The following is a 144,179-nucleotide window of genomic DNA, read 5'->3' on the forward strand; positions in this document are numbered from 1 at the left end:
AGAGTATTTTATTTGAAAAATCCTCTAGTTCTTTAAACGAATTTAGTTAAATTTTCTTTAGTTTGAATTAAGAACTCTACGTTGAAACCGGAAAAAAATGAATATTTTTTACTAATATAAAATCTCTCTTTCCGGATCTCTCTCTGTCTGTCAGGGTCTCTGTGACGCGCATAGCGCCTAGACCGTACGGCCGATTTTCATGAAATTTGGCACAGAATTAGTTCATAGTATGGGGGTGTACACTTCGAAGCGATTTTTCGAAAATTCGATTTTTTTCTTATTCTGTTCCAATTTTAAGAACATTTTCTGGAGCAAAATTATCATAAGATGGGCGAGTAAATTACCAAGTTATCATAACGTGGAACCGTAACATGGGCAAACCAATTGGCGAGAAATGCACCATACATTATTTGTAAATATACAGGCGAACCAAAAGACCTTTTAAGTTTCTACTACGGGCAAATCCGTACGGGTACCACTAGTAGAAAATAAATAAGTACTTTTATGTTGAAACGTAAAATATAAATTAACAACGTATAAAATGTTCAAAATTGTACACTTTTGTTGGATGTTTCTTCATCCTTAATAGCTCTCTTTCTTTCGCATCGAAAAAGGAGTGCGGTTCTATGTAACCAGGGCTGTTGAATAGGAGGGTACATGACCGACTCCTAGAATTGTACAGCCTTCGACTATGATTTCGACTTTTTTACCCCTCCTCGATTCTGACTCGGACTCAGTAACCCTGGAAGAGTTACAAAAAGCAGGAAAAATCCAACTCTGACTCTTAAAATTTTAAAGCTCCCGACTGCGACTCCTGTACCCAAAAACCAGTTCTAATCTCACTCAACGATTCCGATTCCACAGCTCTGTTCGTAAACCCAAAGCTCGTGCCTGCATTTTTTCTATTTTTTTTAATTTTATACGCTGTTTAATTATCTTTCATAATATAAATATAGTTCGGGTAGTTTTTTTTTTATAAAAAAGCAAGCTGTTTACAAACTCAAATTAAAATTTGAACTTTTTGGGTGTACTTCCCAAGCGTTCGTTTGTGAAAAACAATTAGTTTCACACGTATCCTAGCTTCACTATGAAATTAGACAAATTAGAAAATATCTCGATCTTTAGATTATTCAAACGTTTCGACTTTAAAAAATTAATAAATTAGAGATTAGTAAAGTGAAGATGTATTTACATATGAACTGATTCCGATGACTGTTGCTTAATATTTGGTTCTAATATTCGACACATGATAGCAAATCATTGCTGTTATAAGACTTATAAGACTTGTATTACTTTTTCGTTTAACCACAATAGATTTTGAAAAATTAGTTTTCACTAGACCTCACCTTTAATTCACTAATGCCTTTTTATTGTTTAAAACGATTATTTCTTAACAAGACATTTTTCGTTAAGTAAAATTAAAAGTGAAATTTATTATAAATTTATATCAAATTCGCTCTTTCAAGTTGTTAATGGTATACTAGATCAAAGATATCTATGTTTTATAATGAAATTTCGTGCAAAACAAAAAAAAAAAAAAATGTTGGCGTATTATTGGTTACCCAAAAAATATGTGTAAATGTGTGTTAATAAATTCATATCAAAATGCTTTCAAATGAAAAAAGAAAATGCGGATAATTTTTATCGTTATAAGTTTCCTTTTTAATGAAAAAAAAAACATTTTAATTGTTTATGCTATAAGAACTGAAAATTTTTACTTTTGAATAGTTCTTACTTTTGCTTTTTACCAAACAAAATAAAAGGTATTAACACTAGAAATTATTAGGTACAAAAATCAAATTTTTAGACCTCAATAATTATTTGTAGCAAAATTTTAATCATTTGAAACTAATTTTATTTGTGCGTTTGAATGTGCTTTCAAAAACTTTCATTTTTTTAAGAGTTGAACTAGAACGCTAACTCAATCCATTAATTTAAAATTAGGTTTCACTGATAAGGCTATGGATAAAGTTATTATTAATTTAACGATTTATTTAGCTGATTTTTTTTCCATTTCTTATAGCTTTCAAAGTAAAAAATCCTCCACAACATATGCAATGATTTCAATTTCTAGGGTAAATATTTTTTTGTTCTTACTTTACCGACATTTGCAAGGAAAAGTTTCAATTTTGATCGTAGATAAGAGTCACAAATTTTTAAGAAACTAAATGTATATTACCTAAAATTCGACTGAAATTTTAATTCAATGTGCATGTCCTATATCAAACAAACTTTTAAATGTTTTCTAAAAGTGAAAAAAAAAACATTAGATATATAATATTTACCGTACATATCAATACATTTCATTTTTCAACCACACGCTTAAACATTGAAGAATGAATGTTGTAAAACGAAGCAAGTGGCTGAAATATCATGGCAAAGATCTTCCGAACAAAAAATGTTCGGTTCAGATAAGAATATTTCTCCAAATTATTTGGGGAAAAACACGAACCAAACCTTCTCTTCTAAGAACCTACTTTGGAATTGTTTACTTGTAAATGCCGATTAAATCAAGTAACTTTACTTTTAGTCGTGAGCCCTTATTTTTTACGGAATACTAAACCTTTTTGATTTTATTTTTTGTGCATTTATTTATTTACTGTTTCTCGAGAAAGTAGTGCGACGTGTGGGATATTTTCTTTTGCTTTAATCATATCATCTTGAATTTAAATGAAATAGTTTAAGCTTGCGGATTAATTTATTTCTATTATCATCAATATTTTATTTCAATTTTTAAAACAAAACAGAAATACAAAAAAAGCACTTCACTCAGAATTCTAATTTTCTTTCTAAGTTTGTTTATAACTAAATAAGCTCATTTCCCCTGAGCGTCAACATTTTTTGCACAATTTTCTCATATTTCCCTCTGGGTTGCACTTCCCTCCAAATTAATTCAACTCTAACTAATATGTAAACATAAACAAACACTTAAAAACACATTAAACTTGTCACCCTTTGACCTATTCACAGATTATTTTTTATCAGATAATTTTCCACGTATCAAATTTGTCTGATTATACGGAGTGTATTTATTCTCATAAACGAGCAGAACTCAGTTATGGTAAATCGAAAGTAGGAAAAAAATGTTAAAACTATCATCGAAATGAAAAAGGAAGAAATTCGTAGAATACTACTGAAAAAGTAAAAAAAAAAAAAAAAAAGAAACACGGTGTTTTTATAAGCAAAATAATGAAGAAGCAATAGGGAAGCCAGGATGCAGTTAATGTGTGTTATTTTACATTTTGATTTTTCTAATTTTTTGCTGTGAGTGTTACGTACCAAAATTAAATTTCATGTGGTTTTTTTTTTGTCAAAGAATAATTTCAACACCTTTTTATATTATTTTTTTCCTTGTAAAAAAAAATCGCGTTAGTTTTTGATCGCAAATTTACGTTCAATACAAACATAAGTTTACAAAGTCAAAGTGAATTCAAAGCGCTAAAAAACTGTAAGCCACTTACTTACGCTAGAAATGATTATTGTTGCAAAAAGTCTTTACTTTCACAAAAAACTTTATATTAAGTCTTTTTTTGCTTTTTTTTTGTTTTGCAAACAATAAAAATGTAAAAACTATTTTGGAATACATTTTTTTAAATTTTAATGTTTTTCTTATCGTTTAGCAAAGGTCAGAAAAGTAATTGTATTTTGCATTTTATTCAGAGAATTAGGTTTTTGTTTTGTAAAATATAACATGGAATATTTTTCTATTTTGATTAATATTTTGTTATTATTCTTTAAATTATTCAAATTGTTTCTTTTTTTCTTTTTCTTTTTTTGGAGGAAGTAATAATTGCAATAATTTTATATATTTTTTTGCCTACTTTTTTCAACATATATATAAAACAAAGGCTTTCCTTTAAAACATTCCTGTTTTAAAACAATAATAATATTAATTGCGGGAATATGCTGAAATAAGATATCTAGCACTTTGAGAGAATAAATTTTATAACGTTTTTGTATTAACTTATTTTATTTTACGTATGTCACGTTAGGTTTTCAAAAATGATTTAACGCTTAAAAATGTAAATTTGAAATTTTTCGGACACAAGATAATCGGGAGATATGTGGTTGCCGTTACAAAATTGATGTTGTTATACGTGAAAGTGGGCTTGTTTGATTCTGGACGAACGTTTTTTTTCTTTTGATTGAAAAATATCCTAAAACTAGAAAACTCAGGCAATCCGTTTTTTTTTACAGATCATAAGCTCATTTCGTGAGGTGAAAAAAAAAAAAAAAAAAAAAACTCCGCTTGCTGGATTAGCATTCAAACAAAAATTTAATTTTCTCTCGTAGAGTGTGCTTAGGGTTTTTTAAACGGTTCAGAAACAAAGAAAAAATATTTACAGAGGAATACGGTGTCTTAAGTAATATCCTTATAACCAAAAAAATGAAAAAAAAAAAAGAATTCTCGAACCCCAATGGGAGAGGTGAGATATACAGATAGAACAGTGGAGTACATAGTTCCCCATTTCATAGCTCTACTTTTAAATAATAATCAATGAACTTTTATCAAACTATTCAGTTTGTTTTTCTCCTTTTATTAGTATTTTTTAATACCTTCAAACTTTCGCTTTTTTAGCGTTCACCGTATGACAAGCTAAAAAACGAAGGCTAATGCTTTTCCCCTTTTTCCTCATTCCATTCTGTACTAAGTGTGTGTTTCATTTTCATGTTTCGTTCATGTTTCAAAAATTAGAAAATATTGTAGTACAAGAAAATTAAACAATTTATTAAGGGAATTTCTTGAGCTGATGTTTGGGGGGTATTGAAACAAGTTATTTAATTTGCATGTGTAAATTGTAATGTATTTAATCTATAATTTCGTGGAGAGTTGCGTTATTCTCCTACGTGCCTATGCTAAGAAATAAAGAAACAAATAAGAAAGCAAACATTAAAATAAAGCAGAAAAAAGACTCGCTTTTGTACATTTCCCATCTAAAAAGACCTGTTCGCTTCAGTTGTTTAAAAACCTTTATCTATTAGAAGAAGATTTGTATAGGCTTTAAATTTTCCAAAACTCTTTGATGTTGACATTTTTAAAATTGTTCAAATTTGAACAAAAAGTTCTTCGAATAAAAAATTTAAGTTGAAAATAAGGTGTTCTGGCCATGGGCTTTTAAGGGATATCATTACCTCAAAAATCATCAAACGATCAATTTTGTTATCACGACGATTCATTAACGATCAATTGTTTATTTAAAATCTAAAAATTATTCCAAATATGTTTAGTTCAAATATTCAAAAAGTTATAAGTGGTTTTAGGTCATGCTCGCTAGGTGTTTTTATGCAAAAGAACAACTATAAATTGCTTTTTCTCAATGGTCGTTTCTTCTTCTTCTTCTTTTTTTTATGTTTTCATGTCATTAGAATAACTAAGGATTTTTCCTATTAAATATGTGCAGAAACAAAAAAGCCTTAGAAATTTAATAAAATTGATATTTTCCTATTTTTTTAAAATTTTTTTAAATGGGTAATATTTTAAATTTTTGAAAATAAATTATTGATTGCGAAATAAGTATGCATGTTATAGTTTCAAAAACAACAAAATTTACTTAAAAAAAATGTTTTGAAAGTAATGTGACGACATACTACATATCAGTAGTATGTTAAAGGAGTCGTAACATACTACAGTCAGTACGACTCTGTAGTATGTACTACATAGTCGTACATACTGATTATAGCGAAAAAATACCTTTGTGCTTAAAAATTAAATGAATTAATTACCAACGTTTTAATGCACTAAAATAGCAAATTACTGCAGTCACGTGTTTCGGGATGACTTTCCTCAGATGACTTTTCATCCAAAATCTCACTCTTCTTTGCACTAAAAAAGGAGTTCCTTGTAACCCAGAAACACGTGTCTGCAGTAATTTGCAACTTTTGTGCATTAAAATGTTGAAAATTTATTCATTTAATATGAAGATTGATTCGAACAGAAGACTTATTATCGCAAATGTTATTAGGCAGGAGCGCGAAGGGAAAGATTACCTTCAAATTTTCCATTTTTCAATGTATTTTTAAAAAATAAGATCTACAAAGCCTTTTTTTTTTTTTTTGGGCTTTTACTATCATATTTCGTGCTATATTCTTGCTTTATTAAAATTAAAAGAAATAAAAAAACTGTTTCATATGAAGTGTAAGCTAAACACTCTCGTAAACCACCACTGCAATTTTTTTGACCTTTAACAAAAAATTTTAGCCTGCTTTTTTACTGGGCCGGGTTTTTCCATATACTTAACCCGATTATGTGCACTTTCAGAAACAACTCCAAAATGACATAAAGAGAAAGAAAACGAAGAGGAAATAAACGCCGCAACCTTGGCCTTCAAAATAAGGCTACCAAGTGGGGGAAGCGATATGGAGAAGTGTGCTAAGAATTGCAAAGCGAAAACTACGTGATCAGGCGCTCTTCGTAGGGTTGCCAAATGACCGCCAAGCTAATTCCTCATTAACCGCCAAAATGAAACCGTTATTTACAGTTAAATGACGGTATTTGTCTGACTGCTCGTGTGGAGCGGGTGATGCCATTATTTACGCCAGCTCTTACTACAAAGCTTTGAAGCACTTGGAAAAACAAACGCAGCTATGATAGTTTTCGATTTTATTGGCGTGTTGTTTTCGAAATTTCTGTTTGTTTTCGTAATCAAAATAATTCACTTTGACGAGGAAATGAACGGATGGCGTCTATTCTGCTTCGTTTATTTATTTACATAGAGAAGTGAACTTAAATGAATTTGCTGCATCATTTGAAGCGTAAAGCTATGCCTAGAAGTTAACATAATGAGAGAAATGTATAAAAAACATGTCTTCGGTAGACAAATAAGTGACTGCTAATTCAGGGCGTGTAGCACTCGTGTTTTATTTGGTTAAGAATGATTTTATATTCACACGTCTGTTTGGAACTTTAGAAGTTGCTATTTTCTGTAGAAGAAAAATACAGAAGGATTCAATTTTGTTGCATAATATTGTCATATTTTTGTACTCGTGCACAAATAGTTTAGCAAGAAAATTTTTACTTTTTTTATTTTATTTATTAATTGATATATTTATATTCAAATGTTTTTGAAAAAAATCCTTAGAAAATATTAAACATTTACTACTAAAATCACAGAAAGTAAGAAAAAAAACAATATATTTATGATTATGATTAAAAGATAAATAAATAAATAATGGTAAGAAACTGTTGGGCAAAGTGAAATGGGGGAATATTTGCTCTGCTTTTAGCGCCACCTATCCGGTAATATTTTATAACGGTGTAGTAGCACATGTATTCTATTCCGGTCTGGAAAAAGTTACCTCCAAAAATCCAAGAATGGTAATACAAGCAATTTCTTTTTTAATTTGGTGCTCATATTGTTATGTTTTGTTAAAAGTCGAAAATTATTTTTGTTATTATTAAGTTCTTGTTATGAACATTTTAAATATAAATTGAGGCCCACTAATATTCGATGCAGTATTTATTTACATAATATTTAGCGAAATTTTATTTTAAATGCTTTGTACAATTAGTCAAGTGCATGCAGAGCAAAGTGGATATATGGCAAAGTTAAAAAGTTCATTTCGTTTACTCATTCAATTATTCAAAAAATCACTTACGTATTCATTTATTAATCAATTTTTTTCATTTAAAGTGTCTTATTATTCATTCAGACACTATTTTATAAACTGATTCATTTTTTCTCATGCATTAATTATTTAACTTATTTAATTTGTCATTGTTTCTTTTTCTTCCGATTTATGCATTTATTCTTTTAGTTACTCCATCATTTTATCCGAAAATGTTTCTAATAATTAATTAGAAAATACTTCTATCGAAAAATATGTTATTTTTATTTTTGGCCCATGAAACAGAAGGGAACTTTTCCCCTTTTTTTCTTTGTAGTACAAAATAGTCGAGAGTAAAAATTAATGTTTAAATGCAAGTTTTATTATAAAATATATTTTTCTTTCTATTTATTTTGCCCCATATTCGCCTATGAATAATTTAAAAACGACGGAAATAAAACTAACAGTCTGGTTCTTTGTTTAAAACCCAAAAATTCAATTCATCTGATCCGAATTTTTCTCAGTTTACGAGATTTTAAAAATAATTTTAGTACATGTGTTTATCCATAAATATCTTTCATTATTCTTATCGTTTTTTTCATTTAAAGATTTTTTTCTGGTTATTTTTATAAATCTTTTCAAACAGATTTGCTTTTTTTTTAATTTTTTTTTATTGCAGCGAATATTTTAAACTTCAATAAATCTCAATTCCATTTTTGTGTATTTAGGTAAAAATTTTAGTTAAATTTTTTGTCCATAAGAACATATAGATTTTTTGTAATACATTACTTTCTTCACTACTACGCTACTTTCTTCACGTTTGTAGACGTGTTTATATCATTAACTAAATGTAAATATTTGAAGATCTAAAAATATAAATACACTTGCATTAAATAACTTTATAAATGATCTGACTTCAACAACTTCAAATCACCTTGCAAATTGCGTAATGTTTTTTGTTAAGATTATTTATTCACCATATATTGTTAATTGGTAAACAATTTCTTCGTTGGTAAGATTTAAAAATAATCCCCAACCTTGTTTTTGAATCATATTTTAAAGATTGGCTTTATCACGGCAGCATAGTCATGACAAATTTCCAAAAATCCTTCAAAAATTCCAAGTTTTCAAGAACATTTGAGAGCATTGAACTTTTGAGTGAATATACGATTCGAACAAATTTTTTTTTGTTCGAACTTACTTTTTGATTTGAACAATTTTTCGTTCAACTTTGAACACTTCAAAAAATTTAATATTAGCGCCTATGGGGAAATATACGTCATAACTTGAAAATATAACAGGGTAAAAATTTTAGAAAGCTTACCTTCCAATGGCGCATTTTAGCAAATTAAAATAGCTTCATTTCCAACTTGAAAAAAATATATAAAGCTTGAAAATGAATCCTACTTTTTTAAATAAAGAAAGTTTTTACATCTTTTAACACATTTCTTTAGCTAACCAATCCAACTAAGCCCATTTTAACGTAATCTCAGGCAAAAGTAAAAGAAATAGGAAATTAGTATGTTGTTGCCACCACAAAACTTTCTTCGATAGTTATCTTGTGAATTCTTGGATCAAACGTATAATCTCTTATGTAAATGCTACTACAAAATTCTGTTATTCGCAAAAGCGGAGAAATTTCGATAGTTGGTAAATTTGCAATCCTAATTTCTTAGCGTTAAATTTTCGGTACCAATGCCTGCATGAGGAATGTTTTTCCTTTGCAATCGTTGACAAAGAGTAGGAAAATAACTATTTGCATAAGGTTAATATAAAACAATTGAATTACCGCAATAAAATTTTCACGCCAAGAGTTTGCCGACTACTCCAATTTTCTAACTATTGAAATATCCCCCCCCCCCAAAGCAGAATCGAAGAGCGAATATAAAAAATTCATTTCAAAAGACTTACTTATTTTAATTAGGAACATTTTATTTTTCAACAAATAGAAGATGGCAGCGGATAATTTTTTTAAATCATATTAATAATGTAAATTTATCTAACTTTTCACACACCTTTTATTCCTTTTTCCTTTTTTAATTTATTTATTTCTTTCCTGAAAAAACATGTTTTTGTATCACTCATTCGTTTCTTTTCTTTTCCTTTTCTGCCGACGATAAAACTTTTCCAAATTATTATTATTATTATTATTTTATTTATTTATTTTTTTATTTATTTGTGGTCAATGTAATGTATGGGTGTTTTGTTAAAGTTCACAGACGATTAAAAAAAGCACTATTTTTTAAATTCAGTTATAATTTTATTTTAGAATTTCATTATTATTAATTTTTAACTGTAAATCGTTTGGAGACTTTTAACCCACACGCTTTTTATAGGAATCTTGTTTTAGTTTACAGACGATCGGAAAGCTATGTTTTACAGAATTCAGTAATAAGTCTATTAATTATCAGTGTTGTTAAATATATAAATACGTAACACTTTTTGTAGCCTACTTTCCCATAGAAGTAAAAGAAAGAATGAACAAAAAGGTATGAAAGAACGCTCGTGAATCATAACAATATCGTTACAAAAAAAAAAAGAAAAAAGCTTAAACTAAATAACATTATTAAGTATTAAAAAATAGAAATTGGAAAGTAGAGTTTTGAGATGGGGGAAATGTGTGTCTGTCAACCTTTCTACAGGTCTTCCGATTTTTATTTTGCGCCCCCCCCCCCCCCAATTTATAACTTTTGAGTGAATAGTCAACTTCGAACCAATCATTTTTCCAGCTTTAAGGATTTCCAGAATTAAGGTCTTCGGTTCTCACTAAGCAGTCATGACAGTTTTTTTTTTTTTTTTAACGGTGAAAGAATTTTTTATGGAAAGCATGTATTAGCTATTGTTATTAAATTTTACCTTTTATTTGTTTTAAAGAAATATATAGAAAAAAAAAACAATTAAAAAATTTACGAGTTTTAGGCCGCCTGCTGGACGCCTAAATATTTTTAACTGTGCATAAATATTTTTGTGGTTCTTGTGGGGCTATAGGGGCACAGTTTTATCAATTAACCCAAAATTTTTTATTTTTTTCGATTCAGCCTAGTACATAGGGCTGTTTTACACTTTTAGGTGCAAGTCGGCACCAATTGCCGTAGTTGAAATTGTATGAAATTTTTTTTTTACAATTGTTTTGACCGAAATCGAAATAATGATAAGAGGGTGTGCGACTTTAAAAATCGACTTTCGTATTTTTTGGGGACACCCTAATATAAATATATTAATAATAATAATAAATGGAAACAATAGTCTGAAATGTAAGCAAAACTATTATTTCAAGAAACCTGGAGTAACTGACTATAAAACATAGGCATTCGAAAACAGCTAGAAGAACGTTTTAGAAATGAAAAAAAAAAAAAAAAAAAAAAAATTCAAAACTGCTTTTAATTTGTCTGGAACAAAAACAATTTTGTTTATTTATTTTACTTTTTGTTTTTTAAATTTAAGAATCAATAGCCGGAATGAAAAAAAACATGGTAGTTTGTAATTTAATATTTATAGATTATGACTTTATCAAACATTCGCCATAAATACACCATGAGGCAAGTATAACGACAATGTTGTTGAAGCACTACAGATAAAAGTAGAAATATTCTTCCAATAACGTTTTCAATTTAGTAAATATAGTTTTGAAATTAGGTCTTATGTAAATTAATTGAAAGCTCAGGAAACAAAGTTACATTTTATCATGGATATTAGTTATTTACTGGTTCTTAAATTACAAATTGTTATTTTTTTTTAAAAAAGTAACTTTGTGATTGGGACTAGATTTTTTTAGTCTAACTGTACTGCTTTAAAGAAAGAAAAAAATGCAGCTTAAATTATTATTTTATTTATTCAATTTTCCTATTAAGTAATGAATTTCCTAAAACCACACGAACGATTTTTATGTCCCGCATTAAAAGAAAAAAGTGTTTATCTTTGTATGTCTTTGATAACTTGTTCAGACCTGAATTGAATAACAGTTTAGATATTTTTTATTTGAACACTGTAGATAATAGCGGATTTTATGTGCCAATATTTCAAATTATTTCAACTTTGATGATGGAAAGAAATCTCGTGGTTTTATCCGTAAATGTCCATGCAAATGATGTATGGGCTTTTCAATGACGGTAACGCCAGGTCTGAAAAAAGGGTAACCTACTTAATGATTGGTGTTTACTTCCGTAAAGTTTTTTTTACTTGCATTAGGAATTTTATGCGGTGAGAGTTTGCTCATTTTAATTGGAAATGTCAGTAAGGAAGACATTAAATAAACTATACGGGTGCGTCACTGATTTTTCATTTTAACGCTGAATTTGACATTTATTTCACTTGTTAATTTATCTGCACTTGCAATATATTGAAGATTTTTTTAAAAAAGTTTCAATTAGCTTTATTTCAAAAACCGTGTGATTAAAATTAATATATAAATAAATAATTAAAATTTAAATAAATGACAAAGATTTAACATTTACAATCTATTGCAAAACTGATATTTTCTTTACCATCATTAGATATTTTATGCTACAATTTTCGTTGTCGATTTTCTATCCGTATTTTTATCCGATATTCCGAAATAATAGGTTATTATACTATACTGAGCTTCAAGAACAACAAAATTAAAAAAAAAAAAATGTGTGTCGTGAAGATTTACGATGATTGTAAACTAAACAATACTTATCCGCTTAGACACTAAATCCGTTTTTAATTGTTGCCAAAACAATGAATAATAAATGTCATTATAAAGTTAATTTTGTTAATGAAAGTTGACAAACTAATTTAAAGGCGGAATTCAAAAAATGTAAATTACGCTTTTACACTAGACTTGACTTGAATCAAGGAAATCTAAAAAAACCATTTAACTGCTCAAAAACTAGAAATGCTTTAACTGCCCAAAATTCAAATATATATTTGCTTAAGCTCAACTTCGAAAATATATTAAAACTACCTTTTTAATTACTATTGATTTTCTTTGTTTTGGAAACAATTAAAAAGCGGAAATATTTTAACTTTATAAGTACCTTTTTTTTCATTGCTTTTGGCAGCAATTAAGAAACCACTACGTCACTTCCGTCACACAGAAAGATTATGGATAAGAATTTCAAAGCCCTCGCATTAAACGTTTCACTTCTATAAAACTTTAAAAGCAACTGCGTAAAGGAAATTGCAAATATACGCGTTTTAGTGAAGGAACGAATACTTTCTTCACTGCATTGAAAGGATGTGCGCAGTAAAAGTTGTTTATCGGCTATTTTGTCGAGTAGCTCGTTTTATTCCTTTCAAATAGATTGTTTGTTTTGAAATTTAGCTGGTGCATTTTAACTTTTCTCTTTTTTTTTTTTTTTTTTTGGCTTTCGTTAAGTCTGGGCTCGTTACAAGTTAGTTTGGCTAAATTATTATTATTTTTTGATTTAAAAGCCAAAAAAACTAATTTCTTCCACACGCTTTTTTTGCAACATAGTAATTCCATTAGTAGCAATGAGTTTTATACCATGTTTTTTTCCCCCCCAAGATTCGACTTTTTAACTTATAAATTCGGCGACAAACACTTTCTTGGCGAGAAATTCCAAAAGGCAATGCGCAAAATTACCCCAAAAGATGTATTACTTTGTACGCCCAATACACTGTTGTTTTTTGCATGCACGTTTCTCTTAACTATGAGTTTGATCACATTTTTTCTTATTGCGATGTTTTCGTCATTTGAAATCAAATATGATATAATTGTGTCGAATAAGAGTTTAATCACAGTCTTTCCTTTCGTGATGTAGGTATTTGTCATTTAAAACCAAAACATGATACTCTAGTGTGTAATTTTTCAGTTTTGTTGCATTCCGATTTTCTTTCTCTTGCTATCCCCCAAGCATTAAACCGTTATTACCGTTTTTCACGTTTTTATGTAGGGTCAACCGGGGCACGTTTACGCGGATTTTTTTTTCATTTCAAAATTTTATGGAACTTAGGAAATTTTAGACATTGCGGTTTTATGAAGCAGTTAAAGGAGTCAAAATAGGTATATTCGGTTGTTGCTCAGTTTGTATTTTGAACCGTAAAAAAATGTTTTTTGAGTCGAAGTCGGTTGCGTAAACATGCCCCGGACACGGGACACGTTTACGCATATTCGTTTAGACAACTAACGCGGTTCCGTTAGTGTTTTGAACATTATGTCTTACTATCGTTAAAATAAAGCAAATTACACACTGAAAAGCGTATAAAGTTAAAGCTGAAGAAACGTGAAGACAGCACTACATGTTTGTAAGTTATGAAATACGAATTTGTAATTCAATTAAAAATGAAATGGTGATTTTCAAATCTAAATAGCCTCAAAATACTAAAAAACTTTGAGACAGTTTGGAGCAAAAAAAAAAAAAAAAAAAGCGTTAGGGCACGTTTAGAAGTAAGATACCGTAAGAACGTGCGTAAAGGTGCTCAGACGTCAATGCGTAAACTTGCCCCGTCTCCAAGTTTGGATTTATTTTTAACGTGCAAAAGTATTTAATAACATTTCAATTCATACATATACAATTCTCAAAAAAATATAAAATTCTACTAATTTCTATATATTTGTTCTTTCTTAACTAAGCATTATTAATTTACAATAAGCTTCAAAACGTCTAACTCAAAATTTACTTGACTTTGTAGAAAACAGATTATTCTTTCTGCATGCTAGACCGAAGCTCGACTGATGCTCAAAAACTTGGGAGGATATTTGCAAGAGAACAGCATCAATCTGTTATGAGGGTTGGCTCTTCAGTTATAATTCTTTTTGAAAAAAGGACCTTGCGTAAACGTGCTCTGTCTACCCTATAAAATGCAGATGCTTCATTAAAATTGTCATTTTGCTGAATTTAGAGCTGTTTCTACTGATTCATTCATTCCAACTCATAATTTGTTCTTCAACTTGGAAATAGTTTTTGTGGATATAGTATTTCGAAACATTACAACGTTCAAGTGAACGGGAGTCAATCGTTTTATAGCTGTAACAGAGGTCCATCATACTTTTTCAATTCACCGTACCCTTCGAAGAGTTTGAATTAGCAAACGGCAATAACATGTATCCATTGTATAAGAACATATTGATGCACTGGGCACTTCGCGGCACACCCTCCCTTCCGCACCTACTTTGGGAGCCCTTGAGCGGTAACGTTACGACTAATAAGTTTATTTTCAAGAATAATTTTTCCCATATTCCTATAAACTGGGTCAAAAAATTTAACCCTTTTGGTAATATGTGATAATTTCAAAGTAAAAAAAGCCCTTACATGGGAAAAAAGAACCATTGAACCTTTAAAGAGCAAACAGAAAAGAAAAAAAAGAAAAAAAAAACACACCATAGAAAATTAAGTTAAACATTATTAGTGTCTAGGGTTTATCACAAAAAATTATTTTCTTATTTTATGAATGATAATTAAAATATTTTTTAAATTTTAGCATACAAATATTAAAGTAAGTGAATCATAATAAAAGTTTTACACTTAAATCATGCCTAAGTCGTTCATGTTCATCGTCTCGTCCTATTTTGAAAAGAGAGAGGTGTGTGTGTGTGGGGGGGGGGGACTCGCCGGTCTGCAAATTTTTTTTTAAAAATTTATCCGTTTGGGTTTTTAAAAAGGTTAGGAAATCCTACTTCAGAGATTAATCATTGCAAATTTTTCTTCATTAAAGATGCATTTTTTTATGCTAAGAAAAGCAAAAACTATCTTGATGAAAGGAAAGCTTTTCGTTCACATGTACCTGCAACCTCCCCATAGTAATAAATAAATAAACAAATAACTCAAATTCGTCGTAAGTGATTGTTTGAGTTAATTCAATCAATTACAGCCAAAACGCCTGATCCGAGCAGCTAATGACTATTTCATGAGTTTTAATTAGATCTGCTTTCGAGGAACTTGAATGAAAGGGAGACATAATTAACCTTTGCCGAAAACTAGTTTCTGTGCAAAGTGAAGCGTTAGAAATCATTGGGTTTGTAGTTCACCTTAATTTAGTTATGCTTACGAATTCTTTTTATTTTTGACATTCAAGAGGCATGTATTTCTCAGTTGGTTGCGGGAAAAATAAAAACGATTGCTTGTTATTTGCATTAGAATGTCGTTTTTCAGAAATTCAAAAATATACGTTTTCGCTCAGTCCATTTGCACAAATAAAATTTTTATGCATATATTTGCACAATATTACTAGAATTTTAAATTTAGGCTTTTATTTTTTATATATTCTAATATACAGAATTATTGTGTATCAAACTCTGACGTAATCCCCCCCTCAACATTAGACCCTCTTCACTCGCAGAAGAATATTCGAAACAATTGGGAGACGTACCCTCCTCTTCACGCTCTCCCTCCCCTGTTCGTATCCAAAGGCAAGCCTAAAACTCACTAGAAAGCCGTAGCAGGAAAATCATTTAAGAAATAATGACATAACGGTGAATCATAATTTACAGTTTTAGAACCCGTTTTCTTTAGATCAGGAATTTATAAAACCGAAAGCAAACTTCCATATTTTTGCACTAATAGCATCGTAAACTTCATAAATTAAAATGCAGTTGACTTCTTTTCTGATGATATGGAAACTGAAATCATTGCTAAATAATGCAAAAAAAAAAGTTGTTCCGGTTTAGTAATAGATTAGAGTTAAAGGGAAAAAAACTTACCTTTTTTTCTGCCCCCCCCCCTTCCTCCACACACAAATATAAGAAGGGATTACTGTCATTCTTTCTGTCTTTTCTTACAGCAATGGCTGGAGGTTTGAATTCAGTTCTAAATTAGGTGTTTACAGTAAAATAAATCAGGTGCACCGATTTTTTTGTACCTCTTTTTCTTCTTTATAAATGAAAGAAAAAAAGATTGTCTACACATAATACACAAACATTTATAAACACTCCTCGCATTTCTAAATTTTCTAAAGGGAAGTAAAATAATAATTAACAAATAAAGCAGATATTTTTAAAAAATGGTTTCATATATTCTGGCGTCATCGGAGCGCAATAATTTTGTCTGAACGATAGTAAAATCAAGGGGAAAAAAAACTACAAGAAAATATTTTTTTTTGAGATTGATCTATGATGAACACTTGATAGAATAAATTTAATTAAAAAAATATTGGAATTTCAGTATTTAGAAATTATTTAACACATTTCGGGTGCAACTCTCCAGAAGGATATCACGCTGTGCAAACGCCCCCTCCCCCAATAGTGACGCTACTGTGTTTGATAGATTAAATAAAATTTTGAACGTTCTGAAAAAAAAAAAAAATCCAAATTGAAGTATTTTGCTTCCAAAATGCCATTTGGTGTCACCCATAGAGGGGTATCTCCAGCTAAGCCCCCTTCCTCCAGTGGTGATGCTACTGCGCTTGATAAATTAAATATAATATAAAATATCGGGGACATTTTTAAGAATTAAACACATATATTTTTCCTTAAATCGTAAATCCATTCTGTGTGTCACACCCCAGACCAGTGACACCTCGGGCGGCCCGCTTGGAGTGTCTCTAAAATTTGTAAAAGAGATCGAAATTTCATTGCACCATTTATTTCTCAAGATTTAATATTTATATTTTGATACAGTGTGATATGAAATTACTAACATTTTATCTGCTAAAAATTTGGTGCTCCCAATTTTTTAGCGCTTTAGGCAAGGGCCCGTCACAAATTACTTTTATGTCCCCCCACCCCATAGCGTTTACTTTTACGTATACTTCACCCTGATTTTAAAAATCTCCGGCTCCTTTCAAACTCGTGTCCGGGCCAACAGGTGTCCCTTCGCTTCCCTGTGCAAGCCCCTGGCCAAAGGCCCGTGTCCCCATGTACCAATGGCTTAATCCAGCCCTAGCTTAAGTCCATACTATCATCATAAAACTAAGTACAGTTTAACCGTAATTTAAATTCAGCTCGTTCAACGAAAGTTGCCAACATGAGCGATAAACCCACAAACATAGCAACCGCACAGTAGGCACCTAGTGATTCAGGTGAACGACCTTTCGCATCACGGCCACCGTTTTTAGAGGTCAGGCGTTCCTCCAAAATCGCGGCGTGGAAGTATGTTTCCGCATAGTTTCTCCCCTGTCCTTCTGAGGGGCGGGGGAATTTTTACTGTCTACGCTGATAGAGCGAGTTTTTTTGTGTCATTCTGTCGTTGCGCAATACGGGAACATAGTCGTGCTTTGTTGAGAAAAAAAGATCGCGCCTGCTTGGAAGTCAGCACGCCACCTTCTTCCGCGAATCTTCCTGCTTTACTACTTTACGAGTAGAATGCAAAATGCAAATAAGTTTTTCTGTTGTTGGGTTTTCGTATTTCATGAATTGGAAACGGAACTCGAACCTTGTTCGAGAAATTCAGGTTGTGCTACAAACTGAATATAATGATGCCTGGTGTGAAAAAAAAATCTATCTATATATATATATATATATATATATATATATATATATATATATTATTTCACTATGATTTTATTTTTATTTTTTTTGTAACATTATTACAGTTTTAGAATTTCAAATGAACTCCAAGATTTAGCTAATTTATTCTCCAGGGGTGCCTTGTACTTACTTTCAAGAGGGCGGAAATTTTCAATTTGCGGAACATAACTCCAAATTTTAATAACGAATAATGATAGTTCTACCTAATAAAATTCCAAATTTTACCGAATCGTCAAACAAAATTTGTCGAATAAGAACGATTTTTTAAGGTCAAAGTGGCTTTCCATCAGGGCGCAATTGTTCTTTCCATGTGAAACGTTTTCAATACCAACGCATGGTTTCAGTACTACATTAATTTCTACTTCTCATACACTCAGGGGGGCCTCAATGGGAGGTCACGGGAGGTCACTGTGACCTTTCAAAATTTCCTAATTCGGCAAAATTTTTCTGACAATGCGGAAAAAATTTTTCGGCAAAATTTGGAGTTCCATTCAGCAAAATTATCATCATTCGGAAAAATCCGATTTTGTTTCCATTTAAAAATTTCAATTAAAAAAATTATCATTATTCCGCAAAACTTGGAGTTAAATTCGGCAAACTGAGAATTTCAGCCCTCCAAAAATTTAAGTTTGAGGCGCCCAAGCATACATTTAACGAAGATTTCTAGCTTAAAAAGATATTTATGAATATAAATATAATAAAGGCTTGAATTTCTAATCACAGCAACTATGATAGTAATCGGGATTTAATCACTAACCACTCGGACGTTAATCACCCAAAAGCGGTAAAGAATTATTGTTCATACATTTCAGATTTAATCTATTTTTCTTGGCTGTTATGTATTGAAACTTTAGAGTGAGATTTTCAGTGTGAGATTTGACCCAAGTTAGAGTGAGATTTGACCCAATTTGGAAAATGACTCCAAATTATACGTTTAGTTTTTTTATAATATTTTTAAATATATTTTTTTAATGCTTTCAAATACTTCTTTAAGAAAGTACCTATTTCATTTGAATTGTGTCATGTACTTTTCATTTGTAGTTCCTTATATTTTTTATTATTATTCTTATATCATTATTATTATTATTATTAGTATTATTATTATTATTATTATAATTATTAATATTATAATGAAATAATAATAATAATTTATTATTTTTGTTGTTGTTGCTGTAATTGATTTTTTATATTATAATTTTTATTAGTATGAAATAATAATAATGATAATTATTATTATTTCTATTACTTTATAACTATTTATTATTAAATTATAATTATTACCATTATTATTATCTTACAAGTATTATTATTACCATTATCTTATATTTATTATTATTATTACTACTCTTATTATTATTATTGTCAATGTTTTATTATTACTGTTATAACTGTTGTTATCAGGGTATTATTTTTATTTTGTTTAGTAATTATTAGCATAATTACTTTTATATTGCAGTTGTCATAATACAAATCTTTAATATGTATTTTATTAATAATAATAATTATTATTATTGTTATATTGTAGTTATTATAACTGTTATTATTATTATTATATTATTATAGTTATTATGATGATAATTATTCCAATTCGATTATGATTATTACAAATATTATTATTTGCTTATGAATCTTATAATTTTTATTATTTTATTATGGTTATTGCAATAATTATTATTAGATTATGATATAATAATAATAATAATAATAATAATAATAATAATAATAATAATAATAATAATAATAATAATAATTACTATTATTATTATTATTACTATTATTATTATTTATTTTTCATTCCGATGTTTTTTATAGCGTTATTAATAAGGCTATATTTCCTTTAGTTTAACATTCTACTCACTGCTTTAGAATTGAATTTTTTATTTCATAAACAACTAAAACATTTTCTACGCTAAGCGTGTCTGCATCGACAGTGGAGTCATAGGAAACTTTTTTAAAGTTTAACCACAGGCCAAGCCGTCGCATATAATGCTAGCAGTATGCATAGATTGTTGCTGTTGTGAGACTACAACATCTTTAAATTTAAGAATATACAGTATTGTGGCCATTAATTGGGAAATGTTATTTTTTTTTTACTTTATCACACGGTAAGCGAACGAATAAGCACTCAAATTCAGCTCAGAGTTCAAATAGCAGTTATTTTCAAACTAGTAGTTGTTTTGTACGCCTCAGGTAAGTAGTAGGCATATAACTTCTGCCGCCAAGTGACTAGAAGTTGGCAGTGGTAGTTGCTCTCTTGTTGTGGGAGTAGTTAAAGTCATGGATATCAGCCCTGAAACACGTGCTAAAGTGATTGCACTTAGAAAACGCACTTCTAAAACGTTAGAAGAAATAGGCAAAATATGTCGAATGAGTAAATCAAGTGTCGGGAGGATATGGCAGCGGTTTAAAACAACAGGAAATGCTGGTACCAACCGTATTAGAAAATACGACAGAAAAAAATCAACTTCGGCTCGTGATGATAAAAGTTTATATCGAATGAGTGTTATGAATCCTCGTTTAACTAGTTTTTGTCTGTCCAAGTCCGTGGTAGCAGCTGGTGTTGACATTGCACCTTCAACAGTGAGATACAGGCTTTTAGAACGTGGGCGAAAAGCACGCCGACGGTACAAGAAGTAGCTTGTCACGCCTCGTATGAAGAAAAAAAGGTTAGAAGAATGGGCACGGAAATATAAAACATGAACTGAAGAGGAATAGGAAAAGGTTTTATTTTGTGTGGTTCAGGGATTTAGATCCAAGTTCGTGAGAAGGAGCAAAGGAGAACCTCTTCGTCCGCACCACATTAACCAAGCACCCAAGTGTCCATCCAAAAAGATGTTTTTGGCTGTTTCTGCTTTTCAGGGACCCCTTGTTCTTGTAGAAGAAATGATGATCAGTGCCAGCTAAGAATCGATATTGACCCAAAATGTGCTTCCAACCATGTTTAAACTTTGGCCAAACGGAGATTACATTTTTCAACATGACGGCACGATGTCACACATCGGAGCAAATTTTTAATTACTGCTCTAAAAACAAACTTACTGCACTGGATTGACCCGGAAACTCACTGGACTTAAATTCGATAGAAAATTTTTGGGGGGTACCGTTAAAAAATGACTTTATAAGTTTGACAGTACTACGATGGAAAAGCTAATTTCGTCTGTTATTGACATATGGTATAATGACGTTGAAATTAAACCTTAATGCCAGTCTAGTCCATTCCATGCCAAAACGTGTCTGTATTGTTATTAAGACTCGAGGAGGCTATATTAATTATTAGTTTCAAATGTATTTATGAAAAACTTGTATAAAACTGATTTTTTGAAAAAAAAAAAAAAAAAGCATTTCCCAATTAATTGCCACAATACTGTATTATGTATTCGTTTTTACTGTCTGTAGAGAAGACATTGTGTGGGTAAGAGATAAAGTTTTTAGCTAACTTTCGAACAGTGTAAGAATATTGAAAAAATAATTATTTCTCTAAACAGATCCCTCCACACCAAAAGTATTAAAAATGATAACCTTTAGAAAAATTTAAGCTGTACTATATTGAGGAAATTAAGAAAAAGATGAAACTGTTTTTGAAATACTGCTTTGCATTAAAAACGCTTGAAGATTAAAAAACTTATTCAAATGATTTAAGTTTATTGTTTGGCTTACAAAAGGAAAAAAAAAAACCTCTAAAGGCTTTTTCCAAATAAAGTTTTTGAAAAACCTCGATTTGTATTATTTGTGATGATTTGTATTATTTAAAAAATAACTGACTTGATTTTAAAGCTCGTATTGATAGATGTATTCGTTAATGTTTACTTTAAAGTATTTACTTTTCTTTCATTTCAGGTGCGGGTAGAGTAATACAGCCATATTCGTGTCATGATCCAGTTACTGATGAAGAAGGTGTTTGCATGTTTTCCTGGAACTGTCAGAATTCTAACGGAACACATTTGACATACTGTATGGACAGATTTTACTTTGGAAGCTGTTGTAAGCTTCCTCCAGGCGTATACGTAGCAACGCCTCCTCCTATTATATCTAACGAAGTTACTATTCCAGAAAAATTTAAGCCAAAACCTAGTACGACCAGCAGGCCGTTAACAGACAAGTTCAACGCATTAGATCCAAAGAAAACTACAAATAAATTTCAACAGGGAATTACAAAACCGACGAAAGGAACGGATTTTCCACCTGGTCTTGTAACGTGGAGGCCTTTAGAAGAAACAGTAACCACTGAAGCTCCTATTAAGAAGAAACCTACTAAGGTGTTTTCCACTAAACCATTGCTTACAAGCTCTACTGCGGCACAAGCAGAAAGTTCTACTAGAAGATCAACTCAAAAGCCAGTTGTGACTGCTTCGTCAACAGTTACTAGAAGAAGAACAAGACCTACCCGACCCCACGGCTCCACTGTGAAACGCAGGAGGCCAACTAGACCATCTTCCGTCAGAAATAGCACTTCTACTAGTGTGACTATAAGAAGAACCAAACCAACACGTCCCTCTTATCGACCCTCTACTAACTTTGAAAGAGTCACCTCTCAGTACTCAACGAGCACAATTGGCACTTGGTCAAACATTCTCGACAAAACTACCCGTCCTCACTTAATTTTTACGACTAGAAAACCAACTCCATCTACAACAACGAGACGAGAACCTCTGTCAACTACAGCTCGACCATTTACAACAAGAACAACCCCATCTACAACCACAAGAAGAGAACCTCCGTCTACTACAGCGCGACCAATTACAACTAGAACAACCCCATCGACGACCACTAGAAGAGAACCTCCGTCTACTACAGCTCGAACAACTGTAACAAGAACGACTCCTTCTACAACGACAAGAAGAGAAACTCCGTCTACAACTGTTCGAACATTTGTAACAAGAACAACTCCATCTACCACAACACGAAGACAAACTCCATCAACCACAACAAGAAGACAAACTCCATCGACCACAGCTCGAACAACTGTAACGAGAACAACTCCATCTTCAACGACACACAGAGTTGTCACTACTCGTGGACCAATTATCCGAACAACAACGAAAGCAACTCAAACTTATGGGCATCTAAGTACGCGAAGACCTACAGAAGTTCCAATTAGTAGGAGACCCACAATTCCAGTGAGAATTCAAACTCCATTTAGTACTAGAAAACCATCACCTGTAGTACAGACTCGACCAACATTGCCTCCGACGTTTTCATACACAATAAAAAATATTTTGGAAGATGACGAAACTACAACTGAAGTCATTACGTTCCCTCCATTTCCTGGTGTCACAAAAAAATCCACATCCGGTGTGCCTATTACCAGAACTACACCGAAACGACCAACGGTAACACCAAAGCCAAGACCTAGTAGACCTTCAATAATCACTAGTATAACTGAGAAAACGACTTCTGTGCCAACTACAGCTGTTCCTACTACTACAGAGAAGAAAACTCCGAGTCAAGACTACACAACAGGTAAGGGATGTTTAAGATAACTTGTGGTTGAAAGTGGTGCATGAAAAGTTTTTTTAGCTAAGAAAAAAATTGTGAGTTGTCCAATTGCGAAAGTCATAAGAAGAAAATGAAAACTAATAGTAAAAGAATTAAAACAACATACTTAGGTTCGTTTCAACAAATTTGACAAATGAAATTAAAATGATGAAAGCTTAATCAAAAAACGCTGACAGCATACTTTTTGTACTTACAGGTTAAATATTTTTATTAATAATGTACATAATAATATTATAAGTGAATTAAAGAAAAATTTAAAAGGAAGTGAAAAGTCAGGGGAAAAAATAAATAGTTTAACCGTTAAAGAAAAAAAAGCTCAATGCATCATAGTTGAATGTTCACCCACTAGAATATTCATACATTTTCTCAACATTATGAATATTTTGATTGATCTGAAATATTGCAAATATAACGTAAAGTTGAGTCATAAACCTGCTTATTATTGAGGTAGAAAAGAACATTTTGTACTACAATCATATTTAAAATTACAATATAGGCAATTTGATTTACGAACAAAACTGAAAGTTAAAAACAAAAAAAAGGTAACTAAAATTGTGAAAAACAAGAAAAATGGGAAATAGACCAGTAAAAAATACTGAGTAAATCAATAAATAAACAAATAAGTTAATCAGTAAAAACTTATTTGTTTTATCAGTAAAAGCTTATTTGTAATGTAACTAAAATTGTGAAAAACAAGAAAAATAGGAAATAGAACAGTAAAAAATACTGAGTAAATGAATAAATAAACAAAAAAGTTAATCAGTAAAAAATGAAGTCAATAAATAAATAAATAAAACTAAAAACATCGTCACTCAAAGAATTACACGCATTACTTATCACTTGCTTACATTTATTTAAGGAAAAAAATAATTTTCCGAGTTATTGACACGTTCTAAATGCTAGGTTTTATGTTCTTTTTAATTACAAATACATTTTAATGAGTAAATAATTCTTACATGCTGACAATTACAGCTATTTGGACCAATTCACCATCTTCAATAATTTTATTTTATTGATCCCATTTTTCAATAAAGTGAATGTACACTTTTATTATTTTTTTAACTTTAAATGTATGTTCTGAAGTATTAAGTGAAATATGTTGTTTGCTTCGTATGTATTACTTAATATAATTAATATAAATTGTTTAAATTGCATGAGTTGTAGTAAACCTATGTAAATCAGTCATGTTTTGCTCCTTCACCATAACTTGCTTAATTTTATGTAGCAAATGTTTTTGCCAAATGCTATTTTGATTTTAACCTTGTTTCTTTCATATGCTTGCTTTTGCTTGTTGCTTGCTAAATTATTTTATTAATGCTTCATTCGAGCCCTTTTGTATAATGCTGCCATTTTCAAACTTCGAAGTCTTAGTATCTTATTCTTTTTTGGAAAGGAAGACAAAAAGATGAATAAAGGCTTAAGGCACCACTTCTAAATCCACAAGTTTAATGATTTAAAAACCGTTAATGAAACCTACGGAGATTTTAGTAGCGTTTGCGCTTAGTTGCCAAAAAGGAGAGGATATTTTTATTAGATTTGTGGGTTTTTAACACAATAGCCAAAGTATACTGTTTACTAAAATAGCATTAGTACAATCACACAAACACAACTGGCTTTTCACATGGTTTTGTTCAAAACACTAGCTATACACAAAAGTCGAGAAATTGAGATTAAGGTGACTTCTCGACAAATGATCGGTGCGCCCTCTTTACATTTGAAGATTCTCGTTAACATGTCTTTTAGATTTTTAGCTACAGACAAATATTCAAAGTATTATTGAGTTTTATTACTCAAAAGTGATCTACAAAATCTGATATGTATGACGATGTTATATGAATTTAACATAATTTATACAACAAGTTTTGATAACGTTCGTATGCATTTTAAAATTTAACCACATAAGTGATTCAGGGCCGTCATTTGGAGCTTATCAGGGGGGGGGGAGGGTATATCTTTAATGTGTATCATATTGAAAAACAACAAAAGGTACTCTCATACAGAGACATAGCCAGGAATTTTTACAAGAATTGAAAATATTCCATAATACTTTTCCGAAGGGTAAAACTCATTTTGAAGAAATGCATCTACAGTAAAGAACATAATAGATATCAATTCCATAAAAAATAACTTTTGAATTAGGAAATGGAAGATGGCAGAAAAAAAGGATAAGTCTGCAGTTTCATTTTTAAATTTTGAGGGCTTAGCATTTTACGCTTGAAAAAAATACGATATATATAAATTTTATTTCTAATTCCGATGACCACTTTTTCCTCACTCTCCTCGATGCTAGATTGTTATTAGAAATAAAAAGCTTTAAAATAAGTTGGACCAAATTTTGGTGCTGTATTTCCGTCCAGATTTACGCAAACACATTTAATTATCAGATCCCAATGAGGGCAGGGAGAATTTCCCCCTACTGACCCCGGTAAATGATTTATTTGTTGAAATAAACACCTTTTTTCCATATGAAAGTTCTGACTGAAAAAAAACCTTTCTTGAACATAGATTAAAAAAAAGACATCCATTTGACACGATAATGCAAAGGGCTTGCTAACATGCCAGTTTATGTTTTAATAACAAAGATGTAGCTCTAAAAAGAAGAAAACTACCCTTTTTTTTTTGTAAAATATTTCGAATGGTAAGAATATTTTTTCCTAGGTCTGCAAAATAATCGCTTTTCTAGAATACTATGTTATAGCCCAATATTTTTGAAACCAAAATATAGTCGCAACGCATAAACAACACTCTTATAAATGATTTTTTTTGTAATTACATAGCAAATATTTTTGAAAGAATAAGGGTTCTTTAATTAATCAAAAAATGCTTCAATGCAAAGGACGCACTTCTATTCTTTCGGCTTTGATGCGGTTTTGAAATAAAGATTAGATTCATTGCTCCTTTAAAACCTTATATTGACCCTAGCAGTCATCATTACTTTAGGGCTCGAATGACAGAGACAGGAAAAATTTGCACTAATTATTTTTCATTTTTTAATTGCATTAACAGAACTTCCTGATACTCGCACTGCCACTACAGAGGATAGTTTATCCACCATTAGCTCAAGCAGTGGATTAGCTACTTCAACGCTTAACCCAAACATTGCTCAAACAACAAATCTCGGAGAAGACACGACTGAACAAAGGTTTACTATGACTAACACTAAAATAACATTACTTGATCACTCTCCCTCGGCATATCGTCCAGTTCAAGTTTTGTATGACGCAAATGGGAATGAAATTCACGTAGACGACCAGTCTACTGACGTTACTGCTTCAGAAACAGATTATACTCAAAATGAAAAATATTCAACTTCTAGAGATTGGACATCGAATGACACACTAACTGACATCGAAACCAAAAGCAGCCATGAAGGATTCGGAACGACGTATACGCTTTTTACAACTAATGTGCCAACAGTAACTACAGACAAATTTACTGAAATCGAAGAAACAACTACAACAGAGAAACCCACAGAAGAAAGCCATATTAAGCAGCATTCAACAACAGAAATGCCTGACAGAAGTGAAAGTTTCAGTACTGTGCATGATGAAACTGTCTTTGGGTTATCTGACTCCACTACTACAGTGAAAAAACAAGAGGACGCCTTATCAACAAGTCAAACATTCTATACTACGATAGCTGAAAAAGACAAAACAGATGAAACAGCCTATGACAATACATTATCGAAGACAACAACGCAGGGAATTTTCGATTTTTATGAATTTCCCGAGATGGAGAGTAAACAAAACAAGACCTCAGTTCCCATCACCATGATTGACAATCATAGTTCATTTCCAAAAACAGAAAAGCCGTCAAGTCAAAGTTATAGTAAAACAACGACATCAAGTCCGTACAATAAAAAGAAGCCCGTTTTGCACGACACCTATCCCGATGAAGATATTTATGACATTTATGATTATTATGATGAAATATTTGAGCCTCATGATTTCCGTCAAAAAATTCAGTCCACGATTAAAGATTCCAACATAGAACAAAAAACGACACTGGAACCCTTAGTATCGGAAAGTCTCCTACCTATTTACGAAGCTCTGGTCCAGAAACCTAATTCATCGCATGTATACCAAGAAGATCAACAAACAAAACATTCAACATTAATGCATCAAAACTTCCCACCAGTGTCTACAAATCCTCCTCATAAACCTGTATTCGAACTAGAGCAAGAAAATATTCTAACTTCTAAAAGTCCTCATGTACCAGAAACCCTAGATCAACAGAAAATACCTTTAACAGATGCACAAGTTCAGTTGAACCAAGAGGAAACAAATGAAATACATCAATCTTTCGTGACACCTTCTCAGGATATTTTTTCGGAAAGCACAACCGAGCGTAGTGAAACAGGAAGTATATTGGACCAAACTCAGGCACAAGAAATCAACACTAAAACAAAATATCCTACAACTTCTAAAAGTCCAAATGAGAACGTTGATTTATTTACTATACCTTATGATGTAAATTTTGCTGATAGGTTAACTACAATAAGTGTTGATAGTGATTTAGAAGAAACGGTTCTTGAAAATGTGGATAACAACTCTACAAGTGACACTAAAACAACCATTGTTACTATTGATAATCATAAACCGCCAACAACTGATGATAAATTATTCGATTCAAAGATTTCTACACCATTTTCTTCTGAAGACTTGGAAAAGGACATTCAGTCTCATATAACAAATCATTTCGAAAAAGGTTCCACTACAACCAAATATTTTCCCACCAAAGAAATTTTAATTGAAACAAAACAGCCATCACATGAAATTACAGGCGATAATTTTCATATTGAACAAACAACAGAAGATTTTTCAACAAAACGTCAAACAGTTCGGTATCCTTTTCCCACGATACACATGCAATATACAACAAAATACCCTTGGAGTACTCAATCAAATATTCTACAAGAGGAAACTACAAAATATAATCCTCACAGTAACAACAATGATGAAACCTCTGCAAATATTGAACCAGAAATTTCGGAAGCGTTAACACAGCTTTTAACTACAAAAGGTGTATACTCTTCTCCTGACCACGAAACGAAGACTACAGCAAAACCGACGAGTGATACTCAGCAGGACTTATTAACTTCATCAACACATGAAGAAAGTATCATGGATTTTACAAAAAATACAGTGATGGAGAACTCAGGTTCAGAAGATACTAGATGGCCAATATTTTCAGAGGTTACAAAGAAATACCCATCCACAATTGCCGACTCATTTAACACGTTGACGGATATGGTAGATGAATCACGGATAAAAACACCTTGGAATGAGGTAAGCACAAATATTTTTACTGAAGATCAAAAAACTACAGCAAATCGTCAAACCATCAAAACAACACACGTTGGTGGAGTGACGAATCCTATGACAGAAACTGAAATCATGAGCACTACAGATGATCTATTCGCAGAGATGACAATTTCTACTCAAGAAACTACTCAGCAGTTAAACGAATCAGTAAATCAGGAAACAACAAACCTATTCGAATCAACTACAAATTTACCAACAAGCATTAAACAAGGCACTGCATCCACTACTACTGAAACTACAAATGGAGCTATGACAACAACTGCAATTCCCAGTACAACAGAAATTGATCTTGCATCAGCAGATTATAAAGAAGGTAAGGTAAAAGGCAAGATATAATCAAAGTGATTATTCTTAGACGAATGCTGGCGGTAAAGAGTTTGTTATACTCATCTACAATAATGTAAAATATCCACGTCATTTGTTACAACATGAATAGTTAGAAGAATTAATCATTTTTTGTATTTATTTTGCATCAACCAGAAAACTTAATTTACTTCGAAAAAAAAATGATACTAAATTGATCAACAATATTACCAATTAATAAATAGACATATTTCATAAAATTGCTAAAAAATGCATTTTATTTTTTTTGCTAATGTGTTTTTTAACCCTTTATTTGTGATGGATTTATTTTATTAATGCCATAACAAATTTGCTATTCAATAAGTTCCATTTAGAGCTTTCTTTTTATGTAATGCAAAACTATTGATCATCAAAAAAATCTGTACTAGGGAGGTACAGGGTACTATAAAACAATCTTTCCAGGAGATGTGTGTTAAAAAAGTTCCTTCCCTCAAAACCAGATCAAATTTCTGAATTAACTATAAAAAGTTGAGTAAGATGGCGCTTAGATTGTGATTTAATTACAAGAAGTTCCACTCAGAACTAAACAAGCCTGTACACCAATATCGAGTTTCTAGCATCTTAGGCTGTGAGACGAAGGCATAAAAGATGCTTAAAAATATGGTTTCGTTTGCCAACTTCGAGGACTACAGAAAGTGATATTTTTCTGAAACCTTAGTGTCTACAGATGAGAAAAACCCAATCTTCACAAAAAAATAGTGTCTCATATTTTTTTTTACAAACCATTAGAAATGCAAGACAAAATGAGTGAAAATTAAAAAGGGCGAGCAAATTTTAAATGCATCAAAAATATTATGCATGTACAATAAAAATACTATGCATGTACAACATCAATATATTTTTTTTCAAGAAGCAAACATTTCCTTCATCAAGGGTGCCAACTTAGGGGAGGGGTCATAGCGCATAGCATTTTTTTTTTTGGGGGGGGGGGCTCTTGCTCTTCGGGGGTCTTTGTGAAACTTAGAGACAGGGGATGTGCCCTTGCTTTTAGGGTGGGCACCCCTGCCTTCGTCCTTAGTTAAAATCTAATTTCTTACAATTTGTTTTCGTACACACAGTAGGAGAGCTTACAACAATATACCAATAGTCCAGCAAGTTGACTAAAAAAGGAAATATTTTATAATTTAAATCTACTTTTTATACTTACTAGATTTATCAAAAACTAATTCTAAATGGCTTATCATACCTAGAAAATTTCATCTTTTATTCTGGAGTATCATTGTCAGAATCACCTATTTCATCTATTCAGTCTTCATGCATAGAACTGATTTCTTTATGGGAGTTTACACAGCTGCTGTCACAGCAGCAAAACTCTGTACATGAATAATTTTTCATTTTGCATGTACATCTCTTCGAAGAGCACTTTGTTTTCTGGCATGCGCAGGAGAATTGTTTTTCTATATTTTCTGGTGCAATTGGAATACTGTTCCGTTGTATTTCGATGTTGCCAGCTCCAACCATGTTCTGATCGACTAGGAGCATTGATTAAATTTTACAAGCATCGGCGATGAATATTTGCTTGATTGTTACTTTTCTTGATGTGTAACAGAAGATAATCAAAATTAGGAGGTTATGATACATCAAATCTAAATTTTAACTTAAATATCAGGTAACGAACTTCATTAATGTGCTTCAAATGAGGATATCCGTACAGTGCACAAACAAATGCTTGAAGATCTTTAACGAACAACTCATTCACTTCCCATGAAGAACCCAGCTCTTGAAACATTTTTAGGCTATTCAGTTTAGACTGCATTACGAACAAAAGTTTGCTTTTGCCTTTGTCTTTGAAAGCACTACATGTGTCGCAGCCAATAAAGACATGTAACCTGATCAATACTCAGTAAAGATCGTTACCTAACAACATCTTAGCAATGACGGAGATGTTCTTTAACTTTCAAATGGATGAAGTGCCCATTAATAAATAGGAATCAGCTGCAAAATACTGATTCATTGCTAAGGAAAGAATGAAAATATCTGTGTCTGAACTCTTTATCAAAACAGTAGCAGCAGTGCTTTTCGATCCATAAAATGCGTGCAAAAGAAGTCTGGTGTCAGCCTCTTCATGGTCAGACGTTAATTAGGTAACTTCTCTCACATCTACTTTGCTCTGTAAGAGTTAGAAGATGACATTCCTGTCCATGTGAAAGAAAAATAGACACACCTGTAAAGACAGCAGAATCGTAGGAAGTCCATTGGTTGAAAAGAAAATTCACCAGGGTTTCTTAACCCTTCTTAAATTATTTCGGTGTTTTTTGATTAGGTTTTCTGATGTTAATAAAAATTTCGCTATCAAAATTTCTTCTTTCTCTTTCACTTGCTTTAATACTAATCGGAGGGTATGTATCTGTTACAAATTGTGCAGCTGTACAATTATATTTTATGCTTATGTTGACGACATACTCGGTAAGGGTGACTGCTAATTATTCAATTGTATTTGGTACATCTTTCATTTGCTGCAGCACTGCCATCTCGTCCAATAATATTACTACATTTCTTGCAATTTGACTTAGGTCGGCATTTCTATCTGCGACCGTTTGAACCAAGGATGCCTTGTTTGTTGCCTTGTTTGTTTTAACAAGGCATCCGTCAATATTTGCAATTGCAGGTGGGTGTGGAGTTAATTCATACTTCATGATGCTTCTCATGTCTAGCTCTGAGGATTGTCCCATTCAATTATGAGAGATGAAAAGGCTGTGGAACTTTTAAGCGACTTTTTCTCAGACTGTTCTTTTAATGTTTTTTTTTTTGGAATCAGAAAATGTCAACAGCTTTTGCAACTTGATTGAAGAGTGTATGACCGAATCACGTTCTTCGAAAAGGCGTTCTTTGCAGTATTTGTCAAAAGTTTATTTTCCTATAAACTTTGCATTAGTAAGATCATATTGTTCAGAGTTAGATGCATATGCTCCATTTGAAATATTCACCAATGTTTCTTCGCTCCATGTAAAGGGCCATCGAAGTTATAGTATTCATAGCACTATTTAACATCGCCTCATGTCTTTGAATTTGTGCGGGTTGCAAATCTTTTTTTATGAACTTTTTTTTTTTGTTCTTCCAGCAAGTTGCTCACCAGATGAAGAGAAATGAGCCCTCAAATGGTGCGATAGCATACAACGATGCACAGCAGCTGGATTTCTGGCAAATCCTGTCAACCCACTTTTTGTTTCTGAATCTCAGTTAGCTTTTGCTCTATTACTTGATCCATGGCTATACCACAAAATCCATAGCTTGTTTGTCTTTGAGCCACAAATTTACCAGCACTTAGCTCATTGTGTGCACATGAATGTGTCTCAGGCAAATTCAGCATTTCATGTAGATAAACAGGTAGATAACGAGCATAGTTAATATGATAATAACTGAAAAACTAAGGTATCATTTTTTCAACAGTAGCAAGATGTATATCATAGTCGGCGTTTCTTGTTGCTTGTAAAAATCTTAACAGATAGCCAACCATCTCCAAGTATGATATGCAAAATGCAAATGTCATGTTGTTTTGGCAGTTTTCAACAACAAACTCATTAAACTTTTTCATAGTCAGAAGGAAATCTTCGGAAAACTGACTTTCTTATAAATTTCCAGTTTAAAACTTTGATAGAGATAAAAAGATATCTTCAAACAGTCAAGTTGCTTTTTGGCTGATAATGAATCCAGAAATTCAGACCATAGAATTCTACTTAATGCTTCAAAGATTATTTTGTGACAGCTAATGCTACGATTATAGTGCTTACCAATCAGAACGCCATTTATTGATTCCAGACCCAATCATAATATTGCAAAGTCCTCCATTCCTGAAGCGTTTGCCTAGCACAGAGAGAAGGACAGTGAAGTATGAAACTCACCAAGACGTATTACTAAATGTTTGAACTTTTCCTCCTTAGAACGTATTTACTGTGCCTTAGAATAAATTACCTGATCAAATACTAGAACAATTTCTTGTAATTTTATTTTTGACGCAAATACGAGCTTTTTTCCCGTATTGCATTAACTGTGGAAAATTCTGTTGGTTTGCTTCTAACACAGGGAAATATCGTATTGTTGATTGAGAAGGTATATTTTCTTTCTTCAGTGTGCAATTGTAACCAGTTCAATCCGGTAAAAATTATTTGTCTTTCATAGGGAGTTTCGAAAAAATGTAAGCAGCATCTGCAAGTCTTGCATTAGCTAATTTTACTCTTTTATTGTCGCATGAGAGGGTTTGAGAGATTTGAGGAGAACAACGTAGTCCAATGTAATAATTAGTTATATGTATTACTGGTGGATCAATTTTTTCTTTTCTTTGATAATTTCCAAGTTTTAATATGCATTTGTGAACTTTTAGAGGAACCTTGTGCTTCCGTTTGTACAATTATACCATTAGTGCTATGAGTAGTTCCGTGTCCAGTTACTGTTCCCTTCGTAAAAATCAATATTATCCCAAACCAGAGCTCAAACATTTTTGGAATAATACCTATGGGAAGACTATTTGTTGTGTTTAACTGCATTTTGGCTAGTTGAGTGCCATACTCAAGTACAGCTGAATGTGAAATGGAGTGATCCAACCCATTTAAGATGGGTTGAGCCACTCCACCATTACACGTGCTGATCCAGTTATATGCTTCATTGCCATTGCCAGCGATATGTGCTTCGGAGTCTTTTCTGACACACTAATAAATTCCACTGTTTCCAAATCTTTGCTTTCACCAACACACCATGCTAAGAAATTAAATAACATTGGGTGAATCATGCGTTCAAAAGAAGCTTCATATAAATCTTCTGCAGTTAGGAAGCCATGTGCATTGAAGAGCCGGTGAGTTCTTTATTATATTATGTAGTATTAATGCTGCTTTATACACAATATTAATTTGTGTACTGTTACGATTTGATCAATCATTTTATAGTTCAACCATGTCTTCATCAGTATCTGTTGAGTCGTTGGAGAATGAACTTTCTTCATTTAGTACAGGTTGCTCATATTTATTGCGCAAGACTAATTCAGGAGGATTTTGTTGCTTTGGCTCACAAACAATAGTTGAGGAAAGTCCTTGCGTAACCATCTTTTCAGCTTCATATTACCTATATTTTGTTCTTTTGTATTTAAACTTTCTGCAGTGCTTAGATATATGTGTGATAGTTTGTTCATAGAGAGAATTTCAGAACTTCTTAGGATTTTTTTCTCTAATATGTCACAGAGAGCAGAATATGCTGCTGGCTGGTCAATTTTAGAAGTGGTATGAACGATGAATTTAGTGTAAGATTTATAGCAACTCGTATGATATTTTACTTCTTTTGCAATTAGATCGGTATCTTGAATTTGAATAAGAAGTCGTTGATCGTTTTTCTTCAAAGCACTTTCCAGTAAAGACTTACTTGCAATGAATGTCTGGCATACACTTAGTTTTACTTTGCATTTTTTTCCCAGAGCATTTTTCACAGAAATATTGTTCTTTACTGCAAAGCAGGCACAGATCGGGGAAGATGTCTCTTCGGTACACAGACTTAACTCTTAGCCGTTTTAAACGTTCCAGTATGTTTGGTGGTTGAACTTCACAAGGTTTCTTTTCGAATCTTCCTATTCGAGTTTTATCTGTAAATCACATGTAGCATTTTTGGTGGTAACAGTAGCGATTTTTATAGCATTTTTCATAGCATCCTTCTCCACGAAATCCTTCCAACTCCTTCAACAGTTCTGCTGAATCTTTCTCTTTGCATTCACTTAGGCCTACCCATTTTTGCATGCACTCTCTTATCTTTTCAAATCCTTTTTTTGAAATCAGAATCAGACATTCATTCGTGTCTTCCGTGACATGAATACAACAAAATAAAGGTAATTTATCATCTATGATTGTAGTTCAATGAAACCAAAAGCTCAAATCTAACCAAAATGGTGTAAACTAAGACCACTTAAGTGTATTATGGCGTTACTGCCAAATATAATTATATGCGAAGTTGTAAAACAGTCACAAAAAGGAACTTGAACTATCGTCTATTGCCAAAAAGCAATATTATTAGCAAAGAAAAGTATAAAACAGAGTGATATGAAATGAAATATGCTTTTTAATTTTTAATTTATCGTCTGCTAATGCTTTATTTAATATTTCCTAAACATGTCTTGTTATCGATTAGAGCTGTTGTTTATATTTTAAAGATTTTGTAGGTCGGTTACTGCTGTTCGGTGATCTACAAATATGTTTTTTGTGCAATAAGTTTTTGTACTTAGCAATGTTTTTCTACGCTTGCTCTAGTGTAATAAACGAAGCACCGAAATTAAGAGCACGCGGATTAGCGGATGGATAGAATTTTCGATTTTCTTTTTTGTATTTAATCACAAAACAAGTAAAGTAAATAATTTAAAACGTATTAGTATATTTTGCAACGAAAAATTGAGCAAAACAGTAAAATTTCGGTTGAAAAACTGTTTATTAAATTTTTAGGTTATAAATATTGTGTTTAATAGCGCCGTCAAGAAACAATTTTTTTGTGTAAGTGCTAACAATCCATGGAACATAGTTCCTACTTCAATTACTAATTAAAACTTAATGAGACAGTTCCAGCGTGTGAACATTGTATTTTTCTATTAAGTTCATCATTTATAATAGATTTAAAGCAAGTTTACGTAGTCTCTAAGATTGGTAAACGAACTTGAACGATATTTGCGCTTGGGCCATAGACTATCGAGTCAATATTCTCTTAATTAGATAATAGCACAAATTATGTCAAAAAATCATTTTTAACATTTCAAGTTGATTTCTAAAATCATAATAAGCGCTCTGTCATCTGATGAAATAAATATGTAAAAAATTAATCAACGAAAAAATAAAGTAGTTGAACCTTTTAAACAATATAGCTAATATCTTTTTTCCACAAGAAATTCTTTCATTACTGTAAAAAAAAGGGAAAAAAATCTACAAATTAAAAAAATCAAAATAAATGCAAAATAAATATTAAAAAAAAATTTTTGGTCTTTCTTTCGGGTAAAAATAAAGAGCTTTCGGTTTTATTTTTCCCCCATTGCGGAAAAAATTAACAAAATTCCCATTAAACAAAAAATTGCCAAAATCAAAAACATCTTTTCTTCCATATTTTGCATCAACAGCTTTCTGCAGCAAAGTTTGTTTGTCTCAGATTCGCCTTCAAGTGTGAGATTTATCTTTGCCTTAAGTTTTTTTTTTTTTCATTTGCTCAAAATTGAAAGAAAAATCGTTTAATCAAACAGTGAAATAGGGGGATATGGTGTCCTCGCTGTGATCAATCTAACGAAGAAAAAGTAGTTGGAATCGGATTATTTACTCAAAAAATATTAAGGGTTTGAGAGGCAGACCGACAAACGCACACTCTCCCCATCTCTAAGCCCTAATTTTTATTTTTAATTTTTTTTGAGACTTATTTGATTATTTCTCACTTTTTGTTTTCAACGATAATTTTACGATGCATTAAGCTTTTTTCATGTCCCCCCTTTTTTTAACGTTTACGGAAAAGTTGGAAAAATCCGGACATAGTGCCTTTACCGCCTAGGTATAGAAATATGAAAATGTACGTATAAGTGTATATTGAGAAAAATAAAATATTATATATTTATTTATTTATTTATTTTTTGATCAAAAAACTTTATTACAAAAGAAACGAAATGTGAATATATAATGCAAACAAATGAATAGTAAACAAAAACATATTCTTTAAAAACTTGAAGAGTGTACGTAAACATTTTTGTGAGCTTCTAATACTATTTTAATTACTTGCTTCATACGAGATTAACACATTTCTGAAATTCAAATTAGGAAATTTGTCTCACAAATCAGCTTTGTATATGACGGTTTAAGTACATTAATATTCATTTGAATATGTTATCTACAACGTAGTATGCATTGTATTAAATACTAAGGTGTGACATATTTTTGACAATATATTCAGTTTAATTTAAATTAAGTTTTCAGGAAATTTATCATATTTAATAAAGTGACATATATTGTGCTATGGAAAATTAAAATTATAACAGCGTGTCTTAGAATATTTTGATGTACTGCAAAGATAAAATGATTTTATTCTCAATATAAATAATTTAATGAGGTAAAAATTAATACGCTTTTAATAATTAATAAAATTCCAGAAATGTTTATTGTGGATAAAGAATACAGTCAAATTAATGACAAAAGAGTTTCATAAAGTGAAAAAAAAACTATTATTCTTAATGAATGAAATTTTAATTGCACAAATTTTCGATGCAGAAAAAAGTTATTATATCTTTTAAAAAATCTTTTGCTTTAAAAAAAAAGGTGTATGAAATTTCATCTCAAACTTTTGACCCATGGATTTATAGGAGCTAAGTAATAAGAATTTTTCTTGAAAAGTTGTTTTTTTCCTCCCTCATGTAATTTGAAAATATACAAAGCTATCATATACTTCTTAAATATGTTTTCAGTCTATTTTCAAAGATATGAAAACAGCTCAAAAGTTAAAATAAATTCAAAAGCAAAATTGCTTATGTCAGATTAAAGTAGGTTTTAATATGTCATTTGAAATATAAAAAGCAGTTGATTTCTCTGAAAATAATTCTTACTAGGTGTCTGAATTCGCTAATTATCTAAATCAAATAAATATTGTTCCCTACTATTCACCGACATAAAATTTCCTTCCCCCTGCTTTTTAGTTTCAACCTTACTTTTCGATAAATGTATGGGAAGCGGAAATTTTAAATATTGACGAAAAGTAGGGTAAACCAAATAAAACGTGGCACCTTTGTTAGAATAAGCATTACATTATTAAAAGTGATTTTATTTTACTTATTGTTTTTGGAATTGTTCAAAAGTGAAAGGAATATTTCTCAATCCATGAATATAATTAGACCACCTCTCTGTGATTCAGTTTTGGGAAGCATTTAAAATGTTTTTTGTTTCTTTTTTACTATTTCTACATTTCTTGTTTTTTATATAGTGTGTGGTCGACCGATGCCAGGACCTGTAGGAAGAATTGTTGGTGGCGGAAATTCCTATTTTGGTGAATGGCCATGGGTGGTAAGTGAAATAAAACAATAAATATGTTTAAGGATCGTATCTGATTGTTGCAGAAACTTCAGGAATGCATATAATTTTTATGGTAATATGGTTTTTGACAAAGGTTTTTTGTAACAGCTTTTTATACTAATGTTTTTTGAACCACTTGCAACATAAAATGTAACATTTCAGTGGAGAAAAGGTCCACAATCCACAAGCCTTCCTAGTGCGGAAAGCTTCTTATGCTCTCACTATGCAATATTTTGAAACAACGAAAGATTTGCATAGTTATTTAAGCTCAGTTTTGAAATATTTTTAGGAGTAAAGGTTACAAAGTAGCTATCGGGAAATACTTCTTAACGATAATTTTATTTCAGTATAAGCTGCTATAAAGAAAGTAACAGCTCATTCTCGGAACAATATGTATACCGAATGGCTAATTGGTATTCCTTAACATTGTTTTGTTTCAAGTTTTAGTTTTTTTAACTTTGAAACAAAAGCAAGCTTATAAGTCAGTTGTCAACTTGTACTCAACTCTTTTATTTAATGCATTTTTAAACTTTTGGTTTAATAGATGTCTGAAAAGAAAAAAAAATATCCAAAGCTATACGATTTTACGCAGTAAAAAGCAAATATATTTAAGAGGATGTTTAAAATTTTGAGTAAAACATGCTTAGAGTTCAAACCTTAAGTGGACTTTCATTGATTTTTTTTTAAATCTCTTATCCTACATAAGCTGCTATAGTACCATGTTTTCCCTGAAATAGAGGGAGGTTTTTTTTCTGTATCAGTTTAACGGAAAGTTTCAAATTCTTAATTTCTTAACTTTCACCTCTTTGTTTCTATATGCTTCTTTTATCGATAGTTCATTTTACGAGGATTTATAAATACTCTACCTTCAACTGCAGCAAATCTTTATTTGTATTCATAAAGTGAAGATGTGTTATGTAACTTTATCAAATTTTAAGCGTAATACTAAATTTGATTAATCGTAATGAATTTTATTTATTTTATTTGTGCTTAGGTTTCCTTGAGGCAATGGAAAAAGAACACTTTCCTTCATAAATGCGGTGCCACGCTTTTGAATGAATTCTGGGCAATTACTGCTGCTCACTGCGTTGAAAAGTAAGTATAATATTTAACCCATCTATCGCCAACCAAAAGCATCTTCTAATTTTGTTTTCGAAAGCATCCCATCAAAACGTATTTACCTTAAAATCTTTGTCAGTTCTGATATATTCTTTTGGCTCGAACATCGAAAAAATTCCGCCAGCATTTTCTTCAATTAACCATGCTGCGTAACATTTCACAGACTATTTCATGACTACGATGAAATAATTAAACATTCCTGTCGAAATCAAAAACTCTGCTGATGTAAGGCTTAGTATATTACAATTCACATATTCACATATAAGCCAAGGTATGGATGGAGATTTTTTTCTAGGGTTGAAAATATTTCTTGACATTTTTCAAAAGAAAGGAATCCATCTTGGAGGAGTTAAATGTACGAAAACAGTGAAGAGTACATATGAGACTGTGAGAAGCAAACTGATATAAGTAGACATTTTCAAGTTTTGAGCAAAATACGTTTATAGTTCAGATCCTGGGTAGGCTTTCATTGATTTTTTTTTCTAAATAATGCTATAAAGCAGTACCTACCAGGAAAACTTGCACTATCCTTTTTCCCAAAATTGTTTGGGGGGGGGGGGGTTCTCTCCACATTTTCACTGCTTCGGAACTTGGATCTTTTTGCTTCTCACTGCCTCATATTGGTATGATATGCCTTAGTTCAGATCTATCAAACTTATTTTTTTTTTAATGTTAGGAGGTGGGGCAGATATCGGCAGAACGAAGTTTATGTTGACCCAATCACACATTTCTTCATCTTCTAACTCTAGTTCCGTTGTTATTTTTATTTTTTATTTTTTTTTTTTTTAAATTTGCGTTTCACTTTTTTTTTTTTTGTATTGTTTCAGCGTCACTATTACAATGCATTTAGCCATCTTTGGTGCTTTGATTTTACCTTTACGGGAAAGGAGGCTAAGGAGGTAAAAACTGAAATGATAGATTTTAAGAAAAATATCCAAAATAGTTCCCAAATTTTACGAATATCCAAAAGATTTATAAATGTTAAGAAAATTTTGAAAGATCTATCCTCAGTAAATTTAACACTGCATAGAAGTTTAGATATGGATCTACCTAGTGTTTCATTGAAGCTTTGCAACTCACTATAAGGTTATGTTATTCAGAACCAATTCAACCAAAAAAAGAAGGAAAAGAAGAAAGAAACGGAAAAAAAAATCAACTATTTTCATACTAAGTTAAACCTAAAAGTCTTTGAAATATTTTAAATAATCACAGAACGAATTTTACATCTGGAAACTACAGTGCAAAACGAGAATGTCTTTAATGAAAAAAACAAAAGCGGAGATAAAAATGTAATCACAATTCTGCGAATAGCTACGAACAAATTAAAACCCAATTCCGTTGAAGCGATAAATCAGAGACATTCGAGCCATAACCGTTTTTTGTAACTTTTTTCCGTGCTTGAACGCTTCGGTTCTGTTATAGTTATTTTCATTTTAGTGACAACTTATCCGAAATGTTTATAATATGAGACATTTTTCATGAATGCCCATCTATTATAGATGACTCTTAAAATCCTTCAATGATGTATTTGCAATTAAAAAACAAAAATATTTGGTTATTTAAGTGATGTAACAATAATTACCACTTGCCCTTTAACGCATATTAGTTTAGCTTAACATTTTTGTTTTGTTTTTTTTCCTAACAATTTCATGCCGCCCCCCCCCCCAATTAAAGATGCGTCAAGATGCATCAGAACTGGCATCAAGCTAGTTTTAAACTTGACAAATCTGAGACAAGCTTGCAAGTAATTGCAATTAAAAAGCAAAACTATTTGGTTATTTAAGTGATGCAACAATAACTACTACTTGCGCTTTAACGCAAATCAGTTTGGCTTAGCATTTTTTCCCCTAACAATTTCATTTCTTCCATTAAAAATGCGCCAAGATGCGTCAGAACTGATATATTGCTAGTTTTAAACTCGACAAATCTGAGACAAGCTTGCAAGTTACGTAACTCTGGGGCAGGTTTTAAACACACGCGGAAAATGGTCTTCCAATGCTTTACTACTGGAAATTATATGTACTTACATCAGTAACCCTTATTGAACTCTAACCTGTAAATTGCGAAATGAATTACTCGATTAGCATATTAAAGAAAAATATTTTCTTACTTTTATGATTGAGCTTGAGGAAGTTTCCAGAAGAAGTCCCAAAGTTTGTGTAATCAATATAAAATAAGAAGTCTTGTTTTTAAACTTTACCCTTTCAACTGGTATTACTTATCGGTAATCAATTCCGTAAATCTTCTTGAATGTGCAATTATTATTCGATGTTAGGCGTCTGACAATTATGTATTGGCTATTTAAAAGTTTTAAGGTCACCTTCATACCAGCACGTACTTGTATATTCTTCACTTGTTAGAAGATGTACTTAAAGGGGCTACGGAGGCAGGGAGATGCCATTGTATTTATTGGGAAATTTATATTTCAAGGTGGTCAGGTATATTGCGCAAAAAAAGGTGTACTTGTATTTATTAGCATTACTAACTGCATCAAGTATGAAGGCATATTTTTGCTTGACCCCTACAAAGGTTTACTTTTTTAAGGATATATTTCCATTCTATTTATTCATTCATTTTAGCTTGGGAGGGAGAGGATGCTTATTTAAAGGGGTCTGGGACACATTTTGAAAATTACTTTATTAAATACTTTAGGGTTTTGCATTTTTTTGCACTGATTCACCATCTATTTCATAAGCAAAATCATAACATAAGTATTTAAAAAAAATTTTTTTATTTAAATTTATTTATTTATTTATTTATTTTTAATGGGGTTGCAATATGTCATAATATTCTAGGTCAATTTTCAAATATTTTTCAAAAAATTATGCACAAATATCTAAGTTTTAATTTTTATTCGGCGATTTTAATAATATTAATTTAATAAAAAATAAAAATATTTGAAGAAAAATTTCAAAAAATTCGAAGATACTTTTTTTTTTCAAATCATATTTTCGGCAGTAAACGCTTTTTGAAAAATTCGCCAAATAAAAATTAAAGTAAACTGTTTGAAAAAGATGTGCTCCAAATTTCATTACTTTATCTTTATCGGTTCCTGATTTATAAGAGTTTGAATGCAAGAAATTGGGAAAAATTGCATCATGGAGAAAAACGCGTTCAAAGTTTTAAAGTTAAAGGCAATATTAGTTAAATGCATGCTACAAAAATAATTATATCTTTCATTCTAATTATGATAGAAACAAGATTCTAACGTCCTTTTAAGCAGACGAAAACAGAGTAGTTTTTAAAATGATAAAAAAAAATTCAAAATTTGACGATTTTTGTGTCCTGGACCACCTTAACTGTGTACCAGAAATTCACTGATTTCTTACGTAGCGAAGACATGACTACAGCAGAACTGCATCACTTTCAAGACTTTTTTTTTTCTCTGGTCTAATACACGTGGCAAGTTTCCCACTATCTGAAACGCCTGAATTGATTTCGAAAGAGAAAAAAAGGAGGCTTTTCCGGTAGTGTACTTGCACTAAAAAGTTGCATCTGCTTGTCAAGTTTGTGATTACCTTACCTGGCCACTCACAAAATTCTGCCGGGTCGCAGGGGTTTTGTGGGGGACGTTTAGTGAATACTGAACACATTCAAAGGGATTGTTTTAAAGCTATTGCTCCAATTCTGATGTGGTTTAAAAGAGAGACTGTTGATGTTATTTTGAAATATTTTCTCATTCTAAAAGTGTTTTTTGGAAATACTTCCCTTATCTAGATGGGATAGTTTCCCTAATGGGGAATTATAGGAAACATTTTTATTTTTTCGTATGCATTGCCTCGGGGATCATCGCCCTTATCCTAATGGGAATTTTTATGGACTGTTGTCTTTACTTAGATGACTATTTTTATCGACTGTGGTCCTGAAGTAAGTTTTCTTTGGGAACCAACGACGATATTGATCGGGGAATTTTTTTGTACTGTTGTCCTAAGGGTTTGTAGGGTCTGTTAATGTTACTCTGGGACTTTTTCCTTTATTATAATGGACCCTTTCAACATAATCCTTACTTATTTAGGAGACAAAGATATGCCTCATTCCTTACGTATTCTCAATTCTTCTTCTATTGATGCCACAATCGAGATAGTTTATGAAACGTTTTACTATTCGAATGGGTATTTGTATGAATTAATGTCCAAGTTTTAGCAGGCTTTTTTAGAGGACGGTTGTCAGAATTCTGATGGTAAATTATACGCATCTTTTTCCTCTCATTTAGGCCAAATTGTTCAACAGGCGTCACTTGACATAACTTTTGTTTCCAGATAGACCGTGCAAAGCCGGGCGACGCAATTACGAAATAAATAAAGTTCTGAAAAACCATCGTCGGTTAAACGAAGTTCTAGTTAACAGAGCTACGGATAATCAAGGCTTTACTGTTTTAAATTTAAGGTTTGTTTAAACTACTGAATTTGTTTATACCATGCTAAAAACTACGGATGCGGAATCAGAAGAAAAAATTATTGATTCTTACTCCGATTTCGAGCCCTAGAAGTTTAGAGCCTTTGACTCCAACTTCGACTCTTTTACTGTATCAGTTCAACTTCGCAGACATGGCAGGAATGCATACTTGGAAAGAAAAAGATCGACTCTGGCTCCCCAACTCTTAGAATTTTAGAGCCCTCGGCTCCAAATTCCGACTCTTTTACTCCAAAATCAGTACGACGCAGCCATGGCGAAAATGCATACTCGGAAGGAAAATGGCCGACTCCGACTCCGAATCATCCAACTTTGACTTCAAAATCGTATTACCTCTCAAAATTTGTAGTTTGGCATCCTCAACTGGGGAAAAATTTAAAAAAAATCATGTTGACATCTTCAATTCGTGCATAAAGTTGAAAATTTGAAAAATATGGTAAAAAAATTGAAATTTTCAAAAAATAATGAAATTAGTTCTTTTTTTTTTGTATTTTTTTTAGAACGCAGCAGCCATAAGCTGTCAGTATATAGTGTAGTTTGAACCTAAAAAATATTTTATAGCTTTTAAATAAGATTTTTGGTTTGCGCGTACGCCTTGAATTGGGCTTCAAACTTCAAGAGATTTTTAGCCCAATTAAAGGCGTATACGCATAACGAAAAATCTTATGTAAAAGCTATAAAATATTATTTTAGTTTTAAACTACCCTATATATTGACAATTTATGGCTGTTGCCTTACAATTATATAAAAAAAACAATAATTTTATTATTTTTTGAAAAATTCAATTATTAGAGTATTTTTTCAAACTTTCAGCCTTATGCGCGAATTGAAGATGTCCACTTAGAATTATTTTTTTAATATTTTTCTTCAATTAAGAATACCTAACTACAACTTTTAAGAGGTACTGCGATTCCGAAACAAAAAAAAGTCGATTTTTTCGAACCACCCTACTCTGCAGCCCTACTAAAAAACCATACATCTCTAAAGAATTTCTCTAGTAATATGTAACAACACATATTACGAAAATTTATCATCAACCCAAAACAGTCCTTCAAATATAGTGTTAATGTACAAATCAAATTATCGACTAGCTTTTCTATGACTCGCACCGCATCTCGTTTAGTATAATCCCTTCTTAGTTATGCAATCTGCCACAGACCTCTATCGAATTGGTGCATCTGGTGCTTCAAAATCGCTGGTTCTGTTTCAGTTGAATGATCATGCCTGTTCTACTGCTCCAGAGAACCAAGCTCAGGTGTGGGCGTTTCAGAGTTCAATATCGTTTCTGATGCAAATCAGCAGTTTTGGGTAATGGAAATTATGCAAGCGTAGAGGACGGGTTTACTGAATCAGAATTTTGAGTCGGATATGTTAATAGAGGTTGTAACACGGATGGCAGAAGATGTGTTGATGGCGGAAACGTGTCGTCGCTTTTTAATTAAGGAAAATTTGGGTTTTCTATTTCGAGAACGCTAACATTAGTTTATGTATTTTCTTTTTTCTTCTTTAACGAACTATCAACTTTGAAACTATTAGTTTTTTTGTTTTTTTTTTTTTTTTTCACTTTCTGGCTTTTGGTCAATTTCAGAAACTATACTTAAAAAAAAGAAAGAAAGAAATAATGTTTTAATACCTGACTTCTTTTGATGAACATTTGGAGTGGTGAATGACGTAATATGCGTATAAAAAGACAGCAGAGTATCGTTTGTATTAATGTAGGGGGAACAAATAATCAACGTTACGGACTAAAACTTTCTTGATTATTTTTGGTGTTCGTAAAATTGGTTTGTAAACTCTTAGTTAGAATTAGTTAGAACCTCTAGTTAGAACTTCTAGTTAGAATCAACTACTACTCTTATGAATCGAAATTGTAGTTTTATCATACAACTTTTTTAATGCTACTTTCAAATGTGTGCACTGTAGCACCAAATTACTAATGATGTAATTTAAATGAAATATATACCCTGACAAGGGTAGGTGACAAGGGTAGGTAACAGGCAGTAACTGCCATTTTTCATTATTTATTTATTTATTTATATTTTTTTGTATCTTAGTCATCTATTGTACGCTAGTTTTATTGCACAAGCGTGCTTATTTGCTTTTCGCTAAAAAAATCTTTAAAAAAATCTAAATCCAACATTTTCCTATTGTTAGGATTGTATCCAAAACGCACTTATTCAAATATCCCAGAAACTAATTTCTGCAAATACTACCGTTTACCTACCCATGGCAGTATTATACTCGTAAAATATTAAAAAATAAAATAAAAATCAGGAACGTTCCTGGTAAATATTTGGCAGCTGATGTGCCCAAGATTTCACGCTGAAAGGCAATAATCTTCCTTAATTTAACCTGGAATCTTTCTGAAAAATCCAAAAAGCTTCCCAAAAAAAGTTAGTAAAATTTTGGAACAAATTTGGAACCATCCTGATTTACCAGAGAAGCTTCTTAAGCATTTTGACAAATATGACCAAAGCTTATGCAGAATTGCAAACAAATACCGAACACCTTATTTAACTGCAATTATTTCAATGCTACAATATACAGAGACTTTTTGCTCTCGTTTGGAGCTCTCAATGTAGAACATCCGTAACTGAGCTGAAGAAGGAACACCCAATATTAAAGCTGTGTTATAGAGTGGTGGACAAAAATTATTGACTCATTTTTTTTTTTCTTTTGTTTCATTTACAAAATGACTTACTACCAAGCGGCACGACCTTGAGGGTCACATATCTGAATGAAATTCTGAATTTTGGTCATTTCGCACTAGATATGAAGGCAGGTAAAGCGGTTTGACTGCATAGGCCCTAGTTCTGCTGCAACGGGGGTCCAAAGTTGCTGTTTGAGTCCAGAAAAGCAATGGTTTTTCCTTTGAAATTAAATTTTCTTTCCCTTTTTCTTGGTTTTCATTGCTGTATGTGTCAATTAAATGCATTCACAATATCCTCCTCCCCCCCCCGTTGTACTGACAAAAGACGTCGAATGTCTTCGGAGAGTAGATATTGTCCCAAAGTTTCAAATTCCAATAAAGACGCCATTGAAATTCTGGAGTCCTACAAATCAGTGAAGTTCAGACGGCAAAAACTTGAGTTTCATGAATTTGGATAAACTTCTGGATTTAGGACGATTTGTACTAGATATGAACCCAGGTAAAATAGTTTGAGTACATAGCCTTTAGTTCGTCTGCAAGGAGGGGTCTAACTTAGCTGGTTTGGCCTCAGAACAGCAATAGCGTTTTCTTTGGAATTTGAAATTTTGGAACAATATTTGCTTTCCTAACATCTGTAGCGTCTCCTGTTAGTACAACGTAGGGGCGATGGAATTTATTCTATACTGTTAATGCATGCAGTTGGGTGATACTGCCATGCAATATCAAGAAAAGAGTAAAAAAAAGGTTGTTTTCAAAGATAAAACCATTGCGTTCTGGAGCTGAACTAGAAACTTTACACTCTCATTGAGGCCGAACTAGGATCTATGCAGTCAAACCGCTTTACCTGGGTTCATATCTAGTGGGAATTAACTTAAACCCAGAGTTTCGTCCAGATCCATGACCCTCAAGGTCATGCCGATTGGTAGTTAGTTTAAATTATTTTCATTGAAGTCAAGATGAATAGTTGAAGAAATAGTTCTAAAATTAATACATCTTATCAATCAAATTAAAAAATTCATAAAATTAAAAAATTTGCAAGTTTAATATTTTTATCATTATGTGAAACCTGGACAAAAGTATAAACTCAGAGTTAAAAAATCCAGAATTACGAGAAAGTTTCGTTCCAAAATGTTAATTTAACGCCATAGAATGAATAAATGTTGCCATCAGTGATTGCTGAAAGTTTTGTTTTTGGAAATTAATGAGAAACATATAAATGCACCGCTGGACAAAATTATAAACTCTTTTTTTTTCATTTTTTCGATCATAATTTAACTCAATTAAAAACCTTTTTGTTCCAGTAAAGATAAATAACTGACTAAAAAATCCTAAATTCAGTATAACTCATAAACTTTATAAAATAAATCATTTAATTAAAAAAATCTCAACTTTAATATCTTTATAATACATGAAACCTGGACAAAAGTATCAACTCAAAAGTAAGAAACTCTGAAGTTTGATAGAGTTTTATTCAAATACTTCATCATTTAATATCCAAAAATGAACCAATGCTGAATTACAAAATTACAAACTTACAATACTGCATAAACACAATTATAAGCTGACAAAATTTTATTTATTTATTTATTTTATTTTTTTATTTTATTTTATTTATTTATTTATTTATTTATTTTTTGAGTTTAATTAAGTTACATTTGCAATTACTTCAGTAAAACAAAAGCATAGACTTAGGAAAATTTAATTTTGCTATTAACATGGATAAATTGAAAAAAAAATCAATATTTGAAATGTTTTAAAAATTAACACTGCATTAAAAATAGCCATTAGTGTAAACTACAAACTTTTAAAAACGAGTTGGGCCCCCAGTTTTCTGAATTACCTCGAATATGCGGCTGGGCATACAGATTTCACAAGAGTTTCCAACAGCTGCAGTGGCATATGGTTCCATACTGAAAGTATTGCCCTTTTTAATTCATCTGTGGTTTGGTACTGGTGCCGATCATGATAAACGTTGCGAACCGTGGTCCCCCAAAGACTTTAAATTGGATTAAGATCCGAACCACGAGCCGGCCAGTTGATAACTTTGATACCCCAGCGCTTGAACCATTCTTTGTTACTTCTCGCTGTGTGTTCACTCGCGTTATCTTACTAAAATAACCAGTTAACTCCAGGAATCAGATGAGCAAAAGGTAAGAGATGATCTTCCAGTGTTAATTGGTAATCTTCAGCGTTCTATCTTCCATTAAGAAATGCCAATCCTGCTTTACCATGCTGAGAAAGTTATTTATCTTTACTGGAACAAAAAATTTTTTAAGCTGAATTAAATTATGATTGAAAAGATGAAAAAAAAAACGAGTTTATAATTTTGTCCAGCGATGCATTTATATGTTTCTCATAAATTTCCGAAAACTAAACTTTTAGCAATCACTGATGGTAACATTTATTCATTCTATGGCGTTAAATTAACATTTTCGAACGAAACTTTCTCGTAATCCTGGATTTTTTACCTTTGAGTTTATACTTTTGTCCAGGCTTCACGTAATGATAAAATATTAAATTTGCAAATTTTCTAATTTTATGAATTTTTGAATTTAATTGATAAGATGTACTAATTTTAGAACTATTTCTTCAACTATTCATCTTGACTTCAATGAAAATAATTTAAACTGAGTCATGTTGTAATTGAAACAAAAGAAAAAAAAATTGAGTCTATAATTTCGTCCACCACTGTATATCTTCATACTGATGGAAAAAAATTAGTTTTACCACAGAGAGAGTTTTACATTCATGCTACATGTAGCAATTGAGAATTTTTTTTGTAAAATTTTCATTTTTTACACAGGAAACTGTGGGAATCGCATTAAATCCCGGAAACGTTGCCCGAAATATTCGCGATGTTTCAAAATTTTCTTACAGTATAGTTATTGGATGCGTTTGTCAGAAAAATTGCCGATTAAAGAGAAAAAAAAAAAACATTTTTATGGAAACGAGTTTATGAAAACACGCTTGTCCTCTTTCCTAACGAATTTAAAAATGGGAAAAGCATCGGTTACTAAATCTAGGCTAAACTACTATGAAAACAAACAAAATTCTATGTTTGCGGAAAGGATTCTTGAGTTGATTCCTGTTGATCGTTTAGTAAAATTTGACTAGGTCACGAGACGGGTTTAATTTTAACTTTTATCTCGGATGTGTTACTTTGCTTTGAAAACGTTTCAAGATTCGTGTTTTTTTTTTTTTTTTGTTGTTATTCAAACGTCAAAAAAAAAAAAAAAAAAAGCATTAATTCCGCAGTTTTCTTTAACCATGTGTGCTCGTTTCCCCCCAACGCAATTCTGAACATAAAAGAAGATAATTTATAAAAATAAGAACTTCAAACAACGAAATAGAGCTGACTTCAAAACATCGTTAAGAATAATATTCAAACTAAGATTTTTATATTGTTAAATTGCTCTAAAAAGAAAAAAATAAATTCATTATTTGAACATATTTTAACTGTGCGAGCGCTTTGACCGAGCCCACTCAATATTAAACTTCGCAGACTAGCCCGAGTATATTCGGACATTCCCGCCTCGAGAGATACAAATTGTTTGCAAAATATTGTTAGCAGTTTAAATAAAAAATTCAAAATCAAAATTTGCATTTTTCTTACTTTTTCAATGAAGTATTCAATGTTTAAGAAAAATCACATGTCCTTAAAGTTGCTCGTCGGAAGTTTACTTTTTATCAAAACTGACAAAATATTTTCTCATTATTTGTGCAGTTCGAACATTTTTATGTGCAGGAAACGACCTAAAATACCTTAATGGCATTTGAAAACAGGAATGAAATGAAGATCAAGTTAAACTATAAAGCCTTAAATAATTAGTTATAAAGGGTTTAGCACAAAAGTTATGTGAACCTCATATGACATTTACAACTGTAGCTGTTAAACCGATTCTCATTTTAATAGGATTTGAATGTGATCGTAAAATCTAAATAAAGAAACCACATACTGAAATCCCGGTGTTCTATATACAAGGTATTCCAAAAATGACTGATGCATTTGAAAAACCAATAAAAACTAAACGGGCAGCGATAGAACCGTTTGTTGCATTATTCCGGGACAAGAGCAAATTTTTAGACAGACCATCTTTCAAAATTAGTTACAATGTACATCAACAGATGGCGTTGTAAGTAATTTAAAAGGTATAAAAGAAAACGTAGTCTGTAAGATCACCAAAATGATCGGTATATTTGTAAAATCAATGACAATTTAACGGCCAGCGACAGAAATGCACCATTTGTTTGCAATATGCTTGGGAAAAACAACAGACAAATTTTCAAAATTAGTTACAATGTTCTTAAACAGATGGCGCTGCAGGTATTTAGAAGAGGCTGGAGGTGTGTCTGTCTGAAAATTTACTGTTTTTCCCAAGCATATTGCAAACAAATGGTGTATTTCTGTTGCTGGCCGTTAAATTGTCATTGATTTTACAAATATACCGGCCATTTTAGCGATCTTACAGACTGCGTTTTCCTTTATACCTTTTAAAATACTTACAACGCCATCTGTTGAGGAACATTGTAACTAATTTTGAAATATGGTCTGTCTAAAAATTTGCTGCTGTCATAAGAATAATGGAACAACCCGAATATTTCTATCGCTGCCCGTTTAGTCTTTATTGATTTTTGAAATGTATCAGTCATTTTTGGGACACCCTGCAATTGCTTTTACCATACATGTTTACCATTTTTTTTTATTTGTTACTTATTTCAATTTTTTTCTTTCAAATTCAGCGTGCCTCTGACAGATATACTTCTTCGATTGGGTGAATATGACATCAGCCATGAATATGAACCTCTTCCTTTCGTTGAAAGGCGAGTTCAGATCGTTGCATCCCATCCCCAATTTGACCGGAGGACATTCGAATACGATTTGGCACTCTTGAGGTTCTACGAGCCAGTTACCTTCCAAAAGAATATTTTGCCTGCTTGTGTACCTACTGGTAATAACTCCTATGTCGGAAAGTATGCAACTGTTACAGGATGGGGTAGATTATATGAAGGTGAGTATGACGAACATCTTAGATCTCCTAAAAAGTTTAGTTAAAAATTATTATTGTTAGATATCTATCATTGCAAATGTGTACATTTTTCCCCGAAGCGATCTTTATAAAATGTTATGTGAACAAACAATAAGAACAATTTTACAGCAATAGTTTTTCCTTTTCAGTGAGCTCCCGAAAAATATATATACACTAGGGAGTCCCCCCCCCCCAAAAGAAAAAAAAATGTATTTCAAATCACAAATCTCTTAAATATTTCCTTTTAAGTCAAAGAGCTGTAAAAAAAAAAAAAAAAAAAAAAAAAAAAACACTTTTCATATAATTTGAGCAACGGCAACTCGTACCTACTTGAGTCTGAAAGTGTGAAACAGCACTATGTATTAAACCGAATCGAAAAAAAAAAAATGTTTTGGAAGTTCGAAACTTCATGTTGATAAAACGTTGCCTTTATAGTCCCACATGTACCACAAAAATATTAATCCAAATCAAAAAATATTGACCGGTAACTAACACGCAGGAGGACTAAAATTTGTACTTTTCTTCAAAAAATTGATTTTTTAATGTATTTAAAAAAAATAAGGGTAAAGTTAAAGTTAAAGGTAAGGTTTTAAGAAGTTATTAAGCTGAAAAATTTAAACAGTAGAGTCGATAATTAGAGTTAAACAGAAATTTTTGCTCTCTTGCAATATTAAAGTCTCCCATATTGTATTCAAAATGTGGATATTTTCAATTTTAAGTAACATTTTTCATTTTAAATGTGTTATTATTTTTATTATTGACTTGCAAATGCTGATTTGAAAATGTGTTCACTAATAATTTTTCGACTCGATATTTTATGTGTTTTTTATATGCAGTTATGTATACGTAGCTTTTTAAATGATAATTAGAAAAAAAAAACATTTTTAGAAGACAATTATAAATTTTAAACCTCCTGCTAGACACCTAAATATTTTTTCATTTGGTTAAATATTTTTGGGGTACATGTGGGGCTATAGTGAAAACCTTTCATCATCACAATGTTTTGAACTTCAAAAAAAAAAAAAAAATCGCTTTGGTCTAGTACACAGTGCTGGTTCACTTTCAAGCGCAAGTCGGCACGGGTTGACGTAGTAAAAATTAAATGAAACTTTTTTTACAATCTTAAAGGAAAATATAAGAGGATGTAAGACTTGAAAAACAATCTTTCGTTTTTTTTCGAGGGGGACACACCCTAATATACACTTTCAAAATCAGGTACCATCTTCCCCCAGCCGAATTCACCGATAAGTTTAGAAATCAAAGCAACTCTCAATTAATAAATCCTTGATTTTTTTTTGTTTTATTTTAAATATTTTCTACTTTGAAGGGGGAAGGGCAGCTGTTATCCCTCTTAAGTAGTACAGAAACTTACGCCCACGCAGCTAATTAAGCAATAAAAATAATACTAACGTCTTATCGGTTCCACGTAACCAGAAATTTACTATTACTTCTGTTTTTAGGACTAAAACTGTTTGGAAGTTTACTTTTGTATTTGTATTATGTTTTTAAACCAAAAAAGGTTTTTGATCCTTTAATATTCAAAGAAGTGCTTACACTTTTGAACTCCGGGGATGAACTTTATCGGTAACTAAAGGATTATTTTGTCCACTTTGTTTTTAAACAAAAACGTTACAACTTAATCTATATATAGCTATGCATAAACACATCAAATTTAGCATTGTTAAAGAAATAGCCATTAGTATAATGTCGTGCTTTAAAGTTGCAATGAATTCATCATTAATTCAGTGGTTTGAATTGAAGTAACATAAAATTACATTTTTCTTGATCTGAATTTGTCAGAAATTTTTATTCTGTTAACATAATCAAAGTATTTATAATGATTTGTGCAAAAAACATTTCAGTCATGCCGAAGGAGATATCTAGCTAGTTTATTAAATGCTTTAAATTTCGCAAAATTTAAAACATATTTACAAATCCTAAGAACGTTTTGTGATTGATGATTTGCTTTATACAAGATAGAATTGACGAAGCGGTGTTGTGAGTAATGAAAACTGTTGCTATTTCATACGCACGCAGGCTCATTAGTGCAGATGAAGTAAAAAGCAGGGACCGTATACTCTCGGATACAGCTTTATTTGACTTGACACTAATTGGTACGTGTACTATGCATCTTTGCCTCCGGGAGCACGAACGATTTTGCAGTTTCGAAGTTTAAAACAGACAGTGTTTTATGCTTTAAATGATCAAAAGGATAATTAATGTTTTCGTCAGTGTCAATGGAATAATAAAATAAAATGTCTGTTTGAAAAATGACTCAAAATAAAATAGAGCGACTGTACCAATGAAAAGGCAGGCACCGCAATGGCAAGGCACTGTAAAAAATAAAAGGGGATATTTAAATATTTTTTGTAGATGTCGCACGTTATTTTAATATTGTCATTAATTTAATTTTTTGGGCATTCATTTTGGAAAATTTACATATTTGGACAAATATGCAGGATTTTTGAACATTAGCTGGTGTGTGATCGTAATTTTATTTGATAAGCACAGTTTTTACTTTTACTTTGTAAGAAATCTTCTCAATCAAAATTTGCAAGTTTTATCCAATGGTAAAAAGCATGGCGCAAAATGGCACGCTTCTTTTAGCAACCAATGACTGAAATTTGCCCCAACAATACTCAAAAACGCAGTTAAAATCCTATAATATCTCTCACAAAAAACTCTCGGAGTTATTTTAAGGGGAAAAAAACTAACCAGAAAAAACTTATTAAAATAACTGAATGTATCTTCTCAAAAAGGAACAACCAACTTTTAAAAAACTCTTTACATATTCTTCCTGTTGTAAGAATTGTGCTCATCAAATAAAACTGCTATGAAATTCAAAAAATAAAAATAAAAAACAGTAAATAAATAAAACGCTTTAAAATATGCATATTTCAATAATATTAAGCCCCTCCCCCCAAAAATAACTCTTTTGTAAAAATAATGTAATATATCTGCCGATAATATGTAAACATTCCTATTTTTGCAGTGCCTTGCCTGCCTATTTTTTTTTTTTTTTTTTTTTTGTACAGTAGAAGAATAGTGTTAGGGCAATAAAATATGTACAATTTTTAGTTTCTTGAGCAAGGGAGGAGTGTTGAGATATTCAAGGACAAAAGTCACAAAAAATGACCTTGAAACTTGAATCTGTCGCATAAAAGGCATGTAATATATCAATAGAAAGCTCTGTTTCTTAGTTTTGCAATTGTTTTTGCGCTTTTATTCGTTTATTATTAGGAAAGAGGTTAGTCATTTCTAAGAGCACGCTTTTTATTGTTTTCGCAATTTTTGAGTTTTTTTACGGACCTATGTTGATATCAGTTTTTAATACAAAAATCTAAAAATTGGCAGGATTACTCATCTTGTCATACGTGTTCTTTATGTCAAAGTTCATGAAAATTAGAAATAGTGAGGTCAAAAACTTCTTTTTTTTCTATTGATCTGACATGGAATTGCTCCTTTTGTAAAAACATGCATGCATTTTAATCTTTTTATGACAAGCCACAAAATATTACATGAGCTGCATAAAATTTAAAAAATTGCTTGCATTACTACATAAACTAAACTTTACAAAGAAACTTTTTTCTGACTGTATTCAGTTGTATGTTTAATGATATAATTAATATTTTGCTAAGGAGAAAGTGTTGCAAACAGAGCAAAATGTTTGGCTATTTTACGTTGTCCAACGTTTCTCTACTTATTCCAAAATATATGCAGTATTGCTTATAAAAAGTGATGAATTCAATATTTTTTAGATGGACCATTACCTGATGTCATTCAAGAAGTAGCTCTACCCGTTATCACCAACAAAGTTTGTGAAAATATGTACAGGCAAGCCGGATTCGTTGAAGATATACCGGATATTTTCATCTGTGCCGGATATGGAGATGGCGGAAAAGATTCTTGTGAAGTACGTAATTTTCAACAGAAATATTGATGACTTAGAACAGCGTTTCTTAAATTATGTTCTGCTGAAGCCCTGGGCTCCACGACAATCACTTAAAAGATCCGTAAAACTTGCATTCTTTCTTTAATTTTGTATTGGTCACTCAAAAAACTGAAAAAAAAAATTTTTGAAGGAAAATTTTACTCACTATTTTCAGAGTTAAAAGCAGAGAAAATGTTAAAATTTAAAGTGGATAAAATTGACGATTTTACTGGCAGTGGCTTACTTACCTTCGTTAATGTCAGTGAACAAAACGAACCATTTATTGAAACCAAATACATCCAAATCATCCTTGCAGCATATAATTAAATTTAGATCGGTATTGGAATTCTGGCGCAGTTTAAAACACAAATATTTTCAATTATCACGAAAAGCGGTGTTTGCACGTTTACCGTTTGAAACCCCCCCCCCCCCCAACATATTGTACGAAACATAATTCTCAGCTTATGTGTCTATTTTGCCGCAAATTTTGATGCTTAACCTAAAATGAGAATTCAACTTTGATCCCCTGAAAAATAAATAAGTATCTCTAAGAGAAGGAAGTAAATACTCATCTCATTAAAATTTAAATTTTCATTTGTTTGAAGGAGATATTTAAATTATTTTAATAAATTTTATGTTACGTTAATTTTTAAAGGCAGTAAATATTTTTTAATAAGCATATTTTAAAAGCAAACCTTTATGACTCAGCTAGGTAAAATGTAATTTTTGTTATTCATGTAACTCTTGAGACTTTTGCAAAGTATCATACTTATGCTACAAAAACTGCAGACTAGTTACAAACATATGATTTTATACCAGCGCGTAGAAATAGATACATAATTACATTGATTGATATTTTCATTTTTGTAGCATTTTTGTTTAGAATTTTTTAGTAAAGTTTATTATTCTCTAAATATAAATGTAAGTATTTTTCTGTCATAATACTCCTTACGAGCTTTCAAATATAGCGTATCAGAATCACTCTAGAGTTTTATTCTTCAGCTATTTTCTTGTCATTTCCAAAGGCAACAACATTTTTCAACATTTTTGTGCCATTCAAATTTGACCTTCTCAGAACATAAAAGGTATTATAACTTTTTACTTCCTATTACAAAAAAGGAAGTATTGTATTCGCAAAAATATTTTCACTCAAAAATCGGCCTTAATTTCCATTTTTCTCACCCCCGAATGAATTTTGAGATTTTTTTCAACCCGATCACACTTGGATATATGCCTAGGAACGTACAGACACCCAAAATATCCATTTTGAAGACCTCCGAGTTAATTACAGCGAATTTTCTCGTGACGTAGGTATGTACGTATGTATGTGGGTATGTGCGTATGTGTGTATGTGTGTATGTATCTCGCATAACTCAAAAACGATATGTCCTAGAAAGTTGAAATTTGGTACGTAGACTCCTAGTGGGGTCTTATTGTGCACCTTCCCTTTTGGTTGAATCCGGATGTTCTTAGGGGGGGGGTGTAAAGGGATCTTTTGCCGTTTTTTGGGGGGAAATCATTGTTAATTTCAATGTAAACTCAAGTTGTGTTATAATTTTTTGGACACTTGGCGATATATCGACAGTCTTTTGGTCGCCAAGTTCTGTCGCCAACTTGGCCACAATTTTTTTTTTTTTTTTTTGAATTTGGTTTCAATTTGGCCATTGTTGGTGATATTTCGAGAGTAAACAATTGAATCACATTAAAATAAATTGGCAATAATGGGGAAATTACATTAAATTGGAGTAAAAGGAAGTCATGTGATGCACACATCAGCTCGTTTTTAAAACTAGTTTCGACTATCATTTTGTTTTGAAAACCGAGAATTGGGACATCTTTCCATGTTAGTAGTCAAATTCTTTTCTTGTTATTTCCTTTTTCTTGTACATTATGGCGAAATTCTGTGTTCTACTTTTCTTTCTTTTTTGAATCGCACTTGCATGCTGCTGGTTTAATTCTTCTTTCTACTTTTAACTCGCAACAAAAATGGAATTTCGAAGTTTCTATGCACAAAGTTTTCCAATGCACCACCTATTTTCGTTTCAACTTCGATTATGCATTTCTCGATCAAAGGTGTTTGTTGCTATGTGTAAGCGCCATCCTTCAGGGCCCGAATGATTGCAAGATCTTCTCGGTTTGGTTTGCCCTGAACGACGTACGTGTTTATTTAATTAGAAAACAAAAACATAAGTACATGACAAAAACATATAGTGACACATGATCCTGGTTACAAATAAAATTCATGACTACATATAAACTGAATTCAATGGCCAAACAGTACCAGTTCTATGATAAGGCGGGAAAAAGAAGTTGCTTATTTTGGAAAAGAAAGTTAATAAGCGAAAGAACTTTCCTGTAGGCACTATTACCTCTTGCAGTTTTTCCGTTCTTTATAACCCAAACCCTGCGGCACGACAACCCGAGAGGGCCAAGACCAACTGTGCCCAACCCAGTTTTCCTGACCAGAGGCTCTGGAGTGCAAGGCAGATAGATTTTCCGTTTAGTTAGGTGGTCAGCCTAACGCAGAACCCCCAGTGTTTGGCTCTTTATACACCACCCTCTATATAACTCTCATTGCATGAAACTCTCAGGGGCGCCTCGATCGGAGGGCATTGTGACCTCCCAGAAATTTCCTCATTTGGTGTTCTATTCAGCAAAATTATCATTATTCGGCGAAATTTGGAGTTAAAGTCGGAAAATGGAGAACTTCCGTCCTCCGTAAAATGCAAGTTCGGGGAATGAAGCACCTAGAATGAAATGAGTGTAAGTAACAAAATAAAAAGTTTGGAGATAACAAACACAAATTATAGGAGAAGCATTGACCTGTTTTGGAGCTAGAGATGGTACTAGTAGTTGTGATGGCTGCAGCTGTACACTCAGCAAAATCATAAAAAAATCTTTTTTCAATAATAACTGATCAAAATTCCATTCAAGGAGAATTGATAGCGGAAGTAAGCAAAAAGTTGTTGTTAACGCCAGCATTTGTTACTTTCAAGAATTATTCATTGGATTGGCGATTATTCTCAGGAACCTTTCGCTTATCCGATTCGTTTTCACCAAACCATCGCCAATCAGACACTTTTCACTCCATAGTCCCTCGTACCTACCACTATTTGTGGTTTAATTAGTTGGATGGGACCCGAAAGACAACTCTGATTTTTTTACCCAAACCAGAAACCGAGAAATCCCTGGTCCAGCACTCCCAGAAGTATCGTTTCAATCGGAGGACTTTGTGACCACGAGCATATTTAACGTCCTCCAGTCACCATTAATAAAGACGGTGGATCTTCGACCGTCTAGGATCGAACCCGGAACCCTCCGGTCACAAGTCCGACACCTTACTGATCAGGTCACCACAGCCTTCGCCCAATCAGACAACAGTATCGATGCTTTGTTTACTTCCACTGTTAGTTCTCTCTAAATTCACTATAGAATGTAATTTTAGATCGCTTTTACACAAAACATTAAAAAACCTACTTGTATGACATTGTGTCTCAGTGTATAATATTGTCTCATCACTCTCTTAATTAGTTTTAAATTTATTTTAGGGAGATTCCGGTGGACCAATGGTAATTCAAGAAGAGGATGGGCGTTGGGTATTGGCTGGAGTAATATCTTGGGGCATTGGATGTGCGCTGCCAAATCAACCTGGAGTCTACACCAGAATCACTAAATTTGCGGAATGGATAAACCAAATTATTATATTCTAGATCACTTTGGAGAAAAATACTGAAGAGACAAATCCATTAAAGAATCCTTTTGATTCCTGGTAACGATTATGAAAGACGTCACATTGTGAACAATCTGGGGAAAAATGATTAATTTGGATTTGGTTACTAAAAAAGACTTTCCAATTGTGAAAAACACATCTTTTTGTCTTGTTATGAAGATTAATTTTTAATTTTAACTTATGCAAGACATTTCTTGAACAATTACTTGTATCAATTGAATATTGGATACCGACTTATAAAGAAGAAATACATTTCATCGAAAGTTGATTCAACGCATTTTGAAACTGCATCAAAGAAGCTATTAAAACGTACCATTTGAATACTGAGAACTCAAAAATGATCGCGTTTTCTGAAAGCAAGAATTTCATTCCATAAATTAGAGGTTAGCTCAATTTCGAATGGAAGCAGAAACATAAATATGACGATTTCTTTGATACAATGAATTTTATTTATTTTTGATAATACTATAAAAGTAGGAAAGTATATTTTTACCACTAGTTGCTGCTTGTGGTTCTGGTTCAGAAATATGGAATATTATTTGTTTATGGGCAACGTCTTTCAGTGAAGTAACCAAGTGACAAAGCACGAGGACATTTCTTTGGAGCAATGTTTCTTCTCAGAAAGATCTGTAACTATTTACTGCCATCATTTTTTTAAAGGTGACATTCCGTTCTTTTTTTAAAAAGATTTTTACTATATCATTGCAATATACTGAATTATGCGTAGTCTAAATCAAAAACGCTTTTGCAAAATCAAAATATTCATAAATTATGAAAATGGTGATGATGTTTAAAAAATTTTATGAATGTTATTTACACATCTTTCAATTCATTGAAATTTCATGTCATTCATTGCAATTTCATCAATTCATCAATCATTGTAACATCATCATCTATTTATTAAACGTTAGGTCATTTCAGAGTAACTTATTGTAAGTTTAGTTGTTTGCTTGGAATATACAATTTGATCTTGGCAATAAAGTCATTTTGTAGAAATCAACTTTGTTTTCTTTATTTTGCTCCTTCGGGATAGGCCCATTAAAAACATACATATACTCGTGTGTTGTGCTGTCATACTTTAAACTGAAATTAAATATGCTGGGTAAAATAATAGAAAATTAATTGATATCTTTCGTATTTACAATAAATGTACTACTACTTATTATGGAGAAACTGTAAACATAACCCTTTTTATTTTTTGAATTTAAAGCGCTGCGCAGTAGGATTCTATACAATAAACTTCGACATAACTAACACTACACATGTCACTTCTTTAAAAAATATATTGCGAGAGATTTTTTTACTGATCTTAGACATTGTAAAACGAGTCTAGCTAGATCTACGATTTTTTTTTTTTGAAACAGAGAAAAAACATGAAACTGCCGCACTTACTCAGCATCTTCCTTGAGTTTTATATCTAGTTGCAACGAAAGAGGAGAATTGTGATAAATTACAATAAAGCCATAAATGGAACAGATCTTACTTTCGTAATTTTTTCTTTTTTTTTTTGGTTTACTGGCTTAAGCCATATATACGAATCAAAAGCAACTACACGATATTAATAAAGACAGTACAAAAACATTCTTTGATGTAAATTTCAGACAGAGAAATTAAACTAGTTGATGTTTTTCAATTTCGATATTTTCTCAGAAAAAGGCAATGCATCATTTCAGCTAGTAGTATTCTTTTTTCTTGAGGTTTGTATCAAGGAGCCTCTCTGTACTATCTTGAATAGTATAGTGCAGTTGTTTTCGAGTTATAAACATGACTGAAATGTAACTTAAAAATAACTGAAAAAATACGAAAAAAATAATCTGCTCTATTTACGGCTGCAATTATTTGTGTGCAAACTCGTGCAAACTTTTGCTGCAGATTATTAAAATAGACATTTTCAAGTATCACAGGGTATAACTTAGAAACAATAAAAGTGAGTACAGAATGTTTTAAAGCATTCACTGATATAAAAAGGTGCAAAAAAATTAATGTTGTTTTTCTGAGGCTTTAGGAACAGAATTAAGAGGAAAAATAAGTCTAAAACAAATAAAAATTGATAAATAATAAAGCTCAAAACTTGCTCAAGCATCCCATCCATAATAAATTTTTCTTATAACATCACTTTTAAAGCGAAAATAAGATTATGAACATTTGTTGACAAACTTGCATGTCGCAAACAAAAAAACGAGTCATGAAAGTTTTAAGTTTTGAATGATGGTAAATATTTATGCTCCGTCTCAAAGAAAGTAAAAAATTCAACATGACGTCATGTTTATTCACCTGTTTTTGAGACTCAAGACTGAGGCTAATCAGTTAATTTGAGAATTTACATTTATGGACAGCTTTTGGCTCAAATAGCCCTCTTTGCGCCATTCTAGTAGAACTTCTCAGTCATTTATGAGGAAGTTAAAAGTACAGCAAATGTTAACTGAATTCTAATTCATTTTTTACGAGAAAAGTAAAAATTCTATCCTAGTACTGAGAACCAAGTTTTCACTGCGTACTAAGATAAGGAAAAGTGCTCTAAAATTGACACTCCAAAAAAGTTTCAAAAGCTGACACTTTGAAATAAAATAAATATTTAAAGCATTTCTATTTTTCCAAAATAATTTAGAACTAGGTTGTTCTTTCGTCTTGAGAAGGAAATATGTTACGAGGGGAGTCTGAAAATAAGTTTACCTTGTGTGTTTACCTTTGTCAGAGTTGTGTACAAGTCCTGAAAATAAAAAGAGACACTGATGATAAGATATAACTTCATTTTTCCACATAAATACCAAGAACATTGAGACATTTGTCATACCGCTTGATTAGCTTCAGAAAGACCTCCAGGAAAAACTCGGGGCTTCGCAAACAGAAAGAAACGTTTAAAAGTTTATTTGACTTCAGCATTGCCTCCAAAGTACCTTAAACTTTCTTCAAAGCCAGAAACATATGGAAGCCATTGGTGCAATATGTGTATGGCGGATAGTATAGGCACTCCCAACCAAGAGCTGCAATATGGTTTTACGTTACCGTCGCACAGTTTGGTACTGCATTGTCATCTCACATCAGACCGTAAGATCTGAGAAGTCCAGATCGCTTTTTCCAAATCGTCTTTTTCAATTTCGACAGAGTGTCACAATACCAAGTAACACATGTCCATATGCAATCCCTGACGTTTTTCTGGAGGGCTTTTTGAAGCTTATCAAGCGGTATGAGAAATTTCTCAAGATATTTGGTACTTTTGCTGACAAATAAATTAGTGTAGTATTTTCAATATCTCCTAATATGATAAATAAATACCTTTGTGCTGAATAGTAAAGTCAGACCAAACAACGTAAGTAGAAGCACAAATTTGTAAATTACAGCAGACACGTGTTTCGGCGTTACAGGGAACGCCTTTTTCAATGCAAAAAATAATGAGCTTATGGATGAAAAGACATCCGACAAAAGCTTTTGTCGGATTATTACCATATTAACCATATTAATCTCCTAATATGGTTTGACTTTCATGTCATGACATTCATCTGTCCACAGACGCCGATGAAAACTTATTTTCTGACTCACTCTCGTAGCTTTAGACACTAATTTTTATGTATCAACGTTTGGGCACATCACCTCAACTAAACTATTTTAGGTGATGGTATAATTTTTATTCTGCATCTAGCTACATTGAGCAGCCTGCCTCGAAAATAAAAGGCCCATGCTCAAAAAAACATGATTAAATAAAAGAAAAAAAAGTTGTAAAATTTCACGTCAACGTGTAGAAAAGAGCAATTTATAAAAATTTAAATCATGAACTTTTTGGATTTTTTTAAAACTACAAAACTTCAGCCAGTTATTAAAAGTTTCATTTAGTTTATTTTTTAGTTCCTCCATTTTACGTATTTTCCGGCACCCCCCCCCCCCCCCCGTTTTGGAAGGGGTAAAAAATTCTCTATTTGTATTCTTGAGCATCAAAAGACAAAAATTAAGAAATTTGGCAAAGATCCGACTTAAATTGGGAATTTTTATGGGGGGGGGGGTCACTTCTCAACTTGAGGTTAAATGCGAATTCCTGACCTTCAAATAACCTCCTTCTCAAGTTTTTCTAAGATTCAACGAAAACTGCGGAGTTGTATAACGAACATTCACACACCCACACACATGAATCCATTTATATAAAATACATAGATTAAATGTTTCACGGGTTTCTGAAATAAACAATTCAATGAATTGAATAGACAACACCTTGATAAAGTCGCATCGTAACCCTTTCAAGGAAAGATCAGTTTGAGCAACGAACATAGTATTGGTCTGATCTCTAATCAATTTTTTTAAAAGAATTAACGAAGGCCTCTGAACAAATTAACGGTTTTCCTTGCTTTTTTTCTTGAACAAAAATCTTGTTAGACAAATCTTCTACAAAGATCACATGTTCAAAAATAAAATAAAAATGCGGTATCTCGAACAAGCTTTAAAATTGTACAACTGTATGTAACATAAAATTGTATCTTCATTCTTCATTCTAGTGAAGATATTTAATGAAAAGGCATGTAACTTATCATGACGTTTAAAGAGAATTAGAAAAAAAAATAAGTACAGAGTTGATGTACTATCTTTACTTTCCAAGCAAGATGCCAATACCGTCGATGCTTCTTGAAAAAATTCGTAAGATCGCCCAATTAGACCGGGATCCCTCGCCCTTTTTCGTTATTCATTGCTAACAAGCTAATTTTTCGTTAGTAGCTTCATTTTGTCGAGACGCCCAACATTAGTCAGTACAAAAATTTTGTAAGTGGTAGCTAACAGGGGTAATAAGGACATAGTTTGTTGATTTGGCGGTTATCAAACATTTATAACTAACTCTTTTTTTTATAATTCTCATAATAATTATTTAAATTAACCGGAAAAAAATTGTCCTACAAAATGCACGATTTTATCAAAGATGTCCCACTTTCGCAACATGTACTATTTACGAAGACATGAAATATTCTTACTAACCAGGGGATTTTTTTTTTTTTTTTTGGTCAGTTAGTTAATATTTATATAATTTAAGACACACACTGTCCTAAAAATTGCGTGGTATGCTTTTCTGACCCGACACTCCAAAGTTGTCAATACCCTAGGACCATTTTTTTAGTAACCGTAGGACACTAATATCACGTGATAGATTAGCGTGTTTTGTGCCCAAATAAAACAATGTCCTACGAGAAAACAGGTATATATCCCTAGTCCTACAATAATTGTTAGTTTCGTCTTCCTATGTGAAACATAACGTAAAGTGAAAATGTATTGATTGAAATAAATCAACTTTATTATCTTATATATAAAAAAAATAAATACTCTTACACAAAAAATAAATTTATTTTCATCTGACTCATCAGACAAATATTCGCCATCGTCGCTGCTAGTATCACTCTCATCTTCATCAGTATTTTCTTCATTTTGTTCGTTTGTGGTATCTAAATCTGTAATAACATTAAAAAAAATTAAACCCACAAGCGATGGGCGCACCCCTTAAGTGTGACGGAGTACCCATTCAGAATAAAAGCCCTCAAAAAAGAAAGAAATACCCCCTGAAAAAACTGCCTTAAAAATTCCAATGACGCAATTTGCGCCATGCCTCCTCCCCCCCCCCGGTCTGTGCACTCCAATTAATTATATTTTTTTTCTGTGAGAGTTTATGATTTTTATTATTACAGAGTGTGGTTTCTGCGAGTTTTAAGTATTTTTTTTAAGTAGTAGAAATTATTTTTATTCAAAAACAGGATTTTTTCACCCCCCCCCCCCCCTTTTCCCCGTAAAACCCGACGCGCAATGTGCTGGGACTTTCTGCTCCTTTTTGCTGGAAGGGTAAGAAGTAATTTAAAACAGGTTTTAACATTTTTTTTTTTTTTTGTTTAAGTTTGGCCATTTTTTGGCCTAATTTTACTGTTATATGCATTATACTCTCAAATTTTTTAGAAAAATATGTAAAGTATAATGTACTTACTAAAATGATTGTTTTAAAAAATAGCAATAATTTTATCATTGAAATACTCCAACTTTTTTTACATAATTTCGTGAAAATTTCTACTTAATAAATTATTTTTTCGTATATTTTTAAAATAAAATGAAAAAATAGTCAATCGACTTACCTTTCGTAACATAAATATTTTGATTTCACTCTAAATACTTTATAGCAAGAGGAATGATGCCTGATTATGTCGTCATTCCAATTTTCCGGTAGTACGACATTACAATGTTTGTGATTAAGACGCTTTTGAGCTGATAGAAAATTTCGACAAGAAAGCAAAATATCTTGAGAAAATTTCTTGATTTCTTCGCGCTTCTCTCGAAAGCGAAGGTTGTCGCACAATATATTGCATTAAAAACACTCCATTATTTTTTAACAACTCAAAAAGTAATTGAAATTATTTCAGAGCGATAAACACGTGGTCAACATAAAATAACTTAGCACGGTTATGGTTGACCTCCAATACCTAATACACAGTAAACAATTATGTGCGCATGCGTACTAATATAACTAATTTCCAATAGCAAAATGTAGTGAATGAATCTATTTTCAGTTGTATGAATTTCAAATTACATTGGAGGATCGGCAAAACGTACCACGCAATTTGTAGGACAATGTGGGTGTTAAATCATGTAAATATTAACTAACTTATCAAATAAAATTCAGCTGGTTTATTAATTATATTTCATGAACTCGTTAATGATACATGTTAGAAAATGGGGACCTCGTTGATAAAATCTTGAACTTTGTCGGACAAATATTTTTTCAACTAATATCAATAATTATTTTGAAAATTAAAAAAAAACCAGTTAGTAATAATTTTTTTTATTATCATCAAATCAACATATTATATACCTGCTGCTCTTCTTAGTTACCACAATCGAGCCTTTTTGCAAAGGAAACTGTTGGGCGTCTCATTGAAACGAAACTACTCGCAAAGATTCAACTTGATAGTAATTATTTTTGTATTTGGGATTTGTACTACAACTTTGGAGTGCCGGACCAGAAAAACATACCACGCAATTCGTAGGACAATGTGTGTCTTAAATTATATAAATATTAACTAACTGACAAAAAGAAATTCAACTGGTTAGTAATTATATTTCATGTCTTCGTAAATAGTGCATCGTGCATTTTGTAGGACATTTTTTTTTCGGCTAATTTAGATAATTATTATGAGAATTATAAAAAAAAAAACAGTTAGTTATAAATATTTGATAACCGTCAAATCAACAACTTATGTCCTTATTCCCCCTGTTAGCTACCACTTACAAAATTTTTGTACGGGCTAATGTTGGGAGTCTCGACAAAATGAAGCTACTAACGGAAAATTAGCTTGTTAGTAATGAATAACGAAAAAGGGTGAGGGATCCCGGTCTAAATGTGTTAGGTTATAGCTCACGTTGTGTATTTTGGTTTAAATATTTAATTTAAAAGCACCATCTATAGAAAGTTCCCTAAGCTTGAAATAAACATTCGCATTATATTTAAAATCAGCATGGGTTGTCTTTATAGAATCATATTTGTATAGCCAAAACTTTGTAATGCACTTTAAAAAAACTGAAGAAAAAAAATCATTTTTGAGCGAATGAATGAACTTTACGAATATAGTTGACTCTAGACTAAAAAAATAAAGAAGAAAAAACAAAAATTTCCAAAAAAAAGTATGCATTTTAAAAAATGATACAGTTTAACAAGATGGTGCAGTCAAATTATTTGTATTCGGGAAGTTAAAAAAAAACAGAAATAAACCCTATCTTGTTCAAAATAACTTTTACTACTTTTTCACTCCAAAAAGAAAACAGAAAAATGCAGAAAATTTATTTAAGAATTATTTCTGATATATTTGCTATAAGAGCTCAGTAAAAATAAAAAATACATCACTTGTTCATCAACACATCAGATTTTGAAAATATCAACGTATTTTTGCGATAATGACGCAAAAAGAAGGTTCCCCCCACCCCGTAACTTTTAACTTAAGGTTGTTAACTCTCAACCAAAATACGATAACTTCGAATTTTTCTTTAATTGTATGTGTAATGATCAATGAAACACATAAAAGTGTTGTATTCTGGACCAAACCAGCAAAGCAAACAAAGTAAGTTTTTTTATAAATTAATCATTCAGCTTTTCATAAACGCAAGTAGTCTTCATTTATTTTCCCAACTTGTCTGGAAACTTTCTTCCTTTTCTTACGCTTGACAATTTTTCACAGTGAGTTCACATATTTTAATATGTTTTAGGCATTTATTCACGCGTACCAACTAAAGGTTTTTCTGAAAGAAGTGACCCTTAATGCAGATAATAAAGATTGCAACGATGCGTACTTAATGCAAATGTGACAAAAAGTTTGGCGACATTTCATTCTAACGCCAAATAATACTCGACGAAATATGAGTTTTATGGATTAATTTGTTCATAAAAGCGCTTCAGAACTTTAATTTTCAATGTTGTTTTTTATGGTCGCAAGTTTGAAGTCATCATTTTTTTTTTTTTTTTTGGTTTATAACAATCAGGTAGAAAAGTATGAATTAATAAAATAATTGAATGGGTCTCTCGAGGAAGGGTATATGTTAATAATCTGTCATTATTGGTGTTTTGTGGAAATAGAACAAAAAATAATACATTTTTTACAAAATTGAAACAGTGTTATTGTTACTATCCGATTTTATTGTGGAAGATGGGCATATGTTGCACTTCATCTCCATTAATATTCTTCGATTTCTTTGTCTAGTCCCTGCAGCCTGCAGTATTTTTTTTTTTTAACTTGTAACATATGCCATTCTTCTAGAGACCCATTCATTTATTTGTACGAAAACATTGTCGAAGAATGAGCCAACAAGAAAGGGGCTCGTCGCATTCAACCGGTGTTAGAAAATAAAACATGTTAAAACAAACCCATGTAAGTTAAAATAAAATTTAAGAAAAGAAGTTACATAATGAAAAGAAGACTAAGACTATGTGTCGGCACTTATTGAATGGTAGGCAGTTCCTTGTAAATGCAATATTCCAAGCTAACAGTTGCCTTTACATATAGATTATTCATATATATTGCTAATATTCGCACAGAAAATAAGGAAAGTGTGAGGGAAAAAATGTTTCTTTCTAACGGAAGGTTTTTAACCACACACACACATATATACATATATATATATATATATATATATATATATATATATATATATATATATATATATATATATATATATATATATATATATATATATATATATATATATTTGTTAATTTGTCCAACGTTCTTTTTTTTCCTTTGAATGTCTACGCTCTAGTTACTCCGAATGTCGAAAAGTTTTAATTTTGCAGAAAGCTTAAATTCAAGATTGGTGAAAAAGATCCAATCAGGCCACCGAAGCATAGCATTACCTTCCCAAAAATTCACTCGCTACATAAAGTATGGAGTCAAGTGACTCGCAATCAGTCAGAAAGCAAATAAAACAAACGCCAAGACAAGACAAAGTAAAATCAATTAGGAAACCCTATTGCTTAAAAATTTTTTGGACATAATATAAACACACAAATGGATGGAATCACAAATAAAAAAAAATATTGTTCAGTGCTTGTTTTGATTATGTGACTCTCTATTTACCACTCCCAAAGTGAATAAAACAATTCTAGCTACAGTAAAGTAAAGTCAAAAAAACAACCTCGATTGCCCAATAAATATTATTGGTTAGATTCAAGAATCTGCTTAGAATAACAGTGAGAAGATTTAAAATTTGTACAACGTTCAAAATAAGAAACTATTAAAGACGCATTGGAAATCCTTCAACAAAGTAACTGGTTCTGTGGACCAGTATGCAGAATGACTGGTACACTTAACACGAAATGTGGTCTTGAAATATTTTTCTACATAAGTTTACCACCATTTCACTAACTTTTTTTTTTTTTTTTTTGACAAAATATTCATAATGTAACTAATTGACTTCAATTCAAATTCAACAAAACAAAATTGCTGTAAATGTAAAAATAACATTTTAAAAATATAAATATAGAATTTTGGAATTGACAGTGATTAACTCCTGGTCCCGTGAACTATTGAACTCTATTCCATGGTGGTCTTAATTTTTTTTTTTTTCTCGAAACAGCGGACCACCAATGATTTCAACGCTGAAAAGTAATAATCGTTTGCTCAAATCATAACACATGTCCTAGCACTCCAGTTACAGCACGAATTAAACAGGTCAGGGTTTCTAAACCTGGTGGACACGTCCCTTGGGGGGTGTAAAAAAATTTCAGAAGGGGGCTCTAAGGTCTAAAATATAAAAGTAAAACTAACTATAATTTACTTGAATTTGTGGTCACATGTAAATGCTTTCGACCTTATCGCTCCTATACTTTTTTTTTTGTTTAGGTTTTTAGTGCAGTTTTCTTCCCCCGTTTTTTCAAATTTTGATTTTCGGCATTTCCATTCTTAAAGTATTCAAAATATTGAACAAGGCATTAAAAGTAACCAGAAATGCGCTTTGTAAGAGTTTAAACCTAGTAGTTAAAAACTTACAATGACAAACATTAACAGACCTCCCCTTGATGATGTCAAAGCGACTCTTATTGCATGTCATTCTCTCCTAGATCTTTAATTACTTCAAGTCGTTTCGGTGTTACTTCTTTGATTATATGTGCATCGATGTTAAAAAAATGTTATGTGTAGTAATATTAAACTTTGTTAGCAAACAAACCTAATGTATATTTTCATTTAATTACCAGCTTCAGTTTCAAATTCCGATTTTACTACTTGTATTGACCACCTTAAGTGCCCTCCCCCCCCCCCCCCGCGTGTGGTGAGAGGCGTCGTGGTGCATGCGTGACCTCCAGGGCCCGACTAACTAAACGTAAGTTCCAAGGCCCACAATATTTTGGAGGCCCCCTGAAGGCTATTATTATTAAAATGTGTGTATTTTTTGTATATTTGTAATGCAATGCATAATTCTTTACGTAATTTGGTCCTCCTTAGGAAGAAGGGGCCCCAGGTCCCGGTCTAGTAGGCCTGTGCGGTAATCAGGCCCTAGTGACCTCACATGAGTGTCCAAAGGTTGGCGAGGGGGCTGAAAGCTAGAGAACCCTTGCTATAGGGGTTCTGAAAATTGAAGAGTTAAAATAACAAATCTTCTTTCTACGTCCCGTAGATGACTTTTAATCTTCAAATTCCTTTTTTTTTTTGAGAATGAACTGGTTAACTATGACTTAAGGAAAATAGTTCATAGCACTGTATTACCTTAACTGGGGAGGGAGGGGGGGGGGGGTATGTGTCGTGCATTGTAATATTGGTCTATCTCCGTGTAAAGCATTTTATTATGTCATATAAAATGCAAATTTAAGGGCAAAAAATACATGTATTCAGATTCTATTTGTAATTACGTATTTATCTTTTGAAAAGTGAGTTGATTCACTTTTATTCTTTTAGATGTAACTAAGTGTGAAACTATTTATCAAACAAATACGCATTTTAAAATCACTACTCTTACCACCACTTATGTCCTCAACGAAATTTAGCAAGTTAAAAAAGAAGGTTTTTTCAAAGTTTTTTGTAGTATTTATTAATACAAAGACAACAGAAAAAGTATCGTAAATGATATACATAAGCATAAAAAAATACATGCAAGTCAAAAAATAAGTTCGAATGCAGAAATTTAATTCTACTGGGGTGAAAGGCCACCCACATAAATTTTATTTATATGTATCGATAAAGTTAAATATGTCAATATCTTATAGGTTATGGATGTATGTTTTGCAACGAAATGTGAAATTCATTCACTAAAAATACCCCTCGATAAACTACTTTAAAAACAGCGGGGGTTATGTTGAAGACAGGTAAATTAATGAAATACTCATTATTTCCATTCAGTAACGATTATTTTGGCTTACAAAAGAATAATTTAGCTACCACATAAAATACTTATTCCTTACGTTTCAAGAAATTAAGCAGAATGGAAATAAAACTCGCCAACAAAGTGGATGTGCCATTTTATAGTTTCTCATGGAGAGCAGAAACAGTCCTAGCATATCAACAAAACTGACAAAACTCTCCACGCTAAGAAGCTTCCCTTTGGAGTCACAAAAGGAAAGCAAAACGATGTCACGAAATATATTCTGCTACATAGATCCGTACGCATTCCCAATCTATTGTCCAGTAACTTGCGTCCACATCCGTGACACGCCCAACAAACTTTCCAAGCAACGTCCGTGACGCTACAGCAGCTAGTGTTCCACCCCAAAGATTACTTGGGTCAAATTGAAATATGCCGATCTTCAAAAGCTACCTTTAAATGTTTAGCTTGTAGGTGTCGAGGGCTATAACATGGTTGGAATCTATGCCCTAAATGCAACAACGGATTCCATCTGATCCTCGATGGCATTCGATATCTTTGTCTTCGATTGTAGAATTCCTTTCTGTTTCTGTTCAAAACTTGGTGACGCTTGGATTGAAAAAATTCGCTTGGTTATGTAATGGGAGATCTGTACACATATGGATAAAAACTTGAATCTCGGAGGTAAGAATTTGAAGCATGTTTCTCTTTAGCGAAATGAAATATGATTAGGCTAAATATTTAAAATTGTTTTTCATGTTTTTTTAAATGCATTTATGGCTAACTCTTAACTTGTAAAAATGGTTTTCGTAACGTAAGTGGTGGGGTGAGTGTATGTAAATTCAACAATATATTTCTTGTGCACTCCTCAATATTTAACGAATTAAAATTGAAAGTTTTCAATGATTTTTAAATTCTCTATTTTTTGTAAATGCAACTGAAACAGTATCTTACCGGTTTTCTGAGGCGGTGATTTTTAAAGAAATATATGTAAACATTACACAACGTTCGAAAGAAAATGGCCAATTCTTTTGGGGAGTAAAACTGCTTATGTCACTAGCAAGGGTTGACATTCAATAGTGTTTTTTGTTACTGAATCAGGTTTTAGTAGCCCAGTGGGGTGTTTGTGGTCAAAAATCATGAAGTGGTGATTTGAACTTAAGTTTTACTAATTTAAAAAGAAAAAAAAACTGAAATTATTCTTCAACTTTAGAGTTTATGCACTTAAACCTAGTAGTTACGACAATTACCAAGATTTTGAAAGCACGAATGAAGAAAACCATTAATTTAATTTAAATGTATTCAAAGGGAAATTGAAAAGCATTTTACTGTTAATAAGCAAGTTGCAATCGTAAGCATGCTTCCTTATTCAAACGGATTTTAAATACATTGAAACTAATAAAAAATCCCCCTACCCAAAAAAGCAGAATATACTAAGTGGTTTAAAACTACTAGTGATTAATATTCAAACGTAATGTTTTAAAACTGAATATGCTTCACCAGTCGACTGCGAGAGGCGATGGAAAAACTTCATTAAGTCGAAATTGTGAACTAAATTTCCAGCTTTTTTTAAAGAACATTATTTTTTTTTCTTTTAAATGTAATGTTTTCTCCCCCAAACCAAGTATCTACAAAAATTACCAGCATTTTTATAATGCAAATGAAAAAAGTCTATAATTTCTAATAATTCAATTAAAAAAAATCATTTAAAATTCTTAATGAAGCAGAAAACACTCAGCTACTGTCAATTAAGGGCAATATTTTTTCCCGAAGTGGATCTTGAAAATGTCGTAGATTTTTAATTTCATAATTTGAACTGCATGTAATTTTTTCGTTATTGGCATAGATAACGAAATGATTGTTAATCAGGTTAAATTTTTAAGTAAGAAACAGATCTTTGGTAGAAATAAATTGTCGGTTTAGATAAGCATTTTTTTCTGATGCGAATTAATTTGCTTATTTTTCGCATAAAAATATTTGATTTAAAATTTGAAATTTCAATAACTATAAGAGCTCTTACATTTACACCAAAAGTCGGTCTAAACAATTTTAAGACTTCAATTTCAAAAGAATTCCAAGGAAAATTCGAAGACTACTTGTTCCTAACTTCGAAAATAGTCTATACATTTTATTGCTTCGAAATTTTTTTCTAGGAAGAGACCTAATCCCCTCCCCCATTCTTTGCATTATTAAAGGTTGGATTAAACGTTTTTATGGCTTCAGTTTCAAAAACTTCCCAAGATATAATCCGAGCCCTCTTTTCTATTTGACCAAAAATAACTGAAGACAACACTTTTAAGCCTGCAATTTCGAAAAATTTGAGCTCTATTATGGTTTAAAATTTGTTTCGTGCCACTCCCTATAATTTGAGCCCTACTACGTCCAAGGGCTAGAGCATTTTACTGATTCTTTTGGTTCATTCGGAGGCCCCCTCGGGGGAAGGGTCATGGCGTAGAATGCGCCACTGAAATTTTTAGGGAGGGGGTCGATTTAAAAAGCATGTTTCTCCTTTTTACAAGGGAACACCCCGGAGAGGGATCTTCGTGGTATTTCCATCCTTAATGTTTTTTTTTTGGGGGGGGGGGGCTTTCGTTCAGCACAGTAACTTCTTCGGTTTTCTAAAAATGCAATATGGGCGAAAAGAGACCCATTTTGAGTCAGTAGAAACAGGCTCAAAAAACATCATAGAAAACATCAAAGCTATTGAAATAGTTGTTATACAAAAGAATGATTCTCTAAACTGCAAAAAAAAAAAAAAAAAAAAAAAAAGAGAAACTGCAGTCGATGTGAAAGTGCCAAAGGAGAGTAAATTGGAGGGTACAAAAAATAGATTCATCACAAATTGTAAGCAAATGTATTTTGTTGAGTCAGTCCCTTTACTCACAGACAGACATATTAAACCAACGTCAATACGAAGCAATTAAAATTAATTTGCGGAAATTGACTTTAATACAATCTTTCACAGGGAGATCACTTAGAAAGGGATCATGGCACAGACTGCGCCTTTGAAATTTTTAAGGGGGGGGGGATGTTTTGACGGCTATTTTTTTCTTCTTTTGGGAGGCCGTTCTTGTGGAGTCTCCTTGGTAATTAAGGGAAGGGGGGGGAGGCTTCCTTTCAGGTACCATTTATCTGAAGGATTTTCCAAAAAAACTGTTCACGTTTTTACAGTATGGATAGTGATATTTATGAACGAAATCAAATAGCTATTTCTCATATTTAATGTTTTTGAATTTCAAACGCACTAAGTATATTTTTAATAAATATGCCTTGTCATATTACAGAATGCAGTAATAAAACAAAGCGGAAATACTACACCATCGGTGCTATGCACGCATGCTGATTTAGAAAAAGTTTACCGGAACAACTCTTGTTCTTACAGGAGAACATGCAATAAAACGTTTCAAAAAAATTCTAAAAAAGTAGATTCATGCAGACGACACAATTTGTGTTCGTGACTAAAACACGTGGTTTCAGGAGTTTTAGCAAACTGAGTTAAATGATTCAGATGACTCTAATTCACAACACGATAGCCCGCTAGCCTAAAACCAATACTCGGTATTCTTTTGAGCAATAATTTTTGTAAATGTTGCTAATATTGAACGTATGTTTAAAACATTTCAGGATCAGATGGGTCTATGGTGTGTTTCCTTCTGCCTAGTCATACTGCTCTTGGTTTCTGCAGAAGAACGTAATATCACAATTAGGCACTCAGATAGACGAGGTAATGTGTGGCTTCATTTTCTTTTTCAATTTTTACTCTGTAATTGAGAGGATTTGGTACCCTAAAACCTTAAAAATAATAATATTTTTTCAGTTTTTTTATATTTAAAATATTCAAATCAAAAGCTTTCAAGCGACACTAAATTTTGTTTTTTTTTCTGCTCGGGGGGAGGGGGGGGGCGATACACAGGCATCTCGATATGACATTCAGATGCTGCAATCTCACCTCTTAATGTAGATCGTCCAGTCTGGAATAGCTGTATCGTGCTAGAGGCTAATGCCTTCTCAGAGGACTTTCCACCTCAGTGCTGACTATTCCAGACTGATTAATCCCCAATCTGAGTTAAAGTGCAGTGTCTGGATTCCATAAAATGCATCTAGGGATCGAAGTGTCAGTTCCTAAGTACGTAATATCAAGAAATATATTAAACCCAAAATACTTTTCAAATTCAATTAAAAGTAGTCATAAGAGTATTGTATTGAATACATTCAAAATAATTTTAAAAAATAAAATCAGCAGCCAATGATCATATCAGTGCGTAAACTGAACTTTTGTTAAAAGCTTTTTTTTTTTTTTTTTGAAAAATTAAAATTAGTAACGGTAGAGTCTTTAACATCATTTTTTTTCCTGCTGCATAAGCTGAAAGTCTAACAAAGTACTTTGATATGAAGAAGAAACTTTTTAAAAAATGTTCGGTAATTAGCCCAAAAAAGTTACACTTAAGCATATTGATTTTTAAAAACATTTCTTCGCAATACTTTATTTATACCGTTATTATTGTTAGTAAACAGGTTTTTAAATATGGTCTGTATACGCCAACTTTTTATTTATTTTTTATTTTTTTAATGTGTTCAAAAATAAATAAATAAATGAATAAATTTAGAGCCGAAAAATCATTTTTATTAGACAAGTTTTATTCATTTGATCAAGTGTTTCTAAATAAGATACGTTCGTTAGGTTCAGAATGTAACCAAAAATTCTTGAGGTCATTAAATATAACATAGGGGATATGGCATCCCTCATTTCTTGACTAAGGAATTTCCTAAAAAGCAAAATACGATCGCATACTTGAAACTGTTATAACTGGAAGACAAGGTAACATACGAACTCACGAGCTTAATTTGTTTACTTTTATCTATGTGATCATATTCTTATGCTATGCTTATCGAATTTCTTTAACGCATTAAATTTCGACTCTCCTTTCTTGCTAGGGAAACCAAATAAGAATTCAGACTAGACATTTTTATTTGAAAATATAAAAAACTGCACCGTTATTGTGTCAAGAAATTCAGTACGAGAAATGAAAAATTATGGAAAATTTTTATGAAACGGATACGCCCCTTAACTACTAACTAACCCTAATTAGTGTAGTAATTGTATTTTTTAATCAAATAAGCTTTCACCTTAATTAATATTAATCATATATAGTTTTGTATTAAACGTTGGAAATGTTATACTCCAAATATGATAATTATGTCCAAAATTTTAAACATTTTTCCTTGGGACACCTCGTCAGGTATTGATGGACAGTTAGGGTAACCGATTTTTTTATATAACTGTCAAGAAATTTGAACCTTAAAAAGTGTTTTCAGTTTATATTACACTGCTGCAAGAATTTTCAAGGAAAACACCATAGAGAATGTGCTTCACACTAAATTATCCGCCAAAAATGTTACGTATGCCGATTGAATAACGTATGAGTTTTCAAATATTCTGAAGGTACCTGTTCCATATTTCTACTCCTATTTTTGAAAATAACGTACTTTCTGTCAAGAAGAGAAAATAATGAATATTTGGTCAGTGATTCTTAACCGATGGGTTGTTAGATCGTAAATGGTCCGCAGAAAAATTTGCCCGGTACCAGTCTTCAGAGACTTTTGCTCTTCCAGATTTAAAAAAAAAAATCTCTTCTAAAAGATCTCACAACGCGTAAATCTTATACTGTTCAACACCAAGCCAAGTTTTATTTTTTTTATTTTTGTTATTATCATATTAAAAAAAAAACACCGGTCTGCGATTTTTTTTTTTTTTTTGGATTAATAAAAAATAAATTTTGGATTATTATCGCTCTAGAACATGTATTAAAAGTATTTCATTCAGTAATAGCTAAAATTTGTATTGCAGGTAAGGCATTGAAAATATCTAAAAAGCCTTGCACAGATCCTAGCGGAAGGAAAGGCGTCTGCACTTTCAAATGGGACTGTATTAATCATAATGGAACCCTTATGGGTACTTGCGTCGACGGCTTCATATTTGGCACATGTTGCCAGTATGATTATGACCCATCACTTCATATTGACGAACCTTACGACCAAGGTTTCTACGGTGATACAAACAAAATCATCGATAGGCAGGACCCAACAACACAAACTCCAACAACAACTAAAAGAACTACAGCTTTTACAACAGCAGCAACAACGCGCGTGACGACAACTACGACTACAAGACGACCTACAGCAACTACAACAAGAAGGCCGTCGATTGCCACAAACAGTCCACCAATGCAATTGGTTACATGGACATCTATTGGTCCTACAAGACGTCCAGTGCCGCCCCAACGACCCATCATTTTATCTCCTTTTCCATTTCGTCCTGGTATAAACTTACCAGCATCTAACGGAGGATGGCCAGTTGGAGTTGCAATACCTGTTAGTCCGCTTCAGGTGAATAGGCCTCTACAAGTGTTTAGACCCCAAATATTTTTGCAAAATCCAGGAAGGAGTACTCCTTCACCTTCTTCCAGCTCAACATCATTTTCAATACTAAACGGTCCAGATGCGAGTACTCAGAAGTCATCAACATCAAAAGACCAAATGGATATGACTACTATATCAGTACCCATACCACAATGGTCAACATCTTCACCGCCTGTTGATTCTTCGTCAAATTTGGCGTCTGTGCTTCCATCGATAGATAGGAATACCTCTGGACCTTTTCTATTCCTGTTAAACAATGCAAGTGTTGGGGAAATTTCCTCCACAACAAAAGCACCAAATAGGAAGCCAAATTTGGATTACCGAAAAGGTAAATAGTCTAAATTTCTCTATTATTTTTTGTCTTACAACCTTTTGATTAAAATGAAAACACAATTTCTTATGTAATGTCTATAGTTTAAGAATTATGTGTGTGTTTTAAAAGATTATATCCACTCACTTTTCAAAAACAAATAATAAGGTGCTGTTTATAAATGATGTCACACCTCAACACCTCCCCCACCCTTTGCATAAAAGGTCACATTTAACCATAGCTCTTCCCTCTCCTTGTCACATGTCACACTGTTTTTCGTAAGAATACTCTCATTACAAAAATGATTGATGTCAGACTTCTTTAGCCCCTCCCACCCCCTGTCTCTAACTGTCACAACTTCACGACCTCCCCTCCCTTTGAAACAAGACATTATTTCTGGAAAATCCTTAAAAATATATAACTCTCCGGAACTCGTGAAAAGATGAGTGACCTGAGAACTTGTACATTAGCTTTTTTTTTGCACATCATGGTTTATATATAGTTGCATTATTTCGATGTCACTTAGTATTTCTTTTTTAATTTCTGGAGAAAATTATTTTAAATAAATGTTGCTAAATTCTCAGTAATAAGTGAAAGAGGTGAATGTTTTAATGGCAAAAAAAAAAAAAAAAATCTATAAAACTCCATTACTTAGATTTGTTTCTTGATCAAGTATTGGTTCCCGTTCTGGGAAGCCTTTTTATGAAGGGTTGATGGGTTGTTTATTTGCTACAGTATTTAGGAATTTTCTCTCGAATAAACTTAGCCAAAAAGATTTTAAAAAATATGGAAACTTTTAATTCTGTTATTAGCAATCAACTGCAACGCAATTGAGCTCACTATTGAGCAATGAACTCACAACGCTATGCTATTCTATATTTCGAGCAATATGAGTTTGATGACGATTGATATTTTTTATTCAATTTAAAATTTACGTGCTAATTTCATTATTTTGTGTTTTCTACAATTACAAAACTCTTTAATTGTAAAAATCTATAACCTGAATTTTTCATAAATATTAAACATCAATAAAAATCAAATATATATATTAATAGTTCTTACACACTACGACTAATCTATAAAACAGCGTAACTACCTTTGATAATGAAATAAGTGCGAATCAGTGACAATACTTTCACACCTGGCTTATGCGTTATTTCCCTGCTGAAAGTAATACTTACTGTTAGAAAAGCAAGAAGTTGAATGCCATTTACAAATACATTATCTTCTTTCAATAATACAGTAATTTTCACTCCCCAGTAAGTGTTAATGGTTTAAACCAGATAGAGATACTGCACACTTTCTGCAGTGTTTATATTAATCACCCCTCCCCCCCTCCGATCCTTTTCCTTTAGCTGACTCTTTTATAGCCCCTAGGTAGACCGGTTAGAGGCACATCTATTTAATTGACATAAATGTTCGTATAATTTGGTGTCTCCCCACTTTCGCTGACACGAAAGTCCTGCAACCCCCCCCCCCCCCCGTTTTTCAGTTTCAATCATGTTTTTTGATGTAATAAAAGGGGGAGGGGAGAAATTTGAAATGTCGGCGAAACTGCGGACAAACATATAATTTTTTGAAAAATTTTCTATTTTTCTCCCTTCTGGTCATTCAATTAAAAATTAAGGTATCTTTTTTGTTACTATTTATTAAAATTAAGTTTGTTCTCTCGTATCATTCAATGCGAAAATTTTACCCAGCTTTGAGAAGTTCATTATTCAAAAAATTTACAAGTGAAGTTTAAAGTTTTTCTTTTATCTAATGAAACACAAAGACTTTTGATACAGATGGATTCAATTATGCTTTTATTCAATATCAAAGCCTAAGAAAGTTTCTTCGGCGACATTCATCAGAAGCGCACATTACTTTCTTCGAATGGAATGTTTCGCTTAACCACGAAATTTCTAAACCCTGATGTATTTTTTTTATTTTGCGCTTTAATAATATTTTTACTCGTTTTTAAGTTATAAGAAGCTAATTATTGAATACAGCTGCTGTCAAATTACTAGTACCCTTTCTCCATTGCTATTATCATTTGCAGTGACGTATTGGTATATTGGTATCCAACTTTTAATTTCGAACACCGATGTGTTGTCAACTATGTCGATCTAAAGTGAAGTGGAAACATTAATACTCGCCCCATTTGCACAAAGTTCTTTGCAAAAAAAAATCTGTTTTGCATATCGCTTACCATTTGCATCTTTCGTATGTTCTCTAAGGTAAGACAGTATTTATAACATTACTAGTAAACATACCCAGCGTTGCCTGGGTCGGTAATAATATTGAGAAACAAGTTATACTTTCCATTATTTAAATTTAGCTGTACCCCGCGGTTTCGCCCGCGTTAATAAGACAACAATGTATTAAAAATTTACTTTAAGTACATCACGCTATGATATGTACATATACATATGTAATAAAAAATTACCCCTTTTTCAAATCGATGCTTTCCGTTAAATAAGAAAATCGAAAAAAAAAAAAAACAACTTTTTCAATAAAAAAATAATTGAAAACCCTTGATTTATTCATTAATTAATTTTAAAATGAGCCGGTGTAAAATGCTGAAAATCTTTCTGCCCGTAACCGGGTTCGAGTCGAGACCCTGGCCCAGCGATTTACCGACTGAGCTATTCGGGGTACAAAAGTTCGAGATATTGATGCAACAAAAAATGCACCATGATTAATTTTAAATTTAATGTTGCTCCACTCCTATTAGTCAAAGCGGGGTGTTATATAGCCTACAGCTTACCTCAATAAATGGACTATTCAACAACAAAATAATTTTTCAATTCGAGGCAGTAGTTCCTGAGATTAGCACTCTTCAGCTTTATATTATCATTGTAGATTACATTTCGTAATTCATGTTAATGCCAAAACTTCTTGTGTTATTCATAAAATACTGTAAAAATGATCTCAGAAAAACGTCTTTTTTTTTTTTTTTTTTTTTGCATGTGGCGGCAAAAAAATATTTTCAAAAAGTTAAAGTCACAATCTGTTTGATTAATATAGTATTAAATGCTCTTAGTAGAGTGTAAAGGTTTTTTAAACGTAATTCACATTCTCACTCATGAATTAGGCTTTAATTTTTAAACCTATTTATCTGTGAAACAAATTAATATTGAAAATAATCTTCAGGAAAAAAATATATAAAAATATTTTTAGCTTTTGGAAATAGGAGATTTTATCTATACAAACTTATGTCATTTCCACAATAGATATAAAAGTGATGAAAGAAAGAAAAAATTATTAAGTAATTTGATTATATCGTCTCCTCAGAGCAACTGTAGGGTACCTTAGTGTTATTTCTGGTATTAGATGTCTTAGTGTTGCTTTGAGGCGACGATATAAAGATTGGAAAATATTTTAATTTTATATAAATAATTCTTAAAGTGGATTTTTTTAAATTTTTAGTTTTTTTTTTTTTGTATATTGCTATTATTATTATTATTATTATTATTGAAAATAACGTTGTAGTTTATATTAAAATTCAATTCATATACAAAATAATGTATATACAAAAGCTCCAATTGCATCATCCATTTACTTTTGGATAAGTCCGTCACTGCACAGGTTTTCAATTCAAAAAGAGGAATTAGTATTAAAATACAACACTAAAAGCAACTGTAATCATTTTTATATTTCTGAGCCACATACACATACTAGTTCTTTCATTAGGGCCGCAACGTACATATTAATAAAAAGTAATAAAAACAAATCGTTATTTAATAATTTCACTGTATTTAATGAACAAATGCTCCATTTCTTAACCTCTGTGGTCTGCATTTCTTTGAGAAAAGGAAGAATATACTTTTTTTTTTAAGGTGCACAAAAGAGTTTATTCATTTTGCGTTTTGGCTTTACTTACTAGTACCAAGGACGGATCCAGAAAGTTTTCAAGAAGGGGGCGGTTAATTTTTTAACTACCTCTTACTGCGTATCTGATTTGCGAGGGGAGGAGGGTGCCACAGGATTTTTATATGAAACAACTAAAATGTAGAGATTTAAACAAGGAGGTTTCCCAAAAGTGTTCCTTTCCTTTTCGGAAAGAGGTATTCTAATATTGCATTTCAGAACTTCAACTTCGTAATATTCCAGAGAAACATTTGCTCCCCCCCCCACACAACATCATCTAAGGACGTCTTAAATTGCTATTTTTTTTAACTTCACTTCGAAGAATTACCAAAAGATAGTCACTGAGCCCATTACCTGAGATGTATAAAATCCTGTCTTATGACTTACATTTTGCAAAATTCCCGGGGGAGGATTCCAAACATCGGGAGATTCGATCCCTATCCCTTCTCTTAGCATCATCGATAAGGTTCTACACTTGCATTTTAGGCATTTTAGGACTTTAATTCAAAAAAAATTGCAGGTGCAGGTTCTCTCAAGGGAGAGGCGATCGCCCCCATCGCCCCTCCCTTGTATCCGTCCTTGACTTAGCCCTCGCAAAATTGCAGCAGACTGCATGAGGGCCACAAATTGAATGTGGCTAACCTAATTGAATTTTACACACTCTTAAACAAGCAATTACAACTTAAGTCTTCAGTGAGAAACCATAGTGCCAAAAAAAGAATGTAGCGTAAACTGGGGCTACGTGAGCCTCCAGGGGTTACTTGAACCCATGAGAAAAAAAGTATCTAAAATCCGTCCTGGTCCTATAAAGCTCAATGTATAGACTTAAAAAACCTTCTGCATGGCAGGTAGCAATACTAGGTGGAGGCTGGAGCATGAAACAAAGTTTCTGCTATTCCCGCCTTTTTCTGATTGAGGTTATGATTGCACCTTGTCTAAGCAGTTGTTTTTAGCGTCTGTAAACTTTCACATGTAAGTTTATGGAAACATCTCATATCATCAAGGTAAAGATAGTTTTGTGTTTGCATTCTATTTCTTAGTAAAGTAACAGTGTTTTAAGGTTATAGCTATATAATTAACACAGTAACTAATATAATAACTACTAGCGTTTAAGCAGTTTCAGACCACATTTCATCACTAAAATATGTTAGGTAAGGTTTGTAATCCTTTAAAATAAAGAGGTTAGCTACTATTTATACCTGATAACTTGCATATCTGGGGATAAAAAGAGTCTGAAAGTAAAAGAGAACTCTTAAAAGTAGGAAATATGCTAATTATTAAGAGGGAAAATTACAATTGTGTCCAGATTAAATTAATTCCGGAGAAATGTCTTGGAGAGTGCCATCAGCTTATTTTGACTTAAGTATATCAACTCGAAAAAGGAAATTAAAAGATCTTTTTCAAAACAAGCCTAGGCATCTTGTAGTAATTGTAGCGAGGAAGAGCAGGTAATAAATAATATTAGAGAAAATAAGTCCACCCAAGACATTAAAAGAGGAGTTTTCATTCTTTCTAATGTTTAAATAATGAGCATTTCAATTGGTTTTAGCTGTAGTTAGATTATATTTCTATTTGAGAAATTATGTTTGCCTAAAAATATGTGATTAAGAATGTACGTTGATTTTATATTAATTTATATAAATAATTTGCAATTTATATAAATAGATTGCTCACTAGAATGTATGTTTTCAGTTTTCTGTCAAAATCATTGGTCCTTCTTGATACCACCACCTATTTTACAGCTTTTTTGCTAAAAGGGACCAAGTAACCCCTGCCCGGGGCTCTTAAACCCAATTTTTAAAAATTGAATATATATATATATATATATATATATATATATATATATATATAAAAGTGTTACAACTTTTGTTTAAAAAAAAGTTTAAGGGGGTAGCAGAACGTCTGAAAAGTGGTAAAAATATGGTTATCCAAACCAAACCATGTTTAACCAAAAAATCAGTGTAAAACACAATAAAAATATGAAATTTCGGGTCTATGTAGCCCCAGTTAACCGTATCTTATCGTCAGCCAGTGGCGTAGCCGAAGATCGACCACTGTTTTAACAACAGAAAGTCCACTTTTACTGGAAAGGAGTTTTAACAATTTTCTACACAAGGAAGATGGCAATGCTAGATTTCATAATTCATTTGGAAGGCATGGTTTTTAAATTATTGGAACAGTCGTCAAGTCCTTTTGTATAAGCATTTACTTTTGCTTTTGTGTTTGCCCTACTTTTCATTTTGAAAACGAGCTGATGTGTGCATCACATGACTTTCTTTACACCAAAGTAATGTTATTTCCCCATTATTGGTAATTTTAATGCGATTCAATAGTTGAGTCCCTAAATGTCACCAACAATGGCCAAATTGAAACCAGAAATAATAATAATCGCCAAAATTGACACCAAGTTGGCGACAAAACTTGGCGACAAAATAACTGGCGATATTTCGCCAAGTGTCCACCAAATTGTAACACCACTTGAGTTTGCATCGAAATTAGCAATGGTTTCCCTCCAAAAAGGTGCAAAAGCCCCCTTTAGAAAATTCCGAATGCAACCAAAAAGGGAGGTGCACAACTAGACACCACTAGAAGTCGACGTACCCAATTTCAACTTTCTAGGAAATACCGTTCTTGAGTTATGCGACATACATACGAACATACAGACGTTACGATAAAATTCGTTGTAATTAACTCGGAAATCGTGAAAATGGATATTTCGGGCGTCTATACGTTCTTAGGTATCTATACAAGTGTGGTCGGATCAAAAAAAAAAAAAAAAACTCTCATTCGGGGGTGATTCTGAGTGAAAATATTTTCACGAATACAATACTTCTTTTTTTGTAAAAAGAAGTAAAAAAGGATCTTAGTATTGAAAACTTTAGCAGCCTTGTTCTTAAGCAGTGGTTTCCAGACTGTTTATACATTTTCCCTCGTTTTACCACAAATAAGCTTTTCTGCTCCCTAATCCAATTTTTAAATATTAGGAAGTTATATTACATTTAATGAATTAGATAAACAATGCCATATTTTACACGAAATAGTTTAAACATAAAATGAGTAATGATAATTTAACGGCACTTAAAAACAAAATTACAGAAAACCTGTGTTTAAAATACAACATTAGTGAAATATTAGTATAATACAAATGCAATGTGTGGGTTTGTTTTTGAAAAGCAAAATTTCTCAATTAGTAGTGTCATTGAATAAGTATCGATGTTTTCAGTGGTGCGTTTGAAGCTTAAACCTGAAACAGCAATGACATGTTCCTATTCCCTTCCATGACGATTCCTATTTTCCCATACAGATTTGATATAATTTGTGTGTATGTGTATTAAAAATGATAGATTGGTTACAGCTGCGTGTCCTTTTTTACAATTAATCTATGCCTCCTTAGAGACGCGTGTCCTACAGATTGGTAACCACTGGTTTAGAGATAGCTTCAGCGGTCATTCTGTGTAACTACTTTGTAGGGTTTCAGAGGTATTTTCCCCAAATGAAAAGGGGGGGGGGGGGCTCTGTGCAATTAACGCACTGTGTAAGAATGGTCTTGATAGTATTTTCTGATGTGTGAAGAACGTTCTAGAAGTTTCTTCCCAGAAACTTCTGAATTGTTTTTTTTTTTTTTTGTTGTTTTTTTTTTTGGAATTGTTATACCTTTGGAAACCGTTTTTTTTCCTGTTGATTAAAAAAACGTGTTTTTTTTTTTTTTTTTTGTATCTGTTGAGGTTTTCTGATTTGCGCGCAACAATTAAGACCAAAGAAAAGCGTGCGAAAACATTAAGGAGCAAAAAGAAAAAAAGAACGATGAAATGTCAATTGTTCCGTTGTTCGAGAAAATCACGTTTGAAATTTTAAACTACCAGCCCCCTTTTTTATTGTACTGTAAACTCTTCAGTTATTTTTCTCTTTGATCTCCTTTCCTTTGCAAATAGAGCCATCAATTCTACTCTAAAAACAGTATTGCCAGATTGAACTCAACTCAAACAAAAAACGACATTTAGCCTTCCTTCCGTGCACGTTTCAATGTAAGAAGTTTCATAAACGTCACAGATTAATTTTGGGCAACGTTACAGGACTTCACAAGTTTTTATAATTTTATAATTTCCTGTGAAAATAAAGTATGTTTAAAAGTTTCCTGATATGCTCGAAGTTTCATGAATGAATTATTCTCACTGTTCCGAAAAATAATTTTAGCTACCAGTTTAAAGCTTAACTGAGCTTATTTATTATGTGTACCGCTTTTAGTTCGGTTACGGCCGTTTCAGATTTACTAAGCTCTAAACAGGAGCGATATGTTAGTCTCTGAATTTCGTAGCATTGCAAAAAAAGTGGAAGCATGTAAGATGCTTGGCACTTAAATCCTTGTGTGAATAAATTAAGCCATTTTTTTTTACAAAATCACCTTTATTTACATAATTTAATTATAAAATCAAACTCACCACTTAGTATGCCCCCTCCCCTCCTTTTTTGTCCAGCACCATTTTCACTCTACTGGGAATAGAGCCAACTAGAGTTTTGCACTTTTCTTTTAATTCTTCATCTCTAAACCATGTTTTAGGCAAAGGACAAATCATTTTTACTTCCTTTTACAAAAAAGGAAGTATATTGTATTTGCGAAAAAAAAATTTCAGTCAAAAATCGGCCTTAATTTCCACCCCCGATTGAATGTTGAGGTTTTTTTTTTTCGATCCGACCACACGTGGATATATGCCTAGGAACCTACAGACACCCGAAATATCTATTTTGACGACCCCCGAGTTAATTTCAATGAATTTTCTCGTGACTTCCGTATGTACGTATGTATGTGCGTATGTGTGTATGTATCTCGCATAACTCAAAAACGGTATGTCCTAGAAAGTTGAAATTTGGTACGTAGACTCCTAGTGGGACTTAGTTGTGCACCTTCCCTTTTGGTTGCATTTGGATGTTCCTAAGGGGGTCTTTTGCCCTTTTTTGGGGGGAAATCATTGTTAATTTCAATGTAAACTCAAGTGGTGTTATAATTTGTCGGAAACTTGGTGATATATCGCCAGTCATTTTGTCGCCAACTTGGCGAAAAATTTGGGTTTTTTTTTTAATTTTAAATTTGGTTTAATTTGGCCACTGTTGGTGATAGTAAACAATTAAATCACATCAAAATTGCCAATAATGGGGAAATGACATTAAATTGGAGTAAAAGGAAGTCATGTGATGCACACATCAGCTCGTTTCTTTTGTTGTACAGTCAGATTTTCACTCAATGTCACAGTGGTCTGCCTCTTCCGTGGAGAAATACTCATGGCTAACAAAAAGATAAAAAGTGACCGGATTGAGAAAAAAAGACAAAAATATGTAGAAATTTATAACACTTAAACGAAACACAATATTTTTTGAAAAAAACGTGAGTTTATAGTGCCTAAATCAACTTGCAGGCTAAACAGCTGTTATAAACAAAAATCGAAAATCCTGAAAAATTCGAAAATTAAAAATTTCCAATTTGAATTCCATTAATTCGCACAAAGGTATTCTTGTAGTTCTGTCTTAACTCCGGCTATGATTACAATAATGTTTAAAGAGCCTTCCTGGTAAATCAAGAAGGTGTCAAGCTATTATTTTAAACCTACTTAAATTTTCTCTGTTTGTTTCTGGTTTGTCCACAGACATGACTGACTTTTACCAAGAAGATTTCTGAATTCTTCCCAATAATTCCAGGATAATCTTCAGAAGGAAACTGACTTTTAGTGGGAAACGTTCCTGTTTCTTTCAAGATATGTTACTAGCAGAATTAAGGCACACTGGCTGCCCATTAGTTGGTCGCAAGAATTGTGACATCACACACGTATTATGACAATATGCTCATGCAAAAACAGCGTGACATGTGACAAAGAGGAGTAGGGGTGGAGGAAGTTCGGCGCTTTGTGACACAGGGAAGTCAAATTCTTAGAAAAGTGTCTTCATTTACGTACTGCCCCTTTTTCACAAATTATGAACCAAGAACTCGTATAAACTGGAACTTATTAAAGTAAGACGCGTAACATTTTAAAACAGTTTTTTATCTTGTTTTTTTTTTCTCATATTGTGTTATTGTTATTAACTAGCAGTTTATTATGTAATTCTTATATATTTATTATGTATATTGCATATTTTTTACATAAAAGTGGCTTTTTTAATTCAGAAAGTTGATCTTTTGCGTTAACAAAATTGCAGATTAGCGTATTGCAATTTATTTGCATATAAGCGGGTAATAAGCTTATATGTTCCTTGAATTTCCCCGTAGGGGGGTGCTAATGTTAAGTTTTATTGAACTAATTAAATTCCTACGATGACGCGAAAAATTGTTCAAAGCAAAAAAATGAAATGTGGGAATAAAGTTTCCTTGTTGAGATCTTTCGAACAAAATAAAATTTGTTCGAATCAGACTTTTTACTCAAAAGTTATTGGGGGGGGGGGGGAAGGCTGACAGACAGACAGACGTTTTCCACCATTTAATACCCTACTTTCCAATTTTTAATTGTTCATTGTTTTTTAAATTATTTTATTCATTTTTGACCTTTTGTTTTTCGCGTTATTTTTAAGCACTAAACCATCTTTCAAGAGTTTTTCTTCTTTCTCTGATTTTTACAGGCAGAGTAGGCTAAGAAGATATTTCACTTGCTTACATTGATTTAATTGCAAACTGATCCTTTCTACCCCACCTCACCCTACAAGACCATTTATGAGTGGGAAAAATAAATACTGTTAAGTTGATTAACAGCATATAAAAATATCAGAATTCTGGTAAAAATAAATGTTTTTGCTTTTAGATTGTGGAGTTCGATCTCTCGGTCCCAAAGCACGAATTGTTGGCGGCCAGAGCGCGTTCTTTGGAAGATGGCCATGGCAGGTAAATAAAAAAATTCTCTTTAAATATAACTCACAAAAGTTTTATTCACCTGAGTTTCCATGTTCTAGTTATTTAATGTTCGGAAAAATGGTTGATTGGTGTAGTCTCTTTGTTCGAAACCATAAGTTTCAAACAGCATTCTTAACTTCATATAGCTCTATAAATGAATGATGCTTAAGATAAAAGCATTTCTCTTTTGCTGATTTTTTTTTTTTTTTTTTGTGTTCATGTTGAAAATTCTTCGTTAAATTTAACTTACATAGGTAACTTTAAAAACTGTTTAAGTAGAAAATATCGCACCTCGGAGTAAACAACTCAATAAAAAACATTGGAGAAAATCAAGGTTTTACGTTATTTGTTCTCAAATATTACAACACGCGAAAAGATTACAATGTGTAGTTTACGGGCTATTTATTGCTATCTAAATCAGTACTGCATACTTACATTTCGAAGGCATTTCTTCTAAGTTATGAAATTAAAATGATACGCACACATACGCTTTATTTTATTGTTTTTATACCACCACGCACGAGTTATGTGCGTTAACTTTGTGCGAGTTTTGTGGCAAGAAAAAGCATTTAATTTAGGTTTTAAACCAATAGCTAGTACGTTAACCCCAAATTTTGAATTGTGTCACTTTCCTTGCCGAAGTGTGATGTATTCCGGAAAGCTAAACTACTGTGTAACTGTATCTGAATGTATGACATTTATGATGTTATTTTTTACACTAGAGAAAATCGCCTGTCAAGGTATGACGGGTAAAAATTGCTTCTACATTTGAACGAAGTAATTGCCTGCTTGGCGATACTTCGATAGTTGAAATTTCAACCCTAACTCCAGTGGGTTAAACCTAAAATCAAGTAGATAGCGTTCATTGCTGACCACTTTTTCGTTTCTTCATTCTCCTAAAATGAGTCTTACCAGTAAAACAGTTAAGTCACCGGATCCAGTTCAGCCTCGTCAAAATAAAATATTCTCCTGAATGTCAAACGAAACTAAAAAATATTATTAAATTATCCTGCTGTGGCACGATTTCCATTGTTGGTGACGTCAGGAGCTGTACTCGATCTGTGAATTGGCTATTATATTGGTTATATTTGAGGACTATATGATTTGTTTCTTAAGTAACTTTAACTCATAAATTCAATTTCTGTCAACACGAAATAAAGCAGATATTGCAGGTTTAAATGAGGGGATTACTACTTCTGTGTGAGGAAACTAGCGCTTTAAAAATCGGAATTTTAGAAACTTGTCAAACTATCCTCGAGAAAACATTCTTGGTCACTTATAATAATTTTTGAGGGAATTTAAACAAATTCATATGCTACTTTTGGTTTTGATTTAAATAACTTTTCGCCTATTTTTGCAATACGAGGAACTGCTGTGACATTTGAATTATAAACAGTGATTGGGCACATTTGTTATAACCAAATTTTGTTGGGGGCCAATCAACGGAGCATGTACCAAAAAAAAAAAAAGTCGCTACGAGAAATATGAATAGAATATAATCTATAATATAACAAACTAATATTTATAGGTAAACTTTTTGTAATGAAAAACTTGCAAAAAAAAAAAAAAAAAAAAAAAAGCATTTTTTGGCTTATTAGTCACACACACACACACACAGATTCCTTTTTCAACAATCGAACAGTTTTTACGTTAGCGCCTACAGGCCAAGTTTAAACTTTTTATCCAAAACTACATTGAAATTAAATTTACTTAACGTCAAAATGGCACTAAAATATAGAACAATTGCATAGATTCCTATATTTTTACTTATTCCATTATGTAAAGGAAAATATTTTTTAAATCCAAATACAGTCATTCGTAGATTTTTCACTGAATAAGATAAATGATTGAATTACTCATTTAATTCTCTTTACTTCTGCAAAAAGAGAAGTGCAAACGTTTTTAATAATATTTCTTGAAATAACAATAACTAATTTGTAGGAAAGAAAAGTCATACTTAAAATAAGTTGCTTTGCACTTTCTTGTTAAAAAATTGTTTCTGTATAGTTTTAGCATTACTTTGTTTAAAAAATACGAAAACTAGAACCGTTATCTTACTTTTTTCCTTAAATTAGGTAGCATAAAAATGTCAGAAAATTTATGCTTTTATATTTATGCAAATTAAATATAGAAACATACTAAATTAATGTATGTAAAACTTTTTAAGGTTTTAGTTAAGGAAGCAGCCTGGCTCGGTTTGTACCAGAAAAATAAATGTGGAGGAGTGCTGATTTCTTCAAAGTATGCTATCACTGCAGGCCATTGTCAACCTGGGTAAGATTTACCACACATTGAAACAACTATTCACCTTATATTACTTTTACATTTACCAGAATAATCATAATAGGATTATTCTGCTTGTGGCTTAATAGCGCTTTGGGTCTATTTTTGTTTGTTTGATTAAAGAGTATTTTTAGTTTATTGACTGGTTTAACTCTAGGATTGAATGACGTAGTGGTAAGGCGTTGACGGATTCGACCTCGGCAAATGTCGGTTGATTTCCAAGACTCAGATGATGGTCGGTGTCTATGCAGAGCGTAGAAGACCCTCACCTTGAGTGTTCATTCAGCTTGAATTCTCCCGCAAAGTTAAGTGCAGAACCCAAGACTGCAGTTTTGCATCGTTAACAGATTTAAAGTCACCACCAGAAAAATAAATTGCACTAATAATTTAACAATTTTTAACTTAAGTTAAATCGCACTAAAACTAATAAGAATAAGTTTATGGTCCAGAGAAATACCACCAGACAGAATCCCATGTGCCTATGTCTTGTGGGAAACTCGGCGTAACAGATTCTCAAGCAATAATGGTTTCCGGCTGATGGAAGTGCCACTTAGAAGAAAGGATGCTGGTCTCAGGGTAAGTCCTCAAATAGTGAGGAGTTTAACGAAGCTCCAAAAGGAGAAATATAATGTGAAATTAAATATTTTATTAAAAACTAGTGGTACCCGCACGGCTTTGCCCGTTATAGAAAAATAAAAAGGTATTTTGATTCGCCTATATATTTAGAAATAATGTATGGTGAATTTTCTCGCCAATTGGCTTGTACCCATGTTACGGTTCCACGTTATGATAATTTCGTAATTTACTCGTCCGTCTTATGATAATTTTGTTCTTAAAATTGGAATAGAAAAAGAACCACATCGAATTTTCGAAAAATCGCTTCGAGATGCACACCCCCATGCTACAAACTAACTTTGTGCAAAATTTCATGAAAATCGGCCAAACGGTCTCAGGATCTCTGTGACGCTATGCGCGTCACAGAGATCCTGACAGAGAGACTTTCAGCTTTATTATTAATGAAGATTAGTGTGGAGGAAATATTTATCCATAGAAACTATAGAATGTTTTTAGCGTGCTTTATTATCATATATCTAATAGTTTTACCACACTTGCAGTAAGTATTTCGTTAAATATTCCATTACATTTTTGAATGAGCAATAGAAAACCTTTATCTTGGGATACTTGAATATTTAAAGATACTGTACTAGTAATATATATTATGATTCCGGGAGAGATGGACCACGTTTTTCTTTCTCTAAAAGCTGTACATTTCACATATATTTTACTTTTCATTGTACATACATATAGTGTTTGATGTTTCTTATAAAAATCGTAAGGTCTTTTCTTTAAGGGGGTCCGGAACACATTTCGAAAAAAAAAATGTTAAACAGTGTAGAGTTTTGAAATATTTTGCACTAATTCATTATCTATTTAATAAGCAAAATCAGAACATAAATATTTAAAAAAAAGAATTTTATTTAAATTTATTTTTTTTTCAAAAAAAAATGTAGCTGCTTTAAGTCGCTAAAAGTCAAAATATTCCTGTTCAACTTTCATTTTTTTTTTTTTTTTGTTTCAAAAAATTATGCACGATTATCTGAGCTTTAGTTTTTATTCGGCGATTCAAAAAAGAATTCAAATCAATAAAGAGTAGAAAATATTTGAAAAAAAAAAAATCGAAAAAATCGTAGATACTTTTTTTAATCATATTTTTTTCAGTAAATGTTTTTTTTTTTTTTCCAATTTGCCGAATGAAAATTAAAGTAAACTGTTTGAAAAAGATGTGCTCCAAATTGCATTACTTTATCTCTTATCAGTTATTTTCTTGACTTATAAGAGCTTGAATGCAAAAAATCGGGAAAAATTGCATCATGGAGAAAAACGTGTTTAAAGTTTTGAAGTTAAATATAATACTAGTTAAATGCATGCAATAAAAATAATTATCTCTTTCGTTTTTATTAAAATCGAAACAAGATTCGAACGTGCTTTCCTTTTTTTCTGCTTAAAGCAGAAAAAGACGGAGAAGTTTTTTAAGTGATTAAAAAAAAGAAAAAATCAAAATTTGACGACTTTTATGTTCCGGACCCCTTAAAGGAATTCCTGTTATGATTTTTCATAACTTTTGCCCTGCGGTCCAGTATTAAGATTACATGAATTACTATTTGAACTTTAGCATGAATTAAATTTAAGTTGTTTTAGAGTTATTTCTGCAACCAGTCGTTGCTAGCCTTAGCTTATTTATTAAAAGGATGTGGTCTCTTTAGTTTTTCATCTATTTTGTAAGCCATGTACCTGAGAGAATCTCTAGAATGCGAAAAACACAGAACACAGGGTTGCCAGCCTCGTAGAAACTATTTGAGGAGCATTTTGAAATTTTTTGGAGCAACTCGGTGTTTTGTATAAAAATCAATATAAGTTATTAAACCTCTCTTCTAAAATTGTCTTTGAGCTTTGATAATCATTATAAGCACTAGCATACAATAATTATTTTTAAATTAATGAAACAGCTTTAAACACTATGCCAAGGTTTTAGTAAGCATCTTTAATTTCTCATATTTACATGCTTGTTATAATAAACTAGCAAAATATAATAAAAATAAATTTAATTTTATTTGAATCTTTGGTGAGCCTGGTCAGAATGAAGACCAAACTGTAAATGCGGAGCAAAATAACTAATTTGCGGAGCTGCAGAGTTTCGCTATTTTTGCGGAGCAACTCTGCAAAATGCGGAGCAGTTGGCAACTCTGCAGAACGTGTATTTTTTTGTGCGTGTAAAGTACAAGTTTGCTTTCATTGCCACATCCAAGTACCAATGAATGTCCTACATCATTTTTGGTAAAGTTATGAGTTCTAATTCTTATCTTCAAAGTATGTTAGGGAACGCTGAAAGTTTTTGTCCGCTTTATTTCACAACTATATTCTATTCATCGATGGGGGGCATTAACAGCATTTTTTAACTTAGCTTCCGTCTATTCTCTCCGTGTGGAAGAACCTTTTTTAATATAGATACAGTGAAACCTGCATATAGCAATACCGTCAATAACAATAAACCTGTCCATAACGATAACCTGTCTATAACAATATTTTTTAAGATCACAACAGTATCGTTGTAGGCAGGTTTTACAGTATTTGGCCTATTCTGAAAACAGAAGAATACTACCCGTTAGTATTTTAAATTAAATTCTTTAAAAATCAATATTTAAAAAAAAAAATCAAAGTTGCTTAGGGTTAATCTTTCCCGTCTAGAGGTCGTTTATCTCCAGACCAGACGTGATCCATCTCTCCCGATTTTCTATGTGATAAGTACAATCTCCTCTAACCCTTCACTGTGGGTTATTAGGTAAACGACATGTACCCAGACATCACAGCGCCAGAAGCGCAGGTAGATTACATTTCATAAAAAAAGCTTGAATTATGTAAGTATAACCACAAGTAAAAAATTATTAGACTTACCAAAAGAAACATTCATTTTTAGCTGACAAAAAAAAATGTTTTTTTTTTTTTTTTTTTTTGAGAAGCAAACAGCAGCACGCCTTACAAAATGTCTTTTTGAACCTGACTGAGATAATTGTTCCATTAATTGAGAGGCGCACTAACGAAATTTCTAACTGGTTCATCTCACACGGAAGTCAATCAATCCCGGAATCACCCTACCTCAATTTTACCATTGCTTAAGACTACGTTTTCAAAAACTGAAGATTTATTTACTCTTTTGAACAGGAGAATATAGTGCTGTATAAAATTCAACTCACGAAAAATATGAACGTTTTTAGTATAACTTTATTCGTAATGTGTGCAATAATTTTATCATTGTTTGGAGTAAGTGCGTAGTTAAATATATTAATTACAATTTTTGCATGGCACAACAAAAACCTATAATACTGTAATATACTTTAAAGTTTTAATACTTTTGAACAGCAGATTATAGCAGTACAAAAAAAAAAAATCTATATTGAACATTTTTCACATTTTAAAGACATTTTTAACAGTATTGTTTATTTTAATTTTTCCACCACTAGAGAAGAAGGATATGGAAAATTTTAAAAAAAATGTCTGCTTTAGTATGTGCTTAGTTCGTCATTTTGCTTCAAAATCTAATTGTTTTGTTATAGGAGTAACAAATTACATAATTGATAAGTAATAAGAAATAAAAACGTCAAAAAGTGCAAATTGCAGATTACTGCAGACACGTGTTTCGGCGTTACAAGGAACGCTTTTTCAATGCAAAAGAAATGAGCTTATGGATGAAAAAACGTCCGACAAAAGATCTTCTCTTTTGTCGGATGTCTTTTCATCGATAAGCTCATTTCTTTTAGCATTAAAAAAGGCGTTCCTTGTAACGCCAAACACGTGTCGGCAATAATCTGCAATTTTCGCTTTTTGACGTTGCTATTTCTTACTTTTCTTTTCAGCGCAAAGGTATTTTATTATCCAACTTAATTGATATCAATCGAAAGAACGATTTTTTCTGATTATGATGGAATTTCTTTGAAACTTCTAAGTAATGTAAAATTAGCATTAAATGGCGCTAATTTTAAGTAAAATTTTGTCTTGGTCATTATTGACAGACTATCAGGGAGACAGCCGTAATACGCAAGTTTGGTAAATTTTCGTGTAGCCGTAATACTTAAATTTAAAAACTTATTTCAGATTATGCGTAAAAATTCACTAGGCGATAGAAGAAAGTTTCGTGATTTCACAACATGCTACTTTTATGAAATCTATTTGTTTTTGAGCAATCACGATTGCTTATTGTTCTTACTTGACTGTTTTTGGCGTCTTTTGATTTTTCCCACCGCCACCATCCGCACCATCACCGTCGACGGGCTCCTCACGATGCTGCTTCCATAGCGAAAGCCGTCTCCAGGTTGCATCCATGTCCTACACACGCGCGCATACATACACAACTACACACACACGCACACATACACCTACACACACAAACACACATACACACAACTACCCACACATTCATTCCTGCACACAGACACAAACACATATGCCTACACATACATACACATACCCCGCTCCCACGCACACACATTCATACACACTACTACCCACACACTCATACCAGCGCAGACATAAACACATATGCCTACACACACATACCCCCTACACACACACACATACCCACCACACACATAAATACACATGCCTACATACACACACACACTCGTGATTGCGGAAAACATAATTTGAATTCACGAGGTCAAAATTCAAATTAATTTTTTTTAATTCTATTCTTACTCTCACTCTTTCTCTTTTTATTAGACGACAAATCTCATTTTTTTGATTCCTTCATTCTTTTCAAAAATTTTATTCCTTTTATTTTTAAATTGCATGACGGAAAAAAAAATATATGCTCATTTTTTAAACACTTACATACTGTAGATGTAATGGATCTACTGTTATCTTAATGGATATGTTATTTTTTTTTCGTCGGCAGTTTCTTACCATTTGTATTTTTTTGTACTTCATTATTTTTATAGATGCAAAGAAACGGCAAATCTGCGTTGTTATCAGCATTATCAGCATTTATATAAAGTCATAATCAGCTAAACAATTTCTTAAACTAAATATATTTAAAAGAATTTATTTGGAACATGTGTTCTTTTATTTTGTGGACATCATTGTTTTTGGACAATATTAAAACTTTTAAAAGTACCGGTCCTTGATAGCGAAAACTTGTATTCATCAGAAACAAACTCAAGTTGTATTATTTTTCAAATATCACCATTCATTTTTTAAAAGTATGTTTCAAACTTAGTAAACAATTGTTTTTCCAATAGGCGTTTTCTTTCATCTCTGGTGGTGATACTTGGAGAGCATGATTTGCTCTCGGACGGAGAGCGCCTTCGACCAGAAATGAGGCGAGTGAAAAGGATGATCGTCCACCGTCATTACAATCCTCAAAATTTCGACAATGACATCGCATTACTTGAATTAGAGCCACCTGTTGTCTTTCGACCTCATATCTCACCGATTTGTTTACCGGAATCCGATGAAGACTTCACAGGAAGGAACGCATTTGTGACTGGCTGGGGAAAGACTTCGCATGGTATTTGTGCTGCCATCTATCTGCTTATCTTGTAAATGAAGGAGTTTTTGATAAAAAAAGGTTCCAATATTAAATTCTGCAAACGAATATGAAAGAGGGTAGGAGGCAGGAGGGGGCTTAAAAAAAACTTCAACCAGTGTTGTAGAGGCTTTTTTTTTATCGGATAAATAATCACATCATTAAATAAATAAATAATAAACAAAATAATGAATAAAAAATTAATAAATAAGTAAAAGAATAAAATGAAAATAAGTAAATAAATGTATAATAAACGAAGAAGAGTTAAGCAAAAAAATAAATAAATAAAAGAAATAACTCAAATATTAAGTAAAATAGAAATGGAAAAAAAGGGAAAAGCGAAATAATGAACAAATAAATAAATATGCATAAAAATGAGTATGCATATGTAGTATAAAATAGTATATGTATATCTAGTATAAAAATGAATAATTCAATAAAAAATAAACTAATAGCAAATAAATAAATGCAGCATAAAATATCGCCTTACTTTCTATATCGATAGAAAGGGAGCAGGTAAGGGTAGAATTCTCAAGAAAAAGGATTGATTCCTTTACATTACAATTGTGTATAATTACAATACATTAACCTTATTATTATTTTTCTTTTTTCTTTTTTAAAAAATTTTTTTAAGGCCAACTACGGCATCCCTTCTTTTGGTCCATGCTTCTTCTGACTTATGTATTTTACAATACCATTTATGTATGTTAAATGGCATGAAAGGCTATTAAAAAATGTTCCTTTCAAAAAGGATTTTGGTTTGAACCGAATTAAAATAGTATTCAATAGGAATGCTGCGCCGTATTGTATCTGCACCGCGATACAGTTATGCTATACCACTGTTTTTTTTTTTTTTTTTGAAGGATTAAAAAAGTTAAATTTGTTTGTTTGGCAAATTAGCAGTTCGAAACTTGATAACTTACAGTTTTTCCAATTAAAATCAATTCTCAGAAATATTTGTCCATATATATATATATATATATATTATATATATATATATATATATATATATATAAACTTTACCATATCTCTTCCACTAAAGTCGCGTTTGAGAATTTGTAAAAAAAGAAAAACTATGATTAGAATGTAACTTTTCAAAACAATTCATTATTTTATGTCGAAAAAATGTAATTATCAGACGAATGTTTTCTTAATAGGGACATAAACAAAAAATATAGGTTATATTTTAAAGTACAGTTTATGTACAGCATTTAAGCATAATAAAGCCTTCTTTAAGCATTCATAATCACTTTTACATGAATACAATAAAAAATATTTAAGCTAATTTGAACAATTTGTTACTTGTTTCAGCTTCTGAAATGCTAATGAATGCAGGAAATAAAATTTTGAGTCCCCCCCCCTCCCCGCCCGTATCTTTTCGTGATCATGTGATTTTTTTTTTAAACTAAATTTCCAAAGAACTTGTTGCAATAACTGTGAGTTATTTGTAGAACGTTCTTTGGCAAGAAAGTTACCTGCTTGAAGTTCAAACAGGTAACTGTGAGTTAACCTGTTTGCTCTTCCAAAAGCACGTAAGCATAAGAATTTTTTAAATAGTAATACTTGTCATTATTTATGTAGGGCTTCGTAAAAGGATAAATATCAAGAATAATTACGTATATTTCATTGAAAAATATTCTTAAGTTCTTGCATTCGATAGGATCAGGATCTTAGTTGTGCAAAAGGACTTTCTGCAAAAGTCACAAAGAGACATTGCCATCTCACAGGATGCACGCTGTGACACATTTGTGACATGTTAAATGTGACTTCAGTGGTGACATAGTTGTAAAAAATCATTTTATGATGATTCATTGTGAAGAAGTCACTTTAGATAGTCATTTGAAAGTTCCTGCAACCAGCTAATGTGATGGGAACTTTTATGCTGTCGTCAAGCGACATGCAGAAAAGGGTTCCCATTTTAGTCAGCATGCTATTTGGATAGTTACTTGCCAACTGAGAAGCTAAAATCATCACCCCTAACAGCTAGCTTACTCATCGATAGTTGGAGCCACAAACTATCTCCATTTCCAAAACTTAGACATTGGGCTGAAGGGGAAGGGGAAGGACATTTTCTCTAGGGGAAAAAATCCAATATAGAGAACATCTCTAGAGAAAAAATAGAAAAATTCGCATTTTGTTTGTAAATAGATAAGTTTAACAAAAATTATCTTATTTTGTGTGTATCATTTGTTCATGTTACTTTTGCGATATCATTGTTTATACCTATGTTTGTTGAAAATCTAAAATCATAGGTATTTTGGTTTCGATGCAGTTGTGGATGCATACACGTAAAGAGAAAACCAAAAAACAGTACAGGGTGATAAATCAAAATGATCCGATAGTAAATTTTTCAGATTTTTTCGTATCCAAACTCTGTTTAAATTTGCAACTCTTATTATTTTTTTTTCATGCTGTTTCAGCAGAAACTGATAAAAATTTAATTACTTCCTTAAGGCGGAGCCATTCCAAATCTTTTACAAGAAGTTCAAGTGCCCATCATGACAAATGCAAAGTGCGTGGAGATGTTTAAAGAAGCTGGTCATTCAAAACTAATCAAAGATTCCTTTGTTTGTGCTGGCTACCAAACTGGCGGGAAAGATTCTTGTGAGGTAACTACCAAAATACAAATATGTCTCATGTTTTACGTTAAATTTTAACTCTAAATAATATCACTGTTTCTTGAATTGTATGCAGGGGAATATCGGGAAAAGTGAAATGGTGAAACATTTACTCTGCTTTTAGCATCACCTACCTAGTAGTATTTTCCGTATATATCAACACATTCGGTTTATTTCACAGTGAAGAAAAAAATTCTTCTAAAAATCAAAGAATATGATAATACAAACACTTTCTAAAAATTGATACTCCTACTATAGTATTTTGTCGTAAATCAAAAATTATTTTTGTCATTATTAAATGATGAAGTTCTTGTTATTAACATTTTAAACATTAAATAAGACCTACTAATCTTCAGTGCAGTATTTATTTGTTTAATATTAAGCTTATTTGTGTTTTAAATAATGTGTACAGTTATTCAAGTGCTTGCGGGGGGCAACATGAAATAAATCTTTTCAGTTATCAAGCTACTTACGTATTCTAATATTAATTATTTCATTTACCATCTTTCATTAATAAATTTCCTTATTTTATCGTTCATTCATTCTTTTTCTTATTAATTCTACATTTTATTCATTTATTTACTTTTTCTCATATATTAACTTGTTCATTTATTCACTTGTTGTTTCATTTGCTTTTCATTTATTCATTAATTATTTTATTTCTTCATTTAGTTTGTCAAAAATATCTTTAACTGTCAAATAGAAAATATTTCATTCGGAAAAAAATAGTTTACACTTTGCCCCATGAAAAAAAGCAGTGAAAAAATGTGAATTTTTTTTTTTTGAAAACCCACATTTACTGTCAAAATTTTAAAAATGCTTCAATGCAGGTTTTAAAAAAATATATTTTTCTTTCTTTCTGTAACGCAATTTTCAGAACAAATTTCCAACTTGTTCATTTTGAAAAAAAAAAAAAACTAAGTTATCTTAACTATTTCACTTTGCCCCATATTCCCCTATTATTTTATTATTAATTTGTTGACTATTATATTATTAATTCATACAGTATGTCCTCGTATATACTGGCTTAATTTGTATCTTTAATGCTAGGGGGATTCTGGAGGACCGTTGATGGTTGAAAGAGAAAGTGGTCAGTGGGTCTTGGTTGGAACAGTCTCTCATGGAATTCGCTGTGCTGATCCTAATTTGCCAGGTGTCTACATGAAAATATCTGCTTTTAGAAATTGGATCGATAAAATAATTAAGTAATTTACAATTATTACCTGCTATTAAAGTTTTAAAATTAAAAAGTTTTCGATAACTACCAAAAACAAAATAAATAAAAAATAAAGAGGAATTTATGACTCCGGTAAACATTTAAAACACAAATTTATCTACAACAAATTAAATTTATGTATTTTAAATATTGTTGATGCATTTACAAATGAATTTTGGTGTGTATTAAGAAAAAATAAATATTGATGTTTTATATGAACTTTTCACTGTTTAAATCTATTGATTTGTTAAGCTAGTAAAAAAGAGGTTTTCTGCTTACTAGAATGATCAGGAAAAAAATATTGTACGTTGAAAAGGAGATCAAAATCAGTTCGCATAATTTACTGATGCTATCATCCTTTCATATTTTTCTCTCCTGTGTCTGCGTTATTCCTTCACTATTTACCAAGGGAAAAAAAAACTGCTCAGAAACACAAAAATGAAGAGGAAGAAATTTTTGACACTGAAAATTTTCTGGGGCAAACAACACTTTTTCTTGTTTCTATTAGAACTCTCCCTTAATACGTTTTGAAACCTGTCTTTCCTGCTCAAAATACTTTGATATTTAAGTTATTTAATAATATTAATTATGTGCCCTCTAAACTAAAAAGTTTTATAAATAGTAGTCATTAAAAAAAAAAAAAAGATTTAGATAGATTGAGTCGTTTTCTCGTTGTTTATTTTATCTATTTCGTAAGAATAATTTCTCGAACTACACTGCGCGGCATAAAAATTGCTTCTGAGACTATTCCTGCTCATTCTTCAGTAAAATGAATTCCTCAACCCAAAGAACACACGTTTTATCTCACTAGTCACCTTTTTTCTGGAGACATCCCCTCTATGTTTTTCTCTTTTCGATAATTTAATGACCATGATTTGGATTTTGAGGGGAAAGGAGAGGAATTTTTTTTTTCACTGGTAAAGGGTAAATTTCTACTAAAATGTTAGAGACTTTAAAAGTTCAAAACCATTAATATCTGCAGAGTTTTTTTAATGGTCGAGTTTTACTGACACATTTTTTAAACTTACTTTTTACTATAACAAAGTATCGACGAAAATAAGTCAAAAAATAAAATTTTTTATTTTTTATACGGATCTTAGGTCCCCTAACTTATATTTAGAGAAATAATCTCCATTAAAAACTATTACTGACACAAAACGCTTGACATTAGTGCGACCAAATTCAACGAGATATTACAGTTTAATGTTTTAGGGGACCATGCAGAAGATAAGATTGGAACTTACCGCTCTTTCAGAAGAATGACATGTTGTCAAAGTAAAAAACACAAAGTATTTATATTTTTCAACAATAAAAGCAAATATTAGGCCGTGATACGCAAAAACACAGTGAAAAATCTCAAACAATTTGAAAAACCACACTCTATGTACACATATAGTTTTAAACAGGGCTGTGGAGTCGGAGTCGGACTGATTTTGGGGTAAAGGAGTCGGAGTCGGAGTTGTTAGAAAACTTGCCGACTCCGACTCCGACTCCGGGTTTCTTTTTTTCTTTCCTTTTCACTGACTCTCCTTGCATTTTTTAAAAACTGACTACCAATTGGTTCAATTACATGTATAAAAAGATACTAATGAGAAAATAACTGCCATTATGGCAATCAGCTAGCCTGAATGCTTACCGAACTTACTGTAGCCGTCCTCTAGTTTGCTTGCTTTTTAACTTAACTAATAGCGACTGTCAGCAAACGGTTTTGTTGCCTAACATTTTCAAGTAATCACTTTCAAATAAAAATCGAAATATAGTGTTTTGTTCGATCTCAGTTATAAAATAGCGAAAGAAACGTAACAAATTAATAAGTCGAGGCCCGTAGCTATAAGGTTGAAACGTTTAAGGGTGATCGACAAATTCAAAAACGTTCTGGCGCGAAAGCACGAATCCAAAAGATCCGATGAAAAATAATCTAATGTTTTTTTCTTTATTAAGACTATTTCTATAAGCTTGGTTCTCACTAAAAAGTATGGAACAAAATAAGTGTAAATGATTTCTTGATTGCAACACTCAATAATTGCAGCTAATCTTAAAATCTTAATATTAAGGTTAATTCTATAGCAAACAATAAAATTTAAATTAAAAATTTAGCGAAGAAGAAATATAGGTATAGTAAAAGCTATTCGTACAAATTTGTATACCGGCCGCATTTTGTGTAAAATTAGCTCCTGATGTATATGTGCCCTATTTTGGTTGAAATTTGATTGATGAAATATAATTTAAAATATATTCGCGAAAATTTTCAGAATTAAAGTATTTATAAACTCTGAAATTAACTTTGGGTGTCATCTACCTGATGGGTGTCACCCAGGGAAAACCACCCCCTCTCAAGAACTTGGATTTAGAAAAAAAAAAGTTTTTTTTCTCTCAAGTTACAGCTTTCAAAAATTGAAAGCACACGATTTGATCAATATCTATTTGTTAAACATTAAAGGGGGGCAAATTGCAGATAATCCTTTTCAAATTTTTTAAAAGGGATTTTTAAGTCATCTCACTTCTTAACTCGTAACTGTTGGAAAATTTGATTTTTAAATTGAATTTCTAACGTTGTATGCGTCTTGGGTTTACAATAAAAAACAAAATGCGAAATTTTCATGAAAAGGAATCAATATTTCAATCTCTGTTTAGAGGTTTTCCCCCTTCCCCTGAAGGGAGAGAGGGAGTTGAAAAAATACAATTAAAAAAATCAAAAACATCCGGAGTCGGAGTTGGAGTCGGAGTCGGGCGTTTAAAAATTCAGGAGTCGGAGTCGGGGTCGGAGTCGGCCATTTTCCTTCCGACTCCGCAGCCCTGGTTTTAAACACTTGTTTACTGCTATATCGTTCCCCAAAAGGTGTTATTGACGGCAAGTGAAAAGTGGTGTAAGTCAAAAAACGCTGCGTTTTATATCTCGGTGAATATTTGTCGTATTAATTTCAAATTTTTTGTGTTGGGATTATTTTTAGTGGAGAATATTTCCGTAAATATCAGTTAGGAAACCTGACGCCCGTATGAAAAGTTATTTTTTTTTTATTTCCTGACTCATTTTTATTTTTGCTTCAAGCTTTAAATGTCTGAACTCCGCATCTGATTTTCAACATTTTTGCAATTGGAAGTATGCATCTAGGACCAACGGTTGTGAAAATAAAGGTTTTTGCAGGTTAAAATGGAGCACCCTGTATATAAACTCTAAGACAAAAAAAAAGTTGCACCATGAAGGAAGTGTTAGAATACAATGACATTTGGAAGGTATGTTAAGTGTATATGGAAAAGTAAATGATTAGAAAATGAGAACGATATAAGCAAAATTTATTGAACAACATACACAAAATGGGTAACATTCAGTATGGGGTATGGCCGCCATTATTCCGAATACAACATGCTAATCGTCTTGGTAACGAATCGTACAGGTTCTTAATGAAGTCCTGTGGTAGTCTATCCCATGCTGCTTTAACTTTGTTACAGAGTTCCGGCAGATTTCGAGGTACGGATGGAGTGTTGACATCTCGTTCCATGGCATCCCACACATTCTCGATTGGGGACAGGTCTGGTGAATATGCCGGCCACTCCATGCTGTCTAGGCCTTGAAGACAAGCTCTAGAGACGGCAGCAATATGGGGTCGAGCGTTGTCTTGTTGGAATAGCGGCCGAACACGGGTGCTCAGGAATGGCAAAGCAACTGGCTGCAGGATGTCTTGAACGTAACGTTGGCCGGTCAAAGCACCGTTAATGAACACTATAGGTGATTTTGCATCATATGCAATTGCGCCCCACACCATGACACCAGGTCTCGTGGACGTATAACGCTGTACAATAAACCGTAAATCTTGGCGCTGACCACGTTGCCTCCACACGCGGATTCTATTGTCGTCTCCACCAAGACAGAAGCGGGACTCGTCAGTGAAGACTACGCGATACCATTCGACGCTCCATGTCCGTCTTGTACGGCACCATTCCAATCTTTTCCGACGATGCAATGCTGTTAATGGCAGTCGTCGTAACGGTCTACGTGAGCGCAGTCCCACGTCGTGCAGCCGTCGGCAAATGGTGCGACCACTTATTGGCTGATTGATGGAAGGTCCCACAGCCCGTTGGATGTCTGCAACTGTGCTGGTTGGATCGTTACGAGCTTGCCTTACGAGCCTCCGGTCCTCCCTCGGTACGGTTTGTCTCGGCCTCCCTGAGCCTGGTTGACGCTGATATGTGCCTTGTTGAGTCCACTGCCGCCAAATGCGTGCAACAGTAACATCAGTGTAACCAACGTGCTGTGCTATCCGTCGAAATGACCATCCAGCTTCTCGGAGGCCAATTATGCGACCCCTTTCGAACACTCCTGGTTGCGTAAATTGCTTGTGAACTTTATTTCGAGGCATAATCCAATGTTAAACGACGTAACTAACAAATCAGATTGAGTTAAATTAAAATTGCTGCTCTACTGGACGCCCTTATATAGCTGGTCTTGCGCTGTGCTTAGGGCCACCCTGCGCGCGTTGCATGCGCAACCCTAACCTGGAAATTTAATCATTTGCATATCTTAGGCAGAAGAACCATCCCTCCAAATTTCATTCACATCGGTCCACACCTTCCTGGTGCAACTTTTTTTTTTTTGTCTTAGAGTGTATATATATATATATATATATATATATATATATAGGATTTAAAAATTGTGATAACTTGTAGGTATGCAAACGACAAATGAACAACATTATTAAAAATGAACAAAAACAAGAACAACAATATAAGCAATTGATCTGCTTCTTCGTCAGTGGGTGGGAGCAGCATACCCTAACCGAGCCACACAGGTTTCGGAACGCGTCGCGAGTCAGCAAGTAAACCATATAATATACATAATCAAACAACGTTTGCAAAAGATACAAAATTACATTAATTCATTAGCGTATATTGCAAATTGCAGCTAATAAATGTTCTAAAGAACAGCCAGATATACATTTTTTTTTAAATCCACAATTTATAAAAAGGACAAAATGGAATTAACGCAAATATGGCATCGATGTTTAAAGGCAACTTGCTGAATCGGAACGTCCCCACCCATACCTGCAAGGCAAAAGGAGGGTAACATTACTTCATATAAAAAGACTTAAAAAACTCACTGCCCCCACGAAAAATCTTGCTTCAAATTCATCCAATGAAACTTATTCGGATAAACTCAAGTCGTTCCGTAATCCAAAATCAGTACTCTTCAGTCCAGTCTGCACGGCACACAAATTCCAACATCCAACTGGAAGCGTTCCACGTGGGACTTGAGCAAGCAGTTATCATCACGGTTATTTGCATAACCGTGCATCCAAGTGTTTAGGAGCAATACTGCCGCTACTTCTGAAAAAATTGACTGTAATACCGAATGAACTTTAGAGGGAAATTGTTATTGTAAAAAAGATTAGCAAAGAAACGGAACATTTGCTTACTGTAATTTTCATTATTATTACAAATTTTACTGAACCTGTTTAATTCAGTATTTAGCGCTGATATAAATCAGCGCTTATGTAAATTGCTATGCCAGTAAGGCATAGAAAGAGTATTGAAATTGAAATTATTCCGTTTGTCGTATAAATCTAAATTTATAACATTGTTTTCATTTTTTATATTAATATCCAAAAAGTTAATGTTGTTATCGTCTTCATTTGCACAATTAAGGTATAAACAATCAGGATAAACATTTTTGTGTTCGTTAGTAAAATCAGAATTTAAAACCAAAATGTCATCTATATAACGAAAAATTTTCAGGCTCTTATTGGATTTGATAACATAATTATATTCGTAAAAAAATAGAAAAAGGTTTGCAGCTGTACTAGAAATAGTTAGTACCCATGCCAATGCCGTGGGTTTGCCTGTAGATTGTACTATGAAAATGAATAAAATTATTGTTGAAACAAAAATTACAGAGATTTAAAAAAAGATCTCCGTTAATTTCGAGTTCCTCATCGAAAGAAAATAAATCGAAAATATCTTTGATGTTATTATAAAGTAATTCGATGGGAATGTTGTTGAAAAGATTCTCAAAATCAAACGTTTGAATAGATACAGGTGTGCAACCAGATTTAAGTCTGTCGATAATTTCATAACTATTATCAACAGACCAAAAATAGCTAGTATTCTTGAATTTTTCTTTGAGAAAAACATAAATGGATTTCAAATATCCTTGTAATTTAATGTCGAAACATTTGTTTATGCTGCCCACAGTGCAGCAAATAAATCTAAATTTTATAGGAGTTTTGTGAAATTTAGGTGTTAAAAACAGGAATGGCATTTTTTTATTATTAGAAATGGAAAAAGTTTTGGAAAAAAGGTTTTTACATTGCCTGATAAAGGCATTGAACTTTTTATGAATAATTTGTTCATTCAAATTATATTTTTCATAATATTTAGAATCACTTAGTTCAGAAAATTTTTTTGTCATATAGAACTTTTTTCATATAATAGCATAATTATTAGCTGCCTTATCGACAGGCACAAAGATAAAACTTTGTTGCATTTTTTTTGATGTAATTGATATCATCTTTGTATAATATGAAGTACTCATAACCCTTATCGTTGCGAAAAACTTTAGTAAAATTTTGGAAGCCCTTATGAACATGGTACTTCCATTCAAAAATGCATCAACAGGAATGCTGAATCTGTAAGCAGTATTTAAAATGAAGATGTTTAAGTCCTGTGAAAACATATCTAAAGCCACTTTTTATTTTATATGCTTATTTAGTCTAAATTTAGTTCCGAAGGACATCATATGTCTAACATTTTCATTCTTAATTATGTTCAGATTGCCTGTGATAATGTGCTTATGATGTGTATCAACAAATTCCATGAAATCAGATAGATCACAGATGCATTGCTCCTCGTCATCTGAATTAGAGGAAGCAAACTTTCTATAATTAAAGATAGTAGAACTGAAAGGTTTGTTGTATTTATACGTAATGATAATACGAGTATCGTTTATAGGAAAAAAAGAGGAAACTTCGTGGCAAATTTTATTTAGATTTAAATTATTGAAAGATTTTTGCTGGAACAAAACAGTCAAGTAAATAGTATCTTTTGTTTTTAATTTGTTGTTGTTTATTTTGAAGTTAATAAGATCAAGTAAAAAGGTCTTGAAATTGCTTATTCATGCATTTATTACAAATGAAAAAACAAAAATTGTAAGACGTGTATAAGGAGCTTGGCTGCTGATGCTACACTGAATAATTCCTCTTTACCTTTTTGCAAATTCAATAATGTAATCTATAAAATCACATGCAAAATTTGTGGTCAATGTTACGTCGGTCAAACTTCCAATAATCTGCATATTAGAATAAATGTACACAGAGCACAAGTTAAAAAATGCAACAACCCTTCCTTTGAAATACTTCATTTTCGATTACATTCATTTTTACTTAAGTTTTTCTCAACGATAAGGGTTATGAGTACTTCATATTATACAAAGATGATATCAATTACATCAAAAAAATGCAACAAAGTTTTATCTTTGTGCCTGTCGATAAGGCAGCTAATAATTATGCTATTATATGAAAAAAGTTCTATATGACAAAAAAAATTTCTGAACTAAGTGATTCTAAATATTATGAAAAATATAATTTGAATGAACAAATTATTCATAAAAAGTTCAACGCCTTTATCAGGCAATGTAAAAACCTTTTTTCCAAAACTTTTTCCATTTCTAATAATAAAAAAATGCCATTCCTGTTTTTAACACCTAAATTTCACAAAACTCCTATAAAATTTAGATTTATTTGCTGCACTGTGGGCAGCATAAACAAATGTTTCAACATTAAATTACAATTATATTTGAAATCCATTTATGTTTTTCTCAAAGAAAAATTCAAGAATACTAGCAATTTTTGGTCTGTTGATAATAGTTACGAATTATCGACAGACTTAAATCTGGTTGCACACCTGTATCTATTCAAACGTTTGATTTTGAGAATCTTTTCAACAACATTCCCATCGAATTACTTTATAATAACATCAAAGATATTTTCGATTTATTTTCTTTCGATGAGGAACTCGGAATTAACAGAGATCTTTTTTTAAATCTCTGTAATTTTTGTTTCAACAATAATTTTATTCATTTTCATAGCACAATCTACAATAAAGTAAAATGGGCTGGGGAAGGAGGGGCGCTGTAAAGCGTAGAGCTCTACTGCAATGCTTTTCAGCTTTTCCCTATTGTGCAAAAATATTCCTCTCTGCTGTCTCCTAAACATTGGTTTCCCTTGTATCATTGAAGTAGATGCAAATTCTGAGAATATAACAGTTTAGAATCCAACAAAAACCACTGCTCCTTTGTCTAGTTCCCTCCAAATTTCTTGGTGCTTGTGCCAAATTTCTTGCGTGGGCTCTCTAGGAAAGTGGGGAATCTAGCTTGCATTAAATTTTGCTGCTTATTTTAAATTCAAATGAATTCAAAATTATTACTTGTCATCAATACAGTTGAATAAAATTTTCATCTATAAAAATCTATTTTGCTTATTTTTAAGGTAATCTCTACCACATCAATTTGTCAAATTTCCGTAGCCCCCCCACAAAATAAATTTTGGGCTACGCCACTGATTGCACCCCCTCCGAAATGAAATCCTGGCTACGCCACTGCTCCCCGATTACATTTTTTATGATATCATCTAATTTGTTTGTTCTAAAATCCTTAATTAAAGTAAAGTGAAGCAGAATCAGTTTTTTTAATCTTTTTGATTAAATATTTTTGTAAGTTTTGACGGATATCAAACCTTGTTTTAATTGTAAAAGAAATTGTTCATGTTGAAAATATTTTTTTGTTCTTTTAGAATTAAACCCTCGTTACTCTACGGAATTATTCAAATTCATTACATTCCCCATTACGAGTCGGAGATTGCAAAAATAAACCGGTAAATGTGATAAATATTGAATAATTGATCACATTTACCAAGCTTATTGGTGATTGTGTATAATCACCGGTAATTATATACAATCTCCAATTTATCACATTTATCGTAACATATACATTTATGATCGAAGTATATAATCTTGGACACTATCTTTCGGAAGTACAAGAGGAAAGCAATCACTTCATAAAAGTACTTTTATTATATGGATCATTCTCCAGAAAATGTAACTTTTGAAAGCAAATATTTTTCAATTTCGAAACCTTTTTTTTCCCCTTTTTTTAAATTCTTACATGAAAGTGTTATCTACTAGAAGTAACCATAAACAATGGCCCAGCTAAGTTCCAATTATTTTACTCATTAATAAAAATAATTAAAAAAAATTCGTTGTTCACGGAAATAAAAAAAAAGAAAAACTTTCAATATTTAAAAATCGAGGCCAATTTAATATCAAAGTAGTAATTTTGGTCATTGTACAAACAATTAGCTATTTTAATGATTAGTGGGAACATAATATTAAGCCCTCTTGATTAAAGTACGGCTTAATTAGTAATTTCAAATGTATGTTGAAAATAGTATTTAGTAAATTTGGAGATATACTGACTATTTATAATTTTCTTAAAATGCCTATTATTGATGTATTTCCCCTCCATTAGTTATAGTTATTTTCATCTCAGAAATAATGACATTGATAAGGTCTCACGGAGGTGAGGATCTTTCCTTTAATATAGGCCTAATTAGATACACTTTTTATGGATTTTTTTCCTTCGTTGCTACAGTCTGCACAATGTTAAGCATATGAAAACATATTCACTTCTTTTTTTTTTCAATAATTAACATCCCTGAAATTTAAGTTCACGGAGGTGAGAAATTGGAATAACCACACTAAATTTTTAAAGCAAAATCCATCTCCTTGTTTTTCAAGAAAAATCTCACAACTTCAACTATGGCTGAAAATAAACAAGGGGGCTCGCTTGTATCATGAAAAGTAAAATTTGATGTCATGACTGCCACGTGTTAATGAGGAATGACATTTTAAGTTTAGGTAACAAAGGTGATCATTTTTTGTGTGACATGACTATTTATCCTAAAAAAACGAACTAAAATATAATTAAAATATTAAACATACTTAAACAATTAGTATTTGTGACACTTGTAAAAGGAATAATGAATAAATAAATATATACTTTTAATTAAACAAGTTATTAAGCAACATAAACAGTCACACCAGGTGTGTGACAAGCCACGAAAGTGAGAATTCACATGTTTTGTACCAAAAATATATTAAAATAAAAATTATTATCAAAAAAATTGTTGGCAGGTTTAAATAGATATATTTTAATGAAATTAAAAACCATTGTTAAGTGAATTTTTCCTTTAAGGTTTTTCAATAAAAGGCGTGTGACAGAAAATTTACACTTTTTGAAGAATGACCCATATACAGAAGCGTCAATACGGGGGCGGGGGGGGGAGGCCCCGGAGGAGGAAATCATCTGGGGCGGGGGCACTAAAAGTGGGTTTTAAAGTTTATTAAGAATTAAAACACTTTACTTCTGGAATTTTCCTTCAGTATATCTAAACTGCATTTAATCTATCAACTTCAAAAGAAAAGATCGCACACTGTAGCGAGAAGTGGGTGGTTGCATATTGATCTGGGGTTAATTTTACTTGAACGTCATTCACAATTTATACTTTTCTTTTAGTTTAAGCTTTCGTTACTCCACAAAAATGAAAATGAGTAGTTTCTAAAAATTTTACGAGCTTCGTGTTTACATAAAACATTCTTGTTCACATAAAACATAAAGAGTTTTTTTCGTGGAGTGAAAGGGCGAGGTAATGGTGTCTCGGGTACCGGTTTACGAGCGCCATTGTTACAATTCAGATATATTTCATAGTAGCATTATGACGCATTGTATCAGCATTTTTAACTTAACTTTAGCGGTTAGAATTGGCATCTTTGTCATAAAACAAACTCGTTGTTATAAAATTATCCACTGACGATAAACAACGTGCACAAAGTATTCCCAGAAATTGAAATATTGATTATGCCTCGATTATATACACATTTTGAATTTAATTTTTTATCTTAATAAACATAAGAAAAAAGGGGGGGAAGTTTATTTATTGTGTGAAGAACTGCAATAGTTCATAAATTTAAAATTTTCATCTCTCTTGTCCTTTAGAAAAACTTTACCGGTTAACATTATCCTCCATTCCTTTTAAAATCAAAATAATGGCTATGACATTATCAAAAACTAAAAAAGTAAAAAAAAAAAGAAAATTAATTTGAATCCTGAAATTTTGAATTCAAATTGTTTTTCGCAATCACGAACTGAGACAGGACCCTACTCATTGGAGTTATTGTTTCTAGAAACAGCTCCTGTCTCCCCCCCTAAGCCTGCCCCTCCTCCTGGGCGGTTACGTGTGCATAGTTGTGTGTGTAAGTGTGTAGGCTTGTGTGTGTGTGCGTAGACCTGTGTGTATGCACGTAGGCGTGTGTGTGTGTGTGAGCGTGCGTGTGTGTAGGACATGGACGCCTCCGACCAGGAGAAGCGGATAGGTCAGGACCGGAGCAGCTGCGCCGCGCCGCGCCGCCAGCAGAGGACGGTGGGCGGTGGTGCTGCAAAGGCTTCTGGTCCAAGCTGAAAAAGGCACGGACCTCAAAAACGGTCAAATGAGAACAATAAGCAATCGTGATTGCTCAAAAAAAAAAAAAAAAAGACGGGAGCTACTTTCAGAAAAAGGTTAGGGATAGGGAAAAACGGTAGCCTTATTTGGATTCAGGAGGTCATTTTTGCATAAGAATAAGCAAGAATGGTATCGGAAGCATTGTGAACATTTTTTGTCACTCCAATTTGTTTAACAGTCAACCGTAAATGTAAAAAAAAAAAAAATGACTTGTCATAGATATGATATGTATATTTAATAACATAAATATGTATTTTGTACGATACTAAGCAGTTAGGGGGAAAACTGCTTTTTTTATTCATTGGTAATTGATTGATCTATTGAAAGGATAAATTAAATGAAGAGTAAATGTTTTTCAACAACAATAATTCTTTGATTCTTTTGGGTCCTGCATAATCATTTCAGAGTTACTGACAATATCATTTATTTTCGTCATACAAAAAGACCCTTTGTTGCGTTTTTGACATTCAAAGAGTGATTAATCTTGAAGCTAAAAAGACCGAACGTATTTATGAAAAAAAAAAAGAAAACTGTCAGATGCATTGTACGTTTTCATAAGACGAAAATCATATCATTAAATTAAAATGTTTTATTTTTTAGTAAGGAACTCAGCGAAACATTAAATATAATCTTTAAAATTCAACAGAAAGCTTGTTTAAAATATTAAAATTTAGTGATTGTTGAACTCAATATCCAAAAAAAGTAATAATTAATAAATAAAATAAAAAAGCCTCTGTCCAGGCTTTGCATTTGTACAAGGAGGGAGAGGCCTTGTTGGGGAAGTTTTGTGGTACTCCTATACGCATCTTTGTTGAAAAATAGGAACCAGTTTTGAAAAACTCCGACTCTAAAGCTACACGCACCATCTACAACGATAAGTTTTCTCATTTTTGGTTGGTGACTTCCAGTTAGTTAGTCTTTTTCTCAAATGCATAACTTTCCCATGATTAAACTGCTTTAATGCTACAACAGCTGGGTGCTAACACATGGTGTAAACATCTTATTTGTCAGCAACAATAACACAAACTAGTTCCAAATCTATTTCTTAATAAAACTTTCCAGTACAAGTACAGAAAACACTCACATATAACAGTGACATAGCTAAAAAAAAAAAAAAAAACTTTAAAGCAAAAACCTATAGAAAGAGAGGTGCAGCAAAACTAGAGATCGACTGATCATTCTGCATTTGGTTTCCATTTGATGATGTTTAACACGGGGTTTCCAGCAGTTCTATTATTACTGTAGAGTAGAACATACGGCTAAAACACAGAACATGTTTAATTTCTGTTAAAATGATAAATACATAAATAAATAAATATTTATATAAAGTAGTGATAAAAAGAAAACAAAAATTATGTAGCAAACCAAACAGAAAAAAAATATTAAAAATTGCTGGAAAATACTGACTGACGCGAGCTGGATATAACACGATGTGTTCATGAGTAATGTATCTCAGAGCTTACGCAAATTTTAGGAAGATTATTAGGGCGATATGCTCAGAGCAATATTAGGAACATAGGCAGTATTTGGGACCCTACCTTAGAGATTTTCAAGAAAGTCGAAAAATAACAATTTATAGCTTTCTGATTTAAAATATACTATCTCTGGGCATAAGAGTATCTAGTAAACGTATTTAAAATGACATTTACTAATAAGGAAATGTTACAAAATGCTTTGGAAGTATTTTCTTACATGTAACACATAAATTTCCTTCCAGCTTATAAAAGACACAATCTAAAGCAAATTAACTACACTTCTCGAAATTCCTAAACTTCTCTCTAATAAATGCGAAGATAAGTATTACTGATCTTCAGTTTTCCCAATTTCATACGAAAGTGACACAGCGTGAGTTCAATAATGGAATTCTCGTATTAAAGTCACTAACTTTAGTACAGATGCATCTGGGTTTCATTTCAAGCCTAAAATTCCGTATATTTCATTAAACAATTCTGCTTAAATGTATCGAGTTGGAAGAACTTTGTAAGAAATGTTTCACTCCTTACGATTGAAATTTTTGAAAAAGATCTCAGTAGGAGTTAATTACCAACAAGTTAATTAAGTAGTTTTTGAGTGACTACAAGGAAATACACGTTATATTTCGTTTTTTAATTTTTAAATGTAAAAAATGGTTTATAAGGGGTAAGGGAGTGTGGTTCAAAGCGGGTAGGTCGCCCAAAGTGGGTAGGCCTTCTTATGCCTCCGCATGGTGTGTAAGCGGGATGCATGCGTATGTCGTGTTTACATGAACACCTCTGAGTTTTAACCAGTCCCAGCGAAGCAGCAGTGAAGCGGAATGGCGCAAAATGGCTTCAAATTAAAAAAAAAATACATTTCTAAAAAAAAAGTTTTGTAACTTGTGATTCGTCGAAGACCAGCTTTTATTTTTGTTTCTCAATAATATTACGTTATTCTGATACCATCCACATATAAACTAGAACAATCATTCCGTTTTTAAATTTATTAATTTACAGTTATAATTATTGAAATAAAGGACGTGCTTTTAGGCAAAGCGACTCGTGCCAAGCAAGTATATGATTTAATGATGTATTCATTTATAATTTCTTGACACATGTGCTGACTTAGATTTTATATTTCAATAGGATAAGTACTGCTTTAAAAAGTTATTTTTATGGACACAATCAAATAGTCTATTAATTTAATCAGTTATTTCTTTATGTTTTATAAACAAATGTATAGACTTTAAATTGAATAAGTATAACTTTTTTATATGTATTTTGTATAATGACAGGTAGCTAGTCAACTAAGTTATTCATTTATAACTTCATATTTGATTGGCAAATGTACAAAATCACAGTTAGTTAAGCTCACCCGCTTTGGGCCCCCTGGTGCGAGTTTCCATGTGTTTGTAATGTTTAAAAATAAATAAATATTGGGTTTAAAATAATACAAAAATCACTTTTTATTTTGAAGTTCAAGAACCCTGCTAGAAAATGAAACCAAAATTTGTTGCGATAAAAATTGAAAAACTGCAATTTTCAAGCGCCTACCAGCTTTGGGCCACCCTCCCCTATATATTTTATGTTTCAGAATGAAAAATAATACGCCAACTTATACCTGTATCTGTTGTAAGTAATTACAGATAATGGTCGAAGTATGAAACAATTTTCCCCAGATCAAAGCGTTTAACGGATTAGTAGAGATATTTCGGGGTGCGAAGAATCAGTCATAAGTTAATTACAAGGGGTTATAGTGTGTATACCGTTTCAGAATGCATCCGAAATTAACATAGTCTACTGAGATAAAACATATTGTTTGCTCTTGTAATGATTGTACGAATGTAGGCAAGAAAACTAAGATTTACTTAAAACTATTATATTCACTTAACATATGTACAGTAAATTAAAATAGCATTCTAAATAAAATTAAAACCCTTCTTGGTTTTATAAAAAATCTGCGACATGCAGTGTAACGGAACAGTGACCGAATGTTGTTGAGATACATCAGGTAAGAAGCCATTCGTTCTCATCGAGCTTAGCTGTTTTATGCTCAAAGTCACGTGTTCTGCCCTCTGCGGACAGCGCATTTGCATGTGGCCGCAGACACATATCTCTACACTTGAGTCGAAGTAAAAGACACAAGATATTGAGTTTGAGCACACTTGAAAAAGGTCGAGCCTTTTTCATACTGCTCCGAGGAAACGTAAAGAAATCGGTGTTTCTCACAATTTGTGAGGAATTGTGACTTGATTTAAACTACCATATTTAACTTATTCTTAATTTGAGCAAATATTTTCATCTATATTGGATTCCGCTCCCCGCCCGCTTGATGCCGCCCATCAACCCTCTTATTTGGTTCTTGAAGATTTAAAGCACCTGTTAAGAATCTGAATAAAATACGCGCAACAATCAGATAAAAATTAAAATCTCTTTCTCTTCCCGTAGAAAATAATTTCAGTATAAAAAGACCAGTAAATTTAGAAAAATATTAAAATAATTATTAATATAAAATCTTAAAACTAATTCCCCCCCCCCCAAAGACAAAAAAACATTTTCAGAAATATGCATGGGAAAAAAAATAAAAATAACGCTTTAAATGGCACGCCTCCCCTGTGATACAAACTAACTTTTACCAAATTTAACAGCTGTAGGTACTAAGAGGCTCCTTAACGTAGGAAAACTGCCGTTTGATACGCTTGAAAAGTTACTTTCAAATTCGTGGTCTCTTGTAACATTGGGCTCTATACCTATGGGCTTGAATTGAGATGACACGATTAGATTTCACTAAATTTTCAGCCCTTATATCTGCTGTTCAAATTTATTGAGAAACTTGGAACAAGCTTAATTTGATTCAGAAAAAAACCTTGTCGAGTGGCATAGAATGTTAAACGGTGTGGGAAATCTTTCATCCCTTTAGCAGGCAAATTTTATGGAATGTTAGCTTAAGAAACAACTACAAAAAAAAAAAAAAAAAAAAGCTCCGAGGTGCAAAATTTTATTTTTAATTGAGTTTTTTATAAAGTTTTTTTATTATATTTGTTATTGAAAGTTTTTTATAAATGGAATCAATCAAAGTTGGTGGATAGTCTCTATCAATCGCCATAGCTTTGAGATAATTAAGTTCCACTTTAAGAAGTTCCGATGAAGAACAAATATTAATTGCGCGATACACAAAAGATTTGAAAGCAGAATATTTTTGATTTTTTCAAATAAATCCCAAACTAATGTTCTTAACGGAATCATCATCAGAAATAATTTGGTTGTTTTGCCATTCTTTCCATCTGTAAACTATCAGGTTGCTATGATTCTAAAACGGTTCCAATTCCAGATGGTGCTCTCTTCCATTAATAAACTTTCATTATCTTCTCTTAAAGATCCTATTCACCCTCTTAATTATTGTGGAATTTATAAAATTAAGTGTAGTTGTAAACTTACCTATATTGGACAGACTAGGCGTGCTTCAAAATTTCGCTTGAAAAAGCATCCAAAATTACGTGAAAAACAACAATTAAATAAATCTAATATTGCTCAACATTGTTGGGATTCGAATCACTGTTTTGATTTCAACTCTTATCAGAAAATCTAAAAATGCCCCAATTTAACAGATCTTGACTTTTGGGAATATTTCCATATTTTGAGGAACAGTTATAACTTAGTTAATGATCCTGAAGCAGTTCGTATTTTTCTAATGTCTGGCTCCCATATCTTTAACACTGTCCTTTCCCTATCCATTTTTTCCAATCATTTTTATCTATCTTGCTTTGTTTATTTTTAACTTTTTTGACTTGGTTGACATTTCCTCCCCTTTCTTCTATTTCTTTATTTTTTTGCTTTCCCAAAAAAAAAAAATTGTTTTTGGTTTATTTTATTTATTGATGTTTTATTCCCCTTCCATTCTGCTTTTCCTTTCTTGCAGTTCACGGTTATTGACATTTTCTGTTTGTTTAAGCTTTGGTTTAATATTTATCCGATTGAATTCCTTCTATCGACCTTACTGTACCTCAGAGAGAGCTCCTGGCCTCTGTTTGCTTTCCTATTAGTTCCTTACTGGTTTATAATTTTCTCATTGGTGTTTGGCTAATTCGCTATTTTTATCTTTTAAGCTGTATGCTTATCTGCTCTTGGCTTTTGTCAGATGTCTTTTCATCCATAAGCTCATTACTTTTTGCATTGAAAAAGGCGTTTCCTGTAATGCCGATACATATCTCTGCAGTAATCTGCGAATTTGTGCTTTTCTGACGTTGTTTATTTCTTACTCTAAGCAGCACTTACCCAAGAATCAACCATAATCTTCCTACAGCAATAACTGTAGCACGCTTTTGAAACGATAAAACTTGCAACCAGTCGGAGTCGACTGATTTTGGGGTAAAGGAGAAAGAGTCGTTCGAAAACATGCCGACTCCGACTCCGGTTTTTTTTCTTTAATTTTCACTGACTCTCCTTGCCTTTTTAAAAAAACTAACTACCTATTAATCTGATTACATGCTACTGATAAGAAAATGCTTGTCATTGTGGCAACCAACCGACTTGATTGTTTATCGAGCTTTTTGTAACAGCTACTTACACCGTCTCCTAGTCTGCTTAATTTTTAACTTTATGAAGGTGATAGCAACTGTCAGTAAACAGTTTTGTTGCCCTATCATTTCCTAAGTAATCACTTGCAAATAAGAATAATAGTATATACTGCCGGCAAAAAAAATCTTTACATTTAGTTGGCAATTAAGAGCTAAACATAAAAACTTCTTGTCCTGATTTTATTTGGCATGCTCCCTAGTTATTTGGTCGAATACCGAATATTCGTCCAGATTGTGGACAAATATTTGGTATTCGGCCATCTCAGAAGGGAGAATGCCAAGTAAAATCACGACAAAAAAAGTTATGTAAAATGTTTAATTGTTAACCAAATATTAAGATTTTTTTGGCCAGTACTGTACAAACTAATTACATTTTTTAAAAATATTTTTGGGAAAGTATCTCTTATACCCACAGATATATAAGCATTTCTTTCAAAAATGCAAATTTCATTTTAAAGTTTTCGGCTCATAGAACGCATTATTTTCCGTCAACCGTTACTAGACTTTCAGAATATTTGACAGCACACAAGAGAAACATAATAATGAAATTTGAAATTAAAATATTGAAAATTTGTTGAAATATGAACGTTTAAAGCAGTTGAGTTTTCACTGCGCTTGCTCGAAAGATATCAATTTATAACCTTCATAATCCAAAGCCCAGATAGATTCTTCACCTCATGATTAAATTCCAGTTCGATATTTTAAAAAATCAAAAAGTTATCAGCGATGTAATGAGCCGAATTTCAATGATTCTTGGATAGGCGACGAATCGTAAGGGGTTGATTGCAAACTGGTAACTCTTGCCTGCCGTCATTCAGTGTGATTCGTAATAAAAACAAATTATTAGCGAACGATCCCTTACGAATCGTCGCCTATCAAAGAATTATTGAAATTCAACTCCTTAGATCGCTGATATCTTTTTGAATTTTTGAGACATCGAGCTGGAACTTTATCATGAGGTGTAGAATCTATTTGAGCTTTGGAATATGAAGGTTCTAAATTGATATCTTTCGCGCATGTGCAGTGAAAACGCAACTGCTTCAACCGTTCATATTTCATCATTTTTCCCATATTATAACTTCAAATTTTATTATTATGTGTCTGTTGAATGCTGTCAAATATTCTGAAAGTTTAGTAACGATGACTGAAAACTGTGCGTTCTATGAACCGAAAACCTTAAAAAAAATTGCGTTTTAAAAAGAAATGCTTATATCTCCGCGAGTATAAGAGATACTTTCACAAAATATAAAATAAAATTCTACATAGTGCTGGCAAAAAAAACTTTACATTTGGTTAGCAATTAAAAATTTTACATAACTTTTTCTTGTCGTGAATTTACTTGGCATGCTCCCTTGTAAATTAGCCGAATGCGAAATATTCGGCCACAATCTAGACGAATATTCGGTATTCGACAAATAACTAGGGAGCATGCCAAGTAAAATCATAAAAAGAAGAAAGTTTTTAATTGCCAACCAAATGGAAAGATTTTTTTTTTTTTGCCTGCACTACATTCTTTTTACCTCGATCTCAGTTATAAAATACACTGTAAAAATTCCGAAACGTTACTGAGTATTTCCGTGTAATGTTCAGGATTTCAATGGTTTTTATCCACTTCCTGGAAAAATCAAGTATCACTGTCAAAAAGTTTCCTGAATTGCTACAGGTTGTACGAATGCAGATTTCTCACTGTTGTGAAAAATATTTAAAGCTACCAGTTAAAATATTAATTGAACGTATTTATAAAGTGTATCAAATTCAGATCGGTTATGGCCCGTTCATGCTGATTAAACTCCCAAAGGGAGCGGAGAAGTATGGACTAAGTTGCTTGGCGAGTAAAATTCTCGATACGTGTTTGCAACCCTGGGTTAGCTTTGATCGTGTTTGCAATACTGCGTATGGAACTTTCTTAATAAATTAGGAAGGTGCCAAGGTATTATATTATATTTCCTAAAATTTATTCTAAAACTCCAAAGACAAGCCTAGCTTTAAATGGGAAGATTTCTGAATTTTTCAGGAAGCTTCAGGGATGATTTCAGGAAGGTTACTAAATTTTAGCGGAAAACGTTCCTGTTTTTTTTTTTACAGTATCTTACTGGCAGAAAGTGGGTCCATCAGCTGCCCATTGTTTTCAGGGACGTTTCTGAATTGTTTTTACTGTGTAGCAAAAGGAATGTATGAATCTCTTGAAACTTTTGAGGGTGATTGGTAAATTCGTGTTGGCTTGGCCCGTAAGCGCAAATCCAAAAGATCCGATAAAATATAAATGTTTTTTTTAATCTAAAGACTTCATCTAAGAAAGCTTGGTCAGCACTAAAAAGTTCAAAGTAAAATTAGTACATGATTTATTGGTTACAACACTCAATAATTGTAGTTAATCCTAAAATCTTATTATTAAGGTTAATTCTAAAGCTGCCAATAAAACTAAAACTAAAAATTGAGCCAAGAAATGCAGCTACAGTAAAAGCTATTCGAACAAAGCTGTATACCGCCGCATTTTGGGTAAAATTTGCTTCAGACGTACATGTACCCGACCTCTCCCCGCCACATAGTTCAATATTTTCGTTGAAATTGTTAAGATGAAATTTAAGATTTAGGAGGATATTATTGGGGAAATTTTTCAGAACTAAAGTATTTCAATTTTTATAAACTCTAAGATTAACTTGAGGTGGTACCCACCAGATGGGTGTCGCCCGGGAGGGGGGAGGACCGCCCCCTGTCAAGAAAAGTTTTTTGACTAAGCAAAAAAAAAAAAAAAAAAAAAATCCCTCAAGTTACAGCTTTTAAAAATTGAAAGCACAGGATTTGATCAACATCTGTTAGTTAAACATTCAAAAGGAGCAAATTAATCCTATTCATTTTTTAAATGAAATTTTTAAGTAATCTCAATCAATCAATCGCAACAATTGGATAATTTGATTCTCAAATTGAATTTCTAACGCTGTACACATTTTAGGTTTACAACAAAATACAACGCGAAATTTTCATAAAAAGGAATTAATATTTTAATCTCTGTTTAGGGATTTTCCCCTCTTCCCATGAGGAAGGAGGATTTGAAAAAAAAAAAAGCCGGAGTCAGAGTTGGAGTTAGAGTTGGAGTTGGACGTTTCAAACTCCAGGAGTCGGAGTCGGCCATTTTTCTTCCGACTCCGCAGCCCTGGCTGCAACGTCCATGGCAATTTCTTTTTATTTTAATAGATGCATGCTTTTTAACTTAACCTGTCCACTCTTCATTCGGACAACCCTTCTAAATACATTCTCTAAAATTATACAAAGCAAAACAAAGAAATAGAGAGTGATACATTTTTTATTTAACACATCTGCTGGTAAGAACATTTTTGAAAGAACGAGTTAGAGGAGAGGAAAAGCGTCCTCATCTTGGTAATGACTAATAGTAATAACTAATGGGGACAAATACTTAAAGAAAAAATGTCACCGCTATTTTTCTTATACATAAAACCTAAAAAAATGTAATGGAAACACATTAAAATTAATTTTATCTATTCAAATAATTCCATCGTTTTAAAAACCTTTACTTTTCACTTATTAACATGAAGGCTCAAACGCAAAAATGTGTATATCATTACAAAAGTTGGTAACTTGTTTAAAACATAGTAGGTAGTTTATTTTTTTTTTAATTTTAAAACTAGTGTTTAGTGCAGTACTCTTAGAAAAAAATCTGTTAAAATATTAGTTATACATAGTTGACATTCATTAGCATTGATTTTGATTAGAATTTTTCACCTAAGACATAACACTCAACTTTTTCTGAGAATAACCCCACGATAACAACCTATAACATGCAGACACACACATGTTTGTGTTTTATTTCTTTCTTTTGATACTCATTATTTTGGCATTCTTTGGAATTATGGAAATACTTCGTCAAATTTCGGAGTCACAAAAGTTTTTAAAACACAGTTTAACTTTAATAAAGACCCAAATGCATCGTCAGATTGACTATAGCCCTGAATATTCAGAACGAGACCCTTGTTACACGCTAAGAGAATTATTACTAATCTCAAGTTTTCCGAATTTTAGCTCGGAGCTACGAGTTTAATATTAAACATTTCCTTACCAAGTCACCAATTTTAGTACGTCAGCTTTTGGAGCTAATTTCATGGTTTCAAGTCTTATCTTCAATTAAATCGACTAAATCTCGGTAGCAAAGTTTATTGGATTTCCAAGAGCAGACTTGGGAGAAAGTATTTCGTTGTCTACGATTGCAAATGTTTAAGAAAAGAAAATACTATTAAGTTGAGATTCGGAACGCATAATTGAATAATTAGCACCCAATTAGTGAATGAACGACCGCAATTTTGAGCGGGGAAATTATTTAAAAAGGAAAATATTTAAGTTTCAATTTTTACGGTGCAAGTGCGTTACTGTGAAAAATAAGTGGAAAATGTTCGCCTTCACACAGATTTTATTTTATATTCTACAATTAAAACAAAACTTATTAGACGAACCCCCTAACCCATTGTCTCTTTTACTAACTATTCAGAGCTCTAACGTATTTTGTAAAGGTACTCTTATTAGTGTCAATTACTATTGTATTCTTAATGTCTAAACATTTTAAATGTATATTTGTTCAATAATTTTCTTTTTTTACATTGTCAAAATATTGTAAGCAAAAGAATGTTGTTACTGTAACTTTTTCTCCTGTAACAAATGCGTGAATGACTTAAACTAAGGCTTAACTGTCTCCAGGGCCCTACTCAACCGGCAAATCACATCTGTGGTAGATACGGGGGAAGCTAGGGCTTAATGTAATGCAATGTGTGAATTTATATAAAGTATAGTGAGCAGCAATTTATTTATTTTATTTGACACTTTTCATGATTTAAGATTTCATTTTTTGCAACTATTTCGAAGGTTTTCGAAATTTTGATTTATCTACCAATTTTTTTCGTCTTATTTTGATAGCTTTTTTGGATTTTCTTCTGAGTCATTTATCACTCTTACTCAAAATTTTTTTAGTATGTTTTTCATTAACGTTTTGATATTTTTGATTCATAATTATACTTTCTTGCACTGAAAAAAAATTATTCAATGCAAGGAGCTCTGAAACTCGCGCACGAAGATTTTTGTTTTATAAATTATGCCTTATTCAATCTGGAGTGCTTCAAGTGCACCTTGAGATAGTTTCTTCATAGATTGAGTTTATTTTTTTTAATAATTATGCATAAATATCTAATAATTTTAAAGCGGAGAGAGAAAATCGATTAGTAGAGTATAAAGCACTTAAAAACTATTTTTGGGAATATTTTGTAATTACGGTTATAAATGAAAAAATAAAAAAAAAGCGTACCCAGAGTGGAAGAAAGCATAAACAAGTCCAACATTGAAACATTTGTTAAACTATTTCAAATAGCTGAAACTGACTTTGATGTGCATGTTTTAGTTTGGTTTTACAGGCGTTACTCCAAGTTACTTCGTACATCATCTACTCACCAAATGAATCTAATCTAAAAACACTTCATCTCTTAAAAATATTAACAAAGATATTAGAATAGCTTAAATTGGTAAAACATTATCGACACGCGTTTCGGTTTACAAGGAGCTCTTTCTGCGATGCAAGAACTAATGAGCTTATGGATTCAACTACATTCGATGAACAAACTCCAGGCGGATAGATAAACAGTTGAAATGGTGAGTGCAGCATTAAAGCATTAGAGGAACTATTTCAAATAGCTAAAACTTGCTTTTAAAACGAACGATTTGTTTGATTTTACAGCGGTTAATCCGAATTACTTAGTACATTATCTGTCCAAATTGTATCTGATCTTAAAACCACTTCATTTCTTTAAAATATAAACAAAGACATTAAAATAACTTAAATTCGTAAACGTTATCGACTTGTGTTTCGGTTTACGTGGAGCCCTATCAGCTATGCAAGAAATAATGAACTTATGGATGCAACGATATTCGATAAAAATCTCCAGGCAAGATACGAGGCGTGTATTTTAGTAAGGTCCGTTTTGTTATAGACACCAGTAGTTCTCGTGCATACTGCAACGAACACGTGCGTCGTGTACCGGCATGCCTCGGGAACAACTGTGCTCATTTTCAGCTCTGTAGCTAACCTGTACTGATCTGTGTTATGATTTCATATTGTTTCAGACTATCAACTCGCCCTCCACATGTGAGGTTCGCTCAGTGATACGGCAAGCAAGGAATCTGTCTGCTGCAGAAATTCATCGACAGATAAAGAAGATTTCGCTTCCACTGAAGCTATCAAATCGTCTGTAATCAAAGAAGGGGCGACCGGAGCGCCCCTCATCATGGACGTTGTCACGGCCATCTCTAAATTCTCTTACCCATTTACGCACTTTTGCTTTCACTCATAACAGTATCACCATACACTTCACAAATCTGCCGATGAATTTCTGTAGCAACAAAAAACGTATCACTGAGCGAACCTCACATGCGGTGGTCGAGTGATAGTCTGAAACAATATGAAAGCATAGAACAGAACCGTACAGGTTAGCTACAGAGCTGAAAATGAGCACAGTTGCGGTATGCGCGAACTACTCGTGTGTATAACAAAACGGACCTTACTTAAAAAAACATGCCTCGTTTAAACAGTTCAAATGGAGAGAAAAATTAATTTCTTGCTAAAAAAAAAACCTTTTAGCATTCTGAGATTTCAGCAAAGATTTAAAACCTTGTGAGCATGCTGCATTGAGCTTTCCTTTTCTCTTTTCAAATTTCTATGATCTATAGTGGATTAGTACTTTTTTTCCAAAAGTTGTAGTCTGGAAAAAAAAGCCTGCAGTCAAAAAATTGGTTTTAAAAAACCCACTGCCCACATAGCCTCAGATTGACGCTGAAAACAATTAAAGGTTTATTTGCTATAAGCAAGATGAAAATTGGTCATAGAAAAATAGTTGAGAAACATCAATTGTCTGCTAAAACCGGCATAGCCTTAGATTGGGTGCTAAATTTAATTCGAAGTTTACTGGCTGATACAAAGGCTTGATGAAAACATGTTTAATCAAATTTACTAAATAGTATTAACAGCAAAATTAAATTAAACTATTATTAACGAGCGTGAAGAAATGGAATTTCTACCAGCTACAAGGCCTCAGAATTTGCGCTAAAACTCTTTTAACTATAATTCTAATTAAGTTAGAAACTCGGAATAATTTAATTTTAAGCAGAATGTTATTAATATTAGTTTTCACAAGAAAAATTGTTTGCAGGAAAACTAGCTCCTGAAAACTTCTTAGTTAGATTGAAATAAAGAATATATATCAAACACGAACGTTTGTTACCTGCATTGCAAACAAAAAAAAAAACAGTTTGCATTATTTTTAAAATAGGGTTTTGGCAGCCTCTTTGTTTTATTTTTTTTAAATGAAAAGGGAACTACAGCTCCCTTTAGTAAAATTCTAAAATGAAAAGTCAATGAAATTTTGCATTTGCCAGCTGGTTTAAACGTGCTTTTTTACTTGGTTGCTGATAAAAAAAATTTCAAGCCTTTGATTTTAGCGTATGTCACGTCACAAGAACACAATGGGTGAGTGATATATACGCTAAAATATTGGAAAAGTTCTGAGAAAGGAAAAAAAAAGTAGCACTGTCAAAGTAAAATAGTAGTAAAGTTGAAGAAAACCGTGAATGTTTTAACAAAAATGTCAAAACATGCTAGACGCAGAGAAAAAAAAATACACCGTTGAAATTTCCTATTGAGAAAATGGGGTCTAAAAAAATAAAAAAAAATTCTGTTGAAAACAAATGAAGTATGACAAAAGAATGAACGTTGAAATAAATGAAAAAGTTAATATCCTTAAGGAACAGAAGAAAGTTAGACTATTAGATTTTGTCTTTTTTATTACATATTTATACAGAATATTATCCATCCTTAAAAAATTGAAAGGAATGTAATTAAAAACTTGGAAATTATCAACCAACTCAATTGGTTTGATGATGGATGCACTACAACCTGGTTAAGATTCCAAGTAATCAACAACCAAGTTCAAGTAATATTTTTGAGAAAATGCAGCACGATCGTGAGTAATACAGGTGAAATATTGCTGACAAATTAACGAAATTTTGTGTACATCATACTGAAGAGATGGAAACTTGCTTCAGCAAAAAAAAAAAAAAAAACCCAGATAGTTGGAAATTTTGCCACCAGTGGATGTGTTTAATGAAATTCATTACGTCACGATCATCAAAGCTCGATCCACGTGACTTATAACTTTGGAGGCATTTCAAACATCTTGTAAATCTTTGTAACCCTAGAAATTTATCGATCTTAAAATACAGCATGTCACATACTCGTAGCGCTTCAAAGAGCATACTGCGGTCAGCTGTACAAAATGCTATGTCACGATTCTAGAAAGTAGACGAAAATTATAGTCGTCCTATTGAACTTGCTTTGATGCAAAAGATTTATTTTAAAACCGCGTCTTAAATCTATGCGAATAACACAGAGAATATATATGTATGTATGTGGGTATGTTCCCTACACAAGTCCACAGTTTATGTCTCGACCAAAATTGACAGGGATGTACTTAGGCACCGGAGAAGGAATGTAAGGGTATATCTGAACGCCAGAAAAGTACCGAATCGTTCGAATTTTCTTTTAGGACCCGAACATGACATTAAATGGCTCTTTCTGCTTGAAAGAGTTATCCGACCGGTTCGATTTCAGTCTCATTCGAAAACGCACAAAATAAACACCTGATGTAGATTTACTTCCTTTGGAATTCCCATTCATCAAGGCTGTAAAATCACCCGGAGAAAAGTTATGAGCTTTTTTAAGCAAAGGAACCTCAATATTAATTTTTTTCTCGACTGTGAACAAATAAAATTCTTGCTTTTGTTTTGAAGCATTTCCTGTAACCTGGGAATTTAAGAATTTTCCTTTTTGGTTATTTTTCCGCGATTAGCAGGGAAACTTTATAGATTTTTTTCTTTTTTTCAAGCTTGATTGTTGAGCACGCGTTGCTTGACATAACTTTGATGTTCAAGTTGGACCGCGCAAAGATGGTCGACGCAAGTAGTGTATAATAAATTTGTAAATCATAAAAGTGCTCCATCTGGAAATTTTGAACTATTTTTTATTCACTTAAACAGATTCCTACCCCTTCATAATGTAGTACACTAAATTTCATTAATTCCTGAGCAACAATTTCACCCGTAAACAACTTAAAAGTAGGATCGTTTAATTAAGGGCACCCTATTTATACTCTGAATAAATTGTTCTGTTTTGGTGATTAACTGTACCCGGAAAAAGAGCATGACCGCCGTATTTTGAACCCATACCGTGGATAGTCGTTAATACCGACGCTTTGGGGATTTCATTTTTAATATTAATCACAAAAGATTTGAAATAAAAATATTTAAATAGAAATCAATCTAAAAACGTTTTAAATAATCAATACCTATAACGAAGACTGGATTTTTGTTTTAGAATTGCCATAACTGTTTAAAAAGTCTCTACTCGTTCTAATTTTCTCCATAGTTGATGATTAAAAGTTCTTTTTTATGAATGTTTCGAAGGTTTTATATTTATTTTAATCTGATATTAACTACAATAGCTCAAAACATTTACTTCATTATCAAGTTATGCGTAAAAGAGCATTTCAAAAAGATTATACAAACATGTTTTATTTGCTCTTATTATATTTTTTTTCGGAATTTAATTTCCAGCTAGCTCGTAATTAAATTTTTAGAGTAGTACATCTTAAATGCAGTTGTTTTAAATGTTTTCTCTGTCTGTGACATATTCTTCTTTCCACCCACGCACATTCATATTATTTTTGAATATCGAGTTTTCTTTTTAGATTTCTAATATCTATACATTTCAAGTTTTTATTAAGAAATAGGTAGTTAAATTGGAAACATTTTTCAAGTCATCATTCATTAAAATTGGTTTCAATCGAATGAACAAGTGTTTTTTCAATACTTTGAAACTATTTCATACTTTTATTCGTTAAAAAAATCATTGTATCGCTTCTAACATTTTCGAGTTTGGGAGAAAGAGAGAAACAAAGAGCGCGAGAGAGAGAGAGAGAGGAAAAAAAGAAGAAAATAACTGCTTTAATTACGAATAATAGCATAAAATGTCAAAAGTTTTTCCCCGAATTCAAAATTTTATACCGTACGCAGCTGTTTGAGTTTGACAGTGAAGAGAAAATTGGATAAATCTTAAATTTAATTCGTAGTATTTGAGGTGGAAGATTTAATCATGTAAAACATGTGGAAATACTTTTTACAGAGGTCTGCAACGCAACAAAAAGTCTTGAAATAATTTACAAGGACTGTAATACAGAGATGGAAATGTTCAAATTTCAGTAAGGAACATCAAAAAGTATTGAAAATGAATTATATTTCTTAATTTAATGTAAGTTTTTTGTGAGACTTTTTGCGTTTGTTTTATAGTGAAAACCTTTTGTAATTAATTATAATGTACTGCATAAACGAATGAAAAAAAAATCTATATGTTTTATAATGATTCAATGGCTACATGAATTGCATTTTAGACACTTTTTATTCTTTAATTTAACGGTTAAACCTCATAAATCAGCTTATATAAAATATATACTCGAAAATATCGATTCAGAAACGGAATTTCCTTTGATGATGTATTTTCACAATGCTTTGGAATAGAATACAAACCTGAACACATCAATTGCAAATGCTTGGTTGTTTTCATATTGAAGTGTTTTCATATAAAATACTATTTTTTTTTTCATTTTAAAACTTCATGCATCTAAACTAAAGTGATTCAATAGCCCAATAAAGTCAGATAACATGTATCTTTAGCCATTTTTGAAAGCATTAACTATGCAGTTTAAATGTAATCCCAGAAAAATGACACTAGGTAATCAGATATCTTTTTTTCGTCATTTAAAACTTTATACTTTCTTTCTCTACGGTTTTCTCATGTTTGCCGAGGATTATTGCTGAAAAACATGTTTTGGAAGGAATATGAGAAGAAATGTATGGAGTAGAAATTTTAAATTCGTAAAACCAATAGAAATGATTTTTCTCTTTTTTTATTTAATTTTGCTTGTAACCTCCTTTTTACTTCAAGCAAGTATGTATTTAAAGTGTGCGTTTTCAGGATTTAGACTCAATCCAAAAAAGATTAAAGTCGGTCCAAAAAAATGCTTTACATCACATTTTTTTGCTAAGGATATTATTATTCCTTTTTTTTCCAATTTCATTTGAAAAATTATACAAACTCAGTGTTGTATCTGCAGTATTTATTTTACTTTTTTGTAGCTATTGCGAAAATTTCTTACAAAACAGTACAGTGCTGTCCTTCAGATTTAAAAAACCTGAAACTATCAAACACATTGAAATTCTTTAAATTTAAAAGGGTTCATTATTGTTAAAAAATATTAATTAAAAAGTACCTCTTCTAATGTGCGTATATAGATGCGCATCAATTAATTCTTTTGAGTGAATAATTCTTCCGAAAAGACATCAAATGTTTAGCTTGGATACATGGAAGTTCTGCTGCATTGTAAACATACATAGTTAACTTTAAATCACTAATTGTAGCAAAATTCAATAGAATATATGAATGAAATCAAACTAAATTGGTCATTTATTTTCAGGAGAAATGTGTTTGGTAAAACCATCCCTGAAACCAGGGCGTGCACGGGGGGTGGGGAGAAGGGACACCCGTTGGCACGGGACCGAATCTGAAGGGCGCTTGAGATTGGTGAAATATATGTAGATACGTAGAGGTAAACAAATAGGTGCTTAAAGGTCATTTGTAACGAGTCGCAAAATTTCTGTGCGCGCCTGAAATAAAATTTTGGTTAGCCATTCAAACATTCCTACGCTGACAATTTGTTGACGAATTTTTTTTTTTTTTTTTTGAGCTTTGCAGCGTTGAAACATTTCCAAATGTTTTCAAGTTCCTTTTTTTCGTATGTTTTTTTTTTTTTTTTGAGTAATCACGATTGCTTATTGCTTTCATTTCACCGTCTTTGATGTCCGTGCCTTTTTCGGCGTGGACCAGCGGCCTCTGCAGCACCACCGCCCACCGTCCTCTGCAGTCGCGGCTCCGAGCACTGTCTCCTGGAATCAGTCTTTCCTGTTTGGTGGCGTCCATGTCCTACACACACGCGCGCTCACACACACACACATACACGCTCATACACACAAGCCTTTACACACATACACACACGCCTACGTGCATAAACACAGGTCTACGCACACACACAAGCCTACACATGCACACACGCGCGCCTACATATACACACACACAACTATACACACGTAACGCGAAGGAGGAAGCGTAGGCTTGGGGGGGGGGGCAGTAGCTGTTTCTAGAAACCCAATGAGTCCCCAATGAGCAGGGCCCTGTCGCAACTCATGGTTGCAATAAAATGTAATTTGAATTCAAAATTTTAGAATTCAAGTTAATTTATAATAATAATAATTATTTTTTTTTAATTTCTAATTTTGTAAATGAGTCAAGCCGGGAAACTTTATCAAATTCGGAGAGTATGCTTGCGATATAGACATTTTTGCGACTGATAAATTGTTTTTAGTAAGCGTGGAATAGATGTTTGCAAAGTTAGATTATTCGCAAAGCGATTTTTCCTTCTCATGAAATCTACGTTGAATCATAAGTTAAAATTAGTACATTTTTGATCAATAGCCCATTTTAAACATTTTATCTTATTCTTAAAGATTGTTTTTATTACTATCATATAAATCCATTTTTTTTAAACCGATTTCTGGCCTGTCGGAGCGTAAAGTGATACAATCTATTGGTATTCATGTCGTTTAAAAGAAATTCTTAGGACAAGTTATTCCTGCATCATGAATCATATTTGTTTTTGCCAGGCTAGCATCCTTCAACTGATATTGTGAGACTGACATTGTAGTTTATATTGTTTAGCCACATCTTTAATTTTTAAGGAGCTGTTCATTTTATTTTAAACAGAAAGTTGTAGCTCGTTGCCAAACACAAATTTCAGCATTTATTTTCAAGTCGCGTCTGAATACCCTGTCAATAAAAGGTTTATTTTGCTACGCGAGCCAAGCGTAGCGCTTTGATGGCCATTCAAAGGAAGGGAATAATAATACGAAAATAAAGTTAGATAATGTATTGAAGAAAAACATCCAGTATCCAGAACACAACACCTAACATCCAGCCTCAGCATGGTATTTATTTGAATTATGACTTCTTGAACTCAAATTTCGCTATCACGAATTGCGATAGGACCCTATTCTTTGGGTTTCGTGTTTCTAAAAATGGCTCTTATCGGAACCATAATTGTGAAAAACATAATTTGAATTCAGTAGGCCAAAGTTTAAATTAATGCCAGGATCTAGATGCCTAATATCATGTGCTGGACGCTGCATGTTGCGTGCGTTATGCTGATTTTGTTTTGATTGTAAAGAGGAGAAGGCCGGATAGATATAATGTCGATTCTGATAGACTTGGACGCCATCACCCAGAAGGAGGGACATGGACGGAGCTGCCTAGGAGAAGTACACTCGCATGGAGGCCGGTGGACCTTAAAAGTGACCTAAAGCGCAAACTTCGATGAAATGAGGACAATTAGCAATGACTCAAAAAAGGGTGAAAAATAATTAATTTGTGGTCAATTTTTCATAAAATGAGTTAGAGCTGCAGAATACAGTGCTATCCAAATTATTAGACTAAGACTGTTTTAAAAGCAAATTCTTTATTGATTACAGAACTATAGACACATTAACTAACTGTGAAATAATTATCTAATATTTAGTATGCATTCCCCTGTTCTTGATGAGCATTTTAAGTCTTTTTGGCATACTTTTCACAAGAGGTTTACATCATTTCTTAACTTTCTAAAAAAGGAGGTAAAAAATTGTTAATACTCACTATTATATATACTCACTTACACATACTCACTAATTACATAAAACTAACTTTAAATATAACAGAACACACTAATGAAAAGAACTAGTGAAGTGTTTAAGCTGATTGAGGTAACGTTCCTGGTAGGTAGATAAACCAAGAACATAAACCAAGCAGACAGTGCTGCCACCTGTAAACCTTAAATTATGCTAAAATAACGTAATAATAAGTGTGCAGTATGTACTGTACTTTAACAGTAAAATAAATGTTATTTCAGTACAAATAGTGTACAAAACAAAAAAAAACTCTTTAGTCTAATAATTTGGTCAGCACTGTAAATGACGCTCATAGAATATGTAAAGGCTGTCATAGTAGATGGTATTAAAAGGTAGGTATGTAAAGCAGTAGTAAGGCAGGTACTAATATATGGAATCGCAGGAAAATAGTTCTGTCTAAGTAATGTCTCAAAAAAGTATTTGGACGAGAAAAGTATTATCTACAATTTAACCACTTTAAATTGTTTTATTCATATTGTGATAGCTAAGTTGTACTTTTTTCGTATAAAAAAGGGGGGGGAGACACTCCGAAACTATTGAATAGTTCTCCATCATTATGAAGTAATAATTATCATATCTAATTAAAGTGAATTAGGAGCCTGGTTCAAAATAAATTATTTTGATAAAACTGGTGCAACTTTAAGGCAGAAAAATAATATTTCTAAATGTTAAAAAACTTCCCCTTTTTACATTGAGCTAGAGCACATTTTCTATCATTTACAATACTGCGCACATTTTACGATGTAGAAAAAGCACTTTCGGCAATTTCAAAATCAGCTTCCAAACAGCAACTTTAAAATTAAAAAATGTCGAAATGTACCGTAATGCCAACTTTTTTTGTAAAATTAAGAGTAGACAATTGATTTCGTGGTAGATGAGTGCAGAAATGACCCTTAAGGATTTTTCATTTTCATTTTCTGAAAGTGGAATATATTCTAAACAAAGTTGAAGGGACGCAAATTTAACCAGCACAGGCCAAAATTACCCTGAAACAATAATTCAAACGGTTAACAAAGATTAACCTCATCGATTGTCCTTATCTTTCTTTGGTTCCTTTTTTTGTGATTGTCTATGGGACTATTTGCAAAAACGCTCAACTAAAGAATTTCGGCATTTTCTTATGTTACAGTTTCCGATTTCATGATAAAAAATAAATTAAATCAACGTTTACCAAGAATAATTCGCGAACAGAAGGGGGAGGGTTCCGTAAAAAAATCAAGAATTTTAATCGTGCTAGTTCTTCTTGAAATAAAAACTAAAGCTGTCGGCAATTTCAACTTGATTAAACAATGTAAAGTCTCATTTTCATGCTATATGATATTTAGATTAACTGTTAAAGTTTTCCAGTTGTATTTTATGCAATTAAATAGTCTTCAATGTAAATATTTGATCTTGTCGGAATGAATCTTCTGATCCTGAATTTCGTCTTTATAACACCACCGTAAAATTGTTCCACATAAGAGGATATAACTTTTTTTATGAGTTATGACTCTAAAAATATATTTTGGAAGTAACATTGATATAGAAACGTTTGGGATGCTCGAAGTTGAATATTATCAAAAATATAGTGCAAGAATAAAGGGGTTGCGAAACATGGGTGAAAACTATTGAAAGGACGAATAAATCTGATATATGCCTTACAGAATTTCGTTTCAATGATCTTTACTAAAAGCAGCCATTGAGGAAATAGTATGACATTATGTACGTAGTTTTGATAAAAGCAAGATGTATGATCAGATAATGGACTAAAAGGGCCTCAGGGTGCCTTTAAGGCACCCTAAATCACTCACAAAAGAGAGAAATACAACTTTATTTTAGTAGTAGCCATGTGAATATAGTATTCATTTTCGTTTTCTTGCAGCAAAATGGTGAAAGCAAGACATTTTTCCGGGGGAGAAATGAATAACGAAAATAAATAATAAGAGAAAAAGAGGAGAACATATTTAAAGCACGTCCCGGTGATATTTTATTTATTTTTTTTTTTCAAATGCTTTATGGTTGAATTTAAACTCTGATTTTTGTCATTCACGTTTTTTAATGCACGATAAGTAGAATATATCTGAAATGAATATTACGTTAAGCTTTCAAACGGTTTTTTTTTCATCACATTTCTTGAACCCACTGTTTTTTGCACAACGCTGTAACCAAAAATATGAAGAATAATAAATACAACTTTAAGTAACACGCAAATAACTAAAAAAAAGGAAAATGAATCTCAAAGCATTTATTTAAAATGCTTTTCTTTTATTAAATTTATTGCTGCATATTACATTTTTTACACTTGGACTATTAAAATTAGCCAAAGAAATGTACTGAGAAATAACGCTCTTCATATTTTTTTATATGTTTGCAAGAATGCATTGTTCAGTATTTAAAGAAATCAAATCAATAATTCTAAATTAGTTTTTAACTTTTTTTCTTTTGTAAAAGAACCCGTTTTGTAACGTTATGAACTAAACAACTAAATATACCTTCAGCATATTGCATAACTATTATAATTTAGGAGCATCTAAGCGCATGGGGTACCTTCACACTTTGAAGAAAACCCCTTAAGAAGAACTTGTGCACTTTATTGTCGCATTATGACATGAGTCATAGCGCAAGCTAAGACCATATTCTTAGTTGTTAATCGAGCACTGTAAATCTTCAGATAGGTTTTGATCACTTTTTGTACACGGTCACCCTTCTAGAACACTTTGAAACACACTTTTTGAAACACTTTTCAAAAAATTCTGAGAATACTTATTTGGTTAAATACTAGGGCTCGACCGATGGCATTTTTTGGCCGATGGGCCGATGCCGATTGTTGGTCGATTGTTCAAAGTTGGCCGATGGCCGATGGCCGATTGTTTTCCTCCAAATGGCCGATGGCCAATGCCGTTGGCCTATGAGAAAAAAAAAAAAAAATCAAACAGAAATAAATTGATAAAAATGTCAGAGATTTAAAGGATGATTGATTCATTTCACTTTACTTCCTTTCTACGAATAAGGAATTACAATCACAAAAAATTTAAAAAAAAAAATCAGATTTTCACCTAAATTTTTATTTTACGATCACCCAATTTAAACTTCACAAGTTTTTTCGGCACATCTGTACATGCATATGTACCTAAGAACATGTAGATGACCGAAATATCCATTTTGAACACTTCCTCAGTTAATTATCGCAAATTCTCTTGTGATGTCTTCATGCGCGTAAACTTACGTCACTCAAAAATGTTATGAAATAGTAAGTTGAAAACTCATACGTACGTAGTATGATCTAAAGGTTAGAGGACAAGTTGTATAAAACCTTACCCTGAATTGTTCACATTACCGAAGCAAATCTATCTACAAAATAGTCACCTTGAACGACTATGCACTTCTGCCAATGTTCGTATAGCTTTTAGAAGCGCTCCTGGAAGACATTTTCGCAACCTCCTGTATGGCCTCTTGCGCTGCTGCTTTAACTTCATCGTAGGGAAGAAGGCGACTTTCATGTTGAGGATGCACGGTTCGATTGGTCAATACTGTGATATGACAAACAAATAACATAACGTTTCGTCGGACTTAGCTCCGTGTGACTTTTACCTGTTCCCAGCAAAAAAACATTTGCATGGACGATGCTTTCCTCCGTCAGGAGAAGATAAAGCTGCATCATAGAAGGTAGAGAAAAATGGCTTTCAGAAGTGTTTCCAAAAGTTATATGAACACTGGCAGAAGTACATAGTCCCTCAAGGTAAACTTTTGAAGGTGGATGTGCTTCTGTAATGTGAACTATTCTGGGTAAGGTTTTATACAGCTTGTCCCGAACTTTTGGATCGTATTATGTACAATCTATATAGGGTATAGTTATGCTTCTTCTTTTTTGACTGCTGTACAATGAAAGATAAAGAACAACAGCCAAAAAAAAAAAAAAAAAAAAAAAAAAGAAAGAAGAAAGAAAGAAAGAAAGAAAGAAAAAAGGAAGAAAAACAAAAAGACTGCTTAATAAACAATTAATTTTTTTTTAATTGAGCATATAACTAAGATTTCAGTAATATTGTAATGATGTATGGATTTAAGTTCACTAAACATAGTTAAAAAACATTAAATTATGTTCTTAAATCATTCAAAAAAAATAAGAATAAAACTATGAAACTGTCAACAAATTACGCAATTAAATTGGAAAGATTGCACGTAGACATTTTTTAGTCATCAAATTAAAAAAAAGATAACAGATAAATTACAATACTAAATCATAAAAGAAATATTTTTTTCTTATTTAAAATTTATGAACAGAAAATTTTGCATTTTTCAAAAAACTAAAACAGTGACATAAATTTTGCTGGAAAAAAAATTGCCATGAAAAGAGCGAGGTTCTTAAAACGCAGCTATAAACAAAATCAATATTTACACAAAGTTAATAACTGAATACATATGACTACTTGATCTGATGTTTGCATACATAATATTGAACAATTAGATTGTTTAATCTTTTATGAAGCTTTAAAAACAAGTTTAAATTAAATTGTTCAATTTAACAGTAATTTTCTGAAATTTAAAAAATTGCATAATAGAAAATCCTTGAAACTTTTCTATAAAAAACGAAAATAACTTATTCATTGATTTTATATAAATACATAAAAATAGTTACTTACAACAGAAAAAAAAAATCGATCGCTATTAATGATACAAAAAAGATGGCGCATTACGAAATGGAGGGGGGGGGGTCACCCTTTGATTTTGCAGTAACTCACACTTCGGCCCCAACCTCGGACTAATATTTGTAGTACAGAACCGCTAAAACCAACACCTCGGAAGAGTTTCTGAATCTATTTTAGCACTTCCGATGAAAAAATTCAAAAGTCTCTTCGATTTCCGAATTGTGTCACCATTCAAAACGTCTTTCTTTAATCAATTTCTTAAATTAATGCTCTAAATTCTTTCTAAACAATAGATAAAGTTTGAAAAAAAAAATTCTTATTTTATGAATGGTGTTAGTTTTAAACAACTCAGGAATATAACTAGAGTTTAATTTCAGAAATTGAGGGAGTGGGAGGAGGGACACACAAGTGTTCTCGGAAATTCAAAATAGTCGTAAAAATAGAGTTCAAAATAATCATAAACATTGAGCAAAAAAACCCTTCCGAAACTTGCACCCGAGTTTGTATTGACTTGCAGTGGCGGATTTAAAATACAGAGTGTTTTAAAATGAATAGCGGGGTTTTGCCATCTCATATTTGTTTCCATAGTCTCCAATTCGGCAATATATCACCAAATGACCGTCAGTCTGAGACGCTATCTTAGTTTTGCATTGAAATAAGTAATTAATAGCCACAAAAAAAATGAGTAAACAGGCTTTTCAGAACACCCGATCGAAAACAAAAAGGGAAGTGCACAACTGGAACGTACGCACACCCCACACGCGAAAACTTATCCTTCTACAGTTTACCATTTTGAAGTTATGACTTATGAGAGATACTACGTACATCCAGCAGCAAGAAACAACGCAATAATTAACTTGTTTGGTACCTGAATGCAGTATTAAAAATTCTTTCAGGGGTGACTCATATAAAAATTCATACTGAAATTTAGTAAACAATTTTATATGAAAACAACCTTTACTTTGTATTAAAAGGTAAAACATCAAAGGTCTTTTCTTTTCAAAAACATCGACGAATTCCATCGGCTTTTCGAAGTTTTTAAGGCCGATGGGCCGATGTTTCTTGCAATTTAGCATCGGCCACCGATGCCGATGCCGATGGCTAAATTGTTGAACCATCGGCGCCGAAGCATCGGTCGAGTCCTATTAAATACACTTTTTTCATCACTTTTAGGAGCGCATCTGAGAATATTTTTGAAACACTGACACATACCTCGTGTGGGGAAACACTTTGTCACTCACTTTTTGGGATAATTTTTACAGCACTTACCTAACACTCCTTTGATTATACCAGCAGTTTTTGCTGTCGTTTTCACAGCTATCTTGCGAGAGGAACAACTGCTGTCGATCAATGGGTAGTTTTTGACCGAGGAAGGTTATCATTTTTGACGGCATTCACGGCATTCAACCTACAATAATTCATTAAAATAAAAAAATAATTTGAATTTTGACATCTGGAATTCAAATTATGTTTTTCGCAATCACGAGTGTGTGTATGTAGGTGTGTGTGTTTGTGTTGGGGTACGTGTGTTTGTGTGTAGGGGTATGTGTATGTGTGTAGGCATGTGTGATTGTGTCTGTGTGTTGGCATAAGTGTGTGGGTAGTTGTGTGTATGAATGTGTGTGAGTCGGGGCGGGGTATGTGTATGTGTGTGTAGGCATACGTGTTTGTGTCTGTGTGCAGGCATGAATATGTAGGTAGTTGTGTATATGTGTGTGTATGTTTTTGTGTGTGTATGTGTAGGTGTCTGTATGTATGCGTGTGCGTGTATGTGTGTGTGAATGCGTGTAGGTGTATGTGTGTGTAGGTGTATGTATGTGTTTGTGTGTGTGTGTATGTGTGCGTGTGTGTGTAGCTGTGTATGTGTGTGTATGTGTAGCTGTGTATGTGTGTGTGTGTGTAGCTGTGTATGTATGCGCGTGTGTGTAGGACATGGACGCAACATGGAGACGGCTTTCGCTACAGGAGCAGCATCGTGAGAAGCCCGTCGACGGTGATGGTGTGGAGGGTGGCGGTGGGAAAAATAAAATGATGGGACGCCAAAAACAGTCAAGTGAGAACAATAAGCAATCGTGATTGCTCAAAAACTCTTTATGGGATCATATTGAGAGATTCTATTTAGGACTCGACCGATGCATCGGCCTGGCCGATGCATTGGCGCCGATGGTTCAACAATTTAGCCATCGGCATCGGCGGTCGATGCTAAATTGCAAGAAACATCGGCCCATCGGCCTTAAAAACTTCGAAAAGCCGATGGAATTGGCCGATGTTTTTGAAAAAAAAAAAAAAGACCTTTGATGTTTCACCTTTTAATACAAAGTAAAGGTTGTTTTCATATAAAATTGTTTACTAAATTTCAGCATGAATTTTTATATGAGTCACCCCTGAAAGAATTTTTAATACTGCATTCAGGTGCCAAACAAGTTAATTATTGCGTTGTTTCTTGCTGCTGGATGTACGTAGTATCTCTCATAAGTCATAACTCCAAAATGGTAAACTGTAGAAGGATAAGTTTTCGCGTGTGGGGTGTGCGTACGTTCCAGTTGTGCACTTCCCTTTTTGTTTTCGGTCGGGTTTTATGAAAAGCCTGTTTACTCATTTTTTGCGCTATTAATTACTTATTTCAATGCAAAACTAAGATGCGTCTCAGACTGACGGTCATTTGGTGATATATTGCCGAATTGGAGACTGTGGAAACAAATATGAGATGGCAAAACCCCGCTATTCATTTTAAAACACTCTGTATTTTAAACCCGCCACTGCAAGTCAATACAAACTCGGGTGCAAGTTTCGGAAGGGTTTTTTTGCTCATTGTTTATGATTATTTTGAACTCTATTTTTTACGACTATTTTGAATTTCCGAGAACACTTGTGTGTCCCTCCTCCCACTCCCTCAATTTCTGAAATTAAACTCTAGTTATACTCCTGAGTTGTTTAAAACTAACACCATTCATAAAATTAGAGATTTATTTTTCAAACTTTATCTATTGTTTAGAAAGAATTTAGAGCATTAATTTACGAAATTGATTAAAGAAAGACGTTTTGAATGGTGACACAATTCGGAAATCGAAGGGACTTTTGAATTTTTTCTTCGGAAGTGCTGAAATAGATTCAGAAACTCTTCCAAGGTGTTGGTTTTAGCGGTTCTGTACTACAAATATTAGGCCGAAGTTGGGGCCGAAGTGTGAGTTACTGCAAAATCAAAGGGTGACCCCCCCCCTCCATTTCGTAATGCGCCATCTTTTTTTGTATCATTAATAGCGATCGATTAATAGCGATCCTAATAGCGTCACGCAACAAGACAGAATTCAAACCTTGGTGAAGACCATTTTTCCTGGATTCCAGGGGCTTCTGCGCAGTGCCAGGAAGTGTTTGGCCCACATTCCCTAATCTCTGTAAAATAGAGGAGGCAAATGCGTATTATGACATGGAGATAGGGAGCAGTGAAAATTACTGTGTTGAGTGCCGCGGCTGTTATCATGATACTGCTAGACGGAAGTAGGTAAAATGTGCTGCTAACACGGTTCTACGAGGCTAAGGTTCAAAATGGTCATCAAGACCAGTTTACATGTAACAAATGTTTTTTGTGTAAGTGGGAGAAAGAGAGAGAGAGAGAGGGGCGGGGGCTACTGGTATTGCTATTGTGTGTTGAGTCCACCAATATTTTGTATATTCCAACGTCTTGTTTATATTTTTTTTACAAAACTCAGTTTTGAATTTCAAGTGCCGGCCCGTAAATACCTATTAAAACCACCTGCAGCAAGGGTGATTTAGGTATTTAATAGTATTTGATAGAATCTATACAACATCTGGTGTTTTTAGGACAAACAAAATTTTTTCAGTCTGATACCAGAATCTAAGAAGAAATATTTTATGGAAAAACCAAGGATTAGCTCCACAAATGCTAACTAGTTAGTCCCATAAGTGGACTGAAAGACCTCCAGATTAGAATATTTTTGTGTTCTGAAAAAAAATGCTTGTTCCTTTTTTTTTTGTACACAAACACCAAGGAGAGGGAAAAAAATGAAACTAAAGCTCGATGCATTTAAACAGCTTAACTTTTTTTGATAATTAATTTATGGTAAGAATTTTTATGCTTTTGTAAACTAGTAACTCTCATAATAAAGAACCTATTGTTTTTTTTTATTATGTAAGAGTCCAGGAGGGCTAATTATTTAAAGGTATAATGTTAATCGAATAAGAAAAAAAAAACATTTACGTGGGTTTGCATGAATTCTTTTTGATTGATGAAAATTATATATATATATATATATATATATATATATATATATATATATATATATATATATATATATATATATATATATATATATATATACATACAGCAACAGTACCCTGCTTGTAACTGCCTGTAACCCTGCCCTTTAGCGAATGAAGCAGTTTTTTCCCCCTTGCAATTTAAAGTGTTTCGCCAAATAAACAATGCTATAATAAAAACGTTATGAAGAACAATCACAATTGAATAATTCCACTAATAAAATTATTTGCTTAGATATGTAGTTATCGAACTGTTCAACTCTAAGAACAAAAATAAACGTTGAATATATAAGGAAAAAAACACCCAATAGAAAAATCCTACAAAATCAAATTACGTACCTGAATATCGAAAAAAAAACGCTTTCAAAAACCTGTTCGCTGATCACAACACAGTAGCATGGGCATGGTTCCTCGCAGCTATTGACACTGTCGGCCAGCGCCCTCTCAAACAGTTAACTTACCCCTCCATCTATTAGGAATTCATAGTACTAAACTTACCCCGCCATCCATTAGGAATTCATAGAACTAAGCAATTAAATAAACATTTAATTTGCAATTACAAATATTTCGGTCAATCTGATTTAAAAAAAATAGCCTACAGCCTTCCTCATTGAATGGACTATTCAACACAAAAATAATTTTTCAATTCGAATCATTAGTTCCTGAGATTAGTGCGTTCAAACAAACAAACTCTTCAGCTTTATAATAATAGTATAGATAATGCTCAAGTATTATAGTATTATGCGAAACAAAGAATTAATTATTTCAACCTTATCTTAAATTTTTCAGAATTAAGGATGATTTTTGAAAGAACAACAAGGCATCAACAGTTTGGGTAACAACCTGTACCGAAACAAAAACAACGCTTACAGAGTGCTCCTAATTGGGCGCACACATTTTTATTTTCAACGCTACGTCAGTTATTGCTGAATGTTTGTTACACACAGTTACCTTGAATTTTTAAGTGTCATAAACATTGGTAGAGCACCATCCATGTGGTAATACAGCTGAATTCTGCATCATGCTCAACCAGATATTTGGCAGCAAACATCTCCGAAACTTCGTAAAAGATTTGCGAGATAATGACTTAGAATTCAGCTGTATTATCACATGGATGGTACTCTACCAATGTTTATGACTCTTAAAAATTCAAAGTAACTGTGTGTAACAGACATTCAGTCACACCTGACATAGCGTTGAAAATAAAAAGGGGGCGGTGACAGACACACTTTTAGATCACGCTGTATATAAAGAAATACAAAGATTGTAACTTGAAGTTAAAACTTGAAAATTTAAAATAAATATATTATTGTGGTACTTGATCTGATTATTTCTTTTCTTTTTTTTGTTTTCGTGCAATCGACCACGAAACAAAAAGGAAAAAAAGAACCTTTAAAAAAGCATAAGTCGGTGCGTAAGCAATTACTTCCATCATTTTTAGAATGCTTAAATAAGTTTTACTTTGCAAGAAGCTGATAGGCACAAAAAATGTTAAAAAATCCGTAATAAATCGTTCAGTTTTCCCCATAATATTTTGTATTTTTTGTTTGCAGTTTCACTTTAAAACTCATTGTGTATTCATTTCTTGAGAAAACTTAAAAGCAACGCCTAATGCAATTGCTTCATTTTGGCTGCATGCAGTGTGTCTTTTAAGGAATATTTCAAAGGATATCGTCAAAATTTTCACTTTTGAAAAGACTCGGAAGGAATTAGCTTTTGAGATGCAAATTCATTTTGGCAACACTTTCGCACTTGAAGCTGCTGATAAAGAACACATTTAAAAAGTTGCAACAAAAACGTCATCCTGCGGATCAAATATTTATAACATTTTTACTTATTCCTTACATATTACGTAAGTGAACGCTCAAATATTTTGTTGAAAAGTTCAGAAATGCTTGATGTTGGTAACAAGTTATTCTTTTTTTTTTTAAACAAAGAGAGCTTAACTATCACAAATTGAATGAAAAGACGATTCCTTTCACATTGATAATGTGTAATGTATGCGCGTTATGAAAAATTTCTATAAAATCTGAACGCAACAGAAATGTTTTGTTTTAAAATGTGTAAAGTAAAAAATAAGAAAAAATGAAACAAACTGAAATGGAATGTCAGAATTATTTATTATCAACACAGGAACTAGTCTTAGAGACATATATCTTGAAGTAGGTTGATATAAGTATAGGGCATTAATGAACTAAACTCCCAATCGACTAAATTAATCTGACTCACATATACTTCAAATTGAATCATATACAATTAAACTCAATTGCAGACAATGATTAACGTTAGTGTAAACTTACTTACTTAGACGGCGACAAAACATTAATTTAGCTTACATTTACTTAGTTCAGGTCAATTTATTCAGATGAAACTAGTTGAGAGTAAATTAATCAGATTATAATTAGTCATTCAAAATTCAATGTTAATACGCATTAAAATCTTGGATGCGTACTCATTCACTCACTACGAACGTAACTCATTCACTTAATCAAGGGGTTAAGTGAATGAGTCAATAAATAAATGAATCGATGAGCAAATAAAGGAGCATATGCGAACATGAATTATTGCATAACTAAAAGAAATCGGTTGATTGAACAAGTTAATGTTTAAACATAAAGGGAATGAGCAAACAAAATAGTGAATGACAAAATTAATAAATAATGATTAGTGTGAAACTGATTGGTTGATTGACCGAATAATTGATACGTTTATCGAAAAAATTAATGAAAATTTGACCAATTGATTAGTTTAATAGCCAAACAACTGACTGATTAATTGAATGAGAGAATGGAAGTTTTTTAATGAATTTATGAAAGATTAATTAGTCAACTGACTGATTAATAATATGCATGAATGATTAGTAGATATATACATGATATGAAGACTGATTAATTTAATTGAATAAATTAATATTTTAATCTAGCGATTCATCGACTGTAAACGGTTGATTGAACAAGTTAATGTTTAAACAAAAAGGGAATGAGCAAACAAAATAGTGAATGACCAAATTAATAAATAATGATTAGTGTGAAACTGATTGGTTGATTGACCGAATAATTGATACGTTTATCGAAAAAATTAATGACAATTTGACCAATTGATAAGTTTAATGGCCAAACAACTGATTGATTAATTGAATGAGAGAATGGAAGTTTTTTAATGAATTTATGAAATATTAATTAAATAATTGAAAGATTAATTAGTCAACTGATTGATTAATAATATGCATGAATGATTAGTAGATATATACATGATATGAAGACTGATTAATTTAATATAATAAATTAATATTTTAATCGAGCGATTCATCGACCGTAAACGGTTAATTGGGTTGTTATGATTAAATTAATAAAGGATGGATTGATTGATTTATTGCTGCGTATGTTTTTGTA

General features: G+C 32.2%; 2 protein-coding genes across 2 annotated transcripts; both read left to right on the plus strand.

Moving 5' to 3' along the window:
* Positions 1 to 16,253: 16,253 nt before the first annotated feature.
* Positions 16,254 to 59,012, plus strand: LOC129220899 (mucin-2-like). Its single transcript, XM_054855333.1, has 8 exons — positions 16,254 to 16,263; positions 21,773 to 23,395; positions 26,438 to 29,068; positions 38,029 to 38,108; positions 39,112 to 39,212; positions 51,040 to 51,308; positions 55,085 to 55,239; positions 58,806 to 59,012. Exons 1-8 carry the CDS (start codon positions 16,254 to 16,256, stop codon positions 58,965 to 58,967), a joined length of 5,031 nt encoding a protein of 1,676 aa, XP_054711308.1. The 3' UTR covers positions 58,968 to 59,012.
* A 5,747-nt stretch (positions 59,013 to 64,759) lies between these two features.
* Positions 64,760 to 100,431, plus strand: LOC129220900 (serine proteinase stubble-like). Its single transcript, XM_054855334.1, has 8 exons — positions 64,760 to 64,795; positions 74,408 to 74,507; positions 76,632 to 77,531; positions 88,148 to 88,227; positions 90,404 to 90,510; positions 96,312 to 96,580; positions 99,053 to 99,207; positions 100,267 to 100,431. Exons 1-8 carry the CDS (start codon positions 64,760 to 64,762, stop codon positions 100,423 to 100,425), a joined length of 1,806 nt encoding a protein of 601 aa, XP_054711309.1. The 3' UTR covers positions 100,426 to 100,431.
* The last annotated feature ends 43,748 nt before the right edge of the window (positions 100,432 to 144,179 follow it).

The sequence above is a fragment of the Uloborus diversus genome, chromosome 4 (assembly GCF_026930045.1).
Source record: "Uloborus diversus isolate 005 chromosome 4, Udiv.v.3.1, whole genome shotgun sequence".
Taxonomy (NCBI): domain Eukaryota; kingdom Metazoa; phylum Arthropoda; class Arachnida; order Araneae; family Uloboridae; genus Uloborus; species Uloborus diversus.

Excerpts from the sequence above, each read along its gene's own strand:
- LOC129220899 (XM_054855333.1), top strand. Across the intron at positions 29,069-38,028 it reads ATCAGCAGATTATAAAGAAG|TGTGTGGTCGACCGATGCCA; the intron begins GTAAGGTAAAAG and ends TTTTTTATATAG. Across the intron at positions 55,240-58,805 it reads GCGGAAAAGATTCTTGTGAA|GGAGATTCCGGTGGACCAAT; the intron begins GTACGTAATTTT and ends AATTTATTTTAG.
- LOC129220900 (XM_054855334.1), top strand. The coding sequence starts at position 64,760 with ATGTGCTGGGACTTTCTGCTCCTTTTTGCTGGAAGG. Across the intron at positions 64,796-74,407 it reads TGCTCCTTTTTGCTGGAAGG|GATCAGATGGGTCTATGGTG; the intron begins GTAAGAAGTAAT and ends AAAACATTTCAG. Across the intron at positions 74,508-76,631 it reads TAGGCACTCAGATAGACGAG|GTAAGGCATTGAAAATATCT; the intron begins GTAATGTGTGGC and ends TTTGTATTGCAG.